This window comes from Rosa chinensis, chromosome 7, assembly GCF_002994745.2.
Source record: "Rosa chinensis cultivar Old Blush chromosome 7, RchiOBHm-V2, whole genome shotgun sequence".
In the NCBI taxonomy this organism is placed as follows: Eukaryota; Viridiplantae; Streptophyta; class Magnoliopsida; order Rosales; family Rosaceae; genus Rosa; species Rosa chinensis.
In genome coordinates this window covers 53,180,642-53,324,820 of record NC_037094.1, presented here as the reverse complement: position 1 = coordinate 53,324,820, position 144,179 = coordinate 53,180,642, and the positions used below count along the sequence as shown (strand labels likewise).

At 38.4% G+C, this 144,179-nt stretch overlaps 3 protein-coding genes, 1 long non-coding RNA gene and 2 pseudogenes across 16 annotated transcripts; 1 reads left to right on the top strand and 5 right to left on the bottom strand.

Moving 5' to 3' along the window:
- Positions 1–28,009: 28,009 nt before the first annotated feature.
- Positions 28,010–40,814, bottom strand: LOC112178161 (disease resistance protein RGA2-like). The gene is made up of 15 exons (XM_040510262.1): positions 37,908–40,814; positions 36,297–36,370; positions 36,083–36,184; positions 35,932–36,009; positions 35,257–35,337; positions 34,944–35,115; positions 32,046–32,118; positions 31,214–31,289; positions 30,244–30,483; positions 30,125–30,145; positions 29,931–30,019; positions 29,745–29,820; positions 29,335–29,430; positions 28,884–29,016; positions 28,010–28,084 (listed from the first exon to the last, which is right to left on the bottom strand). The coding sequence occupies exon 1, from the start codon at positions 40,726–40,728 to the stop codon at positions 37,912–37,914; it is 2,817 nt and encodes a 938-aa protein (XP_040366196.1). The 5' UTR covers positions 40,729–40,814; the 3' UTR covers positions 28,010–28,084; positions 28,884–29,016; positions 29,335–29,430; positions 29,745–29,820; positions 29,931–30,019; positions 30,125–30,145; positions 30,244–30,483; positions 31,214–31,289; positions 32,046–32,118; positions 34,944–35,115; positions 35,257–35,337; positions 35,932–36,009; positions 36,083–36,184; positions 36,297–36,370; positions 37,908–37,911.
- A 41,482-nt stretch (positions 40,815–82,296) lies between these two features.
- Positions 82,297–85,678, top strand: LOC112178158 (annotated as a pseudogene).
- A 309-nt stretch (positions 85,679–85,987) lies between these two features.
- LOC112175987 (disease resistance protein RGA2) lies at positions 85,988–95,888 on the bottom strand. 11 transcript variants are annotated; one of them, XM_024313773.2, is made up of 16 exons: positions 95,365–95,888; positions 92,820–94,122; positions 92,603–92,685; positions 91,874–91,949; positions 90,487–90,725; positions 90,366–90,386; positions 90,107–90,163; positions 89,925–89,982; positions 89,409–89,499; positions 89,039–89,122; positions 88,754–88,876; positions 88,147–88,217; positions 87,716–87,824; positions 87,416–87,611; positions 87,239–87,317; positions 85,988–86,481 (listed from the first exon to the last, which is right to left on the bottom strand). In XM_024313773.2, exons 1-2 carry the CDS (start codon positions 95,656–95,658, stop codon positions 92,824–92,826), a joined length of 1,593 nt encoding a protein of 530 aa, XP_024169541.2. In that variant the 5' UTR covers positions 95,659–95,888; the 3' UTR covers positions 85,988–86,481; positions 87,239–87,317; positions 87,416–87,611; positions 87,716–87,824; positions 88,147–88,217; positions 88,754–88,876; positions 89,039–89,122; positions 89,409–89,499; positions 89,925–89,982; positions 90,107–90,163; positions 90,366–90,386; positions 90,487–90,725; positions 91,874–91,949; positions 92,603–92,685; positions 92,820–92,823. The 11 variants fall into 11 exon arrangements, 10 of the variants coding, with proteins under 10 accessions (XP_024169541.2, XP_024169537.2, XP_040366200.1 ...); XM_024313769.2 differs by lacking the exon at positions 88,147–88,217 and having other exon boundaries at positions 92,603–92,688; XM_040510266.1 differs by lacking the exon at positions 88,147–88,217 and having other exon boundaries at positions 90,487–90,787.
- Positions 95,889–97,329: 1,441 nt separating this feature from the next.
- Positions 97,330–101,647, bottom strand: LOC121050427. Of its 2 annotated transcripts, XR_005802935.1 has the most exons (5): positions 101,359–101,647; positions 101,100–101,195; positions 100,675–100,827; positions 99,755–99,928; positions 97,332–97,648 (listed from the first exon to the last, which is right to left on the bottom strand). It is a non-coding gene; the product is annotated as an uncharacterized LOC121050427 (long non-coding RNA). The 2 variants fall into 2 exon arrangements; XR_005802934.1 differs by lacking the exons at positions 101,100–101,195; positions 101,359–101,647 and having other exon boundaries at positions 97,330–97,648; positions 100,675–100,991.
- Positions 101,648–103,349: 1,702 nt separating this feature from the next.
- LOC112175989 (disease resistance RPP13-like protein 4) lies at positions 103,350–108,039 on the bottom strand. Of its 2 annotated transcripts, XR_005802933.1 has the most exons (5): positions 107,814–108,039; positions 106,089–107,717; positions 105,456–105,678; positions 105,149–105,324; positions 103,350–104,272 (listed from the first exon to the last, which is right to left on the bottom strand). XR_005802933.1 is itself a non-coding variant. In XM_040510267.1 (2 exons), exon 2 carries the CDS (start codon positions 107,673–107,675, stop codon positions 106,413–106,415), a length of 1,263 nt encoding a protein of 420 aa, XP_040366201.1. In that variant the 5' UTR covers positions 107,676–107,717; positions 107,814–108,039; the 3' UTR covers positions 105,894–106,412. The 2 variants fall into 2 exon arrangements, 1 of the variants encoding a protein (XP_040366201.1); XM_040510267.1 differs by lacking the exons at positions 103,350–104,272; positions 105,149–105,324; positions 105,456–105,678 and having other exon boundaries at positions 105,894–107,717.
- A 23,891-nt stretch (positions 108,040–131,930) lies between these two features.
- Positions 131,931–137,347, bottom strand: LOC112178157 (annotated as a pseudogene).
- Between the last annotated feature and the right edge of the window lie 6,832 nt (positions 137,348–144,179).

The following is a 144,179-nucleotide window of genomic DNA, read 5'->3' as shown; positions in this document are numbered from 1 at the left end:
AGATCAGTAGGGAGACTGTGAAGAAAGAAGAACAAGATTTGAAGATCGTTCAAGTGAAGGAGTTCTAGAAGAAAGACAAACTTTGTATTAGATTTTGTGTGAATCTTATAGCCGAGCTAGTGTTATTCAAAGTTTGTAAAAGAACATATCCTTTTCAATATGATGATCTTTATTTTGGGTTCTCAAGAGTAAGAGCCCCGCAGTGTTTTTAATCTCATACTTGAGGTTTTCACTGCGTAACCAAAATCTGGTGTTTGGTTCGTTATTTCTGATATCTGCCCAGTAAGGATTGATCAGTGCACTGCAATCCCCGTTTTCCAGAAAATCATATTTTGTCCTTGTATTTTCAGATTGAAATGAGGGAGGTGATGATCTGGAAGAGTGAGAGTCCATATATAGTAGCAGGCCCATTCTCCAGAATTGCATGGATACAATTGAGACGGAGCGCATCAACATTAATCCAAAGGCTGAAGAGAGGACACGCGTTTATTTACTTGAAACTGAAATAACTGCATATGAAGACATGGGGCTCATCAACGGTGCATCAACAGATTACGGCTTCGTTTGGCATTTTTGTGAGAATATGCAGCTGTGTAAAAACATAATTAGCTGTTAAAATAATCAGTAGGCATAAACCTCAATTAAGTATTTGGTAAACTATATGTCTTTAAAATTAATTTGATCAATAAAATCACCGTGGCATGTTTGGTAAATTTTAGAATGAAACTGCTATAGCTCTGTATAGTTACGTAAATGGGCATGGATAGAGGTCAAGAAATGGTTAGTAGATCCAATTTAACAAGTTTGTAGCAACATAATGGAGAAGATGAGGTGATGGCTGATCGAAAGATTAAAGCAACCTTATTGTGCTATCACTACTATTTTTGAGTGTTATTTTGTAATGGAACAATCCGTATTATTTAAGTTATATGTAACTGAGATCGAGACATTGAGTAGTTGTAATATTTAACTTAGAATTTCTGATGGCTCCGTTATCAAAAATTCTTCTTCTGCTGCCGGGTTCATCATTAGAGACCATGAAGGTTCTCTAGTATTTGCCGGCTCAAGGAATTTGGGAACTGCCTCTGTACCTATTGCTGAAGGAAATGCTCTTCGAGATGGCCTCTATCATGCCTATCTCCTTGACTGTAAGAAGATTATGGTAGAAGGAGATTCTAAGCTCCTAAATGATGCTATTAAGAAGAATAATTTGCTGCCTTGGCGCCTCAGAACTTTGGTAAGAGACATCCTCAATCTGGCAGCCACCTTTGATGACATCCGTTTCGACCATATTCCTCGTGAAGCTAACTTTGTAGCTGATGTAATTGCAAATCAAGGTCATCAACAGAAGAACCTAGTTACTTGGAAAGAGAAGCTCCCTTTATCTATCCTCTCAGCGTTCAATTTTGATAACTTTAGAATTGGTTGTAGTAGGGGTTTCTCGCTGTAATTTCCTTTCCCTCCTCCAAAAAAAAAAAAAAAAAAAAAAAAACTAAGAATTTCTGCTGCTGCATTTTGTTTTAGACTTTTGGATGAGTTGCAATTTTGTAGTTTGTTATAGACTCCTAGCATTTCAGATTTCAGTTCATATAATTTGGGTAGCATTACTTTATACTGAATGATTAATGTTTGGATGATTGGGTCAGTAGTGGGATGTAGGTGCAGTAAACTGGAACCCATAAATAGGCTAAAACTGTGTTGCAAAAGGCCAAAAAAAAAACACTGAAAAACTGATTAGACAATAAATATTGTAAATTTGGGCTACTAAAAGCAAAAAGTTGGAAAACTGAAATGGGCCTTGCAAAACCTAAAAACTTAGATGGCGCAATTAGTTCGGACGAAGCCCATTATCGAAGCAAACCAACCAAATACTCGGTATATCGAAAATTAGGTTTGGGCCTTGCTCGGCCCTGTATCGGTTAGGAATTTGGGCTTACCGACCCACTTTGGTTCGGCAGTTGTTTGGCCCATTTATGATAGATTTTGGGCCGAATCCAACCCTAAGTTTGCTGCACTAGATTGCTAGAAAAGTTGAAACCTACTCAAAAGCTTTGCTATAACCAGATTTCCCCCCAGAACTTTGATCTGATACTCAGTATTTGGAAACATCAACTATGGTCCAGCTTCAGATTGTTGGTGAAGAACATTATGAAATTGCACAACAGAGTATCACTACAACTGTCAGCTTTAGAGTCTAAACCTATACATGAATGAGAAACCAATTCATGCAAAGTTCAATATGAGCTTTGGGCAAACTTCATAAAGGATCAGTGCACTTGCAGTGTCTTTTGAATCGATGCCAAGAAAGACCAAAAAGAGCCATAAAATATGTGAAGCATGTTAGTTATAGTGAAAAGCTTCTCAACCCAAAACCATATCTTTACACTAACAAGAACAACTAATATCATGTCATCAAAAAAAAAGAAAAAAGAAGCTAATATCAAGTCATCAACAACAAATATGAAATAGAAAACTTGCAATTACAATTGCAAAGAATTTTAGTTTGATAAATTATTCAAGAGGTTTTTCGATCCAAGTCCTTTTTGTTATATAAAAGTTGGATGTAGTCCGTGCATCTTTTCATGTTAATTGCGGTCCATTTGCTTTTTTTAATAGTCTATTTTACCCTTAGAACCACATAAGGTAAATAATTCCAAATTCACTAATTAAAACAAAATTTTAGCTCAATTTTAAATTTCAAATTCAAATTCCAAAATCTAGAATTCATCAATGAATAATTTTCAGACATATAAGATTAAATGCATTCCTATGAAATCAATATACCTAAGATATAGGTATCGAATACTTATATACCTACATTATAGGATGAAAAACTTTAGAACAAAAATTCAAACATTATTACTTCAATTGTATCTATATAATAGGTACATATTTAAAGTTGTATACTAGAGATTTGACCTACCTAGACATACAAAACTCTGTTTCAAAATTGTCTGAACCTGAACCTAATAGCTAATGATAGGTTACTTAATGATTGATTCCTACTTAACAAATGCGTGTGGTGTGTGTGTGTGTGTGTATACACACACATAGGTTCTTAAGGTTAAGGTTGATTAGACTTCTTAGAAGACCTACAGCACCCAGCTGTGATCAAACGTCCTCCTAGAGTCCCAGTTATTAGAATTTCCAGTGCCGGGAATCTTAGATTGGGTCAAACATTATCCAAATGAAAAGAGAAAACCATGTAACGGTGAAAATGAGAGATGGGCCAACCCAAGAACTGAACCCACCAAACTACAGCACTGCAACCTAGAAAGGGTAAATCCCAAAGGCCCAAAACCAACTCAGCCACCCAAACTTGATTGGGACAGCACCTTCATAATAGTAGCTTGCCATTGCCTCTCCAACAGCCAAACTTGGTCCTCAGCCATCGAAGTAGCTATTTTTTAAATTTGTATAAGTGAGGTACTTTTTCGGCTCCTCCTTTACTTGCTTTGAAATATAAAAAAATTGAATAAAACATATCATTTATTTCTTGAACCACTCGACTTATTTGTCTAATTTCCTCATAAACATTTTTAAATCTTTCCCTCTAATATAAAATAAATGATTGTGTAGAGTAACTCGTGGAAGTGATAAAATGCTGATATCAGGTCTCCATAACCAACACAACACAACTATTGGGACCTCTAAATTTGCTCATCTGACCTCTATATCTTTTGAATTATTGAATTACATATATATCCTCTTATAAAATGACAATTATAGACAATGAATTATAATCAACTAGTATATATTTTCTTTACAAACCTCTCCGCCTAGTTTTAACACAAATTAAAGACTAAGAAGTTGTTCCAAACTTTTATTGAGTTCCTAGTCTAAACTTCGTTCAAGGTTTGGTTGTTTTGGGTGGGAGACAGTGGTTTTTGGTTTTTTTTTTTGTTTTTTTTTTTTTTCTGTTATGGGTTTTTTGTTATTTATATCATTTTCTGTAACCTTTCATTTGTTTTTTTTGAATAACCTTTCATTTCTTTATAAGGGTTAGAAACATAAGAATCATTATCTAACCGTTTGATTCAATATGACTACTTGATCAATTTCTATGTTATGACCATTTGATTCATGATTTAAAGTTCTAGAAATTTAATTAATTTGGGCCTTTTTTAGGTTTCCATGCAAAAAAGAACAAAAAAAAAAAAAGGAATGGAGGTGTAGTTAGTAAATTAGAGGTATAATGACTGTTTAATCTTTTTGTATGTGAATAATATAACTAAGGTTATTTGAGGAATTTAAAAGGAGGTTTAGTGAGCAAATTTTTGTATTTAAAAACACAAAAGAGGTGTAGAGAGTATGAGAGGTCAAATGAGCAAATTTGGAGGTCTCAATAGAAACTCTCATAAAATAAATGATTGTGTAGAGTAACTCATGGAAGTGATAAAATGCTGATATTAGGTCTCCATAACCAACACAACACAACTTCAATACATCTACAATTTTCAGAAGAAAAAGAAATGTTGATATCAACATCCTCATTATCTCATTAGACAAAGGATAGGTTTTAGTGCAGTGGACCCCTTAAATTTCTTCTTCTTAACGTTAAATTCAAGGTCAAATTGATTAAAATTGTATGTCCAAGATTGTCGCACTTCTGTAGCATAGGGGCAAAACTATCATTTGATAGAAACATGGGAGTGCATAATATAATTATTTTCCAAGCTTCAACGGGTAAAATGTGGACTTTGAAGCTGCCCCCTAAAGTGAAAGTGTTTTCTTGGCTTTTATCAGAGGAAGATTGCAGACTAGAGGAAGGCTTGCTAGATTTATTCCAAACATAAATCCATGTTGTGCCTTATGTAACTTGCATACTGAAGATCAGGAACATCTATTCAAAGACTGTACTTTTGCTTCTGAAGTAAAAGAACCATTGGACAACCTTTCAAAACATAATTAGGTCCACGACTAAGTTTCTTATACAACTAAGGACACACTCCACTCTTTTTTATATTTAGCTTAAATATTTCGTACAAGAAAACTTCTGATGTAGGACTAGATTTTAGCCAGTTTCAACAAAAAGTCTCGAAAAGGAAAAAGCGTATTCACATTAAGAAGAATGATTTGAATATTGGAAATTGGTATTCAAATAGGCTTCTTAATGACGGAATTAATCATAAATTATTATTTTGGATATATCGGGATTCTCGAGCAAAATCTTTATTGGGATTCCTTTAGTATCTAAGATTCTATTTCTGATTTTTATTTAATCAAGTTTAATTAGGTTTTCTAGTTTTAGTCTACGATAAATTTTTCTTTATGTTTTCTAGTTGTATTAGGTTTATGCTATGTGCCATATATAAGGCACCTCTTAGATTGTAATTTTCATTCAAATTATCAATTAAAAACCAAATATTAGAGAAGTTTCTCTATGTTTCTTACGGCTATGCCCGTAATTGCTAGTGGATTATAGCTCATCTCATATGGCTTTCGACGCTTGACGGAGCCTCTTCCTATCATGTTCACGCTTCCTGCATCAACTTCACACAATATCAGTCAATATTTCCTACTTAGAAACCCTACACAGTATCAGCCTAAGAACTGGACTTCAACATGCCACAAATTCACCTAACGACCTCTTGTCTAAACGGCTAGTGACAGGGCAGAATCACTGCTGCCGTAGTCTGATATAGGTTCAGATTTTAAAAGCAAGAAACATAACAACTGCTACTGCTAATGAAAATAAGTAAATGAAATTTTGCAAAAACAACTAAATATTTTTGTGACAGTATATTGGGCACAAGCTAGAATTTATTTATTCAAATATAGATACAGATACAGAACCCAAAGCCTCACTCTTAGGGTAAATAGCTAAAAGTTGTTTAGTTACTCATAACTGATTACAAGTACTTACTTAGAATAAAAAACACACTGCATCAAACAAACAACTCTTACAAGGAAAATTGAACACTGCTACTATGATCACTTTCTTACTTCTTAAGAGAAAATTATTCTGCTCAATTTTCTAATGCCTTACAAACTTACTCTAAAACTCCTTTTATAGGGAGCGGAACTCAAACCAGCATTCAAAACATAAAAATGTACAGAACAACTCCATTATTTTCTACTTTTGTGAGTGCTCTAGATAATGATGGAGGTCGATTGACAAAAAGTAGATTCCTCTTGGTGAAGTGTTCTTACCTTCTCCTTTTTAAAAAAGCAAAAGCTACTTTATGAAAAGTAAAAGTTATTTTCGGTGCCTATTCCTTCACATGTTTTCATCACGTTTCTGAATTGTGGCATAGGACAAAAGAGTTGCTTTCCATCCTAGCTGTAGTTCTGTATTCTTCTATATCTGTGTCTTCATATATTTTGTAGTGGTTGTCATTTTTATTTTTTTTGATCCATTGAAAATAGGCTAAAATGGAGTCGATTTCCTTTTTCTTGAGAGATAGAAAAAGGTCACTGCTAACAACTTCAGGATGATCATAAGCAATTATTATGATTTCTCTCCTGCTGCCAGGAATGTATTTTCAATATCTTCTTTGATGATCTTTTTTATGTACTCTAGAGACATAGCCTTCATCCAGGGAATGCTAGAATTTGGTTGGCCATTGTATCCTTCACATGTAGGCTGGAGATATTTTCCCTGAATAATTCTCACATATGGTATAGAAATATAGTCAACTTCGCCATTTTTCTTCTGGATCCACTCTGGAGGAGTAGTTCTGAATTTCAACCTAAGAATGCAGTCATTTTTTCTGACATTCTTGATTGTGTTAACTATGATGGCCGAAAGTCCTTTGAGATCATCATTTGTTTTTGTCCAGAGATTATGGACAAAACCATTTTCAACAAGCCAGAGCTTGTGTTCTTGAAGATGTTCACTCTGAACATTGACCACATATCTTCCAACATAAGGTCTAGGGACAATGAAGAGAGTTTGAGGAGGATCTGAGTGGGGACTTCTAATAAGATTATGAAAGTCAAACCATTGTGAGTCTGTTAGTGCTAAAACAGGAACTCTAGCACTTTCAAGATCTTCATGATATTGAATTTTTTCATTATGGACAGCACTCTGCTGTGTATTTTCATAGATTTCTTCAAATGGTGGTCTAGCATTTTCATGAAGTTCTTCAGCTAGGGCGAACAAAGCTGGGAACATGAGACCGCTATTTCTTTCCTAAAAAGCAAACAAAAGGTTATCCAAAATGGCCTTCTGATCATAGACTAACCTTCTGTGAGTTTTGAACATAGGTTCTTCAAAAGTTTTTAATTGATAATTAAAAACATTTAAAACTCCAGATGGAGTTATTTTGCTTTTTGGCAAAGCAACAGCCTTAAACGGTCTTGATAAGCCTTTATCGTCTGCCGTTTGAGACAGACTAGCCAATCCTTTACCTTGACATTGATCAGTTTTGGCTAATCCTTTTGGATATAGCAAGCACCTTTTGAGGATTTTTTTTTCTTTTGATTCCTCAACATCTTCAGGCTCTTTTCTAGGTCTCTAATTTTTGCCTTCATCGCCCTATCTTCTGTTGAACATTGCCATTTCTCTTGTTAGGGCACCCGGAAGATAGTTCTTGTTTCCTGCAATTAATTCAATGTATCAGCAGCTTTATCAAGTTTTAAATTTTTTAAATTTTTTACTCTAGCACAATCGGTGCATACAATAAAAAGTTTTCCTAGAAAAACTAGAGAATTCAAAATTGTTTTCTTGACTGCTAAGATTTCTTTTTCTCCTGTAGGATAATTCTGTTCTGCAGGACTGAATTTGCCACTACAAAATTTACATATCTTTTCAATGTTAGTTCCAGGCTTTTTTTCCAGAACAACAACATACCAGTAATTATCACTAGCATCAGTTTGGAGTATGATTTCGTCATTCTCTTCTGGTTGTTGGAGAGCAGGGAGATTTTTGCATAGAGCTTTTATCTGCTTCACTATTTTTTCATCATCTTCTGTGAAGTTCCATTTTCTTTTGAAACTTGTTTTAGGATATAGCATTGCTGTTAATCCTGAGATTTTGGGAATGAAATCCCTTCCATAGTTAATGATCGACTCCTAAGAATCTTTCTAGACTCTTATCATCAAGAATTTTATCTAAGAAATTACAGATTTTCTCAAGGATGTGGGGTTGAAGCTTTATCACTCCATTCTTAATGTTTATACCAAGAAAATCAACTTCATCTAGGATAAAAAAGACTTTCTTTTCTTCTAAGATAATTCCATGCTGAATTATTAACTTAACAACCTCTGTTAACGTTAGTGATCCGTGGGATCTCTAGTTAGCTTTAGAGAAAGAGAGAGAGAGAGAGAGAGAACGACACAAGCGAAGTATAGTGGTTCGCCTCCGCATGAGCGGGAGACTACGTCCACTTGAAAGCTATACTAGTGTGTCGAGCCTTGCGGCCTAACAAGATTACAAGAGATGTAATGAATGTGTTGAGTTGTGGGAGGAGGCATTCCTTTTATAGATGAAGGAATGCTTCTCATTTACTTGTTCTTCGATGTGGGACAAGCAAAGTTACTATTCTAGTCTATTTAACATGTAGAAAGCTATGTTATGGGGGCATCTTGGCAAGGGCGGAAAGGTGGCTTCCCGGTGGCAGATTTGCGACTTCCGGATACCGCCGCGTAGCCCGAACATAGGGCTACACGATGCATGTCTCGGTTGGGCCTTGCCATGTCTTGTGGATGTCCCAAAGTAGGTGTTACTTATGCTTGGTGATGTAGTAAATACTCCATATTATTGGAGGTATGTACAAGTCCCCGAAGTCCTCGAGTAAGAGTAGCTTCTTGGTTGGGGAGTTCAAATCATGAAGTCATCAAGCATAAGTAACCGGGCGGTACGGAGCCCCTACAAGTCCCCGAACTCCGTAAGCAAGAAGGGACTCGTTTAATCCTGCACAATGAGACAAAAAACACGCATATGTAGAATGCTTGTTGTATTGGTTACCGTTCGTATTAATGGAATGCGAAAAGAATTCGATTTGTAGCGGATCAACAAATGGCAGAAGAATTCAATATTCCATTAATGTGTATGAACATGTAAAATATTGGTAGTTGTATATGTGGATCTTATGGCCATATAACACGCACAATAGATAGTGGCAAATGTAATGGGTGTCCATATAAATTTGTGGGAGTAGTCCCGGTGACATCGTATGAAGCGTTTGTGAACTTGGGGCTTAAGTAAAACATGTTGGACATGATCGAGCAAGTTGGGTTGTTCGAGCAAGTTGGGTGTGGTTGAGTGTGTAGGCGCTGTGCGAGCATGCGAGGCGTGGCCCAAGCGCAAGTCGTGGCCATACTCGATACCCAAGCGAGTCGTAACCCGAGTAAGTCGTTTATCCGAGCATGTCTAATTAAGTCGTAAGTGTCACAAGCTTCTAGATGCATGTCACAAGTAATTGAATTTAAGCATGTATGTGTGTAGCATGTACTTGTAGTAAAGTTGCTAATAACATTTTGTAGGTATGCTTAAGGGTCATGGAAGCATGTAAATGCATATCAAATGTGATATATTGTGGGCATGGCATTGGCATGCTAATAGCTCTAATTGCAAGAGCGTAAAAGATAAGACATAGTTACTTATCTTATGCCGATTTAGAGGCTAGTGGAGTTGGCCGAGCATGACGGTCCATTGCTCCGGCGATATTCGGCGGTTGCATCCCCTTAACATAAGGTAAATGATTAGCATGCTGTCCATATAATCTGAACTGACCAAACATGTGCAATAGACATTCAATGTACACATGTTTTAGAATGTCACAGTAGTGATCATAGTGATATGCATAGCAGGAATTTGCAGTCACCGCTAGAAATATATATCACAAGAAATATATGATTTGAGAGGCAAGAAAATATATATCACAATTATGTCTCTGACTGCAGCACGTGAGTGTAATTGCAACAATGCATAAAAGGTGTGTGCAGGGGACTAGCACAATTAAATGATTAACTATGCAGCTACTGACCAACTGCACATGAAAGCTAGGCACGTGTGTACCAAGTAAAGAGAGAGAGACTTATCTCGATGGGTGGTCTTGCTGCACATGAACCCAGTGAAGAGACCGAAGATTCTCGGTGGAGGCTTTGCCGCTGACCCAGTGTGGCGGTGCCGCCGACAGCAGCCCAACCCTCAGATCACGAGCCCAGCCCTTTCCGCTGACGGAGATGAGCGGAAAAGCTTAGCGGTGGAGTTTGACGGTGGCTAGCATTGCTGCCACTGATGAAGCTTAGCGGAGGAGTTGGAGTGCAGCGGAGGTGCAACTTGCAGCGGTGCATGAACTCGAAGTTTAGCGAAGTGTTGGTCGAAGAAGTTGGACGGAGCTGCGAAGTTGGGCGGAACTTCGAAGTTGGGCGGAACGGAGGAAGAAGGCCGGCGGAATCAGTCCGGCGGAGGACCATCTTGGTGGAGGACCAGTTCGGCGGAGGAATTGCTAGCGGAAGAACCTTGCTGGTGGAAGACTCGCCGGCGGAAGGCTCGCTGGCGGACGGACATGGGTTCTTGGCGGAGCGGGTTGGTTCCGCTGGCGCTCAAGAGTCCGGCGGAGACTCAAGAGTCCGGCGGAGGAAGTTGGGCGGAGCTGCAGTTGGGCGGTGGCCTGCAGTAGGCAGAGCTGTGCCTAGCAGAGGATGACGCCCGGCGGTTTATCGCTGCCAAGGGAGAGAGACGCCGGCGGTGATTTGTCTGGCGGATGTTGCGTTCACCAGGAGCCTGGCGGAGCGGAGGAGCGGTGCAGCAGGGATTGCCCACCGGAGCTCGTAGCGGGGGACTGCACACCGGTGCTGCCAAAGGAGTTTGGCGTAGCGGAGATGGGTGCCCAGCGGCGCTGCAGAAGTCCGGCGGAGCGGAGGCGCTGATGCTGCTCTAGCCTGGCGGTAGAGCCAGTGGTGCCGCTGATCAATGGTCAGCGGTGCACAGTCCGGCGGGAGAGTTCGGCGGAGTGTGCCGCTGAAGCACAGTCCGGCGGAGGACTAGCTAGAGGCGGAGCACTTGGTTGTTGCGTTTCGGCATCTGCTGCCAGCGGAGCTTGGGTCTCCTAGGGGAGCGCCGAGGAGCAGCGGTCGCCAAAGCCGGGTGGAAGAAGCTCGAGTCAGCGGAAAAAAGGTTCAGCGGAGGAACTGAGCGCTGATGGCTAGCAGTGGAGCAGCTCAGCAGAACTTGGCCGGCGGAGGAAGGTAACAACAGTGCAGTCCCCGACCTGCAGTGGGCGGAACTCGTGCCGGCGATCAACGGTGGCGGATGCCGTGTTTGTCTGGAGGACCTGGTTTGCAACGGTGGTAGTTGTCTGGCGGAAACCACGGAGCTCAGCGGGGAACTGGAGCTCGGCGGATGAGGTTGGGCGGAGCTATTCCCGGCGGAGCACCGGAGCTGCAGAGCTCGGGGCTGGTGAGCGGAAGTCCCCGGCGTGGGCGACCGCAGTTTGGCGGAACTCGGAGTCGCCGAGCAGGAGCGCTGCTTGTGGCTGGCAGAGTTTGGTGGAGAGCTAGGCCAGCGGAGGAGCGAAGTGCGGCGGAGAGTCCGAGTGCGGCGGCGCTGATGGTGGTGCAAAGTCGGTGGTGTCCGCTTGGCGGAGGAGTTCGCCGGCGCCTGAGCTCAGTGGAGATCGAAGAGTTCGGCGGAGCTGCAGGTTGAAGTGCAGCGGAGATGAAGTCTGGCGGGAAATTTGAAAATTGGAGGGGTGCCCAGAGAAGATTTCTGGGTGTCCAGAGAAAATTTGGCCGCCCAGATTTTTTTTTTTTTTTTTGAGTCCAGCGTTGACCAAGCATTGACCAAGCCTTGTTCGGCGTTGACCTTTGTGAGTTGGGCGTTGACCGACCCCGCCGGGCGTTGACCAGCCATGTTGGGCGTTGACCAGCCCCAATTTGATGTTGAATGAGCGTTGACTCGACATTTTCAGGTCAAAGTTCGTGGTAGGTGACGAAGCCTTTGTGTTGGCTTCCCACAGACGGCGCCAATGTTAACGTTAGTGATCCGTGGGATCTCTAGTTAGCTTTAGAGAAAGAGAGAGAGAGAGAGAGAGAGAGAGAACGACACAAGCGAAGTATAGTGGTTCGCCTCCGCATGAGCGGGAGACTACGTCCACTTGAAAGCTATACTAGTGTGTCGAGCCTTGCGGCCTAACAAGATTACAAGAGATGTAATGAATGTGTTGAGTTGTGGGAGGAGGCATTCCTTTTATAGATGAAGGAATGCTTCTCATTTACTTGTTCTTCGATGTGGGACAAGCAAAGTTACTATTCTAGTCTATTTAACATGTAGAAAGCTATGTTATGGGGGCATCTTGGCAAGGGCGGAAAGGTGGCTTCCCGGTGGCGGATTTGCGACTTCCGGATACCGCCGCGTAGCCCGAACATAGGGCTACACGATGCATGTCTCGGTTGGGCCTTGCCATGTCTTGTGGATGTCCCAAAGTAGGTGTTACTTATGCTTGGTGATGTAGTAAATACTCCATATTATTGGAGGTATGTACAACCTCATAGAGGTGTTTCATGTGTTCTTCTCTGTTTTTGGAGAACACAAGGATATCATTAATATAGACAACACAGAATTCAACAACATGTTTGAAGATGTCATTCATCTTTCTTTAGAAGATTGAAGGGGCTTATTTTAGCCAAAGGGCATCACTAACCATTCATACTTGTGATGTTTCAAATGCAGCGAGAGGAACACTATCTGGATGCATCTTAACTTGCCAAAACGCCGACTTTGCATCGAATTTTGAAAATACTTTAGCTCCTTTGAGCTGATTGATCAAGACTCTTTCTTGAGCTATTTGGTAACTATGTTTAACAGTCTTCTTATTGACATCTCTATAGTCAATCATCATTCTTGCTTTTCCTCTAATATTTTCTGCATGGTTTCTTATATAAAATGTTGGGGCATGATAAGGACTAGTAGATGGTCAAACTAATCTCTTTTTCAGGAGATCTTCTATATCTTTTCTGAATTCTTTTTTATCTTCCTCTTTGTATTAAGGAATGGCTTTAACAGGACATATGGCATTCATGTCATGTAATATCAATTCACAGACCATTGGGTCTTTTTCCCAAAATTTCTGAGGGTCAACATTTATGTACTGTTCGAGCATTTTCTTGATTTTATCAAGAGTAGAGATTTTCTGAGATTCAAGCTTATTTTGGAAGTACTTGAGGTTATGCTCATTGATGAAACTAGCTTCTTCGTCTTCACTAGTTTCTTCTTCTTCTTCTTCAGAGGATTCTGTAATGAGCAGTTCTTCTTGTTCTTTAATTTGAAGTATTGTTTCAAATATGGGCTTATAGTCACCACTATTTTGCTACGACTTATGATATTGAATAGTAAAGTTTGGACCGACTCTACTTTTGGCTTGTATAAGTTTGCTGCCCAAAACATTCTATCTCTTTTTTTGAAGCCTACAGCTTCTTCATCTTGGACAAATCTCTGCTAAAGGAGGAAATCATTTCCGAGTAGGAGATCTGCACCTTGGCCTTTTGACTTGCAGAGATATTTGATGATAAATGTTCCTCCAGCAATGGTGATTTGAACATCTTTAGCTACTTTGTTCATGAAAATTTGACTTTCCATCAAATTGAACACCCTTAGCTATTCACTTATTATCTTCTTTCTAGAGTTCTTCTGGAATTGCAAATCTTTTTGCAACGGTAAAACCTGATCCATTATCTACAAAGCCATGTAGATGATATTTTTTGTGATCAGAAAATTTTAATCCAATCTCTATGTAGTTGCTGTATCTACTTGTAGAGATGTTTTTTGATTGTTGAAGCTCTTTTTGAGCCTGTTCTTATGATATGAATGGTTTACATTCTTTTGGACTGTTTTCTAGTTCAACTAGTTCTATATTTTCATCTATCTTTTCTTCCTTTATTTTTGGAGAGGATAGGGCAATTTCTTAAGTAGATTTTTGAATTAAAACTTCTGAATTTCTAACTTCTAAATTTTTTTTTCTTTCGGTTCACATAAATATTCTTCATATTCTTGTTCTACCAGTTGGCTTATAGTGCCATTTTTTGTTTTTCTTCTTGCTTCAGCTATGAAGCATTGTTTGTGATAAGTCTTTTTTGACTCTTCACAAAACATAGGAAGACCATTCTTTTCATGACACAAACAACAGTCACAAACGAATATACTAGGGTTAACCTGATATGAAGACATTATTCTGTCTGGCTTTCTTATTCCTAGTTTTTAACTTTAAGAATATTCATCTGTCTTGATTCTAAATATTCTATTTCGGAATCATTTTCAAAATTAGATGATGATTCTTCTTCTTCGGACCAGGCAGAGTAAACTAACCTGTCGTCATCTTCTTCATCAGAATAAGCTACTTCGTAGCCTTTCATATTTGTTGCTTATACTATAAGTTCATAATCTTCAAATAGAGCTTTTGTAGACCTTTTATTTTTTTCTTCTGGATAATCATTGGCATAATGTCCTTCAGCTTTACATAGCCAGCATCTGCATGCTTTCTTTTCTAGTTTATGATTACTCTGATGATTTTTCTTTTTGAAGAATTTCTTTTTTGGATCTCCATCATGCTTTTTGTTTTTTTGTTTTTTGTTTTGTTTAAGGAAGCGAAATAAGGGCCAACTCCATGCCTTCATTCAAAATTTTATTAATAAGAAAAAAATTACAAAGAAATGGGGGACTAGGCCTAAACCATTTCCACAGCACACAAACCCAAACAATAACGTACTAATACAAGAACCAACTAAAGCCAAAAACAAATTGAAAATAAACTGAGAGAACAAAATCCTAATGAAACCTATAAACATTTGCAGAGGACAGGTCACGCCCATACGGGCCAGCTATGAAGGCAGGTAAAGCATCCCACCAACTAGAGCCAACATTAGAAGCACCATAGTTTGCTAAAGCATCCGCTACTGTATTCCCCTCTCTGTATATATGACTAACTTTGAACTGAATCGCGTGCGCAAAAAATAGACAATTATTCCAAACTACCCGAAGCCTCCATGGGACTGGAAATGAATTTCTGAAGTAATGAACTACAAGTTGTGAATCAGTTTCAAACCAAATATGAGTCCACCTCTTTGACCAGGCAATCTGCAAAGCTTCAATTACTGCCAATACCTCAACATCAATAACACTTGGGACCACCACTCTCTTGGCAAAAGTTCCTAAAAGTAAGCCATCATGGTCTCTGAAGATACCACCAAACCCTGCTATGCCTGAGTCACGAAATGAACCATCCGTATTGACCTTCAACCAATTAACCAGCGGAGCCACCCATTGAACATGAATAAATTTTGGAGCCTTCATACTCAAAGACGAGAGCCCAATCATATTAAACATATTACTCACTCTCGAGGTTACCACACATGAACCGAAATGGATGGAAGCAGACTCCCTCAAAGAAATGAGAAAGAAATGCTTAAACCTTGTTAAATCAAAAGTAGCTTCATCAAACCTAACTTTATTTCTCTCCGTCCAGAGGCACCATAGAGCATTGCAAAAAGCAAAAGCAAAACTCCATAACAATCTAGTAGAGTGGACCATGCTATTAATTAAATCATGGGAGATAAGGTTTAAAAGACATGTGCCTGGCAGCAATTGTACTTGAAAAAAAGAAGTAAGCCAACCCCAGAAATCATGGACAAACTGACAATTAAAGAAGAGGTGATTGATTGTCTCACCTTGAGTGTGATAAAGAAAACATTGGGAGTATAGAATAGCACCTCTCCTTTGCAACACATCATCAGTAAGAATCCTTCTATTAATAACCTTCCATGCAACCAAACTCTTACGTGGTTGCATGGGTTTGTGCCAGACAATTTGCTCCAACCCATTGATGGTCTTGGTGGTGAGAAAAAGTGAAAAGCATCTTTGGTAGTCATCTGCCTTGTGACATTATCAAGCCATACCACTTGGTCCTTGACATTATCCAATGGCAAGACCACAGAAATGATCCTAGCAGTAAGATCTGGAAAGAAAAAGGGGAGACAATGACCATTGCTTGCTTTTAATAACCTCACTGGCCTTAATTGGCATGACTGAATTTGACACTGCGGTCACGGTGAGTCGATGGAGGCTTGAAATTGGAGAGCCTAGCTAGTTGTCAGAGCTAATACATTTACTATCCCCCACCAACCAAAATTGCTTTGAATTGAACATATGCTGAAACCTTTTGACTCCAAGACAAACCGAGGACCACTGATAATACTGAATTATTTGCATGTTGCCAGGGAAAAAACGGCTTCTAAGAAAAACGGCTGAGGGAAGCATTGACAATACGCCAACAATTTTTAAGAAACATAGCGTGATTAAACTTAATCAGATTTTTCAAGCCCAATCCACCTTGGTCCAACGGAAGGCAGCAAGTATCCCAAGCAACTAATGCAAAACCCCTCTTTTAATGGATCCCTAGACCAAAAGAAATTACGAGTCCAACTCTGCACTTTTAGAAGAAAAGAACGAGGCTAGGCATATACTTGACAACTATGGAGAAGCTGGCTTTGAATTACAAAAGAAATTAATTGTAATCTTGCAGCTTGAGAAAGCATTTTACCCTTCCAAGAAGACAGTTTGCATCTTACCTTATCTGCAATGGCGCGAAAGTGAAGGTGTTTTGGGCCTCCCTGAAAAATAGGCACCCCCAAATACGTGAAGGGAAAAGAAGATTCCCTAATGCCCAAGACATGCTGGATAACAACCTTACGCCTTCTAGCCTGCTGGCCTAGAAAAATTGAAGACTTAGCTTTGTTCACTACCTGACCAAAATTACAGGCATATTCCTCCATAAAATTCATCAGGACATGAAGACTGTGCGGATTACTTTGCAAAAAAATCATCACATCGTCCGCAAATAAAACACGGGAGGAGGCTCTACCTTCCTATGAGCCGCCATATGAGTAATCTTGCCTATGGACACCAACCTAGAAAGACCCTGACTTAATACTTCTTCAGCCAAACAGAAAAGAAATTGTGATAGAGGATCACCCTGACGAACCCCCGAGAGCATTGGAAGAATCCACAGGATTGACCATTAACCTGGATGGAGAGCCATGCAGACTGAAGGATCTTTTCAATCCAAATTACAAAGATTGGGTCAAAGCCGAAAGCATGGAGAACACGAAGCAGAAAGTTCCAATCAAGAGTATCAAAAGCTTTATGGCAATGTTACCCCAAGAGCTGTTTATGTCAAGAAGGTTCACACATTCAGAGGTAAGGATGATTGGGTCCGTAATTGAACGACCTTTGATAAACCCACTTTGATTAGAGGAAATAATCCGCGAAGCCACTAAACCAAGGAGATCAGCAATGATTCTGGTAATTATCTTGAAAATAAAATTGGCCAATGCAATTGGGTGAAAGTCTGATATACTATCAGCCTCATCTTTCTTTGGGACAAGGATAACTAAGCTGGAATTAAAGCGGGGCAAAATAAAACCATTTTCAAAGAAACTAGTAACCGCAGCAACAACATCTTCCTCTACCACCGTCCAACAATCCTGGAAAAAAGAACCACCAAACCCGTCAGGACCCGGAGCACTGGAGTCATTTAAACTCAAAACAACCTTGTGTATTTCCTCCGTCGTGGGCTTGATAGTAAGGCTGACGTTCTCAGCTACAGTCACCAAAGAAGTTGAAGCTTTTCTTAAACTTCCAATTTTTTTTTTCTTTCATTTTTTCTGAATTGTTTCGAGTAATATTTTTCTTTTATTTTCTTGCGAAACTTGGATTCATGACATCCCCATTTAGTAGGCATATCCAGTATTCCATAACAGAAGTTTTCAACTCCTTTGAGTTGCTTCTTGGCCATTTTGGCTTTTAGATTTTCTTTGCACTGTTCTTTCAGTAATTGCCTGATTCTGTCGGCAATTCCTCCTACTGAAAATCTTTCAGTTGATTTTTCAACTATACTTTCTCTCATAGCTATTCTCCATGGTTTAGGAAGTTTTCTGTGTAACAAGTTTATTAGATCAGTGTTTTCTAGTACACTTATTGTACAATAGTATTCCTGAAATTTATTTAGATACTCTTCAAAATATCGCATGTCACAGATCTTGAGAGCATAAATGTTTGATTTGGCTGTTTCTCTAGCATTTTCACTTATGTTTGAGAGATCTCCACAAAACTGATCATATAGTGGTACTGCAAAATCATATGGTGATTTTGAGTTTTTGATATGTTCTAACCAGTGTTTTCCTCTTTCAGTTTCTTTGAAAGAGAAGTAATACTTCTTGGCTACTCTAGTGAGAGTAGTTTCAAAATATACATGAAGATCTAGTGCTTCAAACTTTCCAAGGGTGAGGGCAGCAGCCACCATGAGACTATCTACCCATTGGTCAATAGTTTTTCTTTTATCTAGAGCTTTCTCTAGATTTAGCCATATTCCATAATTGGTAATTGGTATTCTTGGTAGATTGTCTTCTGGGACAAATATTTGAGAATTTTTTTCTTGTTTTTTGCCTGTAGGAGCTTTTTGTATAGGGAGTTTAGTTTTCTCTTTTCTCTAGTGATGAAAGTTTTGGAATTGGAGCTTTCTCCTTCTTCCATTTCTATATCTTGATAGGGAAGGACTTTTCTTTCCTTTCTTACTTTGAAGTTTTTTATTTCTTCGATTAGTTGTTCTAACCGTGTTGTATCTTTGCAAGATTTTGCTTCATCATAGAGTTCATAGAGTTTTTTTGTTCTATGCATATTTATTAATCTATTTAGATCAGCTTCTAGTCCTTTTGTAATAGGATTTGTTGGTTCTTCTATAACCAATTTAGTGCCACTAGTACTTGCTTTTCTAGTACTGTTGCTTCTTCTGAAATTTCGATTTATCCTGATATTTTCAGGATATACATCACTTTTTCTGTGATCAACAAACTTTAGACTAATATCTCCAGTCTTTCTGCTTTCATAAATCGCTACTTTAGCACTTTCTGGTGGTTTCTTTGGACCAGATAATTTCCATTCGATAGGAAAAGTTACTTCACTCCAAGTAACCTTATGAATTTGCTGTGAATGGTTCTTTTGCTTAGGTTCTACTGTGGTACTCATCAGTTTATAGTATATTTTGTATACTATTGTAATTTCTTGCATATTTTCTTTCATTGTTATGCCATCTGTCTTGACTCTTAGTCTTAGACAGTGAGCAGCATCTTTCAAGCTGGTTGAGAAGTTTGGGAAACCGTTGAAATATGCCACTTGATTGCAAAAAGAAGCTTCAAGTGTTCCCAACAGACTGGGTTGAAAATCTGTTAGTCTATTATCTTGTAAGACACATAGAACTAAACAGTTTATGCCTTCTCGAGCAAGAAGTTTTATGCCAATTTGGATTACTCCAATATGCATAAATTGATAATTTTTTGCTTTTGCTCGAGCAACTTCTTGAGGAATGATCGTTAAGAGATCTGTTACTCCTATTGTGGATGAAGTTGTGAATTCCAATAATTTGAAATGGTGGCTATCCATCAATTCAAATTTTTCTCTTTTATAGATTTGTTTGAAATCTAATTTAGGAATTGCAGAGTTTTTTTTACCTCTTGCTTTGTTTCATTGTATTCAAATTCTTCTACATTTAGGAGTTGTACTCCTTTCTTTTTCCCAAAGATGCTTATCATTTTAACATCTCTTGCTACAAGTGTTTTGGTTCTTCATCTTTGACACTAGTCAAACTTGTTGTTGGTTCTAGAAAAATCATATTTGGAACAGGATTCTTCTCAAGTTTTTCTAATGGTTTGAACCCATTAGATTTCTTGGTGTTTACTGGTAGCTTTTTCTTATCCTTCAATAAATGTTTCACAGAATCCAATATTTCTTTATGTTCATTGATTTTTCTACTAACACATGTTAGCTGTTCTCCTTCCTTTTTAGGAAGATCTTTGATATAACCTAGTTTATTTTTGGGTTAAATACTTGTTACTCCTCATACTTTTCACTGAAAAACAGTTTAGTCCCTTGGCTTTTAAATTTAATAGGTAAGTCCTTAAGCTCTCATTTCTCACACTTAAGGTCCACACCGTCCAATACCATTCAAAAAATTCTGTTAAGTTGCCAACATGGCAAATACTACGTTGCCAGCTCAGCTGGATGCCTGCCACATCAGTATAAAATGTCCAAATTACCCATGGCCTAATTTCACCCTTCTTGATCCCAAATTCCCACCAAAACATATATGAAGCAGCCAAAAAGAAACCAAAAATAGCCCAAAAAAAATCTGGACACATTGTAGCAGAAATATTGATCAGATTCAAAACGATACCAAAAATAGTCAAAAAGTACAATGAAACTAGCAACTTTCCTTCATTCATAATGGTCCCAAAAATACAAAGTTTTTGCAGCATAATCCAACCCTAAAACAAAGCTCTAATTTACCAAAAATAAAAATCAGAGCATTACATTCTCAATGGTTCAGAAAACTAACATAGCTCTAATCATCTTATCAAAAGATTAGAGCTAGCAACCAAGTGACACAGCACAAGGTTGCCCAAAACAAGAGGATGTCTAATTCATTTGCTGGGCAGCTAAACTAATCTTCCATTTCAATAACTAATTTCCATCTCCTTTACCTGAATTGTTCTTTATCCTTTGTGAAGACCTTGATGGTGCTGCAACCTTGTCTCTTGATGCCCTAGAAGGCTGTATAGGCCTTGAACTGATACTGGCAGATGTAGCTTGTACGGATCTTGATGTTGTAGAGGCATTTGGGGCAGTTGGAGGCCTTGGTCTTGTATTTTCACTACTAGATTTTGGAGGCCTTCCTCTTGCTGGTCTGTTTGCATCAAGCCTTGTTGCCCTCAAGTTAGCCATCTTTTTCTGGACACACATTAATTTAGAGGCATATGAATCAAGGCAGCCCATTAGAGCAAACATATACGAAACATCTATATAATAAAGTGGATTATTACCCTTTGATACTCAGCCCTCTCCTTAGCTTTTTGCCTCAACTCATTTGCAGTCATAGGTGCTTTTTGCCCTTTCTTTGACTGCAGCAAGTAACAACCATATTAAATCACAAAATTAAAGCATTTCAATTAGCAAAACAAGTCATATACCAGAAACACTCAACTCACCATATTTTGGGAACTTTCTCCCTCATCAGTGTTGAGCTTCCTCTTCTTAATACCGGTAGTTGAAGTCTTCTTTCCCTTACTTGGCAAATGTCTTTGACAGGTTTTCATATTGTGACCTTCTTGGCCACAGTTGCTACACTTAAGGGATCTTTGTATTCTTCCAATTTTTCCAGTACCATTGATGACCACCTCTGAAACATCCTTAATCCTTTTTGTCTTCGGCCTACCAGGCTGCCTTGTATATTGTGGAGGTAGGATACTTGGACCATCACCCTTGGACCACATGTCCATGCTATTAACTGGCTGAATGAGGTGACTGTAGATACTCATGTACGTCTTCTTGAGATAGCAAGGAGCAATGTAGTCATCGGGTTCAGCCCTCATGCCATTAATTGCACAAATGGCATGTTTGCAAGGTATGCCGGTTAAGTCCCATCTTCGGCAACTGCAAGTCCTCAAGTTAGTGTCCACAACATTTTTGGTGCCATCAATATTCTCAATCTCAGCTTTGCCACCACCATTGAATGTTGGGATGCAATCCTCCGCCACTTTCACCTTATTCTTCTCAATGATATTCCTTGCTTTGGGGCATACATTTCCATGGTAAGCCTCCATTTTGTCCCTTCGAGTACGAATCCTGCTCATTATCTTCAGCCTTATCTCTTCCAACATAGTGACAGGGGGCTTGCTCCTTGTGTCCACGATCAATGCATTGAAACTCTCACAACCATTGTTGATGAGCATGTCACAATCATAACCAGCAGGGAAGTATGCCCTTGACAAATATTTTGGGGGCCTCTCGGGGTCTGCAAAACAAAAGGATATTCATGCATACAAAGCCAGAACCAATTAGTCAACAGAAAACTAAAATACTAAGTTAAGACATTTATCGAGAACACATCACCTGACAACCAGTTATAAGCATCATTATCAAGGGTCTTCATCTCCTCCATCTCCTTCTGAAAATAAGGCAAAGTTGTTGCCTTTGCACACTTCCACATCTAATCTTTCATAACTTTTCTAGGAAACTTCTTGGTGAAGTTAGTCCACAAATGTCTTGCACAAAACCTGATCTGTGCAGATGGAACCACCTCTTGTAATGCAGGTTTCAAACCTTTTTGCTTATCGCTTATGAATATCCAGCCTCTACCATTATTCTCACAGCTCAGATCCTTGCACAACAACTGTAAAAACCAAATCCAAGAGTCCTTTGTCTCCAGCTCAACCATTGCATAAGCAACAACCCATGAAGTGTTGTTAGCATCTATTCCGACAGCAGTTAGCAGTTGGCCACCAAAACATGTCTTCAAATGAGCTCCATCCAAACCAATCACTGATCTACAACCTGCCTTGAATCCATTCTTCAAAGCTCCCAAGCAAATGTACAACCTCTTGAAAACAGGTGCCTTCTCGGAAATGCTGAAGTCACAAACCAAGTCAATTGTGGTTCCTGGATTAGCCCTTTGAAGTTCCTTCCCATAATCAGCCAGCCTTGCATACTGCTCCTTAATGCCCCCTTCTACCTCTAACAATGCAGCTCTTTTTGCTCTATAAGCCATACTTTTGGAAACACCTGCCCTAATGCTTGCTGACATAGTCTTAGCCAAATTCTCTACATTATCAAACAACAGTGAATCAGTTTAAAAAGTGAAACATAACCAACAATTTGTGTCTAAAATAGCTCTAATCGAATGTATACCTGGTTTTATGGATTCATTAAGAGCAATTTGATCCTTGAACTTGCCTGTTAAGTATTTCTGCCGCACCATGCTGTTGTTAAACTTCCTATAGCAGTTATGCTTGGGATTGTACCTCTTTATCATCAAGGTGCTTTCATGTTGCATCTTGGAAGCAAACAACTCAAAAGGACAGTTGTTTTCCTTGCAGACCACCCTCAACCTTGTCTTATCATTCTTTATGTAGACATACTCCCACCCCCCTTGGATTGCCTTCTCCCTCAATGCATCCCTCAAAATCTGCACAGTTGCAAACTGCATCTTTAAACAGAAATTAGGTTTCTTCATATCCGTGCTTGGGTTGAATTCTATACCAACTTCCTCCAACTCCCCATCTGAATCAATTGCATGTTGCATCCTTTCTTCATCAGAATCATCAACCCTATACATATCCTCATCATCATCATCCCCCATATCAGGTGCAGTAGACCCTAAACCACTAGTACCACTACTTCCTACCCCTGAACCCTTACCCTTCGTAGCCTCATCTAACTGGGCTTCCTCCAACCAGTCCTCCTCATCAGTACCATACTGCTCGTAGTCTTCGTCATCAAATTGTGGATCATAATCACCATCTGTACTACTATCCCCATCCTTACTCAACTCTTCCAGCTCAATCCCGAAAGATTGAAGATAATCCATATCATCTATCAGTTTGTCACTCTGCACACCACCTGAACTGCTAGCCCCTACACCACTGCCAGTTACCCCACCTGAACTACACGGTACACCAAATCCAGGATACTCCAATAGCAATGGTTTTTTAACTGACCTTTCATCCACGAGTTTACCTTTACCCTTGTCTTTTGCACCTCCTCCAGCAACACAACTTCCTTGAGTAGTAGGACACGCATCATCAATTTCTTTAATAATCACCCCCTTGCTTCTGCTTGGTCTAGGCTCAGCTAGCAGCTCCTTGATGACACAACTTGGAGGCTTCCTAGGCTCATCAGACAGCTCCTCTATCACCACACTGCTGCCTTGACTAAATAAGAAGTCTTCGTATATGTAGATGTCCTCATCATCTTCCTCAAAAACACCCTTAACCTCCATGTGATCCAGGTACAGTGTAATTATCCTAACCAGGGGCACTGCCTTACACATTGTCACAACATCACCGTCGGATTTCAGTTTGGTCAATGAATTATGCTCATCACCCACCCTATACCAGTAGTCAATTCTCTGATCAGAATAGCCTTGATTAAGCTGCCTAACCATGTTATCAACTTCTACTAAGGACATCCTGTCCTTGTCTACGTTATCGTAGAAGTCAACCTTCCCTCCTACATAGTCATTGTTTAGTATGCAGCCTCCATGAAAAACTTTCATGGTGAAATAGTCGGGGTGAGCTGCAAAACAGTGAATGATAATCAATTAGCATGCAAGCAAAAAAAGATAATCCAACTACTTATTATACTTGGCCATAAAGAGGTAAACGCCAAACATATCCCTTTACAGCCATATAGGACCACTAGCCCACAAATTGGACCACAACCAACAATTCCACTTTCACTGCAATATTAAAAGCAGTTGCACTTTCTACTTTCAACTGTGACAAAACTAACAATATTTAAATCGAACCAACCCATTTCAATAACCATGGTTATCCATTCTGCAGCTAAAGTCATGCATACAAAGCAATTTTCATTCCCAAAATCCCTAGACCCAAAACTCAGAAACCAATAAAGAAATAAACACCAATTTTAAAATTAGCAAACCCTAGAACTCGAAACCCTAACCAAAAGTTTAAAACCCAGAAATTTTTAAGACGATAAAACCAAAACCTTTATCAATAGCTCAAAGAACAACCCAGAAAGCACGAAAAGTTTAAAACCCCCAAAAAAATTTGAAACCCTAGTATGGAAACAATCGAGCCATACAAAGTAGGATTTAAAACCATTTCGATTCGAAAATAGAACTCACAATATTGTGGGATATCATCATTGCCGCCTTCTACACCTCGAGGAACCCAGATATCGTTGTCCGCCATCCCAGCCACATCCACCTCTCTTAATCTGCCGCCAACAACCTTGGTTTCCACTCAGGTTTTCACTATAGTCTTCGACGATGAGTGATTCGATCTTCAAGATATGAGATTATGGAGGCAGATTTTCGGGGTTAAGAGGTAACAGTGGTTTAGGAGCAATTTTGAACTTTTAGGGTTTTTTTGGGGGAAATGGGGAATGGGCTGATTCGAAACAGGGTTAGGGTTGAATTCTATTCAGGGCATTTTTGACTTTTTACCGTCTATCTGGCTTATGTGGAACTGGGGTGGTGTCAGAACGTTTGACACGTCAGGTGGATAACAGAGATATTGGATGGCGTGGACCTTAAGTGTGAGAAATGAGAGCTTAAGGACTTACCTGTTAAATTTAAAAGCCGAGGGACTAAATTGTTTTTCAGTGAAAAGTATGAGGAGTAAGAAGTATTTAACCCTTTATTTTTCTATTTTTCTAATTGGAAGATTATATCTGGTAATCTTTCTTGATGATCTTGACATCAAGATAATTCCTTTATCAAATTCTGATATTTTTTATCAGAAGATTTTAATAAAGAGTTCAACTTCTCTATAATTAATTCAGACATTGTCCCCATTAGAGATTCCTTTTGAGCACTTTCAACAAGCTCTGATACTAGTTTAGGTGGATCTAACCGATGCTCAAATGATCAAGAGGTTTTGTTCCTCTTTAAGAGTATATTTGATATCTTTAATATCTTTAGAAATTTTATAGATTCTTTTTTGGACTATAAAAATAATATCCCAGTAACATGGGGTTTCTCTCCTGAATCTGAATCTAAAATCTTGTAACTTTCTCAACTTTTCTCTATCTACTGCTAATTCTTTACTAGTTTCTTTGCAAATAGCTAGTAACTCTAGTCTTGAAACGACTAAAATTATGAATAGTGAAAATTAATTGTTTACCTTTGAGTATAGAGGATAGGCTTATACCTGCAATATGTCAAACAAACAAATTCAAGAGCATAGGCCCACTATGCTCCGTCTATTTTTAATTTTATCGAGAAAATGGGAATGGAAAAGAAATGAGGCAAAATACTAGATAATAGTATCTTGTCCTTAACTGTAAACTTTTGTCTTTGAATGATCAAAGCCAAATGTTGTGGAGTTTTTTGTATTTCAAAACCTTATCAAGGGGATATATGTAGTTTGTTCCTTTTATTACTATTATTATTTTTTTATTATTTTTTTTGGACTTTGAAGTTAAGTCATTAAAGAACGGCAGAGAATATGAATGAATGGATATGAATGGATCCGGAATCCGCAAACGATGTGTGCAATTCCTCCTCCTCCTCACAATCCCGTTTTTGTTTGATTCAATTTGAGCAAAGGAGGACGAAAACAAAGCTTCTGGTTCTTTGGTAGCAATTAAGGTAGTTATTGTGTTGCTGGGGGTCGCGGCAGGTGTGGGGTTCGGTGTGTTTTTGTTCAGGATATGAGAGAAGAAGAAGAGAGAGGAGCAGCACGCCAGGCTTAAAGCACCTTAAATCACATTCAGTATGAATGCTGATAGCGTTTACAGATTTCTAGTTAACTGTTCAATTCTCTTACTCTAAATCTACTATTCGATGTACAAAAAAGACCAACAGCCAATGTAAAAAAATATACACAAATTCAACATTCTTTACAAATACAAATATCTGTTTTTAAAGGGGTTGGTCAATAGACACAAGACTATAGCATAGGCCACAGGATGCAGCGACGTGCAAATTATAGTTTTAACTAGGCCAACTGTTAAAACATGCTGATGGCAATTATTAAATGCAAACAAAATGCAGATGAAAATTTACCATCTCAGTAATTCGTTTAAACTGCAGATCATGTGCAAGCTGCATCTGTTCATTCAAATGAGATATTTCTCGTTTTGAAAACCCCTTTTTCAGAAGCAACCTCTTCTTGTTGATCACGAAGCTTCATAGCCCCTCTGTCCAGATGCAACAATGTTTTGATCATTATATTCAAATACCAACATAGTAATAATCTCAAGAAATTACTATAAATAAAAGAGAAAACAACAAATACCTTCACTTCAGCAAATATCCCATCCATGTATGGCCGCCCGCCATTCTGTGCTATAACCGAGTTTACAAGTGAGAGATGCTGCTGCACTTGTTCGACCCTCTTGCTTACATCAAATATGTCAAAATGATCTTCCCTTGATTCTACATTACTAATAGATTTCTGTCAACTTCTAATGATACTGCATTACTGCTCATTTGAACAAAGTCTACCTTATATCACCACATATCATTAATAAAGACAATGACACTAACATTTCTTGTAAGGTGGTAATACACATTTGACATTTGATGTAAGCAATGAATGGGTAGGAGATCCCAAGAACTGTCTCAGTTTAGAGAGGAGAAGCATTTTCACTGAGTTTGATCTCATTTGGAAACAAATCTGGGGAGCAAAGAAAATAAAAAATGGAGAACCTTCAGGAATGCTTCAACAGAACGTCAATACTTCAAAACTCATGTCTCAACTTGACTATATTCTTTATCAAACTTATAAGTCCAAATGCAATACAACGATGATGTTAACACATAGTTAGAAAGAATATCGTATCCCGCTCATTCAGAAATGGAAATAAAAGTATTGATGTTATCATGACATTTTAAACTAGGGAAAGGAAAACAAAATTGGAGAAACAAATTTTACTAACCTTTAAAAGCTCCGGGCAATCACGGCCCAAATAATCTTCCAAAGTCTCATCATTTTCTTCTCACTCACCTCCTTCCGTAAAGACAACAATCATATAGTCAAAGATTTTACTGCCAAATAGAGTTTGCAAGCTAAGGATTGCAGACTCCTCTTCTTGTGAAAAGCGAGGTCTAGTTGAGAAAACCACAAGTCCACAAGAACAGTATGGATCCCATCCTTAGCCAAACTAATGCATTTGACAATTTCTTTGCCAATAAAGTCTGATCTGGCAGAATATTCAAAAAGACCTGCAACATACCACACAAATCAAAAGGAAAGAATAACCGTTGAAAAAAGCAGGTTCTTAAATGCAACTACTTTATATACTCGTAGGGCTACTCCTATAGACATTTTTTTATATACATAATTACAAAACAAATACACGTCAGTAAACTTTACCAGGATTGCCTATGGCATTAGCTTCTTGTCCATCTCTCAAGATAGCAGTCTTCAATTCACAATTGCTCATGACACTATTAGAGCTATGCTTGGAACTGAAGGATTTTTTGCCAAGAATGCTGTTGCCTGTTGCACTTTTTCCATTACTAGTGCGTCCAACTAAGACCACAGTGTGAGCAGCATTGGAAAAGGGAAGCTCCCAGTCATCATCAATCGAACTTCTACCCATCATATAAAATCAGAATACCTGCAATCATAAATATTTTGTATTCTGTCAATGCTTCATAATGAGAATAGTATTGCAAGAAGAAAGAGGATACCTAGCAAGCATATAGTCTATATTATCTTCTCTCACTGCTTTATAATAACAAAAGCACGGCAATATATATCTAGAAAACTCACGCACACAATTGCAACGAGTTAAAAGTTATATGAGTACAAAAAAATTCGACCTTTTGCTGAGAACAACAATCAGTTTCCATATCAATTAGCTCTAATAGTTTATGGTCAAAATTTTCTTTTTCTTCTTGCATAAGGAGTTATAATATGTTAAGTTACTAATGGGACTTTGTATCCGGTGGAACTATGAAACAAAAGAAAATTTTATGGGATCAAAATGATGGAAAAAGTAACGTAAGCAAAAGAAAGTTGCTGCTAAAAGAATTTGAGACACATGAGACATGAATTACTGTACAAGGAATGAAACAACTCACTATGCCTACATAATCCTGCAGCTCTAATTACTGAACCACCTGTTACCTTCAATTGATTTTCTATCTCTAAATTATAGCCTAGTATACATGCACTTATCAAGCTTCGGAACAATGATGTTGGCAGAGTTTGAGAGTGTCCAACAAATCTTTCACAGTGACTGATTTAGACACAGATTGCACAAAACGCTTTCAGAGTCCATTTGCCAACAAAATGTTTCAGCCTAAAATGATAAAAAAAACATGCCAAGAAAATTATATTATTTGACAGGTAGAAAGTACATATATTCAAGCCCTAAAACTATTATATTGGAAGGGTGAGTCTCTAATGAGGACCTTACATTAAGGACCAAGTAATGGAACTTTAGATGCTAATCACATCTACCTAGTTTAGGTGAGAGCCCCCACTTCAATCAGTCAAATGGATATATACCAAATTTCCTTTATGGTGTACGCTTGATAGTCCGTCCTGCATCAAATGTGTTCATCAAAAATCAGATTAAGTTCTTCAGCAGGAGTCAATTCTTTTGACAGTTCAACAAATTAACAATGAACTTCTGAGAGTGTTGGACTGCGGGACAAGACTAAACGATAGTATTCATTGCACGTACGTAATGCAAAGTATTCGTAATCCAATTAATAATATGAATACCTGGATCTAATATGTCCATTTATTGAGTAGAAACATATAACAATAGTAGGAAATAGACATGAATATATGAGGAATCTAAAACAGTTGAGGAACAAACACATTACATTTATGACATGAGGTATCTAGCTAGCATACCTAGGTAGTGTTTGTCAGCTTCACAACTCCAATACCGGCCATTCTTGAAGCTTCAATCAGTGCGTTCCATATATAAGCTGTAGCTTTGTGTATTTTCTGAAGGAGAAAACATAATCAGGGGACTGAACTGAAGGGGAAGTCAATTTCAAACCAAGTACAGATTCGTTTAGAAATTATAGGCCACAATAGGATTATTAAATCTTTGTTTGTTTTTTTTTTTTTAATATAAGATACAATATATTATAATGCAATTGTTAGAAATTATAGGCCACAATAGGATTATTAAATCTTTGTTCGTTTTTTTTTTTTTTTGAATATAAGATACAATATATTATAATGCAATTGATATTACATACCAGAAAAGTTGGATATGATTGATTGACAGATTAATAACCAGAAAAGCATGGTACCTATTTTTCTTCTTTGTCAAATGAAAATATGTAATGTTACTAACAGTACTTCAATTCGTTTCCAGTCGGGGATATCCTACAAGGAAGGAAAATTTTATAAGCACACAATAAAAAAAAAAAAACTAAATATAAGCAGAATAATATCAGATACATCAGACAACAATTATAGGGAAAGTAACAACTCACCAATCCAACAGAATCAGGCTACTGAACCACCATCAACTGGAACTGATTTTGTATCTTCAAATCCGTGCTCCTAGCAAAGACGCGTTGGACTACAATAACAAGATAGAATAACTATGCAAATAATAATATTCTTATAGGAAAATGTGCACATAATGGAAACTTGCAGTAAAGTTGAAATCCAACAAGATGAATACCTGAATGGTGGTATTTTCTGTCTGCAAAAAAAAAACAAAAAATTAAAGTACTAATCTATAAACTGAACTAATTTCATACTAAATGTGAAGACTCATTCAAAATTTGCATTTGGTGATACCTGTTCAGTTCCATGGAGATTTGTATTTGGGCAGCAAGTTTCACAACTGTGATGTGAGAAATGGACACCTCTTCATCTCCAAATGCAGTGCTGTTATCTTCTGCAGGAAGTCCGGCAGTTGTTTTAGCACTGGGCTGCCCAAAATTTGCAAGGAAGAAAGGTGTGGCATCACATATCTGAAAGCTGTCTAGTGCTCGCAGAATTTTTTAAACTCCCAATTGCTTTTGGTAAGTAGTTCAGCTTGTAACAACCACAAACATATCAGTTCATTGTCCGCCTACTTGTGGTAAAGGCCATACCAACTTGGAACAATTAATCATAATAAAGTTTTCAAATTACAGTAACAAATATCCAAATTCTAATAAATAATGACTAATGTAGCAATAGCAGCCCTAATCACCTAAAGTGAAATTAATGGAACAATTGGAAAACCTAAGGATGAGAGAGACTAGGTTTAGTATTTAACTCTAAAGTTTATCTGCGTAGTGCACTACTAATTTCTGCATAGGGGAATTGAATCAGACAGTGAGGATTGGCTGTTGAAACTGTTCAGCTAAGCCAATGTTTTAATAACCAAAGAGCAGGTACTTTACAAATTAACTTAACCTTGCAAAAAAAAAAAAAAAAAACAGGACTATTAAGGGAACTGGAGCGCATTGGATTCTCTGAGACACTGCATAAACTAGTGATACAACCACCACCACCAGAGTCTGGAAAGAGATCAGGACTCAAAAGTCGGGTGCTTCACATCGTGATATGCACAATTTTTCAACCCTACAGAAAAATATAGATGACAATTTCCACATACATTGACTCAGGAAGCACACAACTTTTTACTTGCAAGATATCCATATATATGTATGGTAATTTCCAAGCCCAAAAATAGGAACCCCATCTGCCACTACAACACTTCAAGGGCATCATGAATAGCATGGTTTTACAAGTCAATATATGAGAATAAGGGCCTTACAAGTCAGTAATCCCTTGACAAGCTTAGCATTCCACTCCAACATGTCACTGTGCGCCGGAAGCAATCTCCTTTTACTCTGCATAAAACCTACAACTTCAGTATCTCAATTACAGTGGAAATGAGCCTCATATACTAAAATACATGAATCAAATCCTCCTACTAAAATGTATGTACAAAATGTTAGCTCTGTTTGATAGATGCATATCAGATATTAGTTTAAGTAAATAAAAGGTTGCATTTATGTCCAGCTCTCAATCAACGAGTTGAGATAGAGCATAATGATATGTCACATGTCCTCCTCTCTGAACTTTATCATCAACACTTCCTTCTTTACACGTGCAACAGTTCAAAATCTGTTCATAGCTATTATAAGATTGCATAGCTTTTAGCTATCGAAGTTATGGAAAGTTGATCATACAAGAACAAAGACCATAATTCTTTTATCCCTATTAAGCATTTTGGTATTCAGCCTTTCCACACACGCCTATCATTTCTTCATATCTCAATATCTAACAAGTCTTTCGTCAGACAAAATATTAGAAATATCATACGGGAAAGGAAGAAAGGTAATTCCCATTTCTTGTGTACATGTTATTTGGGTTGTGCAAAAGACATGACAAAAACCACCTATGAGACTAAAACATTGTTGGGCTTATCATTCAGACATCATTTTTCTACATAAGAGAACCAGCTAGACGAACATCTGGTGTGCATAAAAGTAAGTTGTAAACTAACACACAATTATCTGTAAACATACAAAGGAATCGAGTCCATGCAGCAGACAAGGATATACCAATGTTGTAAAAGAAGACCGTATTGAGAAAGATCGAACCTTTGATTAAGGGAAGTCTGATCGATTCACTTCTCAAATTCCAATCAGTTTCATTTCCACAAGAGACTTCAGCCTATACGACAAGAAAATCCATGTAATGAAAACTAGATGTCAAAACTTGTAATATTTTTAGAATTGGACAACAGGAAATTGCAATTGCAAGCACTTGTACAATAGATAATATAGGATTGTTTGAATAAAACGAAAAATAAACTTATCCCCACTATGTCTCATCTTGATCCCTATTAAAGTGACAAGATCACACAAATATGCTGCAAACATGCCTGCAAGGAAGGACATCCCTACGAGAGGACGTAGCGCCACCCCACAAGGAGGTAGGCAAGGCGCCAACGCCAAAGAGAGTGGCACTCTGGCGTTACAGGCCATGGCCCCAGCTAGGATGCGTGGGAGGCACGTGGGTTCGAAGGATACTTTGGCACATTCCAATCCTTTGATCATCAAGACTCAAAATCCGTCTCATGAGTATCTTCCGGGTTATGGTTATCGTTGGGGGACGCCTCAACGTTAGAACCTATTCCTGAGAATATAGAGCTCTATGAAACTTACACTAGTGTACATGAGATGTGGGATAGAAACTCCATCATAATTGGTGATGTAGTTGCGTATTTTGTTGCGCATGAGTTTGTTGAGTCAGATGATATCGAACCACGCTCCGTTGATGAATGAATGCCAACGTAGAGAAATTTGGCCTAAATGGAAAGATGCGATCCAGGTTAAGATGGATTCTCTAACGAAGAGGAAGGTTTTCGAGCTAGAGATGCCAACACCTCCTAACATAAAACCTGTTGACTAATGGGTTTTCGTTAGAAAGCGTAGTGAGAAAAAGAGATGGTAATCTCACCTTATGGCGCAAGGCTTCTCACAAAATGCCCTGGAATTGACTACGATGAGACATATTCTCTCGTAGTGGATGTCACTGCACTCCACTACCTTGTCAGTTTGGTAGTTTCCGAATAACTGAACATGCAGCTTACAAATGTGGTCACTACGTATCTCTATAGGGATCTAGATACGGAATATACATGAAGGTTCATGGTGAACTTCATTTACCCAAGTCAAGTGGCTCTAGACCATGGAGCGCGTTTACAAAGAGGTTGAAACGCTCACTAAAGTGACTACTTGATTGGGAAGGGATATGCCCACGCGTTTCTATGACAAGTTTCGGATTCTATCGCGGTTCATGTTGGACATGATCTTCATTAGAAGCCCTTAAAGAGTTAAGGGAAACCGCTGAACACTTGAAATCTGAGTTTGAGATGAAGGATTTTGGGAGAACACGATTATGGCTCGGTTTGGAACTTGAGCATCGTGTCGATAGATGCTTAGGCATTTTGACAAGGTCAAGCCTTCGAGCACCCCCATGATCGTCCGTAGTCTTGATCCTGAAAAGGATCATCTTCGTCGAAAGGATGATGACGAAGATGTGCTAGAGGCAAAAGTGTCTTACTTAGTACAATAGGCGCATTATTGTACTTATCTCAATGCACAAGACCGGACATCTCATATGTTGTGAACTTATTAGCTAGATATAGCTCTGCGCCAACGCGACGCCATTGGATTGGTGTAAAAGATATCTTTCGATACTTGAGATGTATGAATGATATGGGCTTGTTCTATCCCTACAAAGAGATGATGGATTCGGACCCATCACACACCAGAAACGCCGCCAACGCTGGCCTGCGTTCTCTATCCCCATCCCAAAACGACATGTGTTTTGGAAGGTTTTGCTGATGTTGGGTATCTCTCTGACCCACACAATGGTCATTCCCAAACTGGTTAAGTGTTCACCATGGGAAAAGACCGTGATATCTTGGAGGTCTACAGAACAGACCCTAGTCGCTATATCTTCGAACAATGCAGAGATCATTGCTCTTCACGAAGTGGTTCGTGAATGTATATGGATTGGATCCATAGTTACGCATGTTCGAACAATTGTGGTTTGAAGTCTACCACAGATGAGCCTACAAGCGTTTAGGATAATGCTACTTGTTTTGAACAAATGAGGAAAGGCTACATCAAAAGCGATAACACCAAGCATAATCAGCAACAACAGACACTCCTCGAGATCAAAGTGAACGAGGTTCAATCTGAGGACAGTGAGGCAGACTTATTTACGAAGTCATTGCCCAGTACCACGTTCGAGAAACATGTGGCAAGATTTGGCTTGCTAAAATTATCTGAACTCCCATGATCGTAGTCATCAGGGGGAGGCGCAGACATCAGGGGGAGACGTCTACATGTTCACCTCGAATCGTGAAGGGTGTGTTGTGCTCTTTTTCCCCTTCGACCGAGGTTATTTTTGTCCCACTGGGTTTTTGTTACTCGGCAAGGTTTTTAACGAGGCAAAGAGAGAAGCACCGCGTTTGGGCAACACAAGGGGGAGTGTTGAAGGAAAACCTAATTTGTGTTTAGCCCAAACCCTAGGTTACTTGACCTAGTGGTAATAGGATTTAATTAGAAGGATCTAGAATCCTAATCAATGTAGAATTACTTTCCTTGTATGATTGAGATTCTACGCATTGTAATCCTCTATATAAAGAGGCCCCTATTATCAATGAGAATACACAGCAAATTCCTCCCAAATTCAGTTTCTCTAAAACACTTATTATATAGGACTACTTACAATGTTAATATCAGATTACCTAATAGCTTAGGTAAGAGCGTCTTGAATTAGTCAAAATGCTAGACAAGGTGGATATGATTGATTGACAGATTTATATCACCAGAAAGCATGGTAGCATTGCATCTTGAGATATACAATATTTGCAATTGATATGCCAATCACATGCCAAAAAAGGTGGATATGATTGATTGATAGAATATGTTCAGGTGTAGCTTAACAGAACAGAGTGCTTTATGTCTGGACCATATATTTACCTTCAAGTAGGCTTCAACGATTGAGATGGCAGCATTTGAACAGTCCATTTGCAAAAACACCAATTACCGAGCTCCCAGCTGCTTATTGTTAACATACAGTTTGCAGAGAAAGCTTCCTTACCCCAATTACTATTCGAATCCGAGTCAGCATCCATTCCACAAAAGCTTCAGCCTAAGACAGGAAAGCCCATGTCATGGAAATTAGACATCAAACCTAGTAAAATTAGATTCTTTGACAACTAGAAGCTGTGTAAATTGAAGCCTTTAAAGTTTAAAGTATACATAGGATTACTTAAGATGCTGATAAAGTTACCTAGTTTAGGTGAGAGGAACTTCAATCATTCAAATGGATACCAAAATTCCTGTATGGTGTACGACAGTGTTATAGTCCCTCCTGGATAGAATGTTTTCATCAAATCATATTCATTTCTCCACCAGCAGTGAAATCTTATGACGGTTCAAAAAATTACCAACCAATGTCGGTAAACATCGGATTGCAGCAAGATGGCAAATGACTAAACAGTAATATTCCTATTGCACATAATGCAGAGTATTGCTAATCCAATAATATGAATACCTAATGTAAATATATCCTTTTAGTGAGTAGAAACTAGAAAAAGATAAAAATACTAGGAAATAGACATGAATATAAACAACAAAAGCTATAAGATTAGATATAATAAAGAGAAAAGGCAGAGGAGATCATCAATCAGTAACAATTAAAGAAACAAAATGAGGTATCTAGCTAGCATATGTTGTTATATAGAGAGCTTCATCAACTTGACAACTGCATTGACTTTCTTAGTGCTAGAAGCTTCAATGTTGTCCTCTAGTGTAACTTAGATAGTGTGATTTTTTGTCGCGAGAACTTCATTTCTGGAACAAAGATTTTATACAGACCATATCCAATTTTATAAGGACAGGATACATAAAAATCTAAAATAAGCATAAAAATATCAGATAACAATTACAAGGGAAGAAAACTCACCACTCCAACAGAAGCATGCAGCTCCAACTTCTGAACCACCATTACCTTGAACTGATTCAGCATCTCAAATCCCTTCTCCTAGTAAAAGACTTGTTTTTCAATATGGACAATGCCAAATAAGTACTCCAAAACCATGGATTCAACTCCTGACCTGACTGCAGTGTGCATCCATCAGAGGACGTGGATGCCCATCACTCAAAAGCATGCCAAGTAAAGAGATAGAGCACATCCTCGTCGAAGCCAAATTGATTTGCTGCAAACAACCAGATAATCAAAATTCCAACCTAAATTAGAAACTGAAAAGAAAAAGAGGAGCAGAAAGTAGAAATAAGAAAAACAAAAAAGAAAAGGAGACATAGAAACACCTCTTAGGATGAAGGAAGAGCCACTTCAGTCTAATTGATTTACTTTATGGTTTGCAACCGCTTGAAAATTCCTCCTGCATAGAATTGGAGTTAAATCAAGTCAAGTTGGATTGGAGTTAAATCATCTTTTGAAAGTTAAACAAGTCTGTAAGCATCTACAGAAAGAAGATACAATGATTAAAGTAAACAACTTATAATATTCTGATTGCAAAATGTGAACAGAATTGCAACTTTGCAAGTAGTTGAAATCTAACAATATGAATACCAGAATGGAATTACAGCGAGTCATCGAATTAGAGTAGTAATCTATAAATTAGATCAAAAGAAAATAAATAGGGCAAATTACTGGTCCCCCCTGTACTTTCAGGGCGTCGACAGTTTAGTTCTTAACATTTCAATTTTAACAAATAACTCCCCAGACATTCAAATTTCACACTGTTTGGTCCAAAATGACCATTTTACCCCTCACTTCTTCTTCTTCTTCTTCTCGCTTTTTTTTTGTTATTTTTTTTCTACTTCCGTCTCATTCTCTTTCTCGGCTCAGAACCAACAACTCTCTCTCTCTCTCTCTCTCTCTCTCTCTTCTTCTTCTTCTTCTTCTTCTTCTTCTTCCTACTGCACCCGCTGGCACGCCATCTCGATCTACTCCACCATGGCCATCATCCTCACCTCCATCCCAATCTCCATGATCCTCCGCTCAATCTTAATAGCATATGTAGAGGGACCTTGGGCTCTTCGACGACGGCGGAGATGAGATCGAAGCATAGGCTGAGTGATGATTCCGACGATGGTGGCGAGGAAAATCGCCAGAAGCTGCCACGCGTTTTTGGTGACGCCAACAGGAGTAGGCACGAACCAAAGGATCACCCCCATCGCGATCGACGCGATCAGAGGCTTCATCACCACGCCTTGCCATGGCTGCTTCGCCGGAGTAATGGAACCACCGCTGGAAACGGCGGCCTTAACGGTCAAGCAGCGGCTTCGGAGGGGAGTGAACTCGCGGGCGGAGTCGCGAGTTTGGGGAGGGCAATGAGAGGGCTTAGGGTTTTTTTGAAGCCGAGAGCGGCGGTTCTAAGTGGGCCAGGTCGGGCTTGGGTTTGGAGTCTCGTACTTGATTTTAGTGATAGAGATTTCGGGAAGGCGGTTCGGGATCTGAGAGAGGGGAGAAGGGCAGTGGTGAGAGCAAGTGACCCCATTGGGAGAGGGGAGGTTGGGATCTGCTACGGCGGAGCTCTGAGCTCTCAGAGAGGCAACAGCATGTGAAGAAGCGGTGACTGAGTGAGTGAGACTATGTGCGTCGATGGGCAGCCATGGGAGTGGAGAAGAGGAATAGAGAGAGAGAGAGAGACAGAAGCAGGAAAAAAATAACAAAAAAAAAAGCGAGAAGAATTTAAAAAAAAAGAAAAGAAAAAAAGTGAGAGGTAAAATGGTCATTTTGGACCAAACTATGTGAAATTTGAATGTCTGGGGAGTTATTTGTTAAAATTGAAATGTTAAGGATTAAACTGTCGACGCCCTGAAAGTACAGGGGGGGACCAGTAATTTTCCCAAATAAATTTCATAGTAAATATTGTAAAGATTCATTCAGAATTGGCATTTAGTGATCGATACCTGTTCAGTTCCACTTCTGGATTGTGAGGTTTGGGATGTGAGAAATGTTGTGCCACTCCTTCCCCATGCCTTTTTCGTATTCTCCTTCCAGAATTGGACAACCCTTGATCTTCAGAGTACGCAGTGCTTTTATCTTGTAGAGGAAGTCTGGCAGTGCTTTTAGCTTTGGGCACCGAACAATTCGCAAGGAAGAAAGGCCTGGCATTATCGTGATTTCAGAAAGAAAGGCCCACTCTTCCCAGTTGTCCATGCCATCAAAAGTAAGTTGTTTCAATTTGGGGAATAGAATTCCTGAGACTTCTTCTTCTTCTTGTATTCCCAGAAATTCAACTCCCACCTTTTTCACATTCTCCATCCACTGAATTTTCAGAATTTCAAGCGATAGCAATTTTCCAAGAGGAGGGAAAAGTTCACAAAATCTCCAGAAAGTGAGATCAAGTTTTCTCAAATTGTGTAGAGACTTGATCCAATAGAGAGACTCGGTGGTGCCATGGCAATACCAAATGGATAAAGATTCCAAATTTTGATGTGGTTGCAATGCTTTCACTATTTCTTCATCGCCTTTTCTCTGCTTTCTACCTTCATACTCGAAATGTACTCCCAAATGAGAGAGGTGCTCCTTATTCCCCAACTGTGCTTTCTCAATCTCACTCGCATCATCTTTCGCATCATTCCCCAACCCTCGTATCTCAAGGCTCCCCTGAAGCTGGTCCATGATTCCCAGATCTCCTAATTTCAATGCTTCATCACCCTCATATACTTTAAACCAGTCTAGTACTTGCAGACTTTTCAAACTCCCAATCCCTTTCGGTAAGTACCTCAGCCCCCAACAATTGTCAAGATATAGATGCTTCAAGTTGATCAACTTTCCCATTGCCTCGGGTAGTTTCTCTAGTCCATAGCAGTGAACAAGGACCAGAGTTTGTAGATTATATAAATCACACAGAGCATCTGGTAATTCTTTCAAGTTACCACCACGAGACAAATCCATATATCTCAAATGAATCAATTCATTGATCTCTTTTGGAACTTCATGGATGATGTTATAACTCAAATTCAATGTCCTGAGCCGTTTCATTTGCATAATTGAACTGGGGCTGATGGTTGTAATGCTTGAATCAAGGAGTGTGAGGGTACGCATATTTTTACATCCATAACATGAAGTAGAAAATAGACCTTCGCTTACACTAGTTAAGGTCAAATGACGAACCTTATCAACCGGTGGCTCTATTTTTTCATTAGCACCCTCGGCTGCATCTATAATAATGCATTCTTTTTTAGTAAGAGACTGCACAAAGTCGTGCACAATATCATGCATTTTGCATTCATAAACATTTTCCATCTCATCTTTTCTAAAATCTTGAAAGAAAGACCGCATTGCTAGATTTTCAAAATAATTTTGACCTATTCTTCTCTTTTCTTTGTTTTCCTTTGAGTTAAGATAATCTTGTGACATCCAAATCTCAATCAAATTATCTTTTCTTAACACATAATCTTTTGGAAATATTGCACAATACAGAAGACATCTTTTGACTGCAGGGGCCAAATCATAATAACTAAATAACAGTGGTCGGAAAACTTGTTCCTCAACTTCTTCTAATTCCCATATCTTACTATTTAGAACATCCCGCCATTCCTTTTTTTTTTTCTTATACCACACTAGACTGCCCAAAGTCTTTGCAGCAAGAGGCAAACCTTTACACTTTTTCACAATTTCCTCACCAATAGCTCCAAACCCATTAGCCTCATCTTCTTCCCTATCCAAAAATGCAAAGCTATTAAACAATGCTAGACAATCCATATCGCTCAACTTGTCCAAATGGATCATGTTGCTGGTTGCTCTCATCATTTTAGCAACCCCTTCTTTTCGTGTGGTCACCAATATTGTACTGCCTTGAGCACAACTTTGCATTATCACTTGTAGTTTCAAATTTTCCCACTTTGTTTTGTCTTCGGTCCACACATCATCTAGGACTAGGAGGAACTTCTTTTTCTCAACATGTGACCTTATACGTAGAAGTAGAGTTTCCAACTCACTTGAACTGCTTTGGGTTTCATTTTTATCTAGACTTTCGATAATCGCTTTCGCAATCTTAATCTCATCAAAAGGATCTGAGACACAAACCCAGACTTTCTTGTGAAAATGGGTTGTAATCTTTTCATTGTTATAGGCTAATTGGGTAAGCGTTGTTTTCCCCATCCCTCCCATCCCTACAATAGGGATGACAAGGTTTCCTTCTTGGCTACTTTCTCTCAATAACTTGCTCAACAACATCTCTTTTTCTTCGTCTCGGCCAAATATCTTGGATATATCGACCAAAGATGAAGTTTTCTGTCTTTGAATAAGCTGTTGATCATCATGGCCACCTATTGTTGATGGATGAAAGCCATGCATTTCTCTTTCAGCAGCAATCACAGTTAGTTTCTCATTCAGTTTCTTTATCCTTGTAGCAATTTTATGATGATGAATTGCCTTATTGACTTGGCCAAAACAAAAGCAATTAATGGAGGGAGTGGGGAAACATACCTCCTTCTTGCCTTCCTCCACTTGTTGTTTCAAAATTTCAGTGTTCCACTCGTCTAAGACATCGTCCATCTCGTATGATACATCTTTGAGCTTCTGCAACCAGTCTCTCACTCTGGCCTCCGTCACTTGTTTCTTCTCTGCATCCTCCAGCACAGCTTGAATGGCTTCGAGATTGCTGCGGAAACTATGAACATCTTCCTCAGCATTCAAAACGAGTGTCACCGCTTGTTTTGTGTGTTCAAACACTATTGAAGCCAGTTTCTCTAGAAGCACAGAGATGAGTGCCTCAACCATTTTTCGTGTTAGAACTCGGTTATAATTGAAAGAGAAAAGAACAGAGATGAATATGAAATTGTTGGATGAGTGTGCCCTCACCTCTCTTCTACCAATTCAATTATGTAGTGTCGAAATTAGATGCGATAGGGAATAAGGAACGTCCCTCAATTATTTATTCAACAAAGCATTTTGAATATTCCTCTTTAATAATTGCAAGCATGACCATCAAACATTTATCAACGATGGCAAACTATCAAACATTTAGGTAAGAAAGGGACTAGTTTGCTAAATATCAAACTACCAAACATTAGGTAAGAGCAAGTTCACCCGTTGAGTCATCAAGTCTTCTACTATTTACTGTTTTTTAGTATATATTTTCATTCTCTGGGTCACGAAATACATTGTGCCCATGATCAAGGGCACAAAATATACTGTGCAGGTCACTATGGTGACTTAGAGCACTGTACAGGGTGACCCAGATCACGAAATACATTGTGCACGTGACCCAAATAGTGAAATTAACACTAAAAAATAGTAAATAGTGAGTGACCTGGTAATCCAACGGGTGAACTTGCTCTAAGGCAGCGACTCTTTAGCGAAGGACAGAAAGCTTGTGATGGGTTCACACTTTTTACAGTTGCTCCATTATCAAAAGTCAACCATATAGTCCAACCATGTGCAACTGTTGCAACCGATTCAACACTCAGACGTGGCAAATAAACATTAGGTAGAATATTGCCGATGCAATGAATCATTTGTTTTTTTTCTAGAAGAATGCAATGAATGATTTGAGATTTGTTAATTCAAAACACGTGATAGTCACTTAATTCTTAAAAAAAAAAAAATCACTTATGTTTTATTTAGGGTCTTTCTAAATAGACCCAGCAAAAATCTAAACACACCCAGTATTCACTTTATATTCATACTTTTCCAAGTCTACCCCTATATTTCAATGTACCCAGCATCCCAGCACCCATCATTCTCTAACTTTGCATCAGATTTTGTCATCAACCTTATCGTATGATAGTCCCGTATGAAGGAAAATTAGGGACTTTTCAAAAGACACTCTTCGCTGTTTTGTCCTCAGGCCTGTACTTCAATAGCATCAGAACAGGCTTGTACCAAGGTTTTTGTCAAGGGTTTCGGTGAACTGATCATTCAAAGCTGGAGGAAACTTCAACCTCTGCTTGAGGATCATTTTCTTCCTCTGAATCTGAAGAGCCTTGGAATTTAATGAATCTGGCCGGTCAAATCTCTCTTGGGAGGTAACTCCCTTCCGATCCCAAATTGCTTCGGCCAGTTTGCGAACAGTGGGTTCGCTGATTGTTATGCTATTGTTTGAATCCTAGCCTCCATATATGTATCTTCTTGCTTATCCTTTCTTCTAAACTAGTTGCAAATATTATCCAGTTAGGTTTCATTTGGAGTTTTCCCACTAACTAAAATGTATGTTTGGAACTATTAAATGAACTAAAAACATAATCACAAACTTGCGAGGTATGATTGCATCATTTGCATGCATAAGACAAGAAAGTTGATTGGTTCCGGTATAGCCTTGCTACCGAATATGGGTTTGCTCTCATACCCCTCAAGATCCTCATATCCCTCAGATTTCATATTTCAATATCAATCTATATTTATCGATAATGTTGAAGATTGCAAACGGGGTAGGAGTGGAAGCAAAGAGCTACATCAATGCTGGGTGTGTTTAGAAGAGTCTTTTTTTAACATAAGGGTATAATTGGAAAATCTAGGATAATTTTATAAATGCTGGGTTTATTTAGATATTTGCTGGGTACATTTAAAAAAACTCTTTATTTATTTTAAGACGAGTTTTTTAAAGGGTCCCTGACCCAAAGCCCCAAAATGAGCAAAAGTTATCCCACTTACCCCAGCAACAGATTTTAATTCCCACTAACCCAATTTAAAATAAAATGTCGATTTTGCCCTAAGACTAATTAATAATTTACATTGTATGCCACTCTTCTCTCTCCCCGATCTGCAACACGCACTCTCTCTCCTCCCTCTCTCTCTCTCTCTCTCTCTCTCTCTCCTCCGATGTGAACTCTCTCTCTTCTTTCTCTCTCTCCATGCCAACTTGTCCAGGACCACGCCTCCAACCGCCATGGCCTGCACGTCGTCGGCGCCGGCAGTCGATGGTAATTCGTTTGCAGCCCAGAAGGCGGCGATCCTCTCTCTCTATCTCCGTGAAGGTGCTGCCGGCGATCTTTTGCAGTCCAGAAGCCGGCGATCGTCAACTCAGAGGCGGCGCCACGGATCGTGCAGCCAGCGGCGACTTCATCCAACTCAGAGTCGTGCAGCTCCGGTGTGGCGGCTTGAAGTCGACTCCGGTGCCGAGTCCGGGTCTGCAACGATTGCGACGACCGGAGTTCCGCCGAGGTCGAGGAGGAAGGCCAGGGGATTCATGGGGTTGTTATGAGGTCTGGGCATGGCGGATTTATCACTGTAAAGAATACCCTTCTACATTGTTACTGTGTTTGTGGGAAAATTGAGGATGCCCACCACTTGTTCGATGAATTTCCTCAGAGAAATGATTTGATTTCATGGAATACTTTGATGGGTGATTACCTTCATGTTTCGCAGCCTCGTGTGATTGTGGACTTGTTTAAGGAAATGTGCATTGGTGGTTTTGAAGCTAGTGTAATCACTGTTCTGTATCTTTTATCAGCCATTGGTGAGTTGGGAAGTTACCTTGGAGGAGAGAGTGTTCATGGCTACTGCATTAAGATGGGATTTTCCTATAATAGATGTCTATTGGGGGGCAATAGATGTCTATTGGAGGGCAATAGACGTTTTTAAATTGATGCAATCCTTTTTTTTTTCTTTAATCAAAGTCTTATTTGTCTAATTATAGGAAGATTAGTTCTCATTTCGGTAACCGAAATGTCTATTGGGGGGCAATATACGTCTATTGGGGGGCAATAGACGTTTTAAATTGACGTAATCTTCTCATTTTTTTTCTTTAATCAAAATTTATTTGTCTAAATTTAGGGAGATTAGTTCTCATTTCGGTAATCGAAACGTCTATTAGGGGGCAATAAACGTCTATTGGGGGCAATACATGACTGATAGTCGTCTATTAGGGGGCAATACATGGCTGATAGTCGTCTATTGGGGGTCAATAGACGTCTATTGTATTGGGGGTCAATAGACGTCTATTATGGGGTAATAGACTATTGGGGCAATAGACGTCTATTGGGGGGCAATAGACGTCTATTGCCCCTATATTAGGGGGCAATAGATGTCTATTGGGGGCAAAAAAACTTTCCGGTGAGATTTTCAGCAAATTCCGGTGGGCGGCAGCCGGTGACCGGATTTCGATGAAAGTTGGCCGGATTCCGACGACCGGTGACCGGAATCCAGCGGCCGGTGACGGGCTCCGGCGAAGTCTCCAATAGTTTCTCTCTCTTCCATTTTTTTTTTCTCTCTCTCTCTAAGTAACAAAGGGGTGAGGGGTAAAATTGTATTAAAAAAAAATAAAAAACAAAAAAAAAATCTTAACGGAGTATTAGGGAAAACTCCCTTAGAGTGTATTGGGTAAAAGGGAATTAAAAAAACTTAATGGGTTAAATGGGAAAAAAATCCCTAAAAATGGATTAAATGGACAAAAACCCTTTTTTAAATTATCAGATCATTTCCCATATAAAAGGTCGCCTATGCATTCAATGTCACATTTTTCTTGGTAGTCCGTACCATATTAGTTTATGATTTCCAATTCCATGTATTTGGTAATTTCAAATACCTCAATTATTTGGTAGTTGGTACCAAATAATACTGAGTAGGAAGAAACTAGAACCGCACAACATAGAAGCCTGACTTGTATGATAGCATGAGCATGGTTCTGATGTATGATAGCATGGTTCTGATGACTGATGAATTGAAGCTCTATACTAGAAGGCTATAAGCTGATAGCAGTAAAATCTCCAGACCCATGTCCACATAAACCTTCCTCTATAAAACCAAAAGATTTCAGAACTCAGATAAACAGAGGGTCTTAACATCGAACCTAAATGGTTGGAACTACGTACCATTTTGGCCACAAGTCTTCAGCATCCTAGCCATAACCGAGAGTATCATGAGAGGAGGCATTCATAAGGGGTTACATATCCGGTTATTTGTGATGTTGAAATAAGAACATTGTTAGGTATCATTTGGAAGATATACCTATAAGACTAGCAAACTCCCTCTCTAAAATTAACATAAATTGACTATTCAAATGCAGAGTATCCAATATTATACTTAATATATCAAGACTTTGAATTGGATCAGAGTTCCAAGAATTATTCAACCATTCTAGAATCCATATTGTTGTCATCAGAACAGAATGAGAAGGAGATAATTACTCTACATGCTTAGCAAACCCCTGCAACATGTCATTTATGAGCTTCCTCTGCACTCTTTGCAGCTCCTTCATTATCAACATCGTACCTCACAGCCCAACCATGTGCAGCTTTTGGAAATATCTTCACGTAGCTATCAACCTATAGTTAAGAGAATAAAGTTGGTCAAGGGAGTTTTGAATGAAAAGATTGAAATTTGACAACAATTGGTAACCCAGTTAAACCAAAATGCAAAACACTAGATAGATTGCAAATGAATGTACTAAATTCAATACATTGGAGAGAGATTTGAAATACTATATGCAATTGTGCAAGAAATGATCTAAAATTCATTTCTTTTCTTCTTCCTTATTTTTTCCCTTCTAATTCAAATCTTGATATATGGCTATATGATATTATTGTCAAACTACATTATATCCCTAGATATGGAATTACTACTTCCAAATAGTCCCAGTTCTTAGACTAAATGCACATTAATTAATGTAGGATGAGCAGCTTCAAGTCTTCAACATGGAACAAATTCCTAATAAAAAAATAAATAAAATAAAAAGAAGGCCTCTGCACCTCAGGTTTAGCATATCTCATCAAACGTACTTTCACGAGTTATGGTGGAGAGTAGCTGTCAAACTCAGCTCCTAGTATGGAAATTGGAGATTTAACCACTGTTGATCAAAGAAAAGCATTTACCATTTAGTGTGGCAAAATTGTGAGAATAATAATGTCATAATTGCAATAACAGTGACCTGTGAAGGGTATTGTTTTCTCAGTAAATGATAGCTAAACAATTGTCAAGCAATATAGGATGCACTGTAAACATAGCATTCTCAAGACCTCAACCAAACCGTCAAACGAAACAGTCAAGTGACTGACTATAACATGAATGGCACAGGTTGATCCTGAATTCCATGATGGAGTACGACATCTCCAGCTTCTATTAGACTGATCTTGGTGAGTAGTACTGAACCCCTTTTTTGATAATATGACTCATGATCATGGATCAAGTTCTTATTCTAGGTATGACAAGCCAAGCACCGGAACTTACTTGAGTATGATTCAACTTCATATCATGCTCGTCATTCCAACTGACTTGGTCAAGTACTAATATACATCCATTACATAGTACTTGCTATTTTATTCGCAAGTGCTTAAGACAGACACTGCTGTCACCTGGTTTTGTAATGTCTTATTTCTGTGCAAGTTCAATGAATTGATTTATATAAATATGATCCTGCTGTTCGGACTTATCTAACATTTTGTACAGTTCTTACTTAAGCTTGCTCCAAACACAAACACTACTTGAAGTGCAGATTTGACATAATGCAACTACAATATCACTTTAAAACATTTAAGCAGTGGAACCCATACCCTCAATATCATCACAGAAATAAATGACGGATATAACAGCACAGAAGCTTGTATGGACTCAGATTTCGCAAGTGCAGTCACGATCTTGGCTGAGAAAAACATAGAATATCTAGTTTAATCAGCTGCTATATTTGAAGTATATATCCTCATTTCTGTGGTTGGAGAATTAAAATAGGGGAAACTACAAGTGGAACTAAGTTCTGGTTCACAATAGGATAAGGTGGAAATGATGAGAAAAAAACTGAAAGTTAATAAAACAGAGAAAAGGCAGAAAAAAATCTATACAAAAAGAATATCAACTACCCTCACCACCCCAACAGAAGCCTGCAGCTCCAATTGCAGAAAAACCTTTGCCTATCAGAGCGTCAATCAGTAATTTTGCATCTTCAAATCCCTTATATCATGATAAATGCTTAGCATGCTTCAGACATTAAACTTTATCATGAATCTAAAACCAAAACATGCAACAGTATATATGCAAAAGTTTGCAATATTAGGATCACCGACTTTTAGAACGGCCAAAATGTTTTCATTTTTGCTAGAATATATGCTAGGTGTAATTGATAAACAAGAAAACCAGGCAGCAGGACACAAATAAATTTTCATGCAGCCCAAAAATGTGAAAATCTGATTCACGCCTCAATATTACAGCTGAGCATAAGTTAATTAAATAATAAAAACAAGGAATCCCATGAAAAGAGCAAGAACGAACCGTTCCATGATCTTTTAACCAGACTGCTAGAGGCCTGTTATTGTCCTACGCAAATGGATCTCCATAGAAGAAGTTCGGTACTACCGCACAGAATCCAGAAGTTGCAACTCTTCCTGCAAGCTTCCTTAAGTGGAAATGCATTATTTCTCAGGAAGTGTAATCAAACTTCAACACATAGATTGTTAGTGTGAGTCATCGTTCCCTATTAGGAATAGACTACAAGGGAATATATTGTTGTAATTACTTACCTTGTACATGTTGTGTAGTACAGTTGTAGTACGATTGTAATCTGTTTATATACACCACAGAATGGGTGTAATAATATGTCAGAAAATTTATTCTCTCAATCTTGTCATATTTGACTTGGTATCAGAGCAAAGATCCGAAAAGGACTTTGTCTCTTTCTTTTCAGCTTTTTCTCAATCCGAAGGAAAAAAAAAAAAAAAAAGTCAGGCTTTGAAACGACGTCGTTCAAGACGTCTTCTTCAGCCTTCACTTTGTTCGCTCGCTCGGCTTCATCTGCAGCAACAGACAGATCGATCCGATCCGTCTCAGATCGTCGGCGCTCCTCTCCCTGACCTTCAGTCCAGACCGGCCTCGTCTTCTGTCCCAGACCGCCGTCGTTTGCCTCCGACATCAGATCGATCTTCGTCCACCTTCGACATCAAATCGCCAAACCTCTTCTGCAACGCCGAAGATCGTCTCAGATCGCCGAATCTCTTCAGTCGGTGTCCGCGATAGTGACCGCGACCCAGTCCGGCGTCACCCCGCTTCCGGTCGTCTCTCTCCTCTCGGTCAGACCAGCAACTCGGTACCTCGATCAGTAGGTGCCCCGGTCAACTCAGTAACCCGGTCAACTCAGTGACCCGGTCCACTCGGTAACCCAGTCAACCCGGTAACTCGGTCAACTCGACCAACTCGGTCAAACCCAACAGTAATAAAAAAAAATATATATATATATATATATCACTTCAATTGTTGGAATATCTTTTTCCGCTGCATACTCTGTGATTTCTGTTACTGTATTGTTGTGATGGGTAGTGATCAAAGTGAAGGTCAGGGTTCTAAGGCCAATGAGGTTCAGAAAGTTGAGGTATCTGTTAAGAGCTCAGAAGGTGGTTCTTTTGGAGGTACCAAACTCACTGGTACCAATTTCCGAACATGGAAGAAGATTATGTCCGTTTATCTTCGTGGGATACACAAGATGGGACATGTGACAGGAACAATCAAGGTTCCTAGTGAAGATGACATAGAAGCCTATGCTAAGTGGGAAGATGATGATGGGTTTGTAATGTCTATTTTATTTAGAGCCATGACTGATGATGTGCTACAGATGGTAGAGGAATGTGAAACTGCTGAGGCCATATGGAAGACGTTGGGAGATCTCTATACAAATGAATCTGATTTTATACAGGTTCATGAACTAATGTGCAAAGCTGCAGGAATGCTACAGAATGGGCAACCAGTGTCAGTGTTTTTCACCAAGCTGAAGAATGTATGGGCTGAAATTGATCAGAAGCGTCCTTGCAAGATCAAGAATCAGGAAGATCTTGTGTGGTACCAGAAGGAGAAGGAGCTAGAAAGGGTTCATGTCTTCCTGAGAGGGCTTGATGAGAAGCATAGCAGTGCCAAGGGAGAATTGCTCAGAATGACAGACCCTCCTAGTTTGACTACAGCTTTTACATACATCCGCAAGGATGAGTCTCAGCAGGAAAGTGTCAAACATGCACAGGTTGAAGTCTCGAGCCTAGCCATTCAGGCCAAGGCACCTGCACCTTTCCTTCAGCAACAGAGTTCAGTCCCACTTCATCAGCAAGGTTTCACCAACCGTCCTCGTCCTCAATGCTCTTATTGCAACGATCTTGGGCATGTTCGGGAGACTTGTTGGAAGTTGAACCCACACCTTAAACCTAAAAAGCAAGGTTATCGCCTTAAGGGGAAAGCAGCTGCGGTTCACTTGTTCCAAGAACCGGATTTCTATGGAGTGGCTGGCCAAGATCATCATACAGCAGGTGGAGCTACCCCTACAGCCTCTATAGCTGGTCGAGGTAAAATTGGTATGGCTTTACAGATTTCTAACTTTGTTGGTTCTGATACATGGATTATTGATTCTGGTGCCTCCGACCATATGACTTATGACAAATCATATTTTACTGAATTGTCTTCCCCATCAGTGTCCTATGTAACTAATGCCAATGGTGAGGCTTTTCCTGTGTTAGGGTCAGGGTCAGTGCGTCTTACTCCTACTTTAGAACTTCACAATGTGTTATATGTGCCTGACTTATCTCATCACTTGATATCTGTCCCACAATTGAACACTGAGTCTAAATGCTCTGTAACCTTTTATCCTATGTATGTGATTTTTCAGGATCTTCTCACCAGGGAGATAGTCGGTCGGGGGTATCTAAGGGGCAGGTTGTTCCATCTGGATCAGACATACGCAGGAGAGAAACCAGAAGCACAGTCCCGAGCCGCTTTGACTTCGACTTCTGATAAGCTAAGTGAGATTTGGTTGTGGCATCGCCGTTTAGGGCATCCATCTTTTAGTCTTATGAAGAAAACCATGCCTACTCTGTTTATCGGTGTGGATGAGTCAGTTTTACATTGTGAAACCTGTGTTTTGGCCAAGAGTCATCGTGCTACTTATTCTCCTAGTATTTCTAATAAAAGTGTTATTCCTTTTGAGTTGATTCATTCTGATGTTTGGGGACCTTCTAGAGAGCCTACTGTATCGGGTATGAGATATTTTGTGTTGTTTGTTGATGATTGTACAAGATTGTCATGGTTTGCTCTTCTTAAAACCAAAGATGAAGTCTTTCCCGCTTTTCAAACCTTTCGTAATCTTGTTCAAACACAATATCATAGCACCATTAAAGTCCTTCGTTCTGACAATGGGGGGGAGTATGTTAATCATGTGTTCCAAGAGTTTTTTAAAAACCATGGGATTGTTCACCAAACCACATGTCCACAAACACCAGAACAGAATGGAGTGTCCGAACGAAAAAACCGTCATTTACTTGATATGGCTCGTGCCCTTCTTTTTAGTGCTCATATGCCTAAGTATCTATGGGGCGATGCTATACATGCTTCCTCTCATCTTATCAATCGTCTTCCATCTAGTGTCCTTCAGGGCAAAATTCCATTTGAGGTTCTCGCCTCTCATATCTTCTTACCATCCTTTCACAATCTTCCAGCTCGTGTTTTTGGTTGTGTTGCCTTTGTCCATGTACCAAAAAATCAGAGGTCTAAGTTGGATGCCTGGGCTCTTAAGTGTGTGTTTGTTGGCTACGGAGGTCATCAGAAGGGGTACAAATGCTATCATCCACCCACCAGAAAGTATTATGTCACTATGGATGTTACTTTCTTTGAAGACATGAGTTATTTCTCCTCTTCAGATACAGCTCTTCCGGGGGAGAATTCATATTTTGAAGAGCTATATCATGGAGAGGGGGAGGAATCAGAGGGAGAAGGAGACGCCACACAGCCAGGAGGTCCTTTGACCGATCCGGTTGAAACTATTAGCTCACCACCTCCAGCAGCAGAAGCACCAGTTCCAATCACTCAGAATGCGGTTGAAGACACAACTGCCCCTCCTGCCATCGCTTCTACCCCTGACCCACAGCTTCCTGGTACTGAAGATCACCCATTTGAGGTATGTCCATCCACTGATACTAGTAGTAGTGAGTCTAATGTTGAGCCATATGTGTTACCACATAGGACCACTCGAGGTCAATCAGCCAAAAGATATGAACCTACTCTTATTGCCAAATCAACATATCCAGTAGCCAACTATATGTCCACTAGGAGGTTGTCTAAGTCATATGAATCATTTGTGAATCAAATATCTGCTGTATCAGTACCTAACAAAGTGCAGGATGCGTTGGGGGATCCAAAGTGGAGGAAGGCTATGGATGAAGAGATGGAGGCGTTGCAGAAGAACAGTACTTGGCAACTTGTGCCTCCACCACAAGGCAAGAAGGCTGTAGGCTGTCGTTGGGTGTTTACTGTGAAGCATAATGCAGATGGATCAGTGAATCGATACAAAGCACGTCTTGTAGCAAAGGGATTTACTCAAACGTATGGTATAGACTATGATGAAACTTTTGCTCCTGTTGCCAAGATGAATACTATTTGGGTTCTGCTCTCGTTCGCTGCTAGTTTAAACTGGCCACTCCGACAGTTTGATGTCAAGAATGCATTTCTTCATGGAGAGTTAGCCGAGGAAGTATACATGAGTCTCCCACCAGGGTATGTAGTTGCTTCTCCTGGTGAGTTTGTATGCAAATTGAGAAAGTCTCTGTATGGTCTCAAACAGTCACCTCGTGCTTGGTTTGGAAGATTTTCACAGTTCATGCGGAAGGTTGGTTACAGGCAGAGCAACTCAGACCATACCTTGTTTCTCAAGCATCAACAGGGGAAGGTAACAGCTCTAATTATCTATGTGGATGATATGGTAATCACTGGTAATGACACCGTTGAGATGGATAGACTGCAAAGACAGCTAGCCTCTGAGTTTGAGATGAAGGACTTGGGTGAGCTTAAGTACTTCTTAGGAATTGAGGTAGCCAGGGGGAGAGAAGGAATCTATCTGTGCCAGAGGAAGTATGTCCTTGACTTGCTGACAGAAACAGGTTTGTTGGATTGCAGACCTATTGACACTCCTATTGAGCAGAACCATGGTTTAGCTGAGTATCCAGATCAGGTACCTACTGATCGAGCTCGCTATCAGAGGTTAGTTGGGCGCTTGATTTATTTGGCTCATACCAGACCAGACGTTGCGTATGCAGTGAGCGTGGTGAGTCAGTTCATGCATAATCCGAGTGAGAGTCACATGGATGCTGTTATGCGAATTTTGAGGTACTTGAAGTCAGCTCCAGGTAGGGGAGTACTATTTTCTAAACACAACAACATCCTCGAGGTTTGTGGCTTCACAGATGCAGATTGGGCTGGAAATATCACAGACAGGAGGTCGACATCAGGTTACTTTACCTTTGTGGGAGGTAATTTGGTTACATGGAAGAGTAAGAAACAGAAAGTTGTGGCACGTTCTAGTGCTGAGGCCGAGTATAGAGGTATGGCTCACGGAGTGTGTGAATTGTTGTGGCTGAGAAATCTGTTACGTGATCTGGGTATCATACTCAAAAATTCCATGCAGTTGTATTGTGACAACAAGGCAGCTATTGACATATCACAGAATCCAGTACAGCATGATCGTACTAAGCATGTGGAGGTTGATCGTCACTTTATAAAGGAGAAGCTAGATGCCAAAATCATTAGCTTTCCTTTTGTTCCAACTGAAGAGCAACTTGCAGATGTACTTACCAAAGGAGTTTCCAGGAAGGCATTTTATGACTCACTAAGCAAGTTGGGCATGGTTGATGTGTATGCGCCAACTTGAGGGGGAGTGTTAGTGTGAGTCATCGTTCCCTATTAGGAATAGACTACAAGGGAATATATTGTTGTAATTACTTACCTTGTACATGTTGTGTAGTACAGTTGTAGTACGATTGTAATCTGTTTATATACACCACAGAATGGGTGTAATAATATGTCAGAAAATTTATTCTCTCAATCTTGTCATATTTGACTTAGATGACTATATCAACAGTACAATCTATTGCTTCAATCACAAACACTAGAAGGGAAGTCCACCACAATCAGAAGTTTCCTTAACTGATATAATTTTCATCATCAATGAGTTTGGCACAAGACTTCTTTCTTGCACTCAATATCTCCTTTTCATAATTCAGTTTTTCTGACGGACAAAACTGAAGGTTGGAGGTTTGATATCTTTAAGATGAGTTATTTGCTAAGAAAAAGGAACTTCTACATAAGTATGTGATTGTGTTAAAAAAAATTAACACCATAAATTTCCAGGGCAAGCTGCATGTAGATGCCCCTTCCACTTTATCATGCTTCAATAAATGGAATCCAAAATAACTACAGATATTGTAATTAATACTGATTTCTGCAACCTCTAGTTCTAATAAGTTTGGATCCTGATCACAGAGTATTCATTTTCATATATACAACAGAACATAATTCTATTACATCCCCATGTACTCGTTATAATGTACTGAGACATCAATTTCTTCCAAAAACAATAAGTACAGCTAAAGTTATAGCAGAATCCATGTACACATAGCTCAATACATCAATTTCGGAGCTCCATATCGTGCAGGGCACATTGAATCGGTATATTTTCATCGTGATATAATATTTTATTCTCCTCTTCTCTCCATCAAGGATTTACAATTCTACTTCCTTCCTAATACAGCACTGAAACATAAAACAGAAAATAGCTGTATAAAAACTTAAGCCAAATTTTTTTTTTTGAAGATATAAGCAAGTACCAAAAACATCAGAAATAAGAAGAATAGCACGCTTGGGATTAGGAGACCCTGTGACACAGACATTAAGACCTCCAAATTTTTCAACACAGTCTGAACCACAACTTGTGTTGATAACTGGCGAGTAAAAGCAGCACTGAGGGCCTGACATTGCTTCTCTGATCAGTGGAGACTAAAATCTTCAAACTAAAGTAAAAAAGAAGCACAAGCACTCTTTCACAGGTACAAGACTTTCAGAAGAGCATATAGGTATTGGAAAAGGTGTAATGGACTCAACCACCCTATTATTCAATCACCACCTATATGCTTTAAATACATGATGTGTGGAGGGAAGTGTTGAAAAGATGACCACATATACAATTTAATTATGTGCCAAACCAAGTTAGCAAAAATAACTAATCAGTTCGTTAGAAAATGCATATAAATCTTTTCAGTCATTCGCCTACAATAACAGTTGTAATACAGGATGCTAGATTACTCTGCAAATCTTTTCATAATTTGACACAATATAATTTTATTTGAAGGCTTAGTGATCCCATTGGAAAAAAAAATTGAAAAAGGAGAGAAAGAGGCTGTGATTTACCCAGCACTGTGTGAACTTGTCAATGCTTAACTTTGAAATACTGCTCAAAGTTAAGCATTTTTCCAAAGCTAAGCATTTTTTATTCTTCCGATGGTTGATGCTCAGCTTGTTGGCCAAGTTAAGCACTTTGAAATAATACTTTTTCATTTATAATATTATATACACTTATACAGTTTCTTTTACACTTTCTACAGTCAACTATTTCACAAATCAGATTCAGTTTTTCTTCCTTGACATGTTTTGTATATCTTTCTGAAGAAGATCTTTATTAAATAAGACCTGACAAAACTCAAACGAGAGGAAGAAATTGCAAAGAACCATTCCAAAGAATTATATTACACAATTAGTGTAAAATAAAAGAAAATTGGAATGCATTTAGAGCAAAAATATGAGGGCTTGTTTCTCCAAATGCTACCTCCTGTCGTTGAGTCATCACTAGAAGTCTGCCAAATCAGATTAATGACAGTTGGATTCAGTACAAGTCTGTCATGTCGGAGCACACAAAACAATCGACAAAAAGCTAACTTTTATGAGGGGGATGCCACTTATGGGTAAGTGAAAGATTATGGTTTAAGCATGAAGGAGCAAAATCTGCTCCCACTGGGGGTAATAATAGACACAAGTACGATTTTTGGAGGACTAATCACATTTCTAAAAGCCATATGGTTCCTTCCCTTTAATGAGCCACAACCAAATATAACTTCTTTGTAATTTTTGAGATGTGTTTGCCCTCCATCGGTCAGCTATCCACTTTAAAAAGCTAGCCCATGGTTGCCTAAGCTAATGTAGTCCATGCTGCTATAATCCAATCTAACTGTTGTTTACTTATGATACACGTACAATTTGATACAGAACTGGATGTTTCCTTGAAAGTGATACGCTCAAAGCAAGCATATAATTTAACCCTAGAAATATCATGCAAGTAGGGATCGTTCTATTCCGGGGATTGAGGGTACACCTGTCAATGTAAGACAATTTAAACAATTAAAATAAAAACAAAGTATGATATTCACACATATAAACATTACTTACGAAATTAGGGGGGTTTTAGGATTTTTGGTTTTCGAAAATTAAAAGAAAGAATAAAAACTAAGTATAAACAAAAACACAAATACAAGAATGAAACATAAGAAACAAAGATTAAAACCAAGTTTATAAGTGAATTCGACTCAACCCTACATTGTTCTTCCAAGTCATGAGAAAGGAGTTGATCATGTGAAACATTAGAAAGCAAACGATTTCCCATATTTTACTTTCAACGCTAATTAATCTAAGTGAAAGCACAAAGACTAATCCTATCAAACATGTAATCAAGCCCTAGAAAGCTAGTCAATCATACATATTCAACGCATGAAACACATAGAAAGGCTATCAACTCAAGTGTACAACTTAGTATGAATAAGTTCATCTAATTGCAATCCTTTTCAATTGAATTCGATTTTTGTCCAAAACCTTTACTACTTTCGAATTAAGTTCACAACACAATAAGTTGAATCATGTTCTTAAATCTAGCACCAATTACATGCATATATCCTAAGTTGGCCACCAAAGAACATAAACATATAAAAGTTTTCTGTAAAGCAAATTCAATCGAACAAACTCACATAAGCAACGTTGGAATCACAAAATAAGAATCAAAATCTTCATTCAATCATAAAATTTCAGAATTAAAACTTTGTTCAAATATTATTGTCAACTAGAACAATTCCAATGAAATCAAACAAGATTACAAAGAAAGAGGTTGAATTACACCGTGAGATGGAGATGGGGATGAACGATAAAACGTATGAAGTCTTGAATCTTGAAAGCAAGCTTCAAGGTGGAGAATGGATGATGATGCTCACGGCTTGGTTCTTCTTCTTCTTCTTCTTCCTTGCTTGAAACGTTGAATGCACTAGAGGATGGAGAGAGCTTTCGCGTATATAGTAAATTTCTGAATTATCGGAGAGGGGGGGGGGGGGTGCTTGAGACGTCTAGGGTGTAGAATATACAGGGGACGGCAATGCTTGGCCTCCAAGCCGTGAATTTTCTGTTTATTTCCCAAGGATTAAATTAATAATTCCACATATCTTCCACCAATGAGAAATTGCCAAGTAAGCCCTAGTGTGTCATCCAACCAATCAAAACTCTCCAAAATAAGTCTAAATCCCTTAAGCATATATTATTGCCGAAATATATAGAGATATTTTCTGATTTTCTTCACCAATTTCGGCAACAATATATTTAGAGAAAATAGGGGACGAATCTAGACTTGTTTTGAACCTTTTCTTGATTTCTTTCCTTAAACTCCACCCTAGAAAATCTCTTGCGTAATCTTTTATTTCTTCTTGATTTTTCACGCCACTTTTCTCTCCTCCCTTTGGTTTTCACGGCAAAGCATCTCTAGGGTTTCATCCTTGCGTCACAAACCCTAATTCCATGGGCTTTCATGGGCCTTGATCCATTTTGCCGAAAATCCAACTCAAATCCATAGAGTTCTTGGGCCTCGTTGCTTCATCTTCAAGCCTTGTCTCCCTCCAACGTCAAAACACATTATTTTTCCATTTCTTTTTCATGGTTGCGTTGGAAACTTGCTTGGGAAGCTTTCCTCCATTTCGCAGGGTTTCCTGGTTGGACTAGGAAAGCTTATTTCTTCATTTCTGCTCAATTGTGTGGCCCTTTTCTTCTCATATTCGCTCGTCTTGACGTTCGCAAGCTCCTCTTTCCATTCGTGAATTCATTTCCACTTTTTAGCTCGGAGGTCCTGAAAATAGAAACTATTATGAAACTTTCTAAAATTTGAAAAATGGAAAGTTTCTAAAAATGAAAAATAGAAACTTACTAAAAGTGAGAAATAGAAACTTTCCTAAACTAAGAATGGAAACTTGCCAGAAATGAGAAATGGAAACTACAAAAAATGGAAACTTTCTACAATAAGGAACTTTCCCAATCAAAGAATGGAAACTTTCCCAAACAGGGATTTTTCAAGGAAATGGCGCAGAAAATGTAGGGAAATGCAGTTAAAACGTCGCATTAAAATGCTCCTATCAGAAAGCAAGCTGTGACTCTAGAAAAAAATCAGACGATGAATTCCAAAGTTCATTTGCAAGTTTAGCATCATAAGAAGGACATCCAATGAAATATTTGTCATATGAAGTGACTAAAATAGAAATATATATATATATATATATATATAAGGCATTATAAGCTCACTGAGTTCATATTAATATTCTTCTTTATAAGAAACAGAAAAGTATTAAACCAAGATGGTTTGTACACTGACTTATGTCATAATGCACTATTTGGAAACTTAATGATAAAATGTATCAATCGTCCAGTAACCCCATTCCCACCAACAAATACAACGAGCATTGAGACATTAAAAATAGCAATGCTTAGCAAGGGAATTTTCAATCTCCAAGATATCTTTTATTAGAAATAATCAGTCTTTACAGTTCAGTAGTTAACCTTAGGCCCCTTTTCCAGATGAACTACTAAACATAATGTTCCATATATTTTTATAACTCATTGCATAAGAACAGACACATCGGTATCAGGATAAGAACATTGGCTATAACCTATAAACTGTTAAGGGGATAGTTAATGAGATCCTTTGGCATAGAACTTCTTATTAAGTATGGACAGACAGAACAAACCATCAATGGCATTCACAACACATATGCAGCTTGCATAAGTGTAGAATTAGAATAAGCTTACTAGTGGAGCACGTACGTGCTGCATTGAGAATGGAGCTAATTCCAACTTCAGGTGACTGCAAGAGGCACAGGAGTCTCAAAACTTTGAATGCCAAACTGCATAGGCATGGAGGAACTTCTCGCATGATGTTGGTTTCAACAACACCAGGATCCACAGCACTTCAAAACCAAACAAAACCGTATTTAACATGAGATTTTGTATATAGCATCTAATGCATGATCCTAGAAAAGAATTCTGCAGAACTCTTCCCAGAAAGGAAAATGGTAAAAAATCTTGTATACACATACATTACGGAGACATGACGAGATATGTCCATCAAGCCAAGTTGGTGATGAAGTTCATAGGAGAAGAGCAGTAGGAACACTGTCAACAAATGGAGCACGTTGAAATTGGAATAGCAAAAGGATATTTTCAAAAATAATGACATCAAGCAAGGCTACATTCCTTAAAGCAGAAGACAGATAAAAGATAAAGCCATTACTGATCATAGACTTCGGAGGTGAATGTAGACGATGTAGCAAATATTCCAGCATTGTTAATTAGGAGTTGGATTGAAGAGTGCATTTGTGAGTCGGAAATTTTAAAGCCGAGGAGATTAGGTACCTTTTCTAACAAGTGAGATGAGCGTCCAACTGCATACAGGATTTGATTATGGGCTATACGCATGCATCTTGATTTGTATAAATTACGAAAGAAGTGATTGAATCGAAAACTATGATTAATTACCAAAAACCACAAAGAAGGCGTGAGCGGAGAGAGCATGGGCCGCCGCAGCGCCCAATCCAGAAGTAGCCCGCAAATGGGCCTGGATTGAAATGAGGGAGGTGATGATCTGGAAGGAGGAGTAATCGAGGCGAAAAGGAGGTTCCAGTAAGAAAGAGATGAGAAGAGTGAGAGTCCATAGTAGCAGGCCCATTCTCCAGAATTGCAAGGACATTACAAAACTGAGACGGAGCTAGCTGCTAGAGCATACGAGTCGTGATAGGAGAATGAGGCAGAGAGCTTTGTGGAGTGAGGAAGGGGGATTTCACTTTTAGTTTAGAGCTCCCTCCGCTCGAGCCATTTATAAGTTACCTCATCAACGTTAATCCAAAGGCTGAATAGAGGACACGCGTTTATTGGTGAAAAGAAAATGAAAATTAACCATATTTACTTGAAAATTAAACAATGAGGCTGGTCAACGATACATCGATATGAGTACAGTTTAGTTTGGTATTGGTATGAGAATACACAATTGTGAAAAAATTTAGCTGTTAAAATGAGCACCAGTCATAAACCTCAATTCAGTGTTTGGTAAACTTAGAAGTTATCTTCACCTACTTTGTTGACTAGAGTAAGAATGAATGTTACTTGATCAAGAGATTTGTTCCTATGCACTCAGATTTCGATCAGCGTTGGCAAGTCAAATTGAAAGAAGGGGATATCTGTAAAAGATTATTCAATACCTAAATCACTGATGACACTTTTACTTACATGGAATAAAAATAAAAATAAATCATGAATGTGAGAAGAAAGGAATCGGTCTTCATTCCGGAGGCTTTCATTCCTAAACTCATCTCCTCCCTTCGTAATCAAATTCCTGAGTATTCAGGAATTGATTCTTGACAAGGAGGTGTGACCTACACCCATTTCATTCCTTATGTGTTAGTAAAAGCATGCATACTTTTACCCCGGAACTATTCCTTGTTTTCATTCATATTCGAAGTAAGTAAACGTGCCCTGATTGTTTAGGGATTGATTGCTTTCCTTGATTGTTCACCTTACTAAGTAGGCTTAATAGCAAATTTGCTACCCTAGGTTACACCTTGGTGTCAATTTGTTACCCTAGGTTTTCACAATTAGCCAATTTGCTACCCTAAGTATTATTTCTACTAATTTGTTGCCTTATGTTTATAAAATTAGCCAATCTACCTCCTTTTCGTAATATTAATTTGTACAATATTTCGTCCCTACGTTGATTAATTTTGAAAATCTAAGATAGTAAATGACTAATGTTGACAATTTGGTGAAGTAAATTCGTTAATTTTGAAAGCCTGGAGTAGCAAATTTGATGAAATGGTAGCAAATTGGCTAAAATAAATTCTACGTAGCAAGCTAATTTTGAAAACCTAGGGTAGCAAATTGGCTGAAATAAAACCTAGGTTAGAAATTGACACCAAGGTGAAATCTATCGTAGCAATTTGACAATTATGCCTACTAAGTATTTATAGGACCTAAGCGGATATCTTGGTTAGTGCGCATTGTGGTGTGCAACTTTTGCAAGTCATGCGTTAATGTGGGTTCATAACACTATCTTAATTAACATTAAGTGGGGCAGTGCTTCCCACTTGCTATGGATTTGGTCGAGCAGATTGTTCCACCTTATCCAGATCCACATCAAAGAGATTCACCTCGAGAAATACTCAAATAGGTTGGGTTGTCTCCCTCTCGATCCATTTCTTGACTATAACCCAATTCCACCTAACCTAGATCTGCCTCAAGGAATTTCCGGCTTGTTATGGATTTGGTCGAGCTGACCGTTCAGCCTTATCCAGAGCCACCCAAAAGAGATTCACCTCGAGAAATTCTCAAATAGGTTGAGCTGCCTCCATCTCGACCCATTTCTTGACTAGAAGTCTAGAACCCAATTCCACCTCATCTAGATCCGCCTCGAGGAATTTCCTACTTGATATGGATTTGGTCGAGCTAATTGATTCCGCCTTATCCAGATCCATCTCGAGGAATATCGCCTCGAGGAATTTTCAGATTGGTTGGGTTGCCTCCCTCTCCGCCCATTCTAAAATTTTACACCCCGGTTTCTTAACTGCCTTTAACATTGTCATCTCAAAAAATTACCTTTAACGTTCAAACAATTTTTTCATATTTCTCTTGTGATATTAATATTCACTTCATCTTATAGGCTTCTAAGACATGTATGATCCAGAGGGTTACGCTCTTTGGTTTTGCGATTACAAATACAACGATGAAAATACAGTCTCATTCGTGACTTTAAACAAGGTGGGCGCTTTTCTGCAACGGATGGATTTGGCTTGTAAATATGCGTTTGGGAAGATGTTGGTGATTGGAACTGTATGATTAATGAATGTTATGACATGGAACTGTATATATAATTGGCGTAAGGTTGATATCATTGATGAGGATCAAAAGGTGCGCGTGAACCAGATGATTGAAGATCACGAGCCTTTTGAGGGGGAGGCTTTGTTGGATGCCAAATGCTTCGAGTGATGAGACAAAGGTGTTCGAAGAGGTAGCTGTAACGTCTGGGAAGGAATGATGATTAACGTTTTACAGAGATAACTGGCACGCAGTCAGCTGGTGACCGATTTCGAAACCCACGATCTGTAATTCATCCTCTTTTCTTAGTCCAATTGCATGATACTTGAATCCATGTCCAATCACATCAAGCTCTTAGTACTACATTAATTAGTAGATTTAATTGTCACAAGCTTGATACAGTATCTTCAACAAATCAATGGACGAAAATCAAATGCATTATGCTAGAGGCTAGAATATGCAATCTTCATTTAGACAGGTCTCTGGAGGCTGATGAAATGAAGTATTACATATAGTAAGCATTATAACGCTAATTTCACCAAATCCCATCAACTAAGATATAGCTTTCTTCTTTTACCATAACATATGACATTTTAGTGTATTGATGCAACTCTTCTATCTTGAAACATACCTTAATGCAACAATTATATACTTTTTAATCATTTATTAAGCACAAGAAGAAAACAATAGTCCATAGCTCCATACCATCAACACGCTGCATAAGAAAATCAGCTTGGATGAACATGGACTTCAGAAGTTCATTCAGTAGCCACCTTTGTTGCGAACAACAAACAATTTCTACATCAAGTAACTGTAACAATTTGTGGTGAAATTTCTTTCTCTCTGCATGAGGAGTAATACTGTAATAATATGTCAAGTTACTAACGTTAGTAACGTAACTTTGAATCTAGTGGAAAATATGAAGCAAGAAATTTTTCTATGGGAACTTGATTGAAAAAGTAGATATGAGGAAACAAAGTTGTTAATAAAAGAATACGAGACACACACCAGACATGATTTACAAGGAAGAACAATTTACCATACTAACATAATCCTGCAGCTCCAATTACTGATCCCCCTTTTACCTTCAATTGATTTTGCATCCTCAAATCCCTTATCCTGCTATGAATACACCCACCAAGCTTTAGAAACTATACTTTAAACATGAATCTTTAAGTAAAAATATATGCGCGCAATGCTATATTTGCAATCTTATGGCCACTGATTTCGATCAGTACATAGGAAATAGACGTCACTGATTCAGTATAACACATGAAAACTTTAATATCTGATCTTATGAAGAGAGAAAGCAGGGGACATTAATAATCAAATAATCAATAACAATTAACACCGAAGGTCCCCAGAAATCAGTATCAGTTCAAACAAAAGAATTTAAGTTCCTTATGATATTGATACAAAGAAGCAAAAATGAAAATATAAGGACAGAATATAGTTTTCTGGAAAATGGGGATTGCAGTGCACTGATCAATCCTTACTGGGCAGTAGAAATCAAAATAACAAACTAAACACCAGATTTTGGTTACGCAGTGAAAACCTCAAATATGAGATTAAAAACACTGCGGGGCTCTTACTCTTGAGAACCCAAAATAATAATCATCTTATTCAAAAGGATATGTTCTTGTACAAACTTGTATAGCAATTGCACGGCTATAAGATTTAGACAAAAGCTAACTCTAAGTTTGTCTTCCTTCTAGAACTCCTTCACTTGAATGATCATCAACTCTTGCTCTTCTTTCTTCACCGTCTCTCTACTGATCTCAAGAGAGTTTTATGCATATGAGAACACAATCAATGACACTTATTCATGGACCAAGTGTTTGACGCTTTGTGAAGACACACTTTCAAACTAACATGCAAGACTTTACCAAAATTCTTGCCTCTATAGATGTGTATGTAGACCGTGTATCTTTTCTGCCCATCTAATAGACCTGCGGCAACTACTCAAATAATCATTCAAAGATTCTACCCTAATTCCCAATTAATTTGGAAAGAAACTTCCCATATATGAACCCCAACAAATCTTAAGGAAAATCAATTAGGAATAGACAAATCCTAAAAACCCTAAGACAACCATACCACGATTTTTAATAATTAGAAGAATCTTTAACCATCGTAGATACATAAAGTCCAAACCCTACTTTCCAAAAACGGACTTCACAAGAAACTGACTGCAAACTCCGGGATTGCAGCACATGTTGCAATCCTATGTATATGCAGATGCATTTACCTGTCATGTGACTCTTCGAGATCAGTAAAGGACGTTGTCATAGCTTTGTATGGGAATGCCAATACGACAGATACAGAATCTATACCTACAATCTCCCCCTTTGGCATTCCTATACAAAACTTTTCTATTACCAGAAACTCCCCCTCAACAAGTACTTGAGAAAATTCACTTGAAGAATTCATCAATCCTGAAACACTCATCACACACACATTGTGAAATAATCATGATAGTAACCAACACATATAAGCAATTTAAGAGTCATTTTACCACTAGTCCAAAGGCAACTACTCACTTAAAGCATAAAGAAACCTAGACAAACTGAACTAATAAAATCTAGCAGACAACAAAAACCAAGTTAGGTCCAATCCTAGTCAAAAGTCAAAATAAGTCTTCTCCCCCTTTTTGGATAGGTATGCCAAAGCTCAAGAGGAATGGGCAAAGGTCTCACGAAGAGAGTGAATCTCCCCCTCAAGGTGATCCACGCGCTAAAGAAGAGCACCCACATCAGTTTGAAGCTAGTCCAACTTGCGGTTCACCACAGTGAAATGATCAAGCAAGGTGCGAGAGATAGAAGTGGTGTCAACAGAAATACCCTTGGTCTTACTTTGGCTAGTACTGCGAAGAAGAGAACTCCGGGAAAAGACCTTCAAGGGAGGAGCCATTTCATCAGAGGCTTCAAAGACAACACCTTTGGCCTTGCAAACAGCAGTGATCATAGAAGGAAAGACCAACGCGGCCTTTTTGTGACAGCGACCTTTAACAGCAGCCTTCCGAATGGCAGTATACATGTAATGCTTTGGAGGAAGATAGGGGCCCTTGGCATAGAGAACATAGATGAGACGAGCTTCTTCCAAGGTAATCTTGCTACTCTGAGTGGAAGGATAGAGCAAAGTACGAACCAAATGGCCCAACAATCGACAGAACTCACTAAGAGCACCAGCAGAAACCTCCACGGGAGTGGCATCGGGACGATCCTCATAAATCGCAGCCACAACGATATCAACAGATAAAGCTGCAAGCTCCTTATCAATCGCAGACATCTCGGAAACAGGGGCAAGGAGACCCAACGTTTCGCCGATAGTGGTGGGTGTGAAAGGGACTGAGACGCCACGAATATCCATATTGCATCCAATCTGAGTAGCAACATTAAGCAAGTCAACCTGCGCAGGCATATTTGGAGAACAACAAGCATAGAACTCTCTAACCACAGTGAGGTTAGGAGTGGGCAACACATCCAACACAGATTCCCAACGAAAAATATGCACAGTCTCAGCAAATAGGGAACCCAATTCAGCCACAGTAAAACACTTTTCATAAACCACAGGGCGCAAGCAAGTATATGTTTCATAATCAACCCATTGAGTATGAGTTACAAATCGAGAATCCTTACGAGGTTTAGGTGGCTTGGACTACCGGGACGTGGAAGGAGCAGAGCGGTCGGAAGGGCGAGGACGCTTGGCAGGTGGAGCAGGCAAGGAAGGACTGACCGAGAGGTGGGCGAAGCCTGAGCAGGTGAAGGAGAGACCGGAGCGGCATCGGAGGCAAAGGAATCTGAGAGAGCAGCGGTGGCGGAGGAGCGTTCGGACCCAAAAGGGGATGACAGTGCTTGGGCGGTGGACCGAGAAGGAGAATCTTCCAATTCCTGAGGATGCTCTGCTGAGGTAGGCGGCCCAGAATCCTTCAGGCGGAGGAGGCGATTGGAACGCCGAAAAGGACCAATGGCAGGAGGCGGGGCCGGAGGCAAGATGGTGGCCGGAGTGGAGGCCCGCTTGATGGTATGCTTGATGCGAGCCATGGTGAAAGGAAGGAGAAAGTAAGAGCGACCTTGAAAGAGAAGGGAGAATTGTGGGGAAAAATAACCTAGCTGAAGACACTTTAAACACACGGTGAAAAAGAAAAAAGAAAAAATAATAACAAGTAAATTTTTTTTTTTTTTTTAAAAGAGTTAATATGAGTAATAAGAGTCACAAGAAACACGTCCAAAGCCCAGAGAGTACGGCATAGTGACCAAGTCCTCAAACTCCCACGTAATTTAATATGATAAGAGTAATGCAAACATGCAATGCAAACACACACAATGATATGGGACTGTATCCTCGGACAAGAACAGACTGAAATTGCATAGCTTTTCCAACAAGAGCAACACCATTTAACCAGAAATAAGAGTGCAACAAGATGAGTTTACGCGAGTGAAGGTATTCCGACAACCACAAGGTAAAATAGAGGATGAGCGAGTATTCTATACCGCTTGTGGTGTAGAGTAAACATATCTCAAGATGGGGTGTAAAATATTTGTGGGAACCTAAAGAGCAAAGCTCACATACGAAACACATTTAAGCACATAAACTGTATTCCCCCTTATAACACCATGTGGGCATGATTTGGAATTTTTCTTTTTGCCTTTCACACAACAAAACTATTTTTTTTTTTGAAGAAGAAGATTAAGACCCATGTAACGAGTATTATGCCTGCAGCTCCTAAGTCAGATGACTTTAGGGTACTAGATGTAACAAGGACACCCCACAGAGCACATCTACTTGAGTCAATAGTCTCACAATCCATCGGGGTGACCAAACCATTCCCGTTTCTTCCCAATCTGCATATCGTTCGTCACGACCGAAGCCTGCTTACTTTGGGAATAGCCTGGCCATGCTCCATTAACCAACAACATTTATATATATATATATATATATATATATATATCAAGGAGAAATCAACATGAGTAATTTCGTACACGAGCAATGAGAACAAGCCAACCATCAATTAAGACTTACCAACACTTAGAGTATGTGTGCATGTGAGGTTTCAAGAGTGTAGAGAATATGTTGTTCAAACTCACAAGTACATAGTGATGTAAGTACAAGTTCAACACATGCTAGGCACCCTATTGCAAACAGATTTAAGGGAAAAAAAAAGGCTCTTGTCAATCTAATTTCAAATCAGCTGTCAGACACTTGGGGATACAAGCCATGATTTCAATCCTGAAGTTCCAGAAACTGAACTTAACAATGCAGAAACGAAAAGAAAATGCACCTATGCTACCATGAAGACATACAAAATGAATGCATGCTGTGATAGATGGAAATTAAGTAAGAGTTTCAGAACTTAGAACACCAATGGCACTTCTAAGTGATTCAAATAGTGCATTATCCAATGGTTTTGTGAATAAGTCTGCTAATTGATACTCAGTGGGAACAAATGCAAGTTCAAGTATTTCTTTCTCAACTAAGTCTCGGATAAAGTGATATCGCATGTCAATATGCTTAGTGCGAGAGTGTTGCACTGGATTCTTGGAAATATTGATAGCACTTGAGTTATCACAAAATATGGTCAACTTACCTCGGGAAATTCCGTAGTCACGAAGCATTTGCTTCATCCATAACATCTGAGTACAATAGCTACCTGCAGCCATATACTCTGCTTCAGTGGTGGAAAGGGATATGCAATTTTGCTTCTTGCTATGCCAGGCCACCATGTTGTTTCCCACAAAGAAGCAACCACCAGATGTACTTTTCCGATCTTTCAAGTTTCCTCCCCAATCTGCATCTGAATAACCTGCAATTTCAACGTTAGTATCAAAGGTAAAGTAGATGCCACAATTCACTGTACCTGAGACATAACGTATAATCCTTTTCACAGCCTCCAAATGAGATTCCTTCAGATTTGCCTGAAAACGAGCACAAACTCCAATACTATAGGATATGTCAGGCCTACTAGCAGTGAGATAAAGAAGACTACCAATCATACTCCTATAGAGAGTTTGATCAATAGATTTACCTGTGAGATCCTCACCAAGTTTGGTGCTTGTACTCATTGGATTAGTGACAATTTTTGCAGATTCAAGTTCAAACTTTTTCACAAGATTCTCAGCATATTTAGTTTGTGACAGAAACATACCTGCTTTCAGTTGACGAACTTGTAGACCCAGAAAGTAATTTAGCTCCCCACACATGCTCATCTCAAATTCACTTCCATGATGTTAGTAAATTCTTTAACATAAGTATCAGAGGTAGACCCAAATATGATATCATAAACATAAACCTGAGCAATCATGACATGGTTTTTATCCCTTTTCACAAACAAAGTTTTATCTACTGAACCTCTATGATATCCTTTACTCACTAGGTAGGCAGATAAAAGCCCATACCGAGCTCTTGGAGCCTGTTTCAAACCATACAAAGCCTTTTTAAGTCAATACACATGATCAGGTTTACAAGGGTCTATAAATCCCTGAGGCTGTTCAACATAAACTTCCTCTTGCAAGACACCATTTAAAAAGGCACTTTTTACATCCATTTGGTACAACTTAAACTTAAGATGACAAGCAATAGCAAGAAGAAGTCTAACAGATTCAAGCCTTGCAACTGGGGCAAAGGATTCATCAAAATCAAGTCCTTCAACTTGTGTGTACCCTTGAGCAACAAGCCTAGCTTTATTCCTAGTAACGTTACCATACTCATCACTTTTATTTCGAAAAATCCATTTGGTACCAATAACATTGAATTCACTAGGCCTAGGAACAAGATACCACACATCATTTCTTGTAAACTGATTCAATTCATCATGCATGGCGTTTATCCAATCATCATCATTCAAAGCCTCTTTAACATTCTTGGGTTCAATAAGTGAGACAAAACCACAATTGGAAATTATGTTTATGTTCACTTCATTTTCAGTCAGAAAACAAACCAAGAGCATAATCAATACTAACCTGGGATGCAGCTTGTCTGCGCGTTTGAATTCTCCCATGTAAGTCCCCAATAACATCCTGAGTGGAGTGATCTTTCTGAACTTGTTTGAACCCTGTTCTCTGAACTGGTGGAAGATCAAAAATAGGATCATTTGAGGGATCCTCCGTTTCTTCATTCAGTTCCACATTTACTCAGCTTCCTGAGGGTTGATCCTCATCTGGATTAACCTGAACAGTACTCACAGCACAATCATCAATAGATACATTATAGGATTCCCTGACAGACATGGTTCGCTTGTTGTACACCCTGTAAGCTCTACTATCCAAAGAATAACCAAGAAATATGCCTTTATTGCTCTTAGCATCAAATTTACCAAGATATTCTCTATCTCTATAAATATAGCAAGGAGAGCCAAAAACATGAAGATGACTTACATTGGGTTTCTTACCTTTCCATAGCTCATATGGAGTTTTGTTAGTACCTGGTCTCAAAAATGCACGGTTTGCAGTATAGCAAGCAGTGCTAATTGCTTCGGGCCAAAGGTTTGGAGTAAGTCCAGCTGAGTGTAGCATCACTCTTCCTATGTCTAGCAATACCCTGTTCTTTCTCTCAACTACACCATTCTGTTGTGGGGTAATTGGAGCTAAAAACTCATGTGAAATTTCATGCTCAAGGAAAAAATCAGCAAACAAAGCATTCTTAAATTCAGTTCCATTATCAGTCCTAACTCTAACAATGAATAAGTTGGAGGAATGTTTTTCATTCGTTATTCTTTTGCACAATCCCTTAAAGCTTTCAAATGTATCACTCTTCTCTCTAAGAAAATTTACCCAAGTAAAACGTGAGAAGTCATCAACTATAACCAAGTATTTCTTACCACCCATGCTCTCGGTTTGTGAAGGTCCAACAAGGTCCATATGCATAAGTTCCAATGGATGAGTTGTAGTAGATGAATTGATTGGTCCATGTGAGGCACGAGTTTGCTTACCTGCCTTGCAACCGTCACACATCTTGTCTGGCTTACCACTCAGAGAAGGCATACCTCTTACACTTTCTTTGTGTGAAAGTTTCAGCAAGTCTTGAAAATTTACATGCCCCAGACGCCTATGCCAGAGTTCAAGAACATCATCTGATGTCTTGGCTTTCAAACATGTCTGCACTTCAACAGATTTATTAGCACGTACATGATAACAATTATCTTTTGAACGCAAACCTCCCATAATATTTTTTCCATTGTTATTAGTAACAATACATCTTGTTTTATTAAAATTTACATCCTCATAATCATCGGTCACAAATTTACCTCCCATTTTGTGGTGGATGTCCGCACTGCCGCAAAAGTGCTGACATCGATGCTTTTGTACGATCAGGCGCCGAAGCAGAGCGGCTCTTGCCAAAAGGAGGCCAGGGGCATCTCGGATGGCTTCACCATGAAGATGAAGGCCAAGGAGATTGAGATCGAAGGTTCTAGGTAGCGACCTCATCTGAAACTTCAAACCCGATCATGGTCGACTACAAACTGGCTGCTAGCGAGTCCACCGGCAAGAAGAAGCTCAAAATCGATGCCTGGTCTCTGTCCGGTAAAAGTCACGCTGCTGTCGGCGCCTGATCGCTGTAAAAGCATCGATGTCCGAACTTTTGCGACAGTGTGGACGTCTGCCTTTAATCCTCTCTCTCTCTCTCTCTCTCTCTATATATATATATATATATATATATATTAAAAGTTCATATGTTAAAAGTTCAGCCTACGAAGCTTGGTAAGTGATTTACTAGGATAAGGGATTTAAAGATACAAAATCAGTTGAAGTTAAATGGTGGTTCAGTAAGTGGAACTACAGGATTGTATTGAGTGGTGAGTAGTTTTTGTTCTTAATTTGTAATTGTTGCCTGGTGTGTCTGATACTCTAAAATTATGGAGAACGAAATTCACACTACTTAATTTGCAATCCACACCCCGTTCCTTTTCTCGTTTAAATTCATATAAAAAAAAAAAAACAAAATTTAAGTTACTAAAAAATGAAACATGGAGTGTAGATTGTAAAATGTATTTTGCTTCTTTGTATGAATATCATAAGGAACTTTAAGTCTTCTGTTTAAACTGATACTTTTTTGTAGGTATAGATTCTATATCTGTCGTATTGGCATTCCCATACAAAGCTATGACAACGTCCTTTACTAATCTCGAAGAGTCACATGACAAGTAAATGCATCTGCATATGCATAGGATTGTAACATGTGCTGCAATCCCCGAGTCTGCAGTCAGTTTCTTGTGAAGTCCGTTTTTGGACAGTAGGGTTTGGACTTTATGTATCTACGATGGTTAAAGATTCTTCTGATTATTAAAAATTGTGGTGTGGTTGTCTTAGGGTTTTTAGGATTTGTCTATTCCTAATTGATTTTCCTTAAGATTTGTTGGGGTTCATATATGGGAAGTTTCTTTCCAAATTAATTGGGAATTAGGGTAGAATCTTTGAATGATTATTTGAGTAGTTGCCGCAAGTCTATTAGATGGGCAAAAAAGATACACAGTCTACATACACATCTATAGAGGCAAGAATTTTGGTAAAGTCTTGCATGTTAGTTTGAAAGTGTGTCTTCACAAAGCGTCAAACACTTGGTCCATGAATAAGTGTCATTGATTGTGTTCTCATATGCATAAAACTCTCTTGAGATCAGTAGAGAGATGGTGAAGAAAGAAGAGCAAGAGTTGATGATCATTTAAGTGAAGGAGTTCTAGAAGGAAGACAAACTTAGAGTTAGCTTTTGTCTAAATCTTATAGCCGTGCAAGTACTATACAAGTTTGTACAAGAACATGTCCTTTTGAATAAGATGATTATTATTTTGGGTTCTCAAGAGTAAGAGCCCTGCAGTGTTTTTAATCTCATATTTGAGGTTTTCACTGCGTAACCAAAATCTGGTGTTTAGTTTGTTATTTTGATTTCTACTGCCCAGTAAGGATTGATCAGTGCACTGCAATCCCCATTTTCCAGAAAACTATATTCTGTCTTTGTATTTTCAATTGGCATCAGAGCGGGTTCTAAAGTTTTTTTAGTTGATCCGTGGTCAAGGATGGAACGTGAACGTGACAGAGCCTCCAGTTTTATAAATTGCCTGCCCTTGTTTGATGGTGAAGACTATTCACAATGGAAAATTATGATGAGGGCTTTTCTATATTCTTAGGACGAAAACATGTGGAACGTTGTTGAGAATGGATGGGAACATCCAACAAAGGCAAAAGAATCAAAGAAAGCAGAAGGGTCATCTGTAAGAATTCTTAAACCTAGGAAGGAATGGACTGAAGAGGAAGTTCGTAACCGAAATTGTGATTTTATGGCTAGAAATTCACTATTCACAACTTTGTCCAAGAAGGAGAGAATGAGAATTAGCCACTGTGATATAGCCAAAGAAGCTTGGGATTTGCTTCAAGTAACTTATGAGGGAAATAAGAAGGATAGGGGTCAGAAGCTTCAAAGACTTGTACTGGAATTTGAAAACATGACCATGGGGGAAGATGAATTGGTGGATGATTTTCATGCTCGACTTCTCAATGTTACAAGCCAATGCCGCAACCTTGATGACCCGTTTGAGGAGCACCAAATTGTCAAGAAATTTCTTAGAGCTCTTCCTCAAAAATTTCAAGCCAAGCAGATTGCCATTGAAGAAGCTCTAGACCTTGACACATACACCCTTGATGAACTAGTTGGAAATCTCAAAACTTTTGAGATGAGACTCAAGCCTGAAAAGAAGGTAAAAAGTGTTGTTTTTTCTTCCATAAAAAAAAAATGAAACTATTGATGATTCTGTTGATTTAGCTTTGCTAACTAAAGAATTTAAAAAAAATTTGAAAAGCAAAAATTCTTCAGGAAATACTTCAAAAAACTTTTCTGAGTCAAAGAGGGGTCAAATATCTGAAAATTGATTTGATGAAAATTCAAAGTTTGCTAAATTCCCCCAAAAGAAGAATTTTCCTGACAAGCCAAAATGTTTTGAGTGTGGTCGAATTGGACATCTTGCTGCCAATTGTGGCAACAAGAGGTACAATTTGCGTGGAAATAAGGCTTTAAAGTCTACTTGGAATGACAGTGATAAAAGCACTCAATCAGATGGCGAAGAGGTAAATCTTGCTCTTACTTCCTCCTTTAATTCTGAATTATCTGATGTTTCTGATTTAGAGGATGATACTTTTGATGAAGAAACAAATGAAAAATGCAAGCAATTGTATAATGCGTCAAGAAGTGTTCTTAAGAAAAATAATACACTTGAGGAAGAAATTGAATTCTTAAGGGGTGAGAAACAAAAAATTGAGCAAAAACTTGAAATATCTTTGAAAGAATGGGAAGATGAGCATACTAACCTTGTTGATAAGATTAAAGTTTTGCAGGGTAAGGTCAAGTCTCAAGATTGGAACAAGGAGCATGATGAGATCACTAACAAAATCAAAGTTTTGTAGGTTGAAATTAAGGCTCAATCCACCTTAAATGTTTCTCTAACCCTTGAGAATGAAAAATTGCAGGAAGAATTATTGAGGGTCAAGGAAAGCTTTAACAAATTCTCTATAGGGTCTGAAAAAGTCTCTAAGATGATGGGAATTGGTAAAGCTCATGGTAATAAAGAAGGATTAGGTTATAATGGTGAGTCCTGCAAACCCTTGGTGTTTGTAAAAAGTGTGGGAGGTGAAAATTCCTCAAGTCAGGCACAAAGCTCTAGTGACAACAAGTCAGCCACCGAATTGACTGTAAGACCAGAACCTCATGAAACCATTCAATCACCTCAAAAAGGCTTTTCGGTAAGTTCTGACATGCACACTTCTGTGCGTCAGCCCAGGTATATTCACAACTCAAAAAACTTTGTTCCTACTTGTCATTATTGTAGAAAATTAGGACACATACGTCCTAGGTGCAATATATTTCGCAGGGTTACTCAAAATCAGAGGAAAAACAATGGGTATTAACTCACATGCCTCGTTGCATGTTGAGTTGAAAGAGGGTCTGAATCTGATCGCCAGGATTGCAAAGCTGGCTTCAATCCCTGTGAATCTGGAAACAAAAACAAAATCGACTTGGGTTAAGAAAGGACCCAAATGCTTCACAGCTAAGATTGATAATTGTGACATACCTTCTGAATATATTGATGCCACGTGTTTTCTTTCCTCTTGCAGCTCTAGCAATGAATTTAAATATGTGGAAGCTACTTGTCTCGTGGCCTTGACTGCACTTGCTAATAAGAAAGGTGATGTCTGGTATGTTAATAGTGGGTGCTTAAGACATATGACCGATGAAAAGAGTTGGTTTGTGTCTTTCTCAAGCCATTACTGAATAAATTGGATGCTTCATGCTGTAATAGTATGGTACAAGTTTCATTATTCACTTACAGATGTTGCACATTTAAAGAGAAAGTTTGATGAATACATGCTTAATTTGTGCTAATGGAAACTAAAGTGTGTTTTCATTTTGTTTTGGGTCTCTGTCTGAAACAAATTTCAATGCTATACAATTTTCAATCAAACCTTTTTATGGATTGTGGACAACTGATATAGTTTAGAGAAAGCTACTTATGTATTTAGAAAACATACTTTACACCACACTTCATAAAGCTACTACGGCTATTAAGCAAACATACTTTGCATTATTTGTGAGCTGATCATTTTTTCTCTATAATTCAAGGTGCGTTTTTTTATTGCAGTCAGCAACTATGCTTTATATAACTCCCATAGTAGCTTATAATAACTACATCAGTAGCTTTTGAAGGAGTTGTCATTATCTTTTGTATTTTGACATATAAGGTCGTGTTTTCTATTTTCTAGTTGATAGAGTGGCAAGTTATTGTGGTGCAGCGGCACACTACTGTTTCCATCTAAATACTATAAGGATCTGTTAAGTTCAACTCCTATTGTGAAGCCTCCATTGACCATGAGGCCATTTGGCAGGCCAGAAGTATTTGAATGAAGTTTGCTGGTGGAAATGGAAAGACCAGTCCTATCAAGTGTGATCATTGTGGTGAGGTGAGGCGTCACAACAAGAAAACATGTATGACACCGATTTGACAATAGCAGTTCAATAGTTGGAGTATCTTTTCACAGAAGTTGAAGTAGCTTTTTACAACATTGAGTGTAGCTTTTCAAATCATTTGGAATAGCTTTTATAGTATTGGCAGTAGGTTTTTCTTTTATAGCTTCTACAGTAGTCTTCTACATTTTTGGTAGTAGCTTTATACACCATAAGTAGTACTTTTTTACAACATTAGCAAGAGTTTTAAGATTGCTTTAAACTTTTGGATAATTACGACAATATATTCTATGTAGTTTACATATTTAGAACTTAGTTGCATACATTATGAGAATTCTATTGGATTGTAGCTTTTCTTGATTATACGGGTTGTATTCATCACATTTTTCAGATTTGTTGAATAATCTAGTTCTTTTACTAATTGATTTATGAGAGATATCATTATCTTAGGGTGCTCTCATCGATCTTTATAATTATGGTTATGGTTATTCAAATAGCAATATGAAGTTACCACTATGCAAAAGTTAACATATCACTCTCAATACTTTAAGTCAATATAATAGCTGAAATACAACTCAATTTCCATCTTATAGCTGAAATCAAAACAATATATACTCTGTTATGTCAATTCAAAATAGATTCACTAACTAACAATATGAAATTTGTGTAAAACAATAAAAGCTACTGCTAACAGTTAAGAAAGCTACTAGCAACACCACATAAGGCTATTACTACCGTTACAAAAAGCCAGTCATTGTTTTAAAAGGAAAGAACAGATTATCCATCAACTAAGTCCTCTTGGTTCTTCTTGTTCTCTTTTCCCCTCTTTCTTCCTAATGATATGCCTTCAATCTAGTCGTACATGTTCACCTAGTTCTTTATCACCTTCCTTTCGTTTTGTTTTAGCCACTTTACATTTGAACTACTTTTTGAAACTTTCTATGCCGTAACATAGCAGTATCATCAATGAATGCCTTTTCAGTACTTCTTTGTAGTATCATAAAATATGTGCAGGTTTGCTTTGTAGTTTTGAGTTCTATCTCTCGGTGCACTTTCTTCGGACATCTTTGCCAACTGCAATTAATTAGATAGACATATCATTATCTTTAAAGCTATTGGGAAAGCTACTATCAAAACACCTTAAAATCTACTACCAAAGCATACAAAACCTACTGCTAAAGAAGACAAAAGCTACTACCAAGAAATTTGAAAGCTACTTCCAAAAAATAAGAAAACTACTGCCAAAGAAACAAAACTTATTGCGCAACTACAGATCTGTTGCAACAAGTTTTGACTGAAGACTAGCTCTGTACTGTGGAAATCTGTCTCTTTGTTCATTTTCTTCAGAATCTTTGCTTGCTGCAAGTAATTAGAGAAAAGAGTGAGAAAAGAAAAAGCTATTGTTAAGGAATATGAAAGCTATTTCGAAGGACTACAAAAGCTACTTTGAAAGACTACACAAAGCCACAAAGGTGCTTCAACGTGCCAAGATACAAAACCTACCACCAAAGAAACAAAACCCAGTACCAAGGTATTTCAAAGCGACATCTAATGAATAGCAAAGCTACTGTCAAATAACAAAATGCTACTGTAATAGATATGTAATGCTACTGTCAAAGAACCATAAAGCTATTGAGATAGAACTAGAAAGCCCTTGGTAGACATGCAAGCTGGTAAGCCAAGTTGCTATTAAAGATAAGCTATTGTCAAGCATCATGAAACATGCTACCAAACACTGTAAAAGTTACTGCATGCCTCAAAAAATCTAAATCTACTTCCAGACATTCTAAAAGATACTCCAAAGCAATTTGCAGGAATCAAGAATGTATTTGCACACAAGTACTACAAAATTTTGGCAGGTTTTTAATCGAAGACTAGAAAAAATACTGTCAAGCAAAACAATCGCTACTGCGAAAGACTATGAACCCTACTAGCAACCAACACAAAATCTGCTACCATAAATTATGAATGTTACTACCAAGAAACACAAAAGTTCATTTGTTTAAAAACTACAGCGAATGAATACGAAAACTACCACCAAGTGCCAACCAGAGAAACACATACTGTCAACCAGAGAGAAAGCAATTGCCAACCAACCAAAAACCTACTCTCAACCAAAGAGAAAGCTACTATCAACCAATACAGAATCTACTCCCAACCATCAAGACAACTATACAACAACAGTAATACAAACCAAGCAACTACATTATTTAACAAAACAATTCTTCTCGAAAACAAAAGAGAAAGCTACTCCAAATCAAACTGAAAGAGAAAGCTACTCCAAAATCAAAACCGAACACTCTCCGGTAATCAAAATCAGAATGGTGAAGAAGTGGCTTTGAGGACTTGGTAATCGCCTTTAGTGGAGCAAGTGACGGTGGACCACGGTGGAAGGTTGTTGTCGCCGCGAAGATAGAGAGCGCCGGTGACAAAGAGAGCGCCGGCGACGAGAGAGGAATGCGGCAGTGACGAGGTCGAGATCGAGAGAGAGAGAGAGAGAGAGAGGCGGTTTCTGATTCAAAATGACCTAGAACGTGAAATTGGGTATGTTTAGAGACCAGTGGCATAGCTGTAATTTCTTTTACTTTTAATGTTTAAAATTTAACCCTATTTTGTATCTGGTGGCCTTATGAAGGAAGAAAATATTTGGTGGCTGTTAACGTTAGAGTCCGCGGGGGTCTCTAGTTAGCTTTAGAGAGAGAGAGAGATAACGACACAAGCGAAGTATAGTGGTTCGTTTCCCGCTTTAGGGGAAAACTACGTCCACTTGAATGTTGCAGTATGTGTGTTTGGGATTACAAAGTGTGTAATGGGATGTCTTGAGTTGTGGGAGGAGGCATTCCTTTTATAGGTGAAGGAAGCCATCTCCTTTACATTCTCTTAGATGTGGGACAAGAACCCACTATTCTAGTCTTGAAGCTATGTTGTGAAGGCAACTTTGCAAGGCCGGAAAGGTGGCTTCCCAGCGACGTATTTGCCACTTCCAGATACCGTAGCGTAGCTTGAACATAAGGCTACAAGATGCAAGTAGCGGTTGGATCCCATGAGGGTGTTGTTTATTCTTGGTGAGGTAGCAAACTATTCATGTATAGTGAGAGGTATCTACAAGTCTCCGAAGTCCTGAGTAAGAGAAGCTTCTTGGTTGGGGAGTTATAATCATGAAGTCATCAAGCATAAACAATGTCCGAGAGGCGCCTAGCCCCTACAAGTCCCCGAACTCCGTAAGCAAGAAGGGACTCTTTTAACCGATACAATGAGACAAAAACTCGCATATGTAGAATGCTTACTGTATTGGTTACCATTCGTATTAATGGAATGCGAAAAGAATTCTATTTGTAGCGAACAACAAATGGTAGAAGAATTCAATATTCCATTAATGTGTATGAATATGTAAAATATTGGTAGTTGTATATGTGGATCTTATGGCCATATAACACGCACAATAGATAGTGGCAAGTGTAATGGGTGTCCATATAACATTGTGGGAGTAGTCCCAGTGACATCGTATGAAGCGTTTGTGAACTTGGGGCCTAAGTAAAGCATGTTGGACATGATCGAGCAAGTTGGGTTGTTCGAGCAAGTTGGGTGTAGTTGAGTGTGTAGGCGTTGTGCGAGCATGCGAGGCGTGGCCCAAGTGCAAGTCTTGACCATACTTGATACCCAAGCGAGTCATAACCCGAGCAAGTCTTTTATCCGAGCATGTTTTAGTAAGTCGTAAGTGTCACAAGCTTCAAGATGCATGTCACATGTTTATATAATTGAGTTGCAATTAAAAATAGAAGCATGGCATATGTGTATAGCATGTACTTGTAGTAAAGTTGCTAATAACATTTTTTGCATTGTTGTAAATATGCTTAGAGATCATGAAGACAAGTAAATGCATATCAAGTGTGATATATTTGTAGGCATGCTTAAAGTAGTAAAAGCATGGCAATGACTCTAATTGTAAGACTGTAAAAGATAAGATATAGTGACTTATCATGCCGATTTGGAGGCTAGCAGAGTTGGCCGAACATGACGGTCCATTGCTTGTGGCGGATAAAGTACTCCGATAATGTCCGTCAACTCGTAGTTGCGGTTGAATGCTCAATAGAAATAGTTGAACTTCCTTGAAACAAAAAAGATGATCAATATGTGTATTTGTAAAATCAACATCAATAGTTTGCATATGTACTTTGATAAAATTGTAAGCAAAGTGTATAAGCAAAATAGTAGTTGACGACAAATAACTTGCATATATATCCACTTTGAGTGTCAAAATTGTGGGGAACGAAATTCCTATTATGTGCCATGATGGAACATAGCCGTGATTGCATCATTTATATGTAAATGTAATAATCATATGGCACGAGTGTGATAGCCATTGGATTGGACATGCATATTATGCAGCGGTGTATATGTATCCATACCTCATAAACATACTTAAAATTATATAATAATTTTGATGGCATAAGCTCATATTTGCATGCTTGTACGCTGACCAATTGATGTGTCCCATACTTAGTGGCACTTGGGTGGTGGGGGCCCATATATATATATATATATATATATATCATTGAACTATGTAATTGAGATTATAGAATTGATGAAGGTATATATGTGAAATAGAGATGGTTATACACACCGCATGTCAGCACGTAATTAAACATATATGTGTAAGCTATGTGCAAGTAATGTGTCCTACGGACCAATTATCGAGACATGTGGCCTAGCGGATATGCCCTTAACATATGTATGTAGGCTATGTACGTGGCTATGTATGCATAGGTGAGCTACATGCTTGCAGGGGTGGGCACGTGTGTTAGGTGCTCAAGTTATATTATAGCAGTTTATAGATGGTCATGTGCTGCACGTGGTGACTTATGCCTATAAACCAATAAGAAACCAGTCAGAGTCAAGGAATCTTATCTTTGGACTGGATATTTGCTTAGATAACAGAGGGTCGATCAATCAACTGCGAAGACCTCAAAGTTCAATTTGATCAAATGGAACTGCAGTGGTCGTCGAAGAGTGGGCGGTGAGTGAAGTGAACATCAGTGAGGTGATGGACGTTGAAGCATGAAGAGTTGAGCGTTGTGCTCTGAGTGTGCTTGTGGCGATCATGACGGTGTCTAGCTGGGCAGTGAACGAGGATGCGTCGTGATGCCAGGTGCTTGTTAAGCGGAGCTTTGCTGGTCAGCGGAGTTCTCGTCAGCCGCATTTTTGCAGCGGTGGAGCTAGCGGTTTGGCGAAGCGGGACTTTGGCTGGTGGTTGGCAGAGTAGGCGGACTATTGTGGCTAGCGGAGGAGTTGCTCAGCCGAGGAGCTCGGTGCTGATGCCCAGCTGAGGAGAAACTCTGACAGGACCCGCCCCGGATTTCACCCTGAAATCTGAGGTGGCCATGTGGGGCCCACCTTAGAAATAACTCTACCGAGAATTGGCCGAGTCACCCCTAAAGTGGACTACCCAAAACATTAACTCACAATATATCAGAGCCAAACGAAGAAGTGCGGAAGCTATTCATCAACTATGCCTCGAACCACGTACGCCCGACCTCAACTAATAACGCCTGCAAACTGGGCATTAGAAACCGAAAGGCCTAGGGGAAAGTAGACGAAAGACGTTAGCGTGAGTGGACAAAAATAAACAATTTAAAAGAAAAAGGATTTCATTCTTTCCCACATTTATTTTATTAAAAACCGATGCATGCAACAATTAGAAAACACATTAGCTTTAAATCCGAGAATTTCAAAACGATAAACCGACTAGCCTCACTAGTCAGGCAACGATAAGATTATGGGGAAGAAGTATCACCGTACGAAAGAATGGAGCTTCCCAGGCTTGGGTTGGAGTGTCCCACACTCTGGAGCATCTCATGCTCTGCTCTACTCACCCACTAACACATAGTAAGTAGGGAGGAGTACTAATAGGCTAGCTAGAAATAAAATATGGCGACCCAGGTATGGCGGGTAAAAACCATTCAAATCCAGTAAATCTATAAGGCTTCCCCATAAGTCCAGCGAATAAAGAAAACACGGGTACGATTCCCAACCGTACCCGGAAATTCTCGTAAAAAGTCGCATAAATCAACAGTGTGTCCCACACGCTAAAAGAATAATTAGATCATCATCCAGGCATTCCCAATGCCATAACCGAAAGTCGATAAACAAATAGGAAATAACTTCATCGAAATCCCATTTCGAAAATCTTTCCAAAAATCTCAAATCAACGAATAGAAATATACTTAATTCCGGAAATCACCTTAGAAAATTACTTCAACGAAATTTCAAATAAATCACAAATTCAAAATCGAGCATAACAACTTCAATTCGAAAATCCAATTGACATAGTAATAAAATATTTAAATCCGTTTAATATGCTCGATAAATTAAAAAAATAATTTAAGTCACTAATTCATTTCCCAGATCAAATCAAGACAAATCAACAATAATTTCCCGAAAGCAAAATATAATAACATGGATTAAATAAATAAATAATTAATTCGGGAAAAACATTTGCATGCATCCATATTTAAAAGCAAAGGTCCACTCACAGTACTATTGGGCGACCACGCAAACGAGTTCCTTCATTTAGCTGTAGCTCGCGACATTGCCCTGTACACAATTATATTTCCGTAAACGACAATCCGAATAAATAATTACGAACCTAAACGAAACCTCGAAAAATTCCTATCTCCATTACTTCTCAAATTCAACCCAAATCACACCCACAACACCAGTTCCTCACTTTACATATTCCACAACGCAAACGAGGGAAATCCGGCGGCCGGATTTTCCACAATTCAATCTCAAAACTCCGAACTTCGGAAAATCACAAACAATTCCAAACTCCTCCAAAATCCACCAAACTTCACATACAAGCTCTACAATATCTATATAATTTAATGGGCTAAAAACTGAAATTAAAACACTGCCCTACACTCCTCCACGCGCCACCCAAAGTGGCAGAGCGTGGGCCCCACGCGCCGGCGGCCACCACCTCCGATGGCCACCAAATTTTGGCAGCACCACCTACTCAACAGTCCAAACATTTTTCACAACTACAACAAGTTCCAATTTTACCTGTAAGTGATCGAAATTGGCAATTGAAATTTTTCCAGAAAAAACCCAAGAACCCTAGGATTTGAAATCGTCGATTCAACCTCCACACTGCAAATCGTGGCTCAAGGATAAGGGCAAAATGATCCATGGTAAAAACCGAACCTTCGACGCCAGTTTGGTGGCCTGAGACGGCCGGAATCGCCAGAAATCGATGGAAATCCCGATCGGCTACAGTAAACTTCACAGCTCAAAATCGAGCTCCTCCGGCCGAATCGCTGTAAAACGCCACCACAGACGTGACAAGGATGAGGAGGCGAGCTTGCTGGTGCCTGGATTCCGTCGTGGGTCGGCCAGAGAAGGAAGAAATCGGAGGAGGAAGAATCGGACCGAAGACGAGAAAAGAATCGGGGAAGAAGAGACAGAAAAACTGGGTAAGTTTCCAAAAAAGGAAACTTACCACAGTAACTTTCTATATTTATAGAAACTTACCATGAACAGTAAATTTTACATTTTAACTTATAACTTTCGCATACGAACTCCGATTTTCCGATTCTTCTAGCGCCAATGTTAACGTTAGAGTCCGTGGGGTATCTAGTTAGCTTTAGAGAGAAAGAGAGAGATAACGACACAAGCGAAGTATAGTGGTTCATTTCCCGCCTTAGCGGGAAACTACATCCACTTGAATGTTGTAGTATGTGTGTTTGGGATTACAAAGTGTGTAATGTGATGTCTTGAGTTGTGGGAGGAGGCATTCCTTTTATATGTGAAGGAAGCCATCTCCTTTACATTTTCTTAGATGTGGAACAAGAACCCACTATTCTAGTCTTGAAGCTATGTTGTGAAGGCAACTTTGTAAGGCCGGAAAGGTGGCTTCCCGGCGATGTATTTGCCACTTCCGGATACCGTAGCGTAGCTTGAACATAGGGCTACAAGATGCAAGTAGCGGTTGGATCCCATGAGGGTGTTGTTTATGCTTGGTCAGGTAGCAAACTATCCATGTATAGTGAGAGGTATCTACAGTGGCCTTTAAGCTAAAATAAATAACTACTCAAAATGCACTTATATGTAATTATATCAAAGAAATATTATGGTGTAATCTGGGTTTGTGAAATTAACCACCACTTCACCAGAGCCGTAAAGAATTATTTAAATGAGGACTATATATATAAAGGCCAGATTGACGAAGTGGTGATGGTTAGAGCACCCACTATCTAATGACGAAGTCATAGGTTCGAGTCACCATGAGAAGAAAAGTGAAATCCTGTGATCTTCTTTTATTAATGAAGTAGTAATAAAAAAAAATTAAATAAAAAAAAAAAATATATATATATATATATATAAAGGCCGGATAGGGCTCTCCCGAAAATCTCAGAACACGCGACCCGCGCATTTTGGTGACCTGGCCGGAACTCCTCTGTCCGGCGATGAAACGGCTGAGCACTGTTGCCGTTGGGCTCCTCTCTTCATTGTCAACGGATTTCCAGTTTGCAGATGATGGATGTAAGTCTCATATGACATCAATCCCCGCATCTCTTAATCTATCCAACCCCTTCGATGCTACAATTGGATTTGGATCCACCATTCCCAGTTAGTAAATAAACTAAATCACATCCATACAAAACGAAAACGAAAACAAGAACATTCTTTTATTTTGCCAGATTACCAGATTTCCCATTCAACTATACAAAGATAATAACTTCATCAAATTCCAATTCCAATGAAGAGATCGAGAAGAAGAACAATAACTTATGAGGAGAGTCTGAGAGAGAAGAGGAGGCTGAAGACTGGTCCGAGCGAGTCGAGGAGAGAGTCGGACCTGATGAGCTAGAGTACAAGAGGAGGAGATCTCCGGACCGCACGTCGAGTGCTATGCACGCGCTGTTAATCCCCGTGTTTATTGTTAAGATGCAGATTGTACAAAATCTTCCAAATTCCATTTACCAATCAAATCCCAGTCAGCACTAACGTCCTTTTCACAAAAAGCTTCCCTCTCTGCAATTCGCTACTTTATGCTCTCCGCTAAGAATCTAAATCCTTATTCGTTCTAACTCGCACTTTGGTGTGTTTTAGGTTCCTGTGTTGGAAACGCCGGACGGTCCTGTTTTTGAGAGCAATGCCATTGCGCGATATGGTGAGGGCTTGATGTTAGGATTTTGAAGTTGTATATAGAGATTATTGTCAGATTGGAACTTTTATTGTGTGCTTTCACTTGCTGCAGTTACTCGTTTGAAGGTGGATAATCCCCTTTATGGTTCTTCCTTGATTGAATATGTAAGCGGTATAAGGGCTCTGTATGTCTCCTTAAGGTTCTGTTGTCTGAATTTTTGGGTTCCAAGTTTATGAGATCATTGTGATGTTAAAATTTACTCTGAGGAGACTTTGGAATTTGAATGTAGAAATAGGTCATTTTTTTTTATTGCACTTAAAACATAATGCTAGAGATATTTACGATCAGGCATCTTCATTTGGTCCTGATATGATTTGCAATGTTAGCTATCCGCACTTCTGTCGATGCACAAAGTAATGTCTTTACCCTTTTGTATTTTCGGTTGACAGGTCCTTGTGGAGCAATGGATTGATTTTACAACGTTAGAGATTGATGCCAATATTTTGTGTTGGTTCATACCGCATATCGGTTTTGCAGTCTACCTTCCTCCGGTAAGAAATAGCTGCATTTTGTTTCTCCAGATCTGTTCTATATCTTTAGTAATTTGTATTTACATAGACTCGTTAAGTAATTCACGCCCATCTTTTGTTTTTGGCACATAGGCTGAGGAAGCTGCAATTTCTTCCTTGAAGAGAGCACTAACTGCTTTGAACACTCATCTTGCTTCCAACATGTACTTAATTGGGCACTCTGTGACATTGGCTGATATCATTATGATATGTAATTTAACACTGGGTTTTAACCGGTTGTTGACAAAAAGTTTTACCTCAGAATTTCCTCGTGTTGAGAGATACTTTTGGACATTGGTTAATCAGCCTAATTTTCACAAGATACTGGGTGAGGTGAAACAAGCTGAATCTGTTCCAGCTGTTCAGTCAAATAAGCCTTCACAGCCTAAGGAACCTGCAAAGAAAGAGGCCAAGAAGGAAGTGAAGAAAGAGCCAGCAAAGCCTAAAGTAGAAGAGGCTGCTCAGGAAGAGGAGGCACCCAAGCCCAAGGCAAAGAATCCTCTTGATCTTTTGCCTCCTAGCAAGATGATTCTGGATTAATGGAAAAGGCTTTATTCAAACACAAAGACCAACTTCCGTGAGGTTGCTGTCAAAGGTGATTCCTTATTGACTCTGTTTATTCATGCATTCAAGCAGATCTTGATTTTAATTTATAATGGTCTTGCATTTTCAGTCAACATGTAGCATCCTCATGCATTCTCTTTTGTGCAATGTTATCATTTACAATATTCAATTTAAATGATTTACTGTTCCCTGTATTGTTTATACTCTTCAGCTCAATTACTTGGGTGGCCTTTGAGATGGAATTTGGTCATTTTGTATGTTTATTGGTTCATGACAAACACACCAGTAGCTATTCTATAGGCGTTCTTCGAATTTTGAATGTCAGGGTCTTGAGTTCTATTTGATGGGATTGTTTTGGTTCCAATCTTTATTATGTGAAATAAAATTTTCCTGGATAGAAGTCCACAGAAAACTATATGGCCTTGCTCTTTGTCAGCCCTCAATGAAAGCATACCGGTGCTCTCGGCAAGTTAATGAATCAGACTTCTGTAGGATAGTCAATAGCAGACCTTCAATGTCATCAGATAGTTAACTGTACTTCCAGTTGATCTTTTATATATGCTATATCAATATCTTAACTTCTGGGTAATGCCAAATCAGAATTCGTATTAAATGTTTTTTGCAATAGTGCAAATGTACTTATGGCAGTAATTTATACTTGGGTTTCAATGGAACTTCATTGCATTTGCCAAAATTCTTTTTGGTGAAAGTACAATTTTGAAGGACTCTCTTTGACATCCCCTTACCACGCATGCTGCTTTGCTTTCTTCATTTTCTCCAAGGTAAGCAATGCATTTTATTTGTATCTGTTAATACTTGATACTGGTGTGATTCCGTGTGACAGCTTTTGAACTTGATGCCTTTAAGAAATTAAGAATTGATCACATATTGTTAAATTCTGTAAAGGTCTGCGTCTGAATGGCAATTATCTGGAACTTGGGTTTTCTAACTGCCTTCATCCAATTAGGGTTTTCATGATTTCTCATGTTATGTTAACTTTCACTTCATCTTTCAGGCTTCTGGGACATGTATGATCCAGAGGGTTACTCTCTTTGGTTTTGCGATTACAAATACAATGATGAAAATACAGTCTCATTCGTGACATTAAACAAGGTGGGCGGCTTTCTGCAGCGGATGGATTTGGCTCGTAAATATGCGTTTGGGAAGATGTTGGTGATTGGATCTGATCCTCCTTTCAAGGTGAAGGGCTTGTGGCTGTTCCGTGGGCAAGAGGTTCCCCAGTTCATAATTGATGAATGTTATGATATGGAACTGTATGATTGGCATAAGGTTGATATCACTGATGAGGATCAAAAGGAGCGCGTGAACCAGATGATTGAAGATCAGGAGCCTTTTGAGGGGGAGGCCTTGTTGGATGCCAAATGCTTCAAATGATGAGACAAAGGTGTTCGAGGAGGTAGCTGTAATGTTTCAGGGGTTTCTTTAGAGGGTCGCTCATTCTGGTTGATTGTGTTTCAGCATTATCTTTTGCTTCTCCTAGCACTCTAATTTATGACATTGATAGGATATGATACAAGGTTGTCTGTTATATTAGGAATATCAATTGAATTACATGGTGATGAAGTTAACATTTATTTGCAAGTTATATTAGATTTGTTCAAACAGGTGTGTTTGGTGACTTTGAATATCACAATTTCTCAGTTTCATACAATTTCATGCAATATGCACTCTGTGACTACAAGTGAAATGTTAATTGCTTTTGACTCCTGGGAGGCTTCACTATATGTTAGGTTGGGTTATCAATCGCCCATCTAAGGCTTCATTGTGGTCAATCAAAACTATAGAGAGCCTTCCAGCAGGTTGCATGTGCAATATACTGAATATGTGAAGCGTTGTGAACTTGCAAACAATGATCTGATAGAGCAAATGATGCAAAATCGAAAAGCATTGAAGTAAAGGAACTAGAACATCAAGAATGACATTTGGCCAAAATCTGTGCCTATGTCATGGGGAGAGTTCCTCCGAAGGATTTCATTAGATTGTGATAAGAAAAAATCCACCAAGAATTCTCTCACAATACCTGTGTTTCCCAGCCCTAGAATCTCAATCTTTCTCTCACTTGAAATTACTACCCTTACTTTTCGGGCAGCTTGTAATTGATACTCTTAATGTAGTACTTGTAAAACTCATGTTTTCTAGGCGTCCCAACACCTATAGGTGGTGGATTACAAGTTTGGGCCAAATCAGGTTCCCTAAACCGGTAAAAAATGGGAAGGAATGATGATTAACACTTGACAGAGATAAGTGGCACGCAGTTAGCTGGTGACGGATCGCGAAACCCTCGATCTGTAAATCATCCTCTTTTCTTAGTCCAATTGCACCGTACTTGAATCCATGACCCCGACGGTGAGCAAATTGCAACAAGCTCTTAGTACTCCATTAGTAGATTTAACTGTCACAAGCCTGATACAATATCTTAATCAAAATCAATGGACAAAAATTAAATGCATTATGCTAGAGGCTAGAATATGCAATCATATCTTTATTTAGACAGGACTCTAGAGGCTGATGAAATGAAGTATAAGATATAGTAAGCATTGTAAATTAGCAAGCAGTTCATCAAATCCCTTCAAATAAGACTTAGCTTTCTTTTTTTGATGGGAAGTTGATTGAAAAAGTAAATATGAGAAAACAAGCTGTTAATGAAAGAATATGAGACACACATCAGACATGAATTACAAGGAAAGAAACAATTTACGATATTAACATAATCCTGCAACTCAAATTACTGAACCACCTTTTACCTTCAATTGATTTTGCATCCTCAAATCCCTTATCCTAGTATAAATACACTTACCAAGCTTCACAAACTAAACTTTAAACATGAATCTGTAAGTAAAAATATATGCAATGCTATTTTTACAATCTTATGGCCACTAATTTCGATCAGTAAGAAATAGACATCAGTGATTCAGTATGACATACAAAAGCTTTAATATTTGATCTTATGAAGAGAGAGAGAGAGAGAGAGAGAGAGAGAGAGAGAGAGCAGGGGACATTAATGATCAATAACAGTTAACCCGGAAGGTCCCTAGAAATCAATACCAGTTTCAACGAAAAAGAACTTAAAGTTGCTTATGACATTGATACAAAGAAGCAAAATACATTTAATAGTCAGAGACACACCAGGCAACAATTATAAGGGACAAAAACCACTCACCACTCAACAGAGTCCTGGAGCTCCAGTTACTGAACCACCACTTAACTTCAACTGATTTTGCATCTTCAAATCCCTTACCCTAGTAAAACACTTGCCAAGCTTCAGACACTGAACTTTTAACATGAACCAGCTCTTACTAGTCAGGTGTAGCTTAACACAATGAATCTAGACCACTACCTTCGACGATGGTGAGGTGGCAGGGTTTGGTACTAGAGGAAATCCAATAGATCTTTCAGTTTGAGTACAGCCACATAAAGAGTACTCACCGGGCTCCATGTTTATTGTTAGGATGCAGATTATAGAAAATCTTCCAAATCCCATTTACCAATCAAATCCCAATCAGCACTAACGTCCATTTCACAAAAGCTTGCGCCTAAGACACAAAAACCCATGCCATGGAAATTAGATATCAAACCTAGTCAATTTAGTTTCACAACTAGACAGTGCATAATTTCAAGCCTCTTAAGTGTTACATACCTTGGATTGCTTAAGATGTTGATAACATATTCAGTTAAGGGCCACTTCAATCAGTCAAATGCAGACCAAATTTCCTTTATGGTGCAAGTCCGCTTGATAATGGTCCGTCCTGCATAGAATTTGTTCATCAAAATCAGATTCATTTCTCCACCTGGACAAATTTACAAATCAGATAGTATTCAACAAATTAACAACCAACTTTTGTACCCAAGAGGCTGATAAAATGAAATCATGAGATTTAAACATTGTGAATTAGCAAGCAGTTCATGCAATATGTGCCCTTCAATTAAGTCATATAGCTTTTCCTTTCCTTTCCTAGTCTAATGTGACAATTTAGTTCTGTCTTGAAACATTATGATATATAACATAATGCAACTGCTATATACTTTTGAAACATTTAAGCTACTGAAGAATAGTCCATAGCTCCATACCCCTGAAATTGCATAAGCACATCCAATTGGATGAACTCCTACTTCACTAGTTAATCCAGCCACGACCTTTGCTGAGAACAACAATCAGTTTCCATATCAATTAACTCTTAACAGTTTGTGGTCGAAATTTTCTTTTTCTTCTTGCATAAGGAGTTATAATATGTTAACTTAATAATGGAACTTTGTATCCAGTGGAACTATGAAACAAAAGAAATTTTTACGGGATCACAATGATGGAAAAAGTAATGTAAGAAAAAGAAAGTTGTTGCTAAAAGAATTTGAGACACATGAGACATGAATTATTGTACAAGGAACGAAACAACTCACTGTGCCTACATAATCCTGCAGCTCCAATTACTGAACCACCTTTTACCTTCAATTGATTTTCTATCTTTATATTTTAGCCTAGTATACGTGCACTTACCAAGCTTCGGACAGAACTAAACTTTAAATCATGAATCTGTAGCTAAAATATATATGCGACGCTATGGTTGCAATCTTAGGGCCACTGATTTAGTGATTTCGATCAAGGTCAGACTACATGGGCATGTTGCTTAACATAATTGAGTGAATACACACACACACACACACACACACATCCACCCACCTTTGATAACAATGATGTTGGCAGAGTTTGAGAGAGTGTCCAACAAATCTTTCTGAGGGGCTGATTTAGACACAGAGTGCACAAAATGCTTTCAGAGTCCATTTACCAACAATATCTTTCAGCCTAAAATGATAAAAAAACATGCCAAGAAAATTAGATTATTTGACAATTAGAAAGTACATATATTCAAGCCCTAAAACTATTAAATTGGAAGGGTGAGTCTCTAAGGAGGACCTTACAATAAGGACCAAGTAATGGAATACTTAAGATGCTAATCACATATACCTAGTTTAGGTAAGAGCCCTCACTTCAATCAGTCAAATGGCTATATACCAAATTTCCTTTATCGTGTACGGCTAACAGTCCCTCCTGCATAGAATGTGTTCATCAAAAAAGATTCAGTTCATCAGCAGGAGTCAATTCTTTTGCAGTTCAACAAATTAACAACGAACTTCTGAGAGCATTGGGCTTCTGAATACATAATGCAAAGTATTCATAATTCAATTAATAATATGAATACCTGAATCTAAATATGTCCCTTTATGGAGTGGAAATAGATAACAACGGTAGCAAATAGACATGAATATATGAGGAATCTAACAGTTGAGAAATTAACACATTAAGGTGATGATATTGAGGTATATAGCTAGCATACCTATGTACTGCTTGTCAGCTTCACAACTCTAATACCATTCTTGAAGCTTCAATCAGTGTGTTCCATATACAAGTGTAGCTTGGTGAATTTTCTGTAGGAGAAAACATAATTAGGGGACTGAATTGAAGGGAAAGTCAATTTCAAACTAAGTAAAGATTCGTTTAGAATTTTTAGGTCACAATAGGATTATTATATCTTTGTTTTTTTTTTTTTTTTTGGAAGGTATCACATCATATAAGATACAGTATATTATAATGCAAATGATATTACATACCAGAAAAAAAGTGGATATGATTGATTGACAGATTAATATCACCAGAAAAGCATGGTAACTATTTTTTTTCTTTGTAAAATGAAAATATGTAATGTCATTAACGGTACTTCAATTTGTTTCCAGTTGGGGATATAGTAAAAGGAAGGAAAATTTTATAAGCACACAATAAAAAAAAAATTTAAATACAAGCAGAATAATATCAGAAACATCATACAACAATTATGGGGAAAGTAACAACTCACCAATCCCACAGAATCAGGCATCTGAACCACCATCAACTTGAACTGATTTTGTATCTAGCTTCAGACACCAAAATTTTAAATGGAATCCATAACTAGAATATATATAAGGCATTGACAACCACAAAGTGATCAAGCTTATAAACTCTATACATAATATATTACCCAGTTCAGGTAAGAGCTACCTGAGTCTAATTGGTAACGAATTTCCTTTAAGGTTTCCCACTGCTTGAAAAACGCTCCTGCAAGAATGTGCTCATCAAATTAGATTCATTCCTCCAGCTGGAGTTCAATCATCTTTGAAAGTTCAACGAGTTAGCAACCATCTGTACGCATTGAACTACAATAACAAGATAGAATAACTATGCAACTAATATATTCTTATTGCAAAATATGCACATAATGGAAACTTGCAATAAAGTTGAAATCCAACAATATGAATACCTGAATGATCGTATTATCTGTCTGCAAAAAAAAAAAAAAAAGATACAAAATTAGAGGACTAGTCTATAAAATAAACTAATTTCATTGTGACGATTCATTCAGAATTTGCTTTTGGTGATACCTGTTCAGTTCCATGGAAACTTGTATTTGGGCAGCAAGTTTCACAATTGTGATGTGCGAAATGGACACCGCTTGATCTCCAAATGCAGTGCTGTTATCTTCTGCAGGAAGTCTGGCAATTGTTTCAGCACTGGGCTGCCCAAAATTCACAAGGAAGAAAGGCCCACCATCACATATCTGAAAGCTTTCTAGTGTTCGCAGAATTTTCAAACTCCCAATCCCTTTTGGTAAGTAGTTCAGCTTGTAACAACCACAAACTCATCAGTTCATTGTCCACCTACTTGTGGTAATGGCCATACCAACTTGGAACAATTAATCATAATAAAGTTTTCAAATTTACAATTACAAATATCTAAATTCTAATGACTAATGTAACAATAGCAGCTCTAATCAACTAAAGAGAAATTAATGGTACAATTGGAAAACCTAAGGATGAGAGAGACTAGGTTTAGTATTTAACTCCAAAGTTTATCTGTGTAGTGCACTACTAATTTCTTCATTGGAAAATTGAATCACACAGTGAGGATTGGCTGTTGAAACTGTTCAGCTAAGCCAATGTTTTAATAACCAAAAGAGCAGTTACTTTACTAATTAACTTAACCTTGCAAAAAAAAAAAAAAAGGACTATTAAGGGAATTGGAGCGCACTGGATTCTCTGAGACACAACATAAACTAGTGACATAACCACCACAAGTCAGGACTCAAAAGTCGGGTGCTTCACATCCTGATATGTACGACTTTTTCAACCCTAAAGAAAAATATAGATGACATTTTCCACATGCATTGACTCAGGAAGCACACAACTTTTTACTTGCAAGATATCCACAAATATGTTTGGGAATTTCCAAGCCCGAAAATAGGAACTCCATCTGCAACTACAATACGTCAAGGGCATCATGAATAACATGGTTTTACTATAAGCCTGGTTGTACTATAAGTTCAAGGCTTCCTATATAAAATAAAACCAACAGATATCAGTACTCAAATTCATGTATGTAATTAGCAAGGAACTCTCTAAGTATGTAGACAGAAGTCTTCAGAAACTTTTAGCCAGAACCGGGTGTAGCTCCTCTATTATAGGTGCCCTCTTCTACTATAGTCCTGTGGGGTATTCTTGCATTGAAGGCTGAGTCTATGTATCTTATTACAACTTCTCTCCAATTTGAAATAAGATCATTATTATAATGTCGTTTGGATAATATACATATAGGACTCTAGCATACTCTTAAACTCTTGAAATAAATTTCCAGAAAAATTGTTAAATCTGTTTGATTATCAAAGTAATATATCAAGACTTGGGTATAATTGGAGTTCCAATAATTAATCAACCATTTGAGAATCCACAATCTTTCCCAACAGAAATCAGTATATGAGAATAAGGGACTTACAAGTCAGTACTCCCTTGATAAGCTTAGCATTCCACTCCAACATGTCACTGTGAGCCAGAAGCAATCTCCTTTTACTCTGCATAAAACCTACAACTTCAGTATCTCAATTACAGCAGAAATGAGCCTCACATACAAAATACAAGAATCAACTCCTACTAAAATGCATGTACAAAATGTTAGGTCTGTTTGAGAGATGCATATCAGATATTAGTTTCAGTAAATAAAAGGTTGCATTTAAGTCCAGCTCTCATTCAACAAGATGAGACAGAGAATAATGATATGTCATATCTCCTCTCTGAACTTTATCATCAACACTCTGCCTTCTGAACACGTGCAACAGTTCTAAATATATTCATAGCTATTGTAAGATTGCATAGCTTTTAGGTATCGAAGTTATGGAAAGTTTATCATACAAGAACAAAGACTATAGAGACCATTTAGGACTACTAGCTTTTAGGTATCGAAGTTTTAGATAATATAGGATTGTTTAAATAAACTTATTATATAGGACTACTTACAATGTTAATATCAGATTACCTAATAGCTTAGGTAAGAGCGTCTTGAATTAGTCAAAATGCTAGACTTACAATGTGGATATGATTGACAGACAGATTTATATAACCAGACGGCATGGCAGCATTGCCTCTTGTCATATACAATATTTGCAATTGCATATATTTACCTTAACAGAATAGAACAGAGTGCTTTATGTCTGGACCATATATTTACCTTCAAGTAGGCTTCAACGATTGAGAATGGCAGCATTTGAACGGTCCATTTGCAGAAACACCAATTACCGAGCTCCCTGCTGGCTGCTTTTTGTTAACATACAGATTGCAGAGAAAGGTTCCTTTAAACTAGAGTAGTAATCTATAAACTAGACTATGCTCAGATAATTAACACTAAAGTAAAGATTCATTCAGAATTTGCATTTGGTGATCGATACCTGTTCACCATTCAGATTGGATTGTGAGGTTTGGGATGTGAGAAATGTTGTGCCACTCCTTCCCCACGCCTTTTTCGTATTCTCCTTCCAGAATTGGACAACCCCAGATCTCCAAAGTACGCAGTGCTGGTATCTTTGGCAGTGCTTTTAGCTTTGGGCACTCGACAATTCGCAACTCAGAAAGGCGTGGCATTATTGTGATTTCAGAAACAAAGGCCCACTCTTCCCAGTTGTCCATCGATCTGAAAGAAAGTAGTTTCAATTTGGGGAATAGAATTCCTGAGACTTGTTCTTCTTCTTCTTCTATTCCCAGAAATTCAACTCCCACCTTTTTCACTTTCTTTATCGCCCATATCTCCAGAATTTCAAGCGATGGCAATTTTCCAAGAGGAGGAAAAACTTCACAAAATTTCCACTCATAGAGACCAAGTCTTCTCAAATTGCGTAAAGAATTGATCCAATAGAGAGACTCGGTGGTGCCAATGTGGCAATCCCAAATGTCTAAAGATTCCAAATTTTGATGTGGTTGCAATGCTTTCACTATTTCTTCATCACCTTTTCTCTGCTCTTCATCTCCTTCCTGGAAAAATACTCGCAATTCGGAGTGGTGCTCCTTATTCCCCAACTGTGCTTTCTCAATCCCACTCGCATCATCCTTATTCCCCAATCGATCTATAGAAAGGCTCCCCTGAAGCTGGTCCATGATTCCGAGATCTCCTAATTTCAATGCTTCATCATCATCACCCTCACATACATAAAACCAGTCTAGTACTTGCAGACTTTTCAAACTCCCAATCCCTTTCGGTAAGTACCTCAGCTTATTACAACCCAGAACATATAGATGCTTCAAGTTAATCAACTTTCCCATTGCCTTGGGTAGTTTCTCAAGTTCACCACAGAACACAACGTCCAGAGTTTGTAGATTGTATAAATCACACACAGCATCCGGTAATTCTTTCAAATTACGACTAAAAGACAAATCCATATATCTCAAATGAATCAATTCACCAATCTCTTTAGGAACTTTATTGAGCTCGTTACGACTCAAATTCAATGTCCTGAGGCATTTCATTTGCATAATTGAACCGGGGCTTATGGCTGTAATGCTTGAATCAAGGAGTGTGAGGAAATTCAATGTCCTGAGGGTTCGCATATTTTTGCAGTTGTCAAATAAAGTAGGAAGTTGACCTTCACGTACATCTATTAAGGTTAAATGACGAACCTTATAATCACCCGGTAGCTCCAGTCTTTGATTAGCACCCTTGACTGCTTCTATAATAGTGCATTCTTTTTGGGAAAGAAACTGCACAAAGTCATGCACTATATCATGCATTTTGCACCCTCTAATATTTCCGATGTCATCTTTGTCAAAATCTTGAAAGAAAGACCGCATTGCTAGACTTTCAAAATAACTTTGACCTATTCTTCTCTTTTCTTTTTTTCCCTTTGAATTAAGATAATCTTGTGACATTCAAAGATCAATCAAATTATTTTTTTGGAAATCATAATCTTTGGAAAATATTGCACAATACAAAAGACACCTCTTAACTGCAGGGGCCAAATCATAATAACTTAGTAATAGTGGTCGGAAAACTTGTTTCTCAATTTCTTTTAATTCCCAAATCTTACTATTCAGAACATCCTGCCATTCATCTCTTGTTTTCTTATACCACACTAGACTACCTAAAGTCTTTGCAGCAAGAGGCAAACCTTTACACTTTTTCACAATTTCCTCACCAATAGCTCCAAACTCATTAGCCTTATCTTCTTCCCTATCCAAAAATGCAAAGCTATTGAACAATGCTAGACAATCCTTATCATTCAACTTATCTAAATGGATCATGCTACTAGTTGCTCTCATCATTTTAGCAACCTCTTCTTTTCGTGTGGTCACAAGTATTGTACTACCTTCAGCACAACTTTGCAATATTTCTGGTAGTTTCAAACATTCCCACTGTCTTCGGTCTTCGGTCCACACATCATCTAGGACTAGGAGGAACTTCTTACTCTCAACATGAGTCTTTATACGTAAGAGTAGGGTTTCCAACTCACTTGAACTGCTTTGGGTTTCTTTTTTATCTAGACTTTCGATAATCGCTTTCGCAATCTTAATCTCATCAAAAGGGTCTGAGACACAAACCCAGACTTTCTTGTGAAAATGGGCAGTAACCTTTTCATTGTTAAAGACTAGTTGGGTAAGAGTTGTTTTCCCCATCCCTCCCATCCCTACAATAGGGATGACAAGGAACGGCTCGCCTTCTTGGCTACTTTCTCTCAATAACTTGCTCAACAACGTCTCTTTTTCTTCGTCTCGGCCAAATATCTTGGATATATCGACCAAAGATGAAGTTTTCTGTCGTTGAATAAGCTGTTGATCATCATGGCCACCTATTGTGGATTGATGAAAGCCATACATTTCTCTTTCAGCAGCAACCACAGTTAGTTTCTCATTCAGTTTCTTTATCCTTCTAGCAATGTTATGATGATGAATGACCTTATTGACTTGGCCAAAACAAAAGCAACCAGAGGGCATGGGGAAACATACCTTCTTCTTGCCTTCCTCCACTTGTTGTTTCAAAATTTCAGTGTTCCACTCGTCTAGGACGTTGTCCATCTCGTACGATACATCTTTGAGCTTCTGCAACCAGTCTCTCACTCTGGCCTCCGTCACTTGTTTCTTCTCTGCATCCTCCAGCACAGCTTGAATGGCTTCGAGATTGCTGCGGAAACTATGAACATCTTCCTCAGCATTCAAAAAGAGTGTCACCGCTTGTTTTGTGTGTTCAAACACTATTGAAGCCAGTTGCTCTAGAACCACAGAGATAAGTGCCTCAGCCATTTTTCGTGTTAGAACTTAGAACTCGGTTATAATTGAAAGAGCAAAGAATAGAGATGAATATGAGCTTGTTGGATGAGTGTGCTATCGCCTCTCCTCTTAAGTATATAATGTCGAAATTAGATAAGCTAGGGACTACAGGAGCCAAGGAACGTGCCTCAATTATTTGTTCAACAGAGCATTTTGAATATTCCTCTTTAATAATTGCATGCATGAAGAAACTAAAACCATACGATTTGAAAAGCAGCAGGAGTTTACCGAAAGACAGAAAGCTTACTGTCCAACCATAATTGCTTTCTGTGCAGCACTCTTTACAGCTGCTCCATTATCAATAGTGACCTTACAGTCCAACCATGTGCAACTGTTGGAAATATCTCACTTTCCTATCAACCCATGATTTAGACATCACGCGATGACAAATTAACATTAGGTAGAATATTGCAAATGATAGGAATCATTTGCAAATGATAGGAATCATTTGAAGTGCCTTGTTAACAAGAGACCAAGAGTAAATGAATTAATTAAATCTCGAGTATGCTGGCAAAGCATTGCTAATTTTTTTATGTGAGAAGACGTAATCGTGTTGCATTTGTTCAAACACGAGTTTTATTTGTTCAACAGTGAGTTCACTTGAGCGTTAATCATTCCCCACATGAAAAGTCACTTGCACATACAATGTCACATTCCTTACCAAATTAGTATTAATTTCCAATTCCATGTGTATGGTAATTTCCAATGCCACAGTTACTTGGTAATCGGAACCAAATCAGTATTATGATTTCCAAGTAGGAATTCAGAAACTAGAAACGCAAAACATAGAAGCCCCACTTGTATGATAGCATGGTTCTGAAGACTGATGAATTGAAGCTCTACACTTGAAGGCTATAAGCTGATAGCACTAAAATCTCTAGACTCATGTCCGCATAAACCGTCCTCTATAAAACCAAAAGATTTCAGAACTCAGACAAACAGAGGTCTTAACTTCTAATCTAAATGGATGAAACTACGTATCATTTGGCCATGACTCAGCATCTTAGTCATAACGGGGTGTATATGAGAGGATGCATTCACAAGGGGTTACACATCCAGTTACTTGCGATATGATTTTCTCCAACTTGAAATAAGAACATTGTTTTGGACTATATACATATCAGAGTACTCCAGCATACTCCTTCACTAAATTAAAATAAATTAGCCATTCGAATGCAGAGTATCAAATATTATACTTAATATATCACGACTTCGAATTGGATCAGAGTTCCAAGAATTATTCTACCATTTAAGAATCCATACAGATCTCATCAGAAACAGAATGAGGAGCAGATAAATATATAATTACTTTACATGCTTAGCAAACCACTGCAACATGTCATTATGAGCTTCCTCTGCACTCGAAGCAGCATCATAAACATCGTACCTCACAGCCCAACCATGTGCAACTTTTGGAAATATCTTCACATAGCTATCAACCTATAGTTGAGAGAATAAAATTGCTCAAGGGAGTTTTTAACGAAAAGATTAAAATTTGACAACAATTGGTATACTAGTTAAACCAAAATGTAAAACACTAGGTTGCAAATGAATGTACTAAATTCAATACATTGGAGAGAGATTTGAAATACTATATGCAATAGTGCAAGAATTGATCTAAAAATCATTCCTTTCTTCTTCCTGATTTTTCCCCTTCTATTTCAAAATTACAATAGTGCTATTTTTTATGGCTTATCTCAAACTGCATTATATCCCTAGATATGGAATTACTACTTTCAAATAGTCCTAGCTCTTAGACTAAATGCACATCAATCAATGTAGGATGAGCAGCTTCAAGCCTTCAAGCCTTCAACATGAACAAATTCCCAATAAAAAAAATTTAAAAAGAATAAAAAGGCCTCTGCATCTCATGTTTAGGATATCTCCTCAAACGTTTTCATGAATTCTGGTGGAGAGTAGCTGTCAATCTCAGCTCCTAGTACGGCAATTGGAGATTTAACCCCTGTTGATCAATTAAAGCATTTACCATTTAGCATTGCAAAATTGTGAGAATAGTAAAGTCATTATTACAATAACAGTGACCCGTGAGAGAGAGAAAGAAGAGGAGGAGGAGGGAGGAGGGAGGAGGGGGGGAAGGGGGTTAATGTTTCTTCAGCAAATGATAGGTAAAACAATTGTCAAGCAATATAGGGTGCAGTGTAAACATAGCATTCTCAATACCTCAACCAAACCGTCAAACGAAACAGTCAAGTGACTGACTATAACATGAACGGCGTCGGTTGATCCCGAATTCCATATAGGCTACAACATCTCCAGCTTCTGTTAGACTGATTATTATCTTGGTGACTATTATTTAACCCCTTTTTTGATAATATGACTCATGATCATGGATCAAATTCTTATTCTAGGTATGACAAGCCAAGCACTGGAACTTACTTGAGTATGATCCAACCTCATATTATCATGCTCGTCATTCCAACCGACTAGGTCAAGTGCTATTATACATCCATTACAAATGACTTGCTATTTTATTCACTAGTGCTTATGACCGACGCTGCTGTGACCTGGTTTTGTAATGTCTTAATTTCTGTGCAAGTTCAAAGAATTGATTTATATAAATATGATGCTGCTGTTTGGACTTATCTAACATTTTGGCCCTCAGTCTCATCAATCAGTACCACATCGCATGGTACCAAATAATGCAAGGTAATTTTCAAGCTAATGAGATAGGGACTACTCAATATAAAGATGCTGCCTCAATTATTTGTCCAGTAACTGGGATCAATTATTGTAGGGACCGGGGAGGAAAAACAATTGGACAAAACAAATTCAAGAAGATGGCGTTTATAAGAAAAATTAGAACTTAGAAAGGGAACCATGCACTGATTTCAGACAATCAAGATTAAAGAGCAGTAATTGACTAACTAACTTAACCATGTATGTGAAACAAAATTGGAGCATTGGATTCTCTGAGCCACTGCATGAATTGAGTGATGCAACAACTACCACCACCACTTAGTCGGACATGACTCAAACTCGTGTTTCACATTGTGATGTATATGACTCTCTGTCTTAGAAACTTGAGGAAGAATAGTGATGACACGTTCCACTTTCATTATTGCAATTACAATTATGCAAGGGCCTCATGCATCATGAATGAATAGGATAGTTGTATTATGACTGATTGGACTATATGGTCAAGGCCTCATATCTCTATATATAAAGCTAAATATTTCTTTGGTGTCAAAAGCTTCCTTAAAATTTAGATTATCAAAAATACCTTATATAACATAATAATCAAATTAAGTTAATAAAATATAAATTTGAAAACGTAACTACAAAAATGTAAAATTAAAAAAAATCACCAAACCACCACTATTCTATGTTCAGAAAAAAAAAAAAAACTTTTTTTTTTAGTCAACCAATTTTCATTATTCTCACAATATCACTTTCTTGCGGGCATGCTGCTAGTATAGAATAAAACCAACAGATTTCAAAACTCGCAGGTGCACAAAACCGGATGTAGCGGAAAGGAATGCTAATTTTGTGTATCAGAAGACATGATAGTGTTTAATCTGTTCAAACATGGCTTCATGTATCTGATTGAGTTTTATTTGTTCAAACATGGGTTCATTTAACAGGTGGATTCAGTACAAGTCTGTCATGTTGGAGCACACAAACCAAACAACAATCGACAAAAAGCTAACATTCGTAAGGGGGATGCCACTTATGGATAAGTGAAAGATTATGGTTTAAGCTTGAAGGAGCAAAACCAGCTCCCACTGGGCGTAATAATAGACATAGGTACGAGTACGACTTTTGGAGGACTAATCACATTTCTAAAATCTATATGGTTCCTTTCCTTCAATGAGCTACAGCCAAATATAATTTCTTTGTAATTTTCGAGATATGTTTGCCTGCCACTGGTCAACTATCCACTCTATAAAGTTATACCTTGGTTGCCTAAGCAGGCTAAGCTATTGCACTACATGCTGCTGTACTCCAATCCAAGGCAAATTACTGAGCCAGGCATAACAATGAACAGGTCATCAACCAACTCAAACACCTTATAATTGACACATCCATTTATATGTAAACTGCTTCTTACCTATGATACACAATTTGATACAGAAGTAGAGGTTTCCTTGAAAGCAAGCTGTGACTCTAAGAATCGATCAGACGATGTATTCCAAAGTGCCTTTGCAAGTTTAGCATCATATGAAAGCATAGAAGAGCTGAAAGTCTGGCCCTTTCCACCAAAAAAGTAAACTCCAGATGTTTCCTAATATCAACAGACAGTGGATCAGATGAGGAATCTTTCGATGATCTGAATTGTGAGATTTCACTGTAATCCTCCATTTCAAGAGTGAGGGAAGAAGGAAAGATGTATACATTTAGTTCAAGACACATTAGATTATGCTTTTTCATTCCCAATGGATTTGTTAAGCACTATGCTGAAGGATACCCAACGGATTTCTAGTTATATGCAGTGACTAAATTAACAATGCACTCCACTGCAGTTACTATAAATATTCTTCTTTACAAGCAACAGAAAAATATTAAACGAAGATGGTGTGGACATGATTATGCCGTAATGCACTATTTGGAAACTTAATGAATAAATGCATCTATTATCCAGCAACCTGATCAGTCTTACTGGAAACCTTGTTCCCACCAACAAATACAATGAGACATTAAAAATGGCAATTCTTAACTAGGGAATTTTCAATCTCCAAGATATCTTATGAGAAATAATCAGTCTTTACAGTTCAGTTAACCTTACGCCTCTTTTCCAGATGAACTACTAAACATATGTTACATATATTATTATAACTCATTGCATAAGAAAAGACACATTGGCATCAGGATAAGAACATTGGCTACAACCTATAAAATGTCCCAAGGGAGAGTTAATGAGATCCTTTGGCACATAACTTCTTATTAAGTTTGGGACAGACACAACAAACCATCACTGGCCTTCACAACACATAAAAAAGCTGCATAAGTGTAGGATTAGTATAAGCTTACTGGTGAAGCAAGTGCTGCGTCAAGAATGGAGCTAATTCCAACTTCAGTTGACTGCAAGAGGCACAGAAGTCTCAAAACTTTGAAAGCCAAACTGGAAGGCATGGAGGAACTTCTCGCATGATGTTGGTTTCAACAACACCAGAATCCACAGCACTTCAAACCCAAACAAAACCGTATTGAACATGAGATTTTGAAAATAACATCTAATGCATGATCCTAGAAAAGAATTCTGCACAACTCTTCCTTTCTGGTAAAAAAGCTTGTAAACACAAAAATAACGGAGACACGACGAAATATGTCCATCAAGCCAAGTTGGTGATGAAGATCATAGGAGAAGAGCAGTAGGAACAATGTCAACAAATGGAGCACGTTGAAATTGGAATAGCAATAGGATATTTTCAATAATAATGACATCAGAAGCTTACATTTGGAATACTCTTAGACATGAGCATATGGGTATCCTTTTGATCTGCCAAAGCACTTTCCAGATACAGTCTCCTTGTCAACCTGTTTATTCAATACTGAAGAGGGGGAGAACATCATTGAAGGAAAAGAAAAAAAGGCATCCTAAATTCATAGAACAAATCAATAAAGTATAGAACAAAGCCACTTTTTAAAACCAAATTCTACTGGAAGTAAGCCATATCCAGAACAATATCAAATATTAGAAAGATTCTTACTCACCACTTCGATGTGTGAAAGATGTGACATTCACTATACAGGAAGGAACTGGGCTGTTTCTGAGAAGTGGTGATAATAGTTTACTAAGAGAAAATGCACTCAAGTAATTTGTAGCCATCAATGCCAAGAAAGACTGAAAAGTGCCTTAAAAAATGCGAAGCATGTTAGTTATAGTGAAAAGCTTCTCAACCCAAAACCATATCTTTACACTAACAAGAACAACTAATATCAAGTCATCAACATCAAATATGAAATAGAAAATTTGCAGTTACTATTGCAAAGAATTTTAGTCTGATAAATTATTCAACAACTGCTTTGAGAGACGACATCTGAGTTCCTACTAAAATGTATGTACAAAATGCTTGAACATATCAAATATTAGTTTAAGTAAATAAAGGTTGCATCTAAATCCAGCTCTCATTCAACAAGTTGAGACGGAGCATAACGATATGTCATAAGTTCTCCTCTCAGAACTTTATCATCCACACTCTGCCTTCTGAACACGTGCAACAGTTCAAAATATGTTCATAGGTATTATAAGATTGTATAGGTTTTACCTATTGAAGTTATGGAAATTTGATCATACATGAACAAAGACCATAATTCTTTTATCCGTATTAAACATTTTGGCATTCAGCCTTTTCACACACGCCAATCATTTCTTGTTCCTTCCCCATTATTTCATATCTCAAAATCTAACTAGTCTTTTGCCAGACAAAATGTTAGAAATATCATACGGGAAAGGAAGAAAGGTAATTCCCATTTCTTGCATACATCTTATTTGGGTTCTGTAAAAGAAATGACAAAAACCACTTAGTTGAGCTCATCATTTCCAACATCACTTTTCTACATTAGTGTTTGGTAAAGTTTCATCCTAAACATAAGAGAACCAGCTAGACAAAATATTAAACACCTAGTGTGCATAAAAGTAAATCATAAACTAACACAATTATCTGTAAACATACAAAGGAATTAAGTCCATGCAGCAGACAAGGATATACCAATGTTATAAAAGAAGACCATATTGAGAAGGATTGAACCCTTAATTACTGGAACTCTCATCATTAGCATTGCAGCTCACAATGTACAGCTTTTGGAAATATATAGTCATGTTAGGCATAGCTTCTCAAATTCCCATCAGTTTCAGTTCCACAAGAGACTTCAGCCTATATGACAAGAAAACCCATGTAATGGAAACTAGATGTCAAACCTTGTAATATTTTTAGAATTGGACAATAGGAAAGTGAAATTGCAAGCACTTGTACAATAGATAATATAGGATTGTCCAAATAAAAAAAAATAAAAAAATTTATTATATAGGATCACTTAGGATGTTAATATTAGATTACCTAGCTTAGGGCAACTCCGACCATAGGGTTCAAAACTAGATTTTGTTGAATTATAAGACTTTTCATCTCCAACAATGCTTTTTAGGGGGAGTTGGTCCTAAAATTATAGGACTTGGGTTTATCCAAAGTCTCATATTTGAGACTTTTCCAAGACCAAGACTCGGATACTGTTCATGGGGCCCAGCAAATGGGTTTTTATTTGCTTTTACTCAAATTGACCTTATTTAATCTGACGGCTCAGATTTGAGGAAAAAAAATGATCAATGGCTCTTATTAAATCAAGGGTTATTATTTCTATTTTGTTCCAAATTTTTTTTTAAAATTACCAGAAAATTGAGGGAAAAAAAATATATACCTATTAGAACAGTAAATTGTGGGAAATTCTATAAATATCAACCCATTCTTTTCTATTTCCTCACACCAAATATCCTCCATCTCCTTCACAATTGTTTACCTTATTTAACTATATTAACATACTTTTAATATAATATTCATCAACATTACACTCATATTATATTTAATCAAGAATAGTGAAAATAGCACCCATATAGCACCTCATTGTTGGAGATGAGAATTAAGTCATATATGAATAGTGCAACAAGGGGGAGCTAAAATGAAAATAGCACTCCCAAATAGAGCCTATGGTTGGAGTTGCCCTTAGGTAAGAGCTTCTTTAATCAGTTGAAATTCTCCTGCACACAATGTGTTCATCAAAATGTCCAGGAGAAGTAACTGATCATTTAGTTGTTCAGTAAGCGGCGCATTTCAGTAAAACAGAACAAAGATTACATAATCGTAGTCTTCTGAGTCACAAATTATATATGTGAAAATCAAGTATGATGCTCCAAATGTTTATAAATTCTTGTATCCATGAGTAGTAAAATGATGTACATGACCAGTAAGAAAGACATTAATATAACACATAAAAGCTTTAAGATTTGATCTGCCGAATGGAGAAAGCAGGACAAGGATCACTAACCATTAACACCCTAGGTCCCAAGCAATCAGTGACAGCTTCAAACACATGTTAACATAGAACTCAAAGCAGCAGTACCAATGGGTATATTTGCAATATTAGGGACATAGTTCTCAATAAAGGGGCCGGACTATATGCAGGTGTAGCTTAACACAATCGATCTAGACTATTATGGTATTTCCTTTGACGATGGTGAGGTGGAACAGTTTCGTAGAGAGGATGTCCACTCACTTTCAGTCTGAGTACAGCTAAAGAAACACCATTTCTCCGAGCTCCATGTCTATTGTTAGGATACAGATTGTACAAAAAGCTTGCAAATCCCATGTACCTACTATATTCCATTCAGCATCCACATCCATTCCACAAAAACTTAGGGACAAGAAAACCCATGCCATGGAAATTAGTTATCAAATGTAGTAAAATAAGATAATTTGACAACTAGAAAGTGCTCAAATTCAAGCCTTTTAAGTATGAAATTGGATTATTTAAGATGCTGAGCGATAACATGTACCTAGTTTAGCTTAGGGCCACTTCAATCAGTTAAATGCATTCCAAATTTCCTTTCTGGTGAAAGACCATGTGATACATAATCCTGCATAGAATGTGTTCATCAAAATCAGATTCATTTCTCCATCTGGAGGTAAATAGATCTTTTGACAGTTCAACAAATTGACAACCAGGGAATATAAGCATTGGATTGCAGTGGGAAGACATAATGACTAAATTATGGTATTCTTATTGCACAGTAATATGAATACTTAGCCTGAATGTGTAATATGAAAACCTAGCCTGAATGTAATATCCTTTCACTGAGCAGAAAGAGACAACAATGGTAGGAAATAGACACGATTTAGGGACTATGATATAAACTGAAACTAAGAGCCATCAATCAAAACCAAGTACGCAGCGACATTAAAATTCTTAACAAATCTTTCCAGAACTGGTGTTATTCTTTTTGGGTAAAGACTGCAACAAAAGCATGGGGAAAGAATGGCCTAAAAACGAGATTACAAAACATAATTAGCTATGTATTTTCGTTTTTTCTTTTTGAAAGACACCTGATCTTATGAATACCTACATATTACCAGAGGATTACAATATATATGATATCTTATAAATAACTACAAAATAAGATACAAAATTTTGTAAACTGACAACCGACAAAATAAAGATGTTTTTCTTTCTTTCATAGTTAACAGGCATGTAGATAGGCCTAGCTAGAGGAATGAGAAGGAATTTCTTTTGACATTTTACAAGGAAACAACTCCCTAGTCCAACAGAATCCTGCAGCTCCTACTAAAATAAATTTGTCAAGCTTCATACACTAAACTTTTAACAATGAATTGTTATCTAAAATGTATATATACCAATATATTTCCAATTCTAGGCAATATAGTTCAATCAAAGCACCGATGTTCGGGTGTGGCTTAACACAACAGAATCCTTTGGATCTGGACCAGATATTTACCTTCAAGTAGCCTTCAACGATTGAGGTGGCAGGATCTGAATGGTCCATTTGCACAAACACCAAATATCAGGCTCCCGGCCTGCTGCTTATTCTTAAGATACAGATTACTGAAAATGCTTCCCAACCCCAATTACTAGTCAAATCCTTGTCAGCATGCATTCCACAAAAGCTTCAGCCTAAGACAGGAAAAGCCATGCCACAAAATTAGACATCAACCTAGTAAAATTAGATTCTTTGACAACGAGAAGCTGCGTAAATGAAGCCTTTAAAGTATACATGGGATTACTTAATATGCTGATAAAATTACCTTGTTTAGGGGAGAGGCACACTCCTGATTACTCAATCAATCAAATGTATACCAAAATTCTTGTATCGTGTACGACGGCCTGATAGTCCCTCCTGCATAGAATCAATCAAACCACACTCCTTAACTACGGAAATTCTCAATTTTCCCTTAAACTTCTTTACCATCTTCCTCATTTGTCTTCTCTCTTTCCCTCTTCTTGTGAACTGTGTCCCCTTCCATCTATCTGCATGTCTTATTAGGAATGAGTATGAAAACCACAAAATAACATCAATCATAGAATTGACTATGGTATTGATTAACACCAGAATCTATCGTATTTTTCTTTTTATCAAGTATGAAGAACTTCATTAATTAACTGATGATTCAATGAGCATGCATACATTCTGAGTGGTTTCATTCAACCATTGCCAAACAGGGAGAAGGAGAGAAAATCACATCTAGAGAAAACTTTATTTTTTATTTCATGGATAAAATCCATAGTTCAACTCGACCCCAGAACATTTCCCTCCCCCATCCCCAAGTAAAGGGGAACTGGGGTTTTGTTTGCCAACTACAGATTAAGTTTACCTGCCAAGTATCATGAGTGCATGGCAAGGCTGCTAAAAAGCCATAATATCGGCAAGAGATAGTAACCTGTGAATCATCCTGAACTTCTTATTCATGGCTGCTAGTTTTGGGTTCACCTTCACAACTTGCACATTTTTGGTCCATCCCACTTCTTCCACAATGTTCTGTTCCCTCTCTACCTTATGCCCCTTCTATTCTTCAATATCTCAATAGTCATGGGTGTGAAGACAAACAAATTAGTGAACTGAAAGCAAAAAGTCGAGTTGGTACTTGTCTGCTACAGTGGAAGAGTTCCATGGATGCAAATACCCAAATGAAGCTACTGATAAATCCCCACCATGGTGAAATATGCTGGTAACATCTTGCTTTGCAGATTACTGAACTGATGCTTCAAGAAGATTCTTGAACATGATGGGTCAGGTCAGCAATTCTTGAACCCTGGTCGTCTTCAACTGATTCTTCAAAAGTTCCTACTTCCTCCCCGTGATCTCCATCTCTCTCTTCAGATCCGTCGCCTCCAAATCCCACTGCAAAAGCATTTGCTATCGTCTTCGCAACCAACGGTAGACCATGGCACTGATCCTTGAGTTCCTCCATCTTTCTCGTAGCCTCATCATGTGAGAGGTTTGAACTTTTTCTAATGGAATAAGCCTGCTCCTCAAATATACGCCCGCAAATCTCTCTGTCCAGAGGCTTAACATGAACCAGATGCAATCTATGTTGTTTCCCCAGCTTTTGAGCCACTTCCTTCAATCTAGTAGTGACAATGACAACACCACCATTATGCTTGGGCAATCCGCTGCATAAGCGTTCCATAATGTTAATGTGCCGATGACACACATCATCCAACACAATCAAATAGCATTTATCCGATAACAGCAGGCGGCTTAGCCTTTCCAGGAGCTTCTCAAGGCCAACAATCTTCGCCTCCATGCTTTGGTCATTACTATCAAAGATACGTGTCTCAAAGCTGAACTTACTATATTGTTCTTCTTCCACACTCAACGAAAAGGGTAACCAAAGTATATGATTAAACTTCTGCTTCACTTCCTTGCTCTCCAAAACCTTCTGAACCAGGGTGGTCTTACCCACTCCAGCAATTCCAACTACCCCAATTGCCCTCAGTTCACCAGCACTGCTAGAACTGGAACCCCCTGCTTGTAGCAACTCCTCATTAATCTCCTTTAATTGCTCATCAAATCCAAAAACTTTGGCTGAAGGCACTTTCGGTCCGGATCCGGTGAATTCGGTCTTTGTCCGAGGATTGCCAATTGGTTGTTGCGGCAAGTTCTCAAGCTCCTGCTTTATTTTGGTCAACCGACTCTTTACCTTTGCGACAAAAGTAAATCTTCGAAAGTTGAAGCGTGAGATCACATTATTAAGCTCCATACACTCGTGTGTGAAGACTCGGCAATCAGCCAATGCATCGTTGAGTTTGTAGAGCAGATTGATAGTTTCAGAGTAGGAATAAGGTTCCGGCATTACGTCTCTCTCATTCACAACATCTTTGATTGCTTCGAAATCAGACACGAGAGCTTTTATTGATGATTTGAAGACAGAGATGGTAATAGAACCTGAATTAGATTCAGAGTCTAGCTCTGCCAGAGACTTCAAGAACTTGCTCCACAGCAATTCAGCAACATCTAATGCCATCGCACTCGCCTTTTGCAATTTGATGCGGAAACCAAGTCAAACCTGTGAAATTTCGGGATAAAGATGGTTTATATTTTCAATGATTTGATGATCTCAGTCTCGATATATAAGCATCTGCACTGAGGTTCCATAACTTACTTGTAACGACGTGACGACAGTCGGTGGGTGTATGGTTTTTTTTTTTTTTTTGGCAAAAGTGTGTATGGGATTGTTGCTGCTGTCTGAGTTGGGAATTTGGGATCTGGCCTGGTGTAATGTATCAAATGTCTCAGACTCTTTGATCTCAACTGAGTAATAGAGAGTTGTGTGGATCCTGTACCAGTGTACATGGCTGTTTCTTGATAGAGATATAGCACTCAAAACTTTACCCAAATAATTTAGGATCACGATCCTCTCCTAAGCACCTTACTCTCCTACCTTACCTAAGCTTTTAATTAGATTTTGACAGGTGGCTATAATGAATCGAATAACTTACCATTTTTAACTTTTCTTTTTCTTTTCTTTTTTCAGTCCCTTATTCTTTTCTTCTTACTCTCCTAACTTACCTAAGCTTTTAATTAGATTTTGACAGGTGGCTATAATGAATCGAATAACTTACCATTTTTAACTTTTCTTTTTCTTTTCTTTTTTCAGTCCCTTATTCTTTTCTTCCTCCACGTCTCATCTCTCTGAGACGCTCTCTCCCTCTTCTAGTTCTTCTTCTTCTTCACCCAGCACTAATACAAACACTGAAGCTAACTAATTTTCACAGCCTCCAACCCAACCTCCCCCAATTAGAGTGCAAAAACGCAAATCTCATCGCAATCCCAGATTTCCATTAAAGACCATTTTTGTACAGTTAACATGAAAAAGGGTTGGAGACAGAGAGAAGAAAATTCATAGGGGCTCAGAGGAGACCATGATCTATGTGAGAGCGAATTGTAAGAACTGCAACGAAGTCATAAAAAGAGAAAGAAATAGAGAAATTGGTGTAATCTATACGAGTTTGAATTTCTGGGCACGAAGCTTCTGAGAATCAATCGCATTTTTCCATCGAAAGTATGCTGAATCACCCATTAGCAGAAAACTGTACCCTTGAAGAACATAAAGAAATTCAACAAAAGAGAATATTAGAGAGAGACACCATGACCATATCTTCAAACTCAAAGGTACAGAACAAGCTCAGAAGCTGCAACCGCAACAAAGGTAGAAGAAAGCGATGCTCAGCTCCAACACTATGGCCTCAAAGACTGAAACAATCTTGAACACAACGTTGTCGTAGAAGGAGAGCTGGAGATTCACCGGCCTAAACTTGAAGGCAGACCCCAAGTACTTCCACCTAACACTCCACGATTCCTTCCTCATCGACCTCCTAAACAAGAACCACCTCTTCTTCCCCAACATGTTCAGAGCTCGCCCTTCTCTAACTTCTGCTTTAAGGGTCTGGTTTGATTTGGTTTGATGGGGATGGAACTCGGTGGTTCTGTAGAAGGCAGGGATTGGGGAAGCGGTGGAGGAGGGAGGAGGAAGGAGAGGAGAGAGTAGGACAAAAATCTGGAAGGGGTAATATTGTAAAATTAGAACTTAAAGAAGATTTCAACCATTGGATGCGAAATTGTCCACGTGTCTTCATCTTGTTAGAATCTTAGGTAGGTTAGGAGAGAAAGGTTAGGAGAGGATCCATGTCCAATAATTTAAGCCTCGTTGGGTTCGCGGAAAGTAAACATTAGTAAATTAGAAAAAAAAGTTGTGCATTTCTTACGTTTGGGATATAAAAATTAAAAAAAAAATATTTTCTCATTGCTAGCAACATTCCTCTCCAACCTTTTCTTTTCTACCTTCCTCACTTATCTTGTGCCATTTGGATTCATTTATGATTACAATCTACGTATTTATTATCTTAAAAAAAAAAAACTAATTTCATTACATGTTTTCTTTATTTATGTTTGACCTTATTAAATGTTCTCTATTAATATAAAATAAAATAATAAAATAAAAACTCTTGACTCTTTTATTTTCCTAATTTTTTTGGGTCTTTTCCCGTATACCCAAAAAGCCTCTGTATTTTTCCCAACTGCCCAACACTTTGGTATTACACTGTTGTTGATAAAAAAAAGACTAACAGGGATGGTTTTTTCAAACAAATGCCCTTTGTATCCTATGTTGACCTTTGGTTTCTTCTACAATCCTATTCAACAAAAAGAAACAGTATTTAACACGTCAAAAAAAAACAAGACTAGCCTTCAACATGCCCAAGTTTTTCACCTAACGGTTACTTTAACAGGCGGAATCACTGCTGCTTGTCCTAATTTTTCTGTTTTAAAACTGATTCTTTCAGGTGCATAGTAAAGTTTAGAATCTTTAGATTTCCATAGGATGCATGCATTGACCTAGTAAAAGATAAATGACAATTATCATTATAGAACTGTACTGATAATAACTACTATATCGGTTAAAGAAGTGGGTGAGCAACGATCTGAATTTATTTATTCAAATATACATACATGTTAAACATTCAGAGCCTTATTCTCAGGTAAACAGCAAAAACTGTTTAGCTATCCATAAGAATGAGAACAGGTACTTACTTATAATGAAAGCACACTACTTCACACTTAGACAAGAAGAGAAGCACACAGCTATCCTATTTGAGAGAAGACTCTTCTGCTCAATTTCTAATTTTTAACTGATATGGGATTCTTCTGTTTTTCGATTTCTTCTAAGAGAAGCTAAAGCTCCTTATATAGGGAACGGACCTCAAACTAGAATTCAAAATACAAAAATGTACAGAACAACTCCATGACTCCCTGCTTTCCTGAGTGCTCCTGTTGGTGGAGGTCATACGGGGAAAAGCAAAAAGTAAGTTACATGAGAAGTGAAGTGTTTTTTACTTGTCCTTTTCCTTTTGAAAGGGAAAAAGCAAAAGTAGCTTTAGAAAAGTCTAAAAGTCTACAGTTGCTATTTTGGTACTGATTCTTCACCTGTAGCTTCACATGTTCTCGTTTGTTTCTAAATTGTGGCCAAAGACAAAGGAGTTGTTGTCTGCCTGGGCCATGTGAGTTGTTGTTGCATTGTCCTCGACGTCTGTATCAACATACATTTTGTAGTGGTTGTCATTTTCAAGCTTTTCCACCCAGTGCATGCATGCCATCGTCGAGTTTATCTCTTTTCTTGTGAGAGATAGGAATAGGTCACTGCTGACTACGTCAGGATGATCGTAAGCAGTGATAATAGTTTTCTCTCCTGCTGCCAGGAAGGTATTGTTGAAATCTTCAGAGATGATCTTCTTAATGTATTCCATAGCCATGGTCTTCATCCAAGGGATGCTTGAATTTGGTTTACCATTGTACCCAACACAGGCTGGTTGAAGATATTTCCTTTGAATAATTCTCACATAATGATATGGAGGAATATATTCAACTTCACCGTTTGCCTTCTGAATCCATTCTAGAGGAGTAGATCTGAACTTCAGACGAAGCATACAGTCATTTTTTCTGATATTTTTGACTATGTTGACAATAATAGGTGGCAAACCTTCTAGATCATCATTTGTTTTGGTCCACAAATTATGGACAAAACCATTTTCAACAAGCCAGAGCTTGTGTTCTTGAGGATGTTCACTCTGAACATTGACTAAATATCTTCCAACATATGGTCCTGCAACAATAAAGAGAGTTGGAGGAACTAAGTCTTCTGAATTATGTCTTCCTATCAGATTATGGAATTCATGCCATTTTGATTCATTGAGTGCCATGATCGGGACCCTAGCACTTTCAGGACTTTCAAGGAAGTGAATTTTTTTGTTTTCTTACAGCACTCTGCTGTGTATGAGTTTCTTCAAACTGTGGCCTACCATTTTCGTAGAGTTTTTCAGCTAAAGCAAACAGAGCTGGGAACATTAGACCACTGCTTCTTTCTTGAAAGGCAAATAAGAGATTATCCAGGATTGCCTTCTGGTGATAAGCTAGTCTCCTGCCAGTTCTGAACACAAGAGTATCAAAAGTTCTTAATTCATAATTAAAAACATTTATAACTCCAGTTGGAGTTGGTCTGCTTTTTGGCAAAGCAGCAGCCATCAACGGTCTTGATGAGCCTTTACCGTCTGCCGTTTGAGACGGGCTAACCAATCCTTTACCCTGGGATTGATCAGTTGAGGCCAAGCCTTTCGGGCCTAGCAGAAACCTTTGAAGAATTTTTTCTTTGGTTTCTTTGGGATCCTCTTCAGGTTCCTGTTCTTTCCCAGTTCTTCTGCTTCTGGGATTACGACCTTCATCGTCATCTCTTTGGCTGAACATTGCCATTTCTCTGGTCAATGAGTCTAGAAGAATTATGAGTCTGGAAGATAATTCTTATTTCCTGCAATTAATTCAATAGTATAATCATATTGGTTAAGAAATAATTTCCAGTTAGCTAATCTTCCTCTATCAGCAGCTTTATCAAGTTTAAAATTTTTGAAATTCTTTACTCTGGCACAATCGGTGCGAACAGTAAAGGGTTTTCTAAGAAAAGCTGGAGAATTTAAAATCGTTTTCTTGACAGCCAAAATCTCTTTTTCCCCTGTGGGATAATTCAGTTCTGCAGGGCTGAACTTGCCACTACAAAATTTACAGATCTTTTCAATGTTAGTTCCAGGCGCTCTCGCTAGAACTACACCGGACCAGTAATTATCACTCGCATCTGTCTGGAGGATAATTTCATCATTCTCTTCTGGTTGTTGAAGAGGAGGGAGGTTTTTACAGAGATTTTTTATCTACTTTACTATTTTTTCATCATCTTCTGTGAAGTTCCATTTTCTTTTGGAACTTGTCTTAGGAGATAACATTGCTGTTAACTCTGAGATTTTAGGAATGAAATCTCTCCCATAATTTATGACACCAAGGAATCTCTCTAGACTCTTAGCATCAAGAATTCTATCTGGGAATTTCCAGATCTTCTCAAGGATATGAGGTTGGAGTTTTAGCACCCCATTCTTCAACTAGGAAATCAACTTCATCGAGGATAAAGAAGATTTTCTTTTCTCCTAGGATAATTCCATGCTGAACTATCAGCTTTACAACCTCGTGGAGGTGTTTCATGTGTTCTTCTCTGTTTTTGGAGAAGACAAGAATGTCATCTATATAGATAACACAGAACTCCGCCACATGCCTGAAGATGTTGTCCATCTTTCTTTGGAAGATTGAGGGAGCTTGCTTGAGACCAAAAGGCATTACTAACCATTCGTAATGACCTTGTGGTGTTCCAAATGCAGTGAGAGGGACACTCTCAGGATGCATCTTGACCTGCTAGAAACCTGATTTTGCATCAAATTTCGAAAAGACCTTAGCTCCTCTGAGCTGGTTAATCAATACTCTTACTTGAGCAATTTGATAACCATCTTTGACAGTCTTCTTATTGACATCTCTGTAGTGAATCACCATTCTAGCTTTTCCTCGTAGGTTTTCTGCATGATTTCTCACGTAGAATGCTGGAGCATGATGAGGGCTAGTGGAAGGTTGAATTAATCTCTTGTTCAGGAGATCTTCAATATCTTTTCTAAATTCTCTTTGATCTTCCTCTTTATACTAGGAATGGCTTTGACATGACAGATGGCATTCATGTCATGCAATCTCAATTCACAGACCACTGGGTCTTTTTCCCAAAACTTCTGAGGATCTACATCTATATTCTGCTCGAGTAGTTTCTTGATTTTTTCAAGAGTGAGAATTTTCTGAGACTCAAGCTTGTTCTGAAAGTGCTTGAGGTTATGCTCATGGATGAAACTAGCTTCTTCATCTTCACTAGTTTCTTCTTCTTCTTCTTTTTCTTCAGAAGATTCTTCAACAAGTAATTCTTCTTGTTGTTTGATTTGGAGTCTAGGCTCAAATTTGGGTTTGTAGGGGGTAAGATCACCACTATTCTGTTGCGATCTCTGATACTGAGAAGTAAACCTGGGACCTACTACACTTTTTGCTTATGTAAGTCGGTCTGCCCAGAACACCCGTTCTCCTTTTCTGAAGCCTATTGCTTCTTCATCCTGAATGAATCTCTGTTGGAGAATAAAATCATTTCCCAACAAGAAATCAGATCCTTGGCCTTCAGACTGCCAAACATTCTGGATGATAAATGTTCCTCCACCAATGGTGATATGAACATTTTTTGCTACTTTCTTCATGGTGAGATGGCTCCCATCAAATGTAACACCAGTAGCAGATTTTTTCTTATCTTCTTTCCGGAGTTGTTCTGGAATTGCAAATCTCTTTGCAACAGTAAATCCCGATCCATTACCTACAAAGGCATGTAGATGATATTTTTTGTGATCAGGGAATTTTAGTCCAATCTCTATGTAGTTGCTGTATCTACTTGTAGAGATGACTTTCGATTGATGAAGCTCATTTTCTTGAGCTTGTTCCTTTGGAATGAATGGTTTACATTCTTCTGGAACAATTTCTGGTGTTTCAACCAGTTCAATATCTTCATCGATTTTTTCTTCACCGATGATTTCTTCCTTTATTTCTGAGGAAAATGGTTTCATGACTTCTTGAAACAGAGTTTCAACTTCTTTCGCCTTTTGCTCAGCGAAATATTCTTCATATTCCTGTTCAACCAATTGGCTTACAAGGCCATTCTTGGTCTTTCTTCTTGCTTCAGCTATGAAGCATTCTTTGTGATAAGTCTTCTTAGACTCTTCACAGAACATAGGGAGACCATTCTTTTCGTGACGTAAGCAGTAGTCACAAACGAATGTACCAGGGTTCACCTGATAAGAAGACATTAATGATTCTGTCTTACTTTCTTCCCAATTTTCGATTCTCAAAATGAGACTTTTCCCGTATACCCAAAAAGCCTCTGTATCTTTTCCAATTGCCCAACACTTTGGTATTACACTATTGTTGATGGAAAAAGACTAATAGGTATGGTTTTTTCAAACAAATACCTTTTGTATCCTATGTTGACCTTGGGATTCTTCTACCGTTCTATTCAACCAAAAGGATCAAGATTTACAACATTAAAACAAAAACAAGACTAGCCTTCATCATGCCACATTTCACCTAACGACTCCTTGTCTAAACGGTTACTCACAGGGCGGAATCACTGCTGCTTGTCCTAATTTTTCTGTTTTAAAACTGATTCTTTCAGGTGAACAGTAAGGTTTTAGAACTTTAGATTTCCATGGGATACATGCATTGAAATAGTAAAATATGAATGACAATTATCATGCTAGAAATAAACTAATAAAAATCACATATTGGTTTAAAGAAGTGGGTGAGTATCCATCTGAATTTATTTATTCAAATATACATATAGTTTAAACATTCAGAGCTTCATTCTTAGGTAAACAGCAAAAGCTGTTTAGCTATCCATAAGAATGAAAACAGATACTTACTTGTAATGAAAGCACACTACTTCACTCTACTTCACACCTAGACAGGAAGGGAAGTACACTTCTACTATGGCTTTCTTGTTTGAGAGAATATGATTCTATCTCAAGTTTCGAATGCCTTCTAAGAGAAGCTAAAGCTCCTTATATAGGGAGCAGAACTCAAACTAGAATTCAAAACATAAAAATGTACAGAACAACTCCGTGAACTTCTGCTTTTCTGAGTGCTCCTGCTGGTGGAGGTCGGACAGGGAAAAGCAAGTTAGGTGAGAAGTGAAGTGTTTTTTACTTGTCCTTTTCCTTTTTGAAAAGGAAAAAGCAAAAGTAGCTTTAGAAAAGTTTAAAAGTCTACAGTTGCTATTTTGGTGCTGATTTTTGACTGTGTTGACAATGATAGGTGGCAAACCCTTCAGATCATCATTTGTTTTAGTCCACAGATTATGGACAAAACCATTTTCAACAAGCCAAAGCTTGTGTTCTTGGGGATGTTCACTCTAAACATTGACTAGATATCTTCCAACATAAGGTCCTGAAACAATAAAAAGAGTTGGAGGAACTAGGTCTTCTGAATTGTGTCTTCCTATCAGATTGTGGAATTCATGCCAATCTGATTCATTGAGTGCCATGATCGGGACCCTAGCACTTTCTGGACTTTCAAGGAAGTGAATTTTTTCTTTTCTTACAGCACTCTGTTGTATATGGAATTCTTCAAATTGTGGTCTGGCATTCTCATAGAGTTCTTCAGCTAGAGCAAAGAGTGCCGGGAACATTAGACCACTGCTTCTTTCCTGGAAGGTGAATAAAAGATTATCCAGGATTGCCTTTTGGTGATAAGCTAGTCTCCTGCCAGTTCTGAACACAAGAGTATCAAAAGTTCTTAATTTATAATTAAAAACATTTATAACTCCAGTTGGAGTTGGTCTGCTTTTTGGCAAAGCAGCAGCCATCAGCGGTCTTGATGAGCCTTTACCGTCTGCCGTTTGAGACGGGCTAGCCAATCCTTTACCTTGGGATTGATCAGTTGAGGCCAAGCCTTTTGAGCTTAGCAGAAACCTTTGAAGAACTTTTTCTTTGGTTTCTTTAGGATCCTCTTCAGGATCTTGTTCTTTCCCAATCCTTCTACTTCTGGGATTACGACCTTCGTTTTCTTCTCTTTGGCTAAACATTGCCATTTCTCTGGTCAATGCGTCTGGAAGATAGTTCTTGTTTCCTGCAATTAATTAAACATTATAATCATATTGGTTAAGAAATAATTGCCAGTTTGCTAATCTTCCTCTATCAGCAGCTTTGTCAAGTTTAAAATTTTTGAAATTCTTTACTCTGGCACAATCGGTGCGAACAGTAAAGGGTTTTCCAAAAAAAGCTGGAGAATTTAAAATCGTTTTCTTGACAGCCAAAATTTCTTTTTCCCCTGTGGGATAATTCAGTTCTGCAGGGCTGAACTTGCCACTACAAAATTTACAGATCTTTTCAAGGATATGAGGTTGGAGTTTTATCACTCCATTCTTGATGTTTATTCCTAGGAAATCAACTTCATCGAGGATAAAGAAGATTTTCTTTTCTCCTAGGATAATTCCATGCTGAACTATCAGCTTTACGACCTCATGGAGGTGTTTCATGTGTTCTTCTCTGTTTTTGGAGAAGACTAGGATGTCATCTATGTAGACGACGCAGAACTCCGCCACATGCTTGAAGATGTTGTCCATCTTTCTTTGGAAGATTAAGGGAGCTTGCTTTAAACCAAAAGGCATTACTAGCCATTCGTAATGACCTTGTGGTGTTCCGAATGCAGTGAGAGGGATACTCTCAGGATGCATCTTGACCTGCCAGAAACCCGACTTTGCATCGAATTTCGAAAAGACTTTAGCTCCTCTGAGCTGGTTGATCAGTACTCTAACTTGAGCAATCTGATAACCGTCTTTGACAGTCTTCTTATTGACATCTTTGTTGTCAATAACCATTCTAGCTTTTCCTCGTAGATTCTCTGCATGATTTCTCACATAGAATGCTGGAGCATGATGAGGGCTAGTGGAAGGTTGAATTAATCTCTTGTTCAGGAGATCTTCAATATCATTTCTGAATTCTTTTTTATCTTCCTCTTTGTATTGAGGAATGGCTTTGACATGACAGATGGCATTCATGTCATGTAATCTCAATTCACAGACCACTGGGTCTTTTTCCCAAAACTTCTGAGGATCTACATCGATATTCTGCTCGAGTAGTTTCTTGATTTTTTCAAGAGTGGGAATTTTCTAAGACTCAAGCTTGTTCTAAAAGTGCTTGAGGTTATGCTCATGGATGAAACTAGCTTCTTCATCTTCACTAGTTTCTTCTTCTTCTTCTTCTTCAGAAGATTCTTCAACAAGTAATTCTTCTTGTTGTTTGATTTGGAGTATAGGCTCGAATTTGGGTTTGTAGGGGCACCACTATTCTGTTGCGATCTCTGATACTGAGTAGTAAAACCAGGACCTACCACACTTTTTGCTTGTGTGAGTCGGTCAGCCCAGAACACCCGTTCTCCTTTTCTGAAGCCTATCGCTTTTTCATCCTGAATGAATCTTTGTTGGAGAATAAAGTCATTGCCCAACAAGAAATCAGATCCTTGGCCTTCGGATTGCCAAACATCCTGGATGATAAATGTTCCTCCACCAATGGTGATATGAACATTTTTTGCTACTTTCTTCATGGTGAGATGGCTCCCATCAAATGTAACACCAGTAGCAGATTTTTTCTTATCTTCTTTCCAGAGTTCATCTGGAATTGCAAATCTCTTTGCAACAGTAAATCCCGATCCATTATCTACAAAAGCATGTAGATGATATTTTTTGTGATCAGGGAATTTTAGTCCAATCTCTATGTAGTTGCTATATCTACTAGTAGAGACGACTTTTGATTGTTGAAGCTCATTTTCTTGAGTTTGTTCCTTTGAAATGAATGGTTTACATTCTTCTGGAACAATTTCTGGTGTTTCAACCTGTTCAATATTTTCATCGATTTTTTCTTCACCGATGATTTCTTCCTTTATTTTTGAGCAAGATGGTTCCATGACTTCTTGGAACAGAGTTTCAACTTCTTTCGCCTTTTTCTCATCGAAATACTCTTCATATTCTTGTTCAACCAATTGGCTTACAAGGCCATTCTTGGTTTTTCTTCTTGCTTCAGCTATGAAGCATTCTTTGTGATAAGTCTTCTTAGACTCTTCACAAAACATAGGGAGACCATTCTTTTCGTGACATAAGCAGTAGTCACAAACGAATGTACCAGGGTTCACCTGATAAGAAGACATGAAAGATTCTGTCTTACTTTCTTCCCAAATTTTGATTCTCAAAACATTCATTTGTCTGGATTCGAAGTACTCTACTTCAGAATCTATCTCAGACTCATCTGATGAATTTTCTTCTTCAGACCAGGCAGAATAAACTGACCTGTTGTCATCTTCATCATCAGAATAGGCTATTTTTTAGCCTTTCATGTTTGCTACTTCTACTATTTGCGCATATTCTTCAAAGAGAGCTTTAGTAGATCTTTTACCCTTTTCCGGGCATTCATTGGCATAGTGCCCTTCAGCTTTACATAACCAACATCTGCAAGCTTTCTTGCTTGGTTGTTTATGCTGATGAGTATTCTTCTTTTTCTTGAAGAATTTCTTTTTAGGATCTTCATCCTGCTGTTTCTTGTAATTGGAACTTTTCTTGAATTTTCAATCCCTTTTTTAATTACTCTTTTTGAATTTTTTAGAGTAATATTTTTCTTTCTTTTTTCTGTGGAATTTAGATTCATGACATCCCCAGTTCGTGGGCATATCCAGAATTCCATAACAGAAATTTTCAACTCCTTTGAGTTGTTTCTTGGCCATCTTAGCTCTAAGATTGGCTTTGCATTGCTCTTTCAGTAATTGCCAGATTCTGTCTGCAATTCCTCCAACTGAAAATCTTTCAATTGGTTTTTCAGCTATGTTTTCTCTCACAACTGTTCTCCATGGTTCAGGGAGTTTTCTGTGCAACAGATTAACTAGATCAGTATTCTATAGTTCACCAATTGTACAGTAATATTCCTGAAACTCATTCAGGTATTCTTCGAAATATCTCATGTCACAGATTTTGAGAGCATAGATATTCGATTTTGCCGTTTCTTTGGCTTTTTCACTCAGATTTGAAAGATCTCCACAGAACTGATTGTACAGGGGTACTGCAAAATCATACAGAGACTTTGAAGTTTTGATTTCTTCAAGCCAGTCTCTTCCTCTGGCAGTTTCTTTGAAAGACAGATAATACTTTTTTGCTACTCCAGTAAGAGTAGTTTCATAGTACACCTGCAAATCTGGTGCTTCAAATTTGCCATGGTTAAGTGCAGAAGCCATCATCAGGCTGTCTACCCATTGGTCAATGGTTTTTCTTTTGTCTAGATTCAACCAGATGCCATAGTTCCTGATAGGAACTCTAGGCAGATTGTCCTCTGGGACAAATCTTTGGGAATTTCTTTCCCCTTTTTTACCCGCGGGGGCTTTCTGAAATGGGAGTTTTGTTTCCCTTTTTTCTCTGCTAATGAAAGTTCTGGAGCTTTCTCCATCTTCCATTTCAACATCTTGATAAGGAAACACTTTTCTCGTCTTTCTGAATTTGAATTCTTTCATCTCTTCGATTAGTTTTTCTAATTGTTCAGGATTTTCGCAATTCTCAGCTTCTTTATAAAGATCATAGAGCCTCTCAGCTCTGAACATGTTGACTGGTCTATTTAGATCAGTTTCCAGATCTTCTTCTGGTATTGGCTCTTCAATAGTGGGTTTTGTACCACTGACACTAGCTTCTCTAGTGCTATGGCTTCTCCTCAGAAGACTGCTGTTTATCCTGAGGTTCTCAGGACAGACATCACTTTTTCTGTGATTGTCGAAGTTTAGGCTGATTTCTCCAGTTCTTCTACTCTCGTAGATTTTTGCTTTTGCTCTTTCCGGTTACTTTTTTGGACCGGACAATTTCCATTCAAGAGGAAAAGTCACTTCATTCCAAGTAACTTTATGGATCTGTTGTGAATGGTTCTTCTGATTGGTGAGGAATCCAGTAGTAAGACCTGGGATATTTGTTATCCTTGTCTTGGGGGCTACTGTAGTACTCATCAATTTGTAGTATATCCTGTATACTATTGCAAGTTCTTGCATATCTTTTTTCATGGATATGTCATCTGTCTTGACTCTCAGTCTGAGACAGTGAGCTGCATCTTTTAGGCTGGTGGTGAAGTTGGGGAAGCAGTTGAAGTATGCTATTTGACTGCACAAGGATGCTTCAAGGGTTCTAAACAGACTAGCTTGGAAGTCTGTCAACCTGTTGTCCTGTAGAACACACAGAACTGAACAGTTTATACCTTCTCGAGCAAGCAGATTTATGCCTACTTGGACTGCTCCAATATGCATAAATTGATATTTTTTTGCTTGAGCTCTGGCAACTTCTGCTGGAGTGATCAGTAGAAGATCAGTCTCTCCACCTGCTGTAGCGGGGGTTGTGATTTCCAGTAGTTTAAAATGATGGCTATCCATCAAATCAAACTTTCCTTTCTTGTAGATTTGTTTAAAATCTAGCTTTGGAATTGAGGCGTTTTTTACCTCTTGTTCAATTTCGTTGAATTCGAATTCTTCAGCATTTAGGAGTTGTACTCCTTTCTTTTTTCCAAAGATGCTTAACATCTTCATTTCTCTTTTTTCTGGGTTTTCATACCGGATACTAGTCTGACTAGTAGATGGTTCCAGAAAAATCATGTTAGGAACAAGATTTGTGTCTGGTTTTTCTAATGGTTTGAACCCATTAGCTTTCTTTTTTACTGTAGGCACTTTCTTGTCCTTCAGTATAGAATCCAGCGTTTTTTGCTGTTCTTTGATTTTTCTACTAACACTCGTTAGTTTTTCTTCTTCCGTTTTTGGAAGATCCTTGATATAATCCAGTTTGTTTTCCAATCTTTCCAATTGGTGGATTATAGTAGGTAATTTTTCTAGATGAGTTTGACATCTAGATATTTCTAGTAACAGCCTCTGATATTTCTCATCAGAGGAATTTAATAGAGAATTTATTTTCTCTAATAGCAATTCTGACATTGTCCCCATTAAGGAGGGGTTCTCCTTTGAGCTATTTTTACAAGCTCTGATACCAGTCGAGTGCGGATCTAACCAATGCTCAAATAATCAAGAGGTTTTTTTTCCTCTTCAAGAACATATAGGAGATTGTCAATCTCTTCTTCTATTTTATAGATTCTAGTCTGAAGTCTATAAATGATATCCCAATAGTTGGGAGATTCTCTATTAAGACTATCTCTATAGGTTTTCAACTTTCTCAATTTTTCTCTCTCTTTTTGCAATTCTTTGCTAGTGTTTTTGCATATGGCAACCAACTCAAGTCTGTCTACAATCGAAATTATGGATGTAAATCGTACTGCTTACCTTTAAAATAGAAGATGACTGTTAACTCTGCATATATATTCAAATAAAACTCTGATGGGCCCACCACGTTTCTAAAAACCTTTATATAAATGATGAAATAGACAGCATAACTTTATGAAAGAGACAACAACCAGCTATTATAATGCATATGTAGATTCTGACAAACGAAGATAGCAAAGAGATTGCTAGAAAATAACCAAAAAGGGTACTAATGGTAGAGATTTTGAAAGGATGGGTAGGTAAGAAAGAAAAGGAGGAAAGTTTGTGTAAGGGGGAACAAAAATAAGACTCTGGGGTGTATGAGAAGTATTTTCAAGGTTTTGGGGTGTATGAGCATTAACCCTCTCAAAATATTCATTTGTCTGGATTCGAAGTACTCTACTTCAGAATCTATCTCAGACTCATCTGATGAAGTTTCTTCTTCAGACCAGGCAGAATAAACTGACCTGTCGGTCATCTTCATCATCAGAATAGGCTATTTCGTAGCCTTTCATGTTTGCTACTTCTACTATTTGCTCATATTCTTCAAAGAGAGCTTTAGTAGATTTTTTACCCTTTTCCGGGCATTCATTGGCATAGTGCCCTTCAGCTTTACATAACCAACATCTGCAAGCTTTCTTGCTTGGTTGTTTATGCTGATGAGTATTCTTCTTTTTCTTGAAGAATTTCTTTTTAGGATCTTCATCCTGCTGTTTCTTGTAATTGGAACTTCTCTTGAATTTCCAATCCTTTTTCTGATTACTCTTTTTGAATTTTTTAGAGTAATATTTTTCTTTCTTTTTTCTGTGGAATTTAGATTCATGACATCCCCAGTTTGTGGGCATATCCAGTATTCCATAGCAGAAATTTTTAACTCCTTTGAGTTGTTTCTTGGCCATCTTAGCTCTAAGATTGGCTTTGCATTGCTCTTTTAGTAATTGCCGGATTCTGTCGGCAATTCCTCCAACTGAAAATCTTTCAATTGGTTTTTCAGCTATGCTTTCTCTCACAGCTGTTCTCCATGGTTCAGGGAGTTTTCTGTGCAACAGATTAACTAGATCAGTATTCTCTAGTTCACCAATTGTACAGTAATATTCTTGAAACTCATTCAAGTATTCTTCGAAATATCTCATGTCACAGATCTTGAGAGCATAGATATTCGATTTTGCCATTTCTTTGGCTTTTTCACTCAGATTTGAAAGATCTTCACAGAACTGATCGTACAGGGGTACTGCAAAATCATACGGAGACTTTGAATTTTTGATTTCTTCAAGCCAGTCTCTTCCTCTGGTAGTTTCTTTGAAAGACAGATAGTACTTTTTTGCTACTCCAGTAAGGGTAGTTTCATAGTACACCTGTAAATCTGGTGCTTCAAATTTTCCAAGGGTAAGTGCAGAAGCCATCATCAGGCTATCTACCCATTGGTCAATGGTTTTTCTTTTGTCTAGACTCTTGTCTAGATTTACCCAAATGCCATAGTTCGTGATCGGAACTCTAGGCAGATTGTCCTCTGGGACAAATCTTTGGGAATTTCTTTTCCCCTTTTTTACCCATGGGGGCTTTCTGAAATGGGAGTTTTGTTTCCCTTTTTTCTCTGCTAATGAAAGTTCTGGAGCTTTCTCCTTCTTCCATTTCAATATCTTGATAAGGAAAGACTTTTCTCGTCTTTTTGAATTTGAATTCTTTCATTTCTTCGATTAGTTTTTCTAATCGATCAGGATTTTTGCAATTCTCAGCTTCTTTATAAAGATCATCGAGCCTCTCAGCTCTGAATATATTGACTGGTCTGTTTAGATCAGCCTCCAATTCTTCTTCAGAAATTGGTTCTTCAATAGTGGGTTTTGTACCACTGACACTAGCTTCTCTAGTGCTGTAGCTTCTTCTTAGAAGATTTTTGTTTATCCTGAAGTTTTCAGGACAGACATCACTTTTCCTGTGATTGTCAAAATTGAGACTTATTTCTCCTGTCTTTCTACTCTCGTAGATTTTTGCTTTTGCTCTTTCTGGTTGCTTTTTTGGATCGGATAATTTCCATTCAAGAGGAAAAGTCACTTCATTCCAAGTAACTTTATGAATTTGTTGTGAATGGTTCTTCTGATTGGTGAGGAATCCAGTAGTAAGACCTAGGATATTTGTTATCCTTGTCCTTGGGGCTACTGTAGTACTCATCAATTTATAGTATATTCTATATACTATTGCGAGTTCTTACATATCTTCTTTCATTGATATGCCATCTGTCTTGACTCTCAGTCGGAGACAGTGAGCTACATCTTTCAAACTGGTGGTGAAGTTTGGGAAGCAGTTGAAATATGCTATTTGATCGCACAAGGATGCTTCAAGGGTTCCAAACAGACTAGCTTGGAAGTCTGTCAACCTGTTGTCTTGTAGAACACACAGAATTGAACAGTTTATGCCTTCACGAGCAAGCAGATTTATGCCTACTTGGACTGCTCCAATATGCATAAATTGATATTTTTTTGCTTGAGCTCTGGCAACTTCTGAAGGAGTGATCAGTCTCTCCTCCTGCTGTAGCGGGGGTTGTAATCTCCAGTAGTTTGAAATGATGGCTATCCATTAAGCCAAACTTTCCCTTCTTGTAGATTTGTTTAAAATCTAATTTTGGAATGGAGGAGTTTTTTACCTCCTGTTCAATTTCGTTGAATTCGAACTCTTCTGCATTTAGGAGTTGTACTCCTTTCTTCTTTCCAAAGATGCTTAACGTCTTCATTTCTCTTTTTTCCGGGTTTTCATACTGGATACTAGTTTGACTAGTAGATGGTTCCAGAAAAATCATGTTTGGAACAAGATTTGTGTCTGGTTTCTCTAATGGTTTAAATCCATTAGCCTTCTTTTTTACTGTAGGCACTTTCTTGTCCTTCAGTATAGAATCTAGCGTTTTTTGCTGTTCTTTGATTTTTCTACTAACACTCGTTAGTTTTTCTTCTTCCGTTTTTGGAAGATCCTTGATATAATCCAGTTTGTTTTCCAATCTTTCCAAAGGAATTTAATAGAGAATTTATTTTCTCTAATAACAATTCTGACAATGTCCCCATTTAGGAGGGGTTCTCCTTTGAGTTATTTTACAAGCTCTGATACCAGTGATGTGCGGATCTAACCAATGCTCAAATAATCAAGAGGTTTTTGTTCCTCTTCCAGAACATATAAGAGATTATCTATATCTTGTTCTATTTTATAGATTCTACTTTGAAGTCTATAGATGATATCCCAGTAGTTGGGAGATTCTCTATCAAGACTATCTCTATAAGCTTTTAATTTTCTCAGTTTTTCTCTTTCCTTTTGCAATTCTTTGCTAGTATTTTTGCAGATAGCAATCAACTCAAATCTGTCTACAATCGAAATTATGAATAGTAATACGCACTGTTTACCTTTGAATTTAGAGGATGACTGTTAATTCTGCATATATATTCAAATAAAACTCTGATGAGCCCACCATGTTTCTAAAACCTTTGTTATATAAACAATGAAATAGACAGCAAAATGAAAGAGACAACGACCAACTATTATAATGCATATGCAGACTCTGACAAACAAACACAGTAAAGAAAGAATTAAAGAAAGGGTACTAATGGTAGAAAAGACGGGTAGGTAGGAAAGAAAGGGAGAAAGGTTTGTGTGAGGAGGAACAAAAATAAGACTCTGGGGTGTATGAGAAGTATTTTCAAGGATTTGGGGTGTATGAGCATTAACCCATTTTTTTCTAACGTTTTTTTCATTTCTTATATTTCCTAAATTTTCAACGAAAATTTTTCTTTCATTCATTTAGTCATGTTCCATAATATTGAGTCTTTTTTTTTTTGGGTCCGTGACCATCAACCCCAATATTGGGCAATTTTGACCAACTTACACCAGAAAGAAAAAATTGTTCCCACTAACCCAAACATGCATGAAAAATACCATTTTATCCATGATTACACGTATTATACGTGTAATTATATCTAAAATACTAGAATTAAGCTAATCTTCAAGTCAATTAATATGTAATTAATCCATTTTTATTTATTTTATAGGAAATAAGCAAAGTTACGGAAATCGAAAGAAAATGACGCGAAAATGGAGCCATTCGGAGTTTTTAGCAAAATGATGAAATTGTGGATACCGGTCAACTGTGGTCAATGCCAATGATGAAGTGAAATCTCATTGACTCTAAAAATATGTGTCAAAATATGGTCAGACCACACATCTTTCTCTAAGCTACCACGTGACCCTATCCTTTCCCCTCTCACACGACACACTCAGCAGCCATCCATCCATTTCAAACTAAGGATAGGGATAATTCTCGCCCTAAAGAGGAAGGAAACCGCCAAGATAGGTGTGCACGGAACCGTGGTGGTAAACGTGTAAAGAGAGAGAGAGGCCAAGCCTCCGGTTATGGTGGTGACGCCACCAAGGAAAGAAACCGTCCCCAAAATGCTTCTAGAGCGCCTCGATCAAGGGAACCTGACTATAAAGATGCTTGTCTTAGATGTGGACTACCTGGACATTGGGCAAGGGCGTGTAAAGCATCCCAGAATGTTGCAAATGCATACAAGATGTATTGTGAAGCAAGGGAGGCAAATTACATAGAACAAGAAGATCAAGATGGCGATCTCGATCTAAGGGTGGAAGACTTCAAGGATCAAGACCCAGAAACTGGCGATTTTGATTAAGTCTTTTTATGTTCTAAGAGATGTAGGCAATTGCCATATTATTTTTGTAGTAGATGCCAATGGTTTAATCTTTCTTCAAAGTAGGCGTACTCAATAAAAATGTGATGTCTAGGAAGGTTTTGAGATTAGTGGTACTTAAGCGAGTCTTGCTCCACCGACATCTCTCTACTCACCTGGTCACATTTGCGTTGGAATTACCGAAAGAAGTTAGACGACTACCATTGTTTTGCATTAGCTAGTTTTTGGATTAGATTCTCTCTAGTGAAAGAGACAATGATGTAATGCCGTTGGCTTATTAATAAAAGTTGAGTTCTTTTCTTTATGACTCCTTTTTAATTACGAGCTTTTCTTTTAGGAATGGATTCTGGAGAACTGCAATGTCTTGCGGATAGTGCGATTACGCACACCATTCTACGCCATAGGCAATTATTCTTAGAGATGTTGCCTACACATTCCTCTGTGACTACGATGGCTGGGCCATCAGGTTTAGTTCAAGGACATGGAATGGCCCAATTCCTATTGCCAAATGGCACCTTGACTAAAGTTGCAGAAGCTCTCTACGCTCCTAAGGCAAATCGAACATTATTGAGCTTTAAAGATATAAGAGCCAACGGATTTCATGCGGAAACGCATACTGAGAACGAAAAATAGTTCCTTTGCGTTACCTCTAATGATTGCGTACGTAAGCGCATCTTAGAGAATCTTATGTGTCAATCTAGTGAACTTTATGTCACTACCATTTGACCTATTGAATCCAATAATGTCATAAGAGAAGATCTCTTGGATTCAGACACATATTGGCTTTGGCCCGATTAGGACATCCTGGTCGTGATATGATGATCTGTATACTAAAGACTTCACACGGACATCCATTTTTCAGAGTGAGAAGAAGCAAGAATCGAAAATTGATTCCCGGACTCACCAAGACAGCAACAACTGCAGCCTCTGGCCCTACAGCTGTCTTGGGTCGCCCTAGGGTTGTCCATACCCCTTGTGACGACACCATAAATGGAGCCACCCATGGCCATGACGCCATTAATGTTTCTCCCCATGGCCAAGACGCCATGGATGCCACTTTCCATGGTTCCAACACCATGATGGGTGATGTAGTCACACATTTTGCTTCTAATAGCGCTACAGACGCTCAGGCCCAACCAAAATCCTCATTGGTTACTTCTAAGGCCCCTAGCTCATTTTGCAAATCCTGTTCCATCGGGAAATTAGGACCGAGACTGTCCTACGCATAGGATCCAAAAATACTCATTCCGTTCTTACAAAGAATCCAAGGGGATATCTGTGGACCAATTCAACTATCATGCGGACCTTTTAAATACTTTATGGTATTGGTTGATGCGTTGACACGCTAGTCACATGTCGCGCTGTTGTCCACTCGAAATGCTGCTTATGCTAAACTCCTCGCCCAGATTATCCGTCTACGGGCTCACTATCCTGACCACCCTATTAAGTGGATTCGACTTGATAATGCTAGGGAGTTTACATCGAAAACTTTCGATGACTATTGCATGTCACTGGGGATTGATGTAGAGCATCCAGTTCCCCATGTTCATACCCAAAATGGTCTCGCAGAAGCCATTATCAAACGACTACAGATGATAGCCCGGACATTGGTTATGCGCACAAATCTCCCTGTTTCTGCTTGGGGATATGCAATATTGCATGCAGCGACGCTAATTCGTCTACGACCCACTGCAACCCAATCTTACTTTGCGTTATAGCTAGTGACTGGGCACGAGCCTGATGTCTCGCACTTACGCATTTTTGGGTGTGCCATTTATGTGCCTATTATGCCACCACAGCGTACTAAGATGGGTTCACAACAACGAATGAGCATCTATGTTGGCTATGAATCTCCAACTATTGTCTGCTATCTTGAACCCTTGACAGGCGATCTCTTTACCGCTAGATTTACGGATTGTCACTTTGATGAGACAGTCTTCCCATCGTTATGGGGAGATAAGAACACAGATGTTCAACAGGAACGACAGGATTTGTCGTGGTCTGTCCCCACTATATCTTATCTCGATCCCTGTACTACACTGTCCGAACTTGAAGTGCGAAGAATAATCGAGCTCCAGAAAGTAGCAGATACTCTGCCTGATGCGTTTTCTGATGTTGCCAAAGTGACGAGATCACATATACCTGCTGCAAACGTGCCTGCAAGGATTGATGTCCCGAATACTAGACATAATGCCACTCCTGTGACACTAGGAGATGGTGCCATTGCCCAGAATGGCAATGATGTGGCGTCTATGGCCGCAGGTCCCGCGAGGAAGTGTGGTAGACCAATTGGTTCAAAGGATACTCATCCTAGAAAGAGAGCGAATGAGGCACATACAAATCCTTTGATCATCGATACTCAAAATCCGTCCCATGAGAATGTTCCGGATTATGGTTATGTCCAAGAGACATCATTGGGGGACGCCTCAATGTCAGAACCTATCCCTGAGAATGTAGAGATCTCTGTAAATTATACTAGTGTACATGGGACGTGGGAAAGAAACTCCATCATCATTGATGATGTATTCGCATATTCAGTGGCGCGTGAGATAATTGAGACCGATGACATCGAACCACGCTCCGTTGATGAATGCCAACGTAGAGCTGACTGACCAAAATTGAAAGATGCGATCCAGGCAGAACTTGATTTTCTAACGAAAAGAAAGGTATTTGGCAAAGTTGTACCAATACCGCTCAACACCAAACCAGTTGGTCATAAATGGGTATTCGTTAGAAAGCATAATGAGAGAAATGAGATTATAAGGTACAAAGCTCTCCTTGTGACGCAAGGCTTCTCACAATGCCCTGGAATCAACTACGAGGAGACCTATTCTCCCGTAATGGACGTCATAACGTTTTGCTACCTTGTCAGTTTGGTAGTTTCCGAAAAACTGAACATGCAGCTTATGGATGTGGTTACTACGTATCTATATGGGAATCTAGAGATGGACTTTATTTACCCAAATCAAGTGGCTCTAAACCACGTAGCGCGTTTGCCATAAGATTGAAACGCTCACTATATGGATTAAAACAATCCGGACGAATGTGGTATAACCGTCTAAGTGACTACTTGATTGGTAAGGGATATGTCAACAATGAACTATGCCCATGTGTGTTCATAAAGAGGACAAGTTCCGGATTTGCAATAGTAGCGGTTTATGTCAATGTCATGAACATAATTGGCACCCTTAAAGAGTTAAGGGAAACCGCTGAACACTTGAATCCGAGTTTGAGATGAAAGATCTTCAGAAAACACAGTTTTGCCTCGGTTTGGAACTTGAGCACCGTAGTGATGGTATCCTAATTCATCAATCAGCTTATACCCAAAAGATGCTTAGGCGTTTCATCACTGACAAGATTAAGCCTTTAAGCACCCCAATGGTCGTCCGTAGTCTTGATCCAAAGAATGATCCATTTCGTCCAAAAGATGACGATGAAGAAGTGCTAGAGGCAGAAGTGCCCGACCTAAGTGCAATAGGTGCATTATTGTACTTAGCACAATGCACAAGACCGGACATCTCATTCGCTGTAAACTTGCTAGCTAGATATAGTTCTGTGCCAACACGACGCCATTGGATTGGTGTTAAAGATACCTTTTGAGACCTAAGTGGTACGATTGATATGGGCTTGTTCTATCCCTACAGAGAGATGATGAATTCAGACCCATCAAATGCTAGGGACGCCACACATAGTGGACTGCGTTCCCTCTCCCCATCCTAAAACGATATAAGTGTTTTGGAATATTTTGCTGATGCTGGGTACCTCTCTGACCCATATAAAGGTCGCTCCCAAACTGGTTATGTATTCACCATGGGAAAGACCGCGATATCTTGGAGGTCTACAAAGCAGACCTTAGTCGCTACCTCTTCGAATCATGCAAAGATTATTGCTCTTCACGAAGCAGTTCGTGAATGTATATGGCTTCGATCCATAGTTACACATGTTCGAAGCAATTGTGGTCTGAAGGCCACCACAGATGAGCCAACAAGCATTTATGAGGATAATGCTGCTTGCATTGAACAAATGAAGCAAGGCTACATCAAAGGCGACAACACCAAGCACATATCACCCAAATTCTTCTACAATCAGCAACAACAGAAGCTCTTCAAGATCAAAGTAAACCAAGATCAAAGTAAACCAAGTTCAATCTGAGGACAATGTGGCAGACTTGTTTACTAAGTCATTGCCCAAATCCACATTCGAGAAACATGTTGCAATAATTGGCTTGCGGAAATTATCTGAACTTCTATGATCTAGTCATCAGGGGAAGGCGCAGACATCAGGGGGGATGTCTATATGTAAATCTCGAAATGTGAAAGGTGTGTTATGCTCTTTTTCCTCTTCGACCGAGGTTATTTTTGTCCCACTGGGTTTTCGTTACTCGACAAGGTTTTTAGCGAGGCAACGAGAGACGCACCGCGTTTGGGCGACACGAGGGGGAGTGTTCAAGTAAATCCTTATTTTAAGTAAATCCTTATTTTGTGTCTAGCCCAAACTCTAGGTTACTTGACCTAGTGGTAATAGAGTTTAATTAGAAGGATATAGATATTCCTATTCAATGTATGATTACCTTTCCTTGTATGATTCAGATTCTATACATTGTAATCCTCTATATAAAGAGACCCGTATTATCAATGAGAATACACAACAATTTTCTCTCAATTCTCGTTTCTCTAAAACACAAACGAAAATAACTCAAATGGAAAAACGTAAAATAAAACCTAATCTAAACCAAACTCATCATCTCAAACACTAAATGCAGTCGCCCAATAACATAATGTTGTAGGCCAATAAAAAGCCATAGGGAATGCTACCACATGCTCGGCAAAGATCAAAAATGTCACTCCCTAAGAGGTCTATACCAACCCAAGCCCAAGTACGGGTGAGAGTGAGAGATGGGCCAATCCAAGAACTCAACCCACCAAACTACAACACTGCAGCCTAGTAAGGGTGAAGCCCAAAGGCCCAAAACCAACTCAGTCACCCAGACTTTATTGGGACAGCACCTTCATAATAGCAGCTTGCCACTACCTCTTCGACGACCAAACTCGGCCCTCAGCCATCGAAGTGGCTATTTTTTAAAGTTGTATAATTGAGGTACTTTTTCGGCTCCTTCTTACTTTAAAATAAAAAAAATTTGAATAAAAATATCATTTATTTCTTGAAACACTCAACTTATTTGTCTAATTTCCTCATAAACATTTTAAAATATTTCCCTCTAATATAAAATAAATGATTGTGTAGAGCAACTCCTGGTAGTGATAAAATGCCAATATCAGGTGCCTAACTGACACAACATAACTTCAATATATCTACAATTCTCATTAGCTCGTTAGACAAGAGGTTCCTTTTTATTTTTTTTATTTCTTTTTTTTAAGAAGAACAAGGGATAGGTTTTGGTGCAGTGGACCCTCTAAATTTCTTCCTCTTAACGTTAAATTTAGGGTCAAATTAATTAAAATTTGTATTAAGATTGTCACACTTCTGTAGCTTAGGGCCAAAAGTATCATTTGATAGAAACCTGGGGGTGCAAAATATAGTTATTTTCCAAGCTTCAACGGGTGAAAGAGAAAAACCGTGTCTGGAACACTCAAGTCGTTAAAGAACGGCAGAGAATATGAACAGATGTTCAAATTGAAGATATGAATGGATCAGAATCCGCAGACGATGTGTGCAATTCCTCCTCCTCCCCCTCTCAGTCCCGTTGTTGTTTGATTCAGTTTCAGCAAAGGAGGACGAAAACAAAGCTGGTGGCTCTTTGGTTACGCTGAAGGTAGTTATTGAGTTGCTGGGGGTCGCGGCGGCGGTGGGGTTCGGTGTGTTTCTGTTCAGGATATGGCTTAAATCATCTTGAATCACATTTAGTATGAATGCTGATATTGTGTTTACAGATTTCTAGTTTACTTTTGCCCAAAAAAAAAAAAAATTCTAGTTAACTGTTCGATTCTCTTAATTTAAATTTATATTTCTATTCGTTGTACAAAAAAGACCAACAGCCAATGTGAAAAAATATACACAAATTCATCATTCTTTACAAGTACAAAGATCTGTGTTTAAAGGGGTTGGTCAACGAGCGTGCAAATTCTAGTTTTAACCAAGCCAACTGTTAAAACAAGCTGACGGCAATTATTAAATGCAAACAAAATGCAGATGAAAATTTACCATCTCAGTAATTCGTTTAAGCTGCAGATCATGTGCAAGGTGCATCTGCTCATTCAAATGAGATATTTCTCGTTTTGAATACGCCTTCAAAGAAGCAACCTCTTCTTGTTGATCACGAAGTTTCATAGCCCCTTTCTGTCCAGATGCAACAATGTTTTGATCATTATATTCAATACCAACATAGTAATAATTTCAAGAAATTACTATAAATAAAAGAGAAAACAACAAATACCTTCACTTCAGCAAATATCCCATCCGTGTATGGCCGCCCACCATTCTGTGCTATAACCGAGTTCACAAGCGAGAGAAGCTGCTGCACTTGTTCGAACCTCTTGCTTTCATCCTTGGTCATGTTATCAAAAAGCACACGGCGATTTCCACACAGACCAAGGATTTCCTAAATTACTGCAAGAACTGATTATAAATCCAGAGCATGATAGTCTCGTATCAAAGAGAGTACTGGATCAAGCAATAAGAGTAGAAGAAAATTCTTACATAAAATATGTCAAAATGATCTTCCATTAATTCTACATTACTAATAGATTTCTGTCAACTTCTAATGATACTGCATTACTGCTCATTTGAACAAAGTTTACCTTATATCACCACACATCATTAATAAAGACTAACTTTATTTCTGGGAAAAACAAATGACAATGACAACAATATTTCTTGTAAAGTGGTAATACACATTTGACATTTGATGTAAGCAATGAACAGGGAGGAGATCCTAAGAACTGTCTCAGTTTAGAGAGTACAAGCATTTTCACCGAGTTTGATATCATTTGGAAACAAATCTGGGGAGAAAAGAAAAAAAAATGGAGAACCATCAGGAATTCTTCAATAGAACTTCAATACTTCTAAACTCATGTCCCAACTTGACTATATTCTTTATCAAACTTGTGAGTCCAAATGCAATACAACGATGATATTAACACACACAGTTATAAAGAATATCGTATCCCGCTCATTCAGAAATGGAAACAAAAGTAGTGAGGTTATCATGACATTTTAAACTAGGGAAAGGAAAACAAAATTGAAGAAAATTTTTTTACTAACCTTTAAAGGCTCCGGGCAATCACAGCCCAAATAATCTTCCAAAGTCTCATCATTTTCTTCTCAGTCAACCCCTCCCGTAAAGACGACAATCATATAGTCAAAGATTTTACTGCCAAATAGAGCTTGCAAGCTAAGGATTGCAGACTCGTCTTCTTGAGAAAAGCGAGGTCTAGTTGAGAAAACCACAAGTCCACAAGAACAGCATGGATCCCATCCTTAGACAAACTAATGCATTTGAAGATTTCTTTGCCAATAAAGTTTGATCTGGCAGAATATTCAAAAAGACCTGCAGCATACCACACAAATCAAAAGGAAAGAATAACAGTTGAAAAGCAGGTTCTTAATGCAACTACTTTATATACTGGTAGGGCTACTCCTAGAGACATTTTTTATATACATAATTACAAAAGGAATACACGTCAGTAAGACTTTACCAGGACATTAACTTCTTGTCCATCTCTCAAGATAGCAGTCTTCAATTCACAAGTGCTCGTGACACCATTAGAGATACGCTTGGAATTGAAGGCTTTTTTGCCAAGAATGCTGTTGCCTGTTGCGCTTTTTCCATTACCAGTGCGTCCAACCAAGACCACAGTGCAAGCAGCATTAGAAAAGGGAAGCTCCCAGTCATCATCAATCGAACTTCCACCCATCATATAAAATCAGAATACCTGCAACCATATATATTTTGTATTCTGTCAATTCTTCATAATGAGAATAGTATTGCAAGAAGAAAGAGGATACCTAGCAAGCATATAGTCTATATTATCTTCTCTCACTGCTTTATAATGACAAAAGTACGGCAATATATATCTAGAAGACTCACGCACACAATTGCAACGAATTAAAAGTTATATGAGTACAAAAAAATCAGTTTCGACCTTTGCTGAAAACACCAATCAGTTTCCATATCAATTAGCTCTAATAGTTTATGGTCAAATTTTCTTTTTCTTCTTGCATAAGGAGTTATAATATGCTAAGTTACTAATGGAACCTTGTATCCGGTGGAACTATGAAACAAAGGAAAATTTTATGGGATCAAAATGATGGAAAAAGTAACGTAAGCAAAAGTTGTTGCTAAAAGAATTTGAGACACAGGAGACATGAATTACTGTACAAGGAATGAAACAACTCACTATGCCTACATAATCCTGCAGCTCCAATTACTAAACACCCCTTTTACCTTCAATTGATTTTCTATCTTTAAATTTTAGCCTAGTATACATGGTCTTATCAAGCTTCGGACTGTACTAAACTTTAAAACAAGAATCTGTAGCTAAAATATATATGCAACGCTATGTTTGCAATCTTAGGGCCACTGAACTCTGTGTGTGTGTGGGGGGGGTTTCACCTTTGATAACAATGATGTTGGCAGAGTTTGAGAGAGTGTCCAACAAATCTTCCAGATTGACTGATTTAGACACATATTGCACAAAATGCTTTCAGAGTCCATTTACCAACAAAATGTTTCAGCCTAAAATGATAAAAAACATGCCAAGAAAATTAGATTATTTGACAGGTAAAGTACATATATTCAAGCCCTAAAACTATTATATTGGAAGGGTGAGTCTCTAATGAGGACCTTACATTAAGGACCAAGTAATGGAACTTAAGATGCCAATCACATTTACCTAGTTTAGGTGAGAGCCCTCACTCAATCAGTCAAATGGATATATACCAAATTTCCTTTATGGTGTCCGCTTGATAGTCCGTCCTGCGGGTTTCCTTGCATCTTGAATTTTATATGTAATAAATTGCATACTGAATATGTAATATACCTTAAATATTAGTGGATTACAAAAGGTGGGGTTCTAACCAGACTTGTGTATTTACATATTTCAAAAGTGAAAATTCTAAACAGAGGCCAGATTTGTGTATTTACATTTTTCCAAAATTGATATTCTAACTAAAGCTGTGCTTTATATACAGAATACAAAATTGGTTAGATCTAACAAAAATATGCTACATTTTTTAGTTCATAGTTCAAACCAACTATTCTTAAAGCAGCAGTTTCAAACACATGCTAACATAGAACTTAAAGCAGCAGTACCAATGGGTATATTTGCAATATTAGGGACATAGTTCTCAATAAAGGCAGGTGTAGCTCAACACAATGAATCTAGACTATTATGGTATTACCTTTGACGATGGTGAGGTGGAAAAGTTTTGTAGAGAGGATGTCCACTCACTTTCAGACTGAATACAGCTAAAGAAACACCATTTCTCCAAACTTCATGTCTATTGTTAGGATACAGAATGTACAAAAAGCTTGCAAATCCCATGTACCTATTATATTCCATTCAGCATCCACGTCCATTCCACAAAAACCCTCAGCCTAAGACAAGAAAACCCATGCCATGGAAATTAGTTATCAAATGTAGTAAAATAAGATAATTTGACAACTAGAAAGTGTTTTAATTCAAGCCTTTTAAGTATGAAATTGGATTATTTAAGATGCTGAGCGATAACATGTACCTAGTTTAGCTAAGAGCCACTTCAATCAGTTAAATGCATTCCAAATTTCCTTTATGGTGAAAGACCATGTGATACATAATCCTGCATAGAATGTGTTCATCAAAATCAGATTCATTTCTCCAGCTGGAGGTAAATAGATCTTTTGACAGTTCAACAAATTGACAACCAGGGAATATGAGCATTGGATTGCAGTGAGAAGACATAATGACTAAATTATGGTATTCTTATTGCACAGTAATATGAATACCTAGCCTGAATGTAATATCCTTTCACTGAGTCTAAAGAGACAACAATGGTAGGAAATAGACATGATTTGGGGACTACGGTATAAACTGAAACTAAGAGCCATCAATCAAAACCAAGTATGCAGCAACATTAAAATTCTTAACAAATCTTTCCAGAACTGCTGTTATTCTTTTCGAGTCAAGATTACGACAAAGGCATGGGGAAAGAGTGACCTAACAACGAGATTACAAAACATAATTCGCTATGTATTTTCGTTTATTCTTTTTGAAAGACACCAGATCTAATGAGTACGTAGGTACTACCAGAGGATTACAATAAATATGATATCTTATGAATACCTACAAAATAAGATACAGAATTTTGTAAACTGACAACCCGTGCAGCAAATAAAGATGATTTTCTTTCTTTCATAGTTAACAGGCATATAGATAGGCCGAGCTAGAGGAATGAGAAAGAATTGCTTTTGAGGTTTTATAAGGAAACAACTCCCTAGTCCAACAGAATCCTACAGCTCCTCCTAAAATACATTTGTCAAGCTTCATACACTAAACTATTAACATGAATTGTTAACTAAAATGTATATGCACGAATATATTTCCAATTCTAGGCAATGTAGTTCAATCAAAGCACCACACTATGTTCGGGTATAGCTTAACACAATAGAGTCCTTTGGATCTGGACCATATATTTACCTTCAAGTAGCCTTCAACGATTGAGGTGGCAGGATTTGAATGGTTCATTTGCACAAACATCATATACCAGGCTCCCGGCCTGCTGCTTATTGTTAAGATACTAGTCAAATCTCGGTCAGCATGCATTCCACAAAAGCTTCAGCCTAAGACAGAAAAACCCATGCCACAAAAATTAGACATCAACCTAGTAAAATTAGTTTCTTTGACAACTAGAAGCTGCGTAAATGAAGCCTTTAAAGTATACATAGGATTACTTAATATGCTGATAAAATTACCTGGTTTAGCTGAGAGGCACTTCAATCAATCAATCAAATGTATACCAATATTCCTGTATCGTATACGAGGCCTTCAATAAGGGTGTGTACATTCTGAATGGTTTCATTCAGCCATTCCCAGAACATTTCCTTCCCCCATCCCCTAATAAAGGGGAACTTGGGTTTTGTTTACGAACTACAGATTAATTTTACCTGCAAAGTACCGTGAGTGCATGGCAAGGCTGCCAAAGGCCATAATATTGGCAAGAGATAGTAACCCGTGAATCATCCCGAACTTCTTATTCATGGCTGCTAGTTTCGGTTCACCTTCGCAACTTGCACATTTTTGGACCATCCCACTTCTTCCCCAATATTCTGTTCCTTTGCCTGCAAAGGGTCTCGATACTATCGTTTTTAGTTGAAAGTCTATTCATGAGTTATTACCGCGGAAAGTAAACATTGGTAAAGGAAAATTGTGCATTTCTTGCGTTTGGGATACACAAATAAAAAAAAAAATATTTTCTCTAGAGGAATGCTAGCAACCTTCTTCTTCAATCTTTTTCTTTTTAACTTCCTCACTTATCTTGTGCCATTTTGATTCATTTATGATTACGATCTACGTATTTATTATCTTAAAAAAAAAAAAAACTAATTTCATTATCTGTTATCTGTTGTAGAGAAACTGAATTTAAGAGAAATTTTCTGTGTATTCTCATTGATAATAGGGGCCTCTTTATATAGAGGATTACAATGCATAGAATCTCAATCATACAAGGAAAGTAATTCTACATTGATTAGGATTCTAGATCCTTCTAATTAAATCCTATTACCACTAGGTCAAGTAACCTAGAGTTTGGGCTCAACACAAATTAGGTTTTCCTTCAACACTCCCCCTTGTGTTGCCCAAACGCGGTGCTTCTCTCGTTGCCTCGTTAAAAACCTTGCCGAGTAACAAAAACCCAGTGGGACAAAAATAACCTCGGTCGAAGGGGAAAAAGAGCACAACACACCCTTCACGATTCGAGACAAACATGTAGACATCTCCCCCTGATGTCTGCGCCTCCTCCTGATGACTACGATCATGGGAGTTCAGATAATTTCCGCAAGCCAATTCTTGCCACATGTTTCTCGAACGTGGTATTGGGCAATGACTTAGTAAACAAGTCTGCCTCACTGTCCTCAGATCGAACCTAGTTCACTTTGATCTCGAGGAGTGACTGTTGTTGCTGATTATGCTTGGTGTTATCGCTTTTGATGTAGCCTTGCCTCATTTGTTCAAAACAAGTAGCATTATCCTAAATGCTCGTAGGCTCATCTGTGGTAGACTTCAAACCACAATTGTCCGAACATGCATAATTATGGATCCAATCCATATACATTCACGAACCACTTCGTGAAGAGCAATGATCTCTGCATTGTTCGAAGATATAGCGACTACGGTCTGTTCTGTAGACCTCCAAGATATCACGGTCTTTTCCCATGGTGAACACTTAACCAGTTTGGGAGCGACCTTTGTGTGGGTCAGAGAGATACCCAATATCAGCAAAACCTTCCAAAACACATGTCGTTTTGGGATGGGGATAGAGAACGCAGGCCAGCGTTGGTGGCGTACCTGGTGCTTGATGGGTCCGAATCCATCATCTCTTTGTAGGGATAGAACAAGCCCATATCAATCGTACATCTCAAATATCGAAAGATATCTTTTACACCAATCCAATGGCGTCGTGTTGGCGCAGAGCTATATCTAGCTAACAAGTTCATGGTAAATGAGATGTCCGGTCTTGTGCATTGAGCTAAGTACAATAATGCGCCTATTGTACTTAACTAGGGCATTTCTGCCCCTAGCGCATCTTCGTCATCATCCTTCGAACGAAGAGGATCATTTTCAGGATCAAGACTACAGACGATCATGGGGGTGCTTGGAGGCTTGACCTTGTCAAAATGCCTAAGCATCTATCGACACTATGCTCAAGTTCCAAACCGAGACATAATCGTGTTCTCCCAAAACCCTTCATCTCAAACTTGGATTTCAAGTGTTCAGCGGTTTCCCTTAACTCTTTAAGGGCTTCTAATGAAGATCATGTCCAACATGAACCGCGATAGGATCCGAAACTTGTTATATAAACGCGTGGGCATATCCCTTCCCAATCAAGTAGTCACTTTAGTGAGCGTTTCAACCTCTTTGTAAACGCGCTCCATGGTCTAGAACCTCTTGACTTGGGTAAATGAAGTTCGCCATGAACCTTCATGTATGTTCCGTATCTAGATCCCTATAGAGATACGTAGTGACCATATTTGTAAGCTGCATGTTCAGTTATTCGGAAACTACCAAACTGACAGGGTAGTGGAGTGCAATGACATCCATTACGAGAGAATATGTCTCATCGTAGTCGATTCCAGGGCGTTTTGTGAGAAACCTTGCGCCATAAGGCGAGATTACCATCTCTTTTTCTCATTACGCTTTCTAACGAAGACCCATTAGTCAACAGGTTTTATGTTAGGAGGTGTTGGCATCTCTAGCTCGAAAACCTTCTTCTTCGTTAGAGAATCCATCTTAACCTGGATCGCATCTTTCCATTTAGGCCAAAAACTCTCTACGTTGGCATTCATTCATCAACGGAGCGTGGTTCGATATCATCGGACTCAGCAAACTCATGCGCAACAAAATGCGTAACTACATCATCAATTATGATGGAGTTTCTATCCCACGTCTCATGTACACTAGTGTAAGTTTCATAGAGCTCTATATTCTCAGGAATAAGGTTTGACGTTGAGGCGTCCCCCAACGATAACCATAACCCGGAAGATACTCATGAGACGGATTTTGAGTCATGATGATTAAAGGATTGGAATGTGCCAAAGTATCCTTCGAACCCACGGGCCTCCCACGCATCCTAGCTGGGGCCATGGCCTATAACGCCAGAGTGCCACTCTCTTTGGCATTGGCGCCATGCCTACCTCCGTGTAGGGTGGCGCTTACGTCCTCTCGTAGGGACGTCCTTCCTTGCAGGCATGTTTGCAGCATATTTGTGTGATCTCGTCACTTTAACAGGGATCAAGATGAGACATAGTGGGGACAGACTACGACAATTCCTGTCGTTCCTGTTGAACATTCATGTTCTTATCTCCCCCTAACGACGGGAAGACTGTCTCATCAAAGTGACATCCGCAAATCTAGCGGTAAGGAGATCGCCTAGCAACGGCATTTAAGTGGCGGACGATTGTTGGAAGCGCAAATCCAACGTAGTTGCCCATTCGTCTGTAAGGACCCATCATAGAGCGCTGTGGCGGCGCAAGTGGCACATAAATGGCTCACTCAAATGTGCGTAAGTACAAAATACGTGTACCCAGTCACTAGCTGTAACGCATAGGTACATTGAGTGGCGTGAGGTCGTAGACGAATTAGCAAGGCTGCATGCGATATCGCATCACCCCAAGCGGATGTAAGAAGATTGGTGCGCATTACCAATGTTCGGACTACCATCGTAGTCGTTTCCGCGAGACCAATTGGGTGTGTACATGGGAATGTGATGTCCAACATCAAACCCATTGCAATATCCATCGAAAGTCTCTCGATGTAAACTTTCTAGCATAGTCAAATCCAATTGACTAAATAGGATGATTCGGGGAGTGAGCCCATTGTCACATGATATGTGCTAGGAGTGTAGCATAAGTAGCATTTATAGGTGGACAATGACACAACACGTGACCGGCGTGTTTGCGTGTCAACCAACATCATGAAATATTTAAGCGTCCGCAAGTTGGTTGAATCAATCCACAAAATCCCTACGGATTCTATGTAAGAACAGAATGAGTATTGTCATATCCTTTGCATAGGACAGTCTCAGTCCTAATTTCCATAAGGAATGGGCTTTGTAAAACGAGCGAGAGGCCTTAGAAGCAACCAATGAGGAGTGAGGTTAGGCCTAAGCGTCTGTAGCGCTATTAGAAGCAAAATATGTGACTACATCTCCCATCATGGCGTGGGAGCCATGGAAATTAGCATGTATGGCGTCATGGCCACAAGGAGGAACAACCGTGGCGTTATGCCCATGGTTGGCGCCTTTTATGGCGGCATCTTGCTTCATTTTGCTCAAAAGAAATGATGTCCATGTGAAGTCTTTTGTAGACGGATCATCATATCTGTCCTGTCCTGACAAAGCCAATATGTGTCTAAATCCAAGAGATCTTCTCTCATAACTTTATTGGATTTAATAGCTCGAATAGTGACATAAAGTCCACTAGAGAGACACATAAACTTCTCTAAGATGCGTCTTTGTTCGCAATCATTAGAGGTAATGCAAAGGAACTCATTTCCGTTCTCTACATGCATTTTCGCATGGAATTCGTTGGCTATTCATAGGGTACTATTTGACCTAAGAGCGTAGAGAGTTTCTGTGACAACTGTAATCAAGGTGCCATTTGGCAAGTGGAACTTGGGCTATTCCATATCCTTAAATTAATACTGATGGTCTAGCCATCGTAGTCACAAAGTCATATGCTCAGAATCAAAATTGAGTCATAATGAAAAGAACTCGAAATTTTATTCATAAGCCAACGAAATACATCATTGTTTCTATGATCAGAGAAAATCTAATCCAATAAAAAGGAATATGGCAATCGTCTATATCTCTTGGAAAATAAAAAGACTTAATCAAAATTGCCAATTTCTGGGTCTTGATCCTTGTAGTCTTCCACCCTTAGATCTAGATCACCATCTTGATCTTCTTGTGCCATGTAATTTGCTTCCCTTGCTTCACGATACGTCTTGTATGCGTTTGCAACATTCTGGGGTGCGGTACATGTTTTGGCCCAATGTTCAGTTGATCCACATCGAAAACAAACATCATCATGGTCAGGCTCCCTTGATCGAGGCGCCATTGGGGCGCGATTTGAACGACCTATCCTCTTGGTGTCGTTACCACCATGGTCGGAGGCTCCGCCTCTCTCTCTCTTCACACGTTGACCTCTACGGTTCCGTGCACGCCTCTCTTGGCGATTTCCTTCCTCTTTAGGGCGAATATATGGACCAGAACGTCCAGAATTGTCCCTATCCTTAGGGTTTCGCTCCTTGCGTCCTCCATTGGGGGCGCGACTATAGTTAGACTCCGGAATAGGCTTAGTTCCCACGGGTCTAGCATTATAGTTCTTCACAAGGATATTATCGTGCTTTTCAGCTACGTTCATGGCGCCAATGAGCTCATGAAACCTTGTGATACGTCCTGCATTTACATCAATCCGATAATTCTTTGAAATCATCAATGCAGAGACGGGGAAGGTAGAGAGAGTCTTCTCGATCAATATCGTATCAGTTATGGCTTGGCCACAATACTCCATCAGAGACTTGATACGAAGAGCTTCCGAGTTATAATCAAGCACAGACTTGAAATCACAAAAGCGGAGGCTATGCCATCGCACTTCTAAATCAGGAAGCAGGGAGTCACGAACGTTGCCAAATCGCTGCTCTAGTTCTACCCATAGCTTTCTTGGGTCTTCCTCATTGAGGTATTCATTTTGGAGCGCGTCATTCATGTGCCTTGTCATGAGAATTATGGCCTTAGCTTGTTTTGCTTCAAAAGCAGTAGCTTGCTCGATTGAGAGCACGTTCTGACCAGGCTCTTGGATGGTTTCCAGAATTCCATCAGCCTTAAGATGTTGGCGCACATCTCGGACCCACCTATGGTATCCTGCGCCAGTTGTCTCGAGTGGGACAAAGCTCAACTTGTTCAGGTAACTCATCCTGAAAAACAACACAAGATTAGGGTTAGTTTCGGAGCGAAAAAGGCTACCACGAAAAACTATTAAATTTCTGAGCGTAGTCGCTTCCAAGAAATTAGGAATTTTCTGAGCGTAGTCGCTTCCAAGAAAATCCAATTCCAAGAGGGGTTTTGGATTAGATCGAAACGACGATGTATATGGTCAATCGTTTTCTTCTCAACAAACTCTAAGTTTGGAGGACTCTACAAGCTCCAAGCTTGGAGTGAGAGCGAACCCCCACAGTTCGGCTTTTGGTCTCCCCTATGAAGAAGAAAGGGGGGTAGAAGAAGGGATGTTGGAAGTCCCCGAGAAAAGAAGATGAAATTGAAGGAAAAACTTCAAAAACAGGAACTTTTAGAAAAGTTTACCTTAAAAGATGGTCGGGGAAAAATGTCACCGAAAAGTCGCCGGAAGTACTGTAGCTGACAGAAAAGTTGTCCAGAAAAGTCGCCGAAAATACTGTAGCAGCGAAGTACTGTAGCAGAGGCATTGTAGCAGTCAGAAGTTACTGTAGCTGACAGAAAAGTTGTCCAGAAAAGTCGCCGGAAGTCGGACAGAAAAGTCGCCGAAAGTACTGTAGCAGCCGCACTGTAGCAGTCGGAGGTTTCTGGGATTTGAAGGCTACGATTATAGGGTTTCAGGGTTAGGGCTCGTGCTGATAACGTGTTGTAGAGAAACTGAATTTAAGAGAAATTTTCTGTGTATTCTCATTGATAATAGGGGCCTCTTTATATAGAGGATTACAATGCATAGAATCTCAATCATACAAGGAAAGTAATTCTACATTGATTAGGATTCTAGATCTTTCTAATTAAATCCTATTACCACTAGGTCAAGTAACCTAGAGTTTGGGCTCAACACAAATTAGGTTTTCCTTCAACATTATCTTTATTTATGTTTGCTCTTATTAAATGGTCTCTATTAATATGGAAAAAAAAAAAAAAAAAACTCTTGACTCCTTTATTTTCCTAATTTTTTTTCATTTCTTATATTTCCTAAATTTTCAACGAAAATTTTTCTTCCATTCATTTAGTCATGTTCCATAATATTGAGTCTTTTTTTTTACCTTTTTTTTTATACAAAACCCACAAAAAACAAAAAAAAAAATTTAATGGTAAAGCTCATTGATATGGCAGCTACAAACAGTACAAACTTTTTTTTTTGTCTCTTTTTGTAAGAACACATGTGAGATTAGATGATTATATAAATTTTCTCTCTCTTTTTCTTAACATTCTCTTTGATAAATGTATATAAAGGAAACTTTTGGCCTTTTTTTTTTCAATTCTGTTTTTTTTTTTGGGACAAAATTTGAAGCATGTTCTTAAATATATATGTACTGTTTTAGGGAATCAGAAATTGAGAGATAATCGCTGTGTATATTTGATTGGAGCATTTTAATGCGACGTTTTAACTGCATTTCCCTACATTTCTTGCGTTA

Bases quoted from the DNA above. Each gene is read 5' to 3' on its own strand.
- LOC112178161 (XM_040510262.1), bottom strand. From the start codon at position 40,728: ATGGTTGAGGCACTCATCTCTGTGCTTCTAGAGAAACTGGCTTCAATA.
- LOC112175987 (XM_024313769.2), bottom strand. From the start codon at position 95,658: ATGGCTGAGGCACTTATCTCTGTGGTTCTAGAGCAACTGGCTTCAATA. The intron at 94,123-95,364 runs GTATGTTTCCCC...GACTTTGTGCAG, and splicing joins TGGAGGAAGGCAAGAAGAAG to TTTCTTTCCCAAAAAGAATG.
- LOC112175989 (XM_040510267.1), bottom strand. From the start codon at position 107,675: ATGGCATTAGATGTTGCTGAATTGCTGTGGAGCAAGTTCTTGAAGTCT.